This window comes from Archocentrus centrarchus, chromosome 24 (assembly GCF_007364275.1).
Source record: "Archocentrus centrarchus isolate MPI-CPG fArcCen1 chromosome 24, fArcCen1, whole genome shotgun sequence".
NCBI classification, from domain to species: Eukaryota; Metazoa; Chordata; class Actinopteri; order Cichliformes; family Cichlidae; genus Archocentrus; species Archocentrus centrarchus.
Genome location: NC_044369.1, coordinates 27125018 through 27269196, shown reverse-complemented (window position 1 = coordinate 27269196; position 144179 = coordinate 27125018). Strand labels below are relative to the sequence as shown.

The 144179-nt window shown below is 40.9% G+C and overlaps 1 protein-coding gene across 3 annotated transcripts; it reads right to left on the bottom strand.

The window, feature by feature from the left end:
• Window positions 1-72786: 72786 nt before the first annotated feature.
• On the bottom strand, window positions 72787-133390 carry opn5 (opsin 5). Of its 3 annotated transcripts, XM_030720830.1 has the most exons (8): window positions 132954-133390; window positions 121775-122015; window positions 114160-114306; window positions 93292-93411; window positions 78649-78819; window positions 76995-77329; window positions 76635-76870; window positions 72787-73599 (listed from the first exon to the last, which is right to left on the bottom strand). In XM_030720830.1, exons 3-8 carry the CDS (start codon window positions 114290-114292, stop codon window positions 73533-73535), a joined length of 1062 nt encoding a protein of 353 aa, XP_030576690.1. In that variant the 5' UTR covers window positions 114293-114306; window positions 121775-122015; window positions 132954-133390; the 3' UTR covers window positions 72787-73532. The 3 variants fall into 3 exon arrangements, with proteins under 3 accessions (XP_030576690.1, XP_030576693.1, XP_030576691.1); XM_030720833.1 differs by lacking the exon at window positions 78649-78819 and having other exon boundaries at window positions 132954-133389; XM_030720831.1 differs by lacking the exons at window positions 121775-122015; window positions 132954-133390 and adding an exon at window positions 106380-106465 and having other exon boundaries at window positions 114160-114279.
• Window positions 133391-144179: the final 10789 nt, after the last annotated feature.

The window sequence follows — 144179 nt, the reverse complement described above, 5'->3', positions numbered from 1 at the left end:
CATAGCTGTGAATGTTGTCTGTCCTGTGACAAGCTGGCAACCTGTATGACAGCTGGGATAGGCTCCAATCCCGCTGTGACCTGAAGGAAAATGGATAGATGGAACTTGGACAGCATTTTGCTTTCTGACACTATGAAAGCTTCACACACAACATTACTGGCCTTGCAGATCAGTTTGTTGAATCTGCTGTCCCATCACACCACAGCATCACAGACTCACAAAACATCTGGAGCATCATCCAGCAGATATTAAAGGGCTTCAGCCACCTTAGAAAATAGAGACAGCTCTGGTCCTTGTTGTAGAGTGCGTCTGTGTTTTTAGTGCAGTCCAGTTTACTGTCAATGTGAACACCGAGGCGTTTGTAATTTTCCATTGTCTCCACATAGACCTCATGGATGATGGAAACAGGGGTCACCAGTGTTCTGATTCTCCTCATGCCCACAACAGTTCCTTAGTCTTTGTCATGTTAAGCTGCAGATGGTTATGTTTGCCCCACATGACAAAGTTGCCCAACACAGCCCTGTACTGTTCCTCCTTCTTTAATGCACCCCACTACTGCTGAGTCATCGTAAAGCTTGTGAAGGTGGCAGGTCTCTGTGCAATAGCTGAAGTCCGTGGTGTACAGGGTGAAGAAAAAGGGAGAGAGGATGGTCCCCTGCGGGGCTCCTGTTTTGTTGACTGCGCTGTCCGACACAGTGCTGCAGGCACTTTTGTCTGTCAGGTAGTCATCCATCCAGGTTTCCAGGGAAGCATCCACCTCCATTGCTGTAAGCTTATCATCCAGTAAAGCTGGTCTGAGGGTATTAAAGGCACTGAAGATGTAAAGAAAGAAACTTTTATAGTGCTCCCTGGGTTGTCCAGGTGGGTGTAAGCTTGGTTGAGCAGGTAGAGAATGGCTTCTTCAATTCCATGTCTGGACTGGTAGGCAAACAGAAGGGGGTCTATCAGTAGGCTGACCACAGGCCAGAGCTGGTCCAGGATGAGTATCTCCAGGGTCTTCATGATGAGTGATGTCAGTGGCACAGGTCTGTAGTCCTTAGGTGCCACAGGGTTGTGATGTCTGTGACACAGACACGAGGCATCCACAGCACAGGGACCCTTCACAGATTCCGGCTTATCCTCAAGATGTGACGGAAAACGCCACAAAACTGGGGAGTACGAGTGGAGTCTCATCAGCTGTGTCTGGATCTGGTCAGCAGTAAAGATGACAGGTGGAGGAGGAGTGGAGGTGTAGAGAGTTCAATAGCCTGGGAGTTCAAGTCTAAAAATGAGCAGAACATGAGTGTGGTGGTGTGTCAATTTGTGTCTTTACCAGCTGGTGGATCACAAACCCACCCAATGCTAAGATCAAATTAGCCTCTTTAATGCCTTCAAGGGCTGCCATTGCTCAGTTTTCTGTTGCCCCTGTAGGAGTCAGGATGAATGTCTTCACTATGCAGGGGAAACAAAAGCTGGGGACTAAAAAGTGACAGCACAACACAGAGACTTTTATCTTACCACACACCATGGGGACACCTGTGGCCAGTACTCACAGTCCTGCCAGTTTGATTACTATAATTTTCATCAGAGGCAGCAAAGCATGAAGGATTCATTCATTTAGCAAACAAACCCTCACAGGTACAGAGGGGGGCCATCACTGAGAGAAACAATGATTTGCTGATTTTGATGCCTGCCACAAATCTGTGGGACAGAAATACTGCCAAAAGGAACAGATGCCAATTTTATTTATTTTTTTCATATGCAAAATATGTATGTTATCAGCAGATTTCTTTAAAAATAGGAATATATGAGTTTAATTTTGTGTAAACTGAGAAAAAAATATATTTTTGGAAGGACACATTTTCTGAAATATATGTTCTACAAATATAGAATTGCAACGACAGAAAAGAATAGCTTTGCTTTATTTTAAACTCGCTTTTAAGATCATTAAGATCATTAAGATCATTAAGCATCAACTTCAACAAAAAGAGAGCATTTTAAATTGTCATCAGTGAGTTCAGCCAGTCACTTCCAATTCACCATGTTTCAGCTTGCAGGGTTACTATTGTTTTCCAGACCATAACCAGTCACTTTTTAGTGTCTAAACTTTACCAGTAGGTGAAAGTGAAAGCAAAAGGTAAACACAAGGTCCAGCTGGAAGGCAGACACAGTGTCCAAGCTGATAAAACCAGCAGCATTTCTCCAGCCTCTTCAAACAGATTTGGTAGGTCTCTAAAACAGGACTGTTGGTGGCCGGCATTGCCACATCATGGCACAATGCCAAAAGACACCTTGTGCATAATGAAAACATTCATTGGCCAATTAATTCATTTCTCTCCACATGCCTTTTCTTTCCACTCTTCTTGCACCCAGAGACTGTCAAATCTGACCAGACAATATTAGTCGAACAACAACGAGACCAGATGTCTCTCTTTTATATCTTCTTACCTGACTTTTAGCAAAGTCAAACTTTGCACATGACAGACTTAATACCTATGACTGCTGCTACCGGCACCTTCAGCCATTGAGGTAATGAAGCATGTAATTATAGAATAGAGTGACGTGCAACCATGCATGCAACACATGTTTTTTTTGCATCCTCCTTGAAAGAGGAATTATAAAAATAATAGTTTAGCTTTGAGTGGATGAGTTGTATCCAAGTTTTGTTTTTTTTTTCTCATTAATTGCTGCCTTTTTGTGGTGGAAATAATAACTGAAACACCAAGGGGGAAATAATTAAAAATACCCAACATAGATGCCAAAAAGCATCAAACTGTGTCAGTTAATTTGTTCTTGAAATATCTGAAATGAGTCATGATTCACTGTTCCTTTGTGAATGTGGAATTAATATTTGCTGCATTATTGAAAGTAGAGAAAGGTGGTGAAGATATGTTGATATGGATGAATTTTTAATGTGGCATCAGTGCAGCATATCAGTTTTTCAGCTCTCAGAGGAACAGGTGCAATCAGCTGTGACTGCAATCTTCCACATGAGAAATATGAAAATTAAGAATGCTATTGCATTGTGTAGTTTGAATTGGGAGTATTCCTGATTAGTGCCTGTAAATGAGAAGAGTATTCACAGTCACTTTATAGAGATCCAATTTTCTACAGTATTGCTCATCAAGTCCCAATGAAGATATTGAGGTCATTGCTGTGTTTTATTCTTGTGAGTAGGAGATAGTCCAGTTGTCAAAACACTGTATTATATATATATAATATAATATTATATATATATATATATCAGTGACGTGCGGTGAGGGTCGTGACTGGTGAGGCACTGACGTCATCACATCAGATTTACAAACATATAGCTTATTCACCATTTGATTGGCAACAGTTGTTTTGTTTAACATTAACATAGTCTGAAGCAAACCTTTTAGCTCCGGTGTTGGTCTTCCTTTAATTATTATCTTCTGCTTCGATTGAAAGTCCAGTTTAGAAAATTCTTTCAGTTGAGTTATGTAATCTTCCATGTTGAACATAAGGCCAAGCAACAGGAAAAACTAACTGGCCTTGCTAACTGTTTATGGTAGCTGCCGCCGAGGAGTCGTAGAGTCCCTGGGATCACCAGCGCCCCCTACCATGAGGCACGAGAACTGCGTGCCTCACCTAGTGTCTCTTCGCAGCAGTTTCATGATCGCTCAACACAAGAATGCATTACACACACATACAGTTGTTAATGAAAAAAACAAAAAAAAAAACTGTGCATTATATACACCAGCTAAAATATAGAAATTTAGTTCATATAGTAAAAGTGTTAGAACATTTTAATAGCCACATGCAAAGGGAAAGTAATCCGGTCTCACTGCATAGCATGCCAGCACACTTAGTAGTCATTGGCAATGACTATACTGAGCCGCACCACGGATTGCGCAATCCGTGGTGCGGCTCGCCGGGCTGGTGCCTCACCGTTCGTCTCTTAGTATTTGACCGGCAAATGCGAAAATTCAGCGATTTTGAAAAAACTAATCTAAAAATGGTGTAGTTAAATGGAAAAGAACTTTAAAATACAAATCACTGAATGAATATAACCATTTAATTTATTTTTTAATTTTATATTTCCACGATGACAGGTGAGGCCGTGCCTCACCTGCCTCCCCTGACTGCACGTCACTGATATATATATATATATATATATATATATATATATATATATATATATATATATATATATATATATATTAGGGGTGGGACTCGATTAAAAAAATTAATCGAATTAATTACAAGCTTTGTAATTAATTAATCGAAATGAATCGCATTTTAATCGCATTTCAATATTTGACATGAGAAATATTAATTTAAGTTTGGTTGATGAATGAATCAATATACATAAGCTTAAACTTCAAAATTTTGTTCATTTTCCAACCAGTCTACTACACAGACCAATGAAGGGTGGAAGTGCTCCTGTGATAAGCAAACACCTGAAATTAAAGTTAAGCATCATAACTGGATAGTTTTATTCAACATTAATGTCTCACTTGTTATAGTTGGAAATTAATCATTCGCTCAGCTGTATTCCTTGATGTTGAAATGTGTTATGCTTGTTTTAACAGCTTATTTTGAATTAAAGACTTTAAATTAAACCACAAAAAGGAGAAAAAGTTCGTTCTCCGTTTAACAGCTGCTTTTACACAGCTGTGCTTCACACTCACGGTTGCTAGGCGACATGAGATACGCAGAGGTGACGGCAGCTGATATGAAGGCTAGACGCTCACTTCCGGCCTTTGTGGTGTTCGTGGGCTGCGAAAGACGTGGGCCGGGTCCTTCGCAGGATGCAGCCCCTAATTTGGACATTGTGCGTCGATATAATCTGTATGCCGGGAACTCGCGCACTGAGAAACGTTCCACGGTGCAAAGTGCGATTAAAATGCATTAAAATTTTTTACGCGTTAATTTCCCCGTAATTAATTAATCGAAATTAATGCGTTAAAGTCCCAGCCCTAATATATATATATATATATATATATATATATATATATATATATATATATATATATATATATATATATATATATATATATATATATTCCCACTCGCCCTGGGAGCTTGAGGGTCCTGTGGTCTTGTGCAGAGATCTCGGATGTTGCTTCTGGAATCTGCCGGAAAGGACCTCGGGAATCCCTGTTGCCTTCACCTTCCACATCTTTTCTAGCTCCTCTCTCAGCCCTTGGTATTTCTCGAATTTCCTGTTGTTGCCATCACTTGGTATTGCTACATCTATCACTACGACCTTCTGCCTCTGTTTGTCCACCACTTTTCTGTCCGGTTGATTAGCCATCACCAGTTTGTCCATCTGTGTCTGAAAGTCCCACAGACTTGGTCATTCTCGACCACCCTTGGGGGCGTATCCCATTTTGACCTCAAGACTTCCAGGTCATACACAGCACAGATGTTCCTGTATACTATGCCAGCCACTTGGTTATGGCGTTCCATGTATGCCCTGCCTGCTAGCATCTTGTACCCTGTGTACCTATGTGCTGGATTGTCTCAGGGGCATCTCTGCACAGCCTGCACCTGGGGTCCTGCCTGGTGGACCCCAGCCTTTATCGAGTGCTTAGAGCGTGTTCCTGTGCTGCCAGGACATTTCCAAGATCATTTCTCATAAAGTATAGATAAATTAGGGAGTGCTGGAGGGTTCTTGAACACTTGTGCATTGCTATTACAAGTCCAAAATCTTTTGATTAGTGAATGTTGTCAAAAATAACAGGGCTCTGCACTTTGCAAAGTTGGTCAAATCGTTCCCTTTTCTTCATAATTTGCCCGTTCATCTGTTTTTGTGTCAGATTATCTGCACTCTCTTCCTCACTGAAACTGGCAGCATATTCACAGTGGATGCTGCTGACTTATACAGTGCAAGAAAAGGGCCAAGATAAATGACTGCATAAAAAGAGAAAGACCTGCATTAGTAGATGGGTAATGGATCTGAGCTGCCCACTCAGCACTGGCCAATACATCAGAGAAGTCACTGTGCCATTAAATAAAGCATGGATAAATAAACGAACAAAAGCCATTAAGATGATTTGACTTGCAAATAAATATTATTAAAGATATTGCTTCATCCGCATCATCTCAAACACGATGTTAACCTCATGTGATTCGTGACTGTGTCGAGACAGTATCAAAATGTTTTGATCAACATATTATGTGAAAGGTAATAGACCAGGTGGAGATATGTGGGCAAAGTGCCCAAGCTTTATGTACCTGCACTGACAAAATAAAAGATGATACTTCAAGATTCTTTTGCTAAATGAAGTTACAATAAGGTTGACTTCAGCTAGATTTACACATTTGTTTTGTGGGTTTTTGAGATGCCTCAGAAACACCACTTAAACCATTTATAAACCATGTTTATGATCTAATCATTGCAAGAAATGCACACGGACAAAGCACTGCACAAAAATACATCTAAAGAACTTAAACTCAACTTCCTTTAAAAAAATGTCAAAATCTTCAAAGATTGTTGTGGACAGTTTTAATAAAAACTACTTTATTTGATATATCTCAAGCTCAACTCATAAATTAGAAATGAACCCATGCAGTTTATGACTGTAGCTTGCTAACAAAGCTGGCTAGCATTAGCTGATGACTTAGTACTCCACCCTCTCATTTAAATACGGTGACTTCTGGCTCCAAATAGCAACAGTATGGGAGCAGGCTTCAAAACTGCAGAGCCCAGAAATTAATGGGTAACATCATAGTGGCTGTGTCCATCTTTTATATACAGTCTATGATTTGTAGTTGTTGTCAGTGTTCACTTTGTATGACACTTTTGTGTGTATGTGCAAACAACTTTGTGTCTCTTAGCTGTACTGCATGTCTTTATACTTTTAAGTTCTTGTTGTTGTTGTAGTCAGGCTGGTCTCCTTAAGTTATCTGTCATGTCTTTTAGTTGTCTTGCACCTCTGGCTAGGATGTCCTTTTGCATGTACTCAGGGACTGTCCATTCATGATATCAGCAGGCCTGAGCTTATGTGGAACTCCTTAAGCTTTACACATTATCAAGTAGGTTCCACTGGCAGCACTATACAGTAGCAGCTCCTATAAACGCAGTTTATATCAGGAGTTTTTATTATTATTACCAAACTAATTATATGAGCTACTTCAGATAATACCTCCTATATTGTAATACTTCACCTCTTCATTCCTTCAGTGGGTTGTTTTATGCTATTGTAGTAGATATTTTTTTTTACAGGTATTCTCATCCCTGCCTTAGTTCAACCAGCTGGTTACAAATGCACGGCTTTTCGCTGAGATCCGCAGTGACAAGAGCTGTCAGCGTGCCGACTGGGTGTGTTAAGCTTTGACTTGTAGAAAGCTTCTTCTCTTTAATGCCGTAAACAGCCTGCTTAAATTCACTCTTTGGCAAAGTCCTTTGATCTCCACATTGACAAACAGCACGTTAGAGAAAATGCTGCACTGTGAGGCTTCGTGGATGATAAATTACCTGCTACAAACAAAGCTGAATAAATAATCATGACTAATTCTGGAGGTTTTTTTCTTGAATTATTTGCTATACTGTAGCAAAAAAAAAAAAACGGCAAATTATGTGAAATTTCTATAAATATCAGTGCATCAATAAAGCAGAACAACTGATAATTCTCCATGTAGTGAATGTTAACACCATTAACAACAATTGCAGAGTAGAGCAAAGATTATGCTAGGATACAAAAAGCATCACCATATAGTATTTTTCTTCATTTTTGTTTGTTTTCTTCCTTCCTCACACACTCATCCTCGTCCTCCATCTGCATTTTGCGCTGAGTGTTCGTTTAAGTGTCAGACTGAGTCTCAACATCAGGACTGAGTTGGGGAGCAGCGTCACCATGGTAACCCATGCATAATCTCGAAGATATTCACAGGCAGTATGCAAACACGCATTCACATGCCGTCTGCTTGTGTTTGTGTGGGTGAGTGTGGGCATGCTTTTGTGCTGTAATACATGCAGCCACAGCACAAACCCTCATGAACAGAGGAGGGGAGGATTCTTTGAGCATGAGCCTGGGAGCGCAGTCACAGACAGGTGTGGGTGGAAGGTCATTTTAAAAAGCCATTAGTTGCCTCTGTAATGAGAATGGATGAAGGTCTCCGCTTTAAACAGCAACAGCTTTTAACAACAGGGTGAACCAGGTGAAGCAGTAATACTTAACTCAACAGCTCTCTGAGACCAAACTGATATCTGATATCAAAACACTACCAAACATGAGGTAAAAGTTACCTTTAAATTAACAAAATACAACCGCTGTGGTTAAAGGTACTCAATGTAACTCAAAACAGTATCAGTCCTTCCAAAATCAGTTAATGCACTGACATTATCTCTCCAGCCCAGTACATCCAGATAAGTATTTGTATACACTGCTGATTTTGCAGGTTTTCCCACCTACAAAGACTGGAGAGGTCTGTAATTTTTAATTTTAATTTTATCACTTCAACTGTGAGAGACAGAATGTAAAAAAAAAAAAAAGATCCAGAAAATCACATTGTATTATTTTGCATTTTATTGCATGAAATTGGGATTTGATCACCTACCAACAGCAAGAAATCTGGCTCTCACAGACCTGTTAGCTTTTCTGCAAGAAGCCCTTCTGCTCTGCACTAATCACCTAATATTGGTCTGTTTTTGTTTTTTTCATAGAATGATACTTTTTTAACTAGTGCAGACTTAAAATTTAAATTATCATTTGAGCTCTTTCTCATATTTTCTCATATGCTTTTGTGAGGTCTCCATTGTCAATATCCATCTCAGCATTTTAAATGATATTTCTGTAGAAAGATTGAATTTCCTGGGTAGACGGATACATACCATCCATTTTTAGGGAATCATGATTTTCCTCAATGTGGTTTCCTCTAAATATTACTGTAGTCTTAAAGTCTCTTCAGTTTCTCTGTGTGTGTGAACATTTTTCACAACAATTAACACATCATGGGTTGTAGTTAGTTAAAACAAAAGCAGGAAATTGTAAAGCAACATATATTAATGCACTGCTGAGTGTAAAGGTCACAGAGGCTAGCAGGGGTACATTTAAATATTTCATACTGAGATAATGCACCTATATAGCTGAATGGCATTTAGATGTCATGTAAATGCCGACTGAATCACATTTTTAACTCAAATAAAGAACCACATTTGACTGACTACCTTCTCTGGATAGATTTTGGTAGCAATGACAAAGCAAATTAAAGCATTATTTTGCTAATCATGGGGTAATTTGTTTATTTATTTATTTATGGTAAGAAAACAGACCTAAAGTATTTCCTGAGTCTTAACCAAGACCAACCAAATATGGTCATTTTAACTTTTTGTTATTACATTCATGGAAAATATAATCTGGTTGCAGTTATATTTCCTTAGCTGCATACATTCACTGTTCTCTTCATTATGCACACTGTGATACCTTTTGTCTTTAGATCTGCCTTAAGTACAGTAAACTTTTAAAAAAAACAACAGTATACTGCAGTCAGAGAGGGATGGACACGGTCAGCAACACTACTCAGGTATATGGCATTTAAACTTAGGGGCCCAAAGTGTGCCAAGAAAATATCCCCTGCACCATCATAGGTGATGATCCTAACTTAACTATTTTTTGCTTGTATGTGAAACATACGGTTAGGGCTAGGGTTCAGGGTTAGGGTTGGGGTCATCACTCATGATGTCTTAGACCTCAAGGGGTTAACTGCAGTAACAACATCAGTATGAGATTACAGTGTCCGATACTATAAGAGGATTGTTCAATCTCAATACTGCCTCAGGTCCCTAGTTAAGTATCCACCATGGTTCACGCAGATGACTGCTTACAGATAAGTGATAGCGATGGACATACAGAGATCTACCCGTAGAACTGCATGCTCACCGAGGCTCCTGCTGCCCATCATCTACCATCGCCAGTGTAAAAGTCAAACAGGTCATTTTCTTTCAGAACCTTTGACAAAATATCTCCCCCTGTTTTGCAGCTTGGTTGAAAAGGCTGCTAACAATTCCACGAATCTGGGTTACTCCAGTCAGTGAAATGCTAAATAATGAAAAAAGTAATTTTATATGCACTGGAACTGTAGTAAATTATTGATTTTACCAGGCTTTAGCAGGACCTCTTTTTTTTTTTTTTTTTTTTGATGCTGGAACAATATGTCTGGTCTGCAGTGGACAGATGTGAATTTAAAGCAAACCTGCTAACAAAGGACCTCCTGACTTCCCAATACATCAAATTATTTGTTTGCGGGTAAAGTTTTAGATTTTTTTTTACAAAAAACAGAAAGATCAGACTGAACGGTGCATTGCAGCACTGCATATTCTTTAAGGGTTAATCTCACAACACTGCATCACTGACTTGCTTTGTGTCTGAAAGTTTCCCTCCAAAGCAATCAGCACTTTTTCTTATCTGAAGTGACAGATGGAAGGGCTAGCTTAATTAGCATGTTCATCTGTCACACAGTGGATGATGCTAAAGCTCTCTGCACAGGTTGCAGTAAAGAAATGCTGACTGGAGTAACATTCTGTCTCCAGGGTCATGCATTTTTTAAAGTCTCACTCTCTCCCTTTCAGGCCTTTCCACACAGCACATAGAGAAGGAGGGGGGGGGGGGGTTGAAAGAGCAAGAGAGAGAGAGCTGGCAGCTAGAGGCAGCCATCTTGGACTGGGTTAAAAGCGTAATCCTGGTCACGCTGTATCAGCAGCAGAGGAGAGATAAGAGAGCGAGGGAATGCCTGAGCTGGGAAACCCCTCTGCATAGAGAGAGAGTGAAGGAGAGCGAGTGTGTATGGATACTGCAGATACTGTTGCAGGCAAATGAAAAGTCTCAGTAGGAGGTGGAATGGAGCAGTCCACGGGAGCCACTGCAGGTTAATATCAGTATCATATTTCATACAAAATAAATGTATGAATAGATTAGTAGAAGATAAAGGACCAGAGGAGTCACAATGATGAAGCTGCGTTCGAAGCACAAGAGGCCAATCTCAAAATGTGTTTTTGTGCAGAGCAACAAATCACGTTCTTCTGGAATATTGCATTTAGATGTTATGTAAATGCCATTTTTTAATGCTCACATTTTTAGCTCTCATAGCCTTTTAGAATAAAAAGCTCTCTGAGTGCCCAGCGAGGGAAGAAAAATGCATTTTATTTAATCCTCTGAGGTATAACTCATCGTCATCAGTGACAGCCAATGGTTAGGGTAGGGTGTGGGTTAGAGTAACCACCCATGATGACTTAGACCTCAAAGGGTTACATAATTTGTAGTAGTTAGACTCTACTTAAGTATTACTAGTGTTTCAGTAAGCAAAGATCAGTAGGAGAAATTGAACATGATTTATTGATAAAAAATACAATTAACTATCTGGCAATTAGACTCCGATGGCCCATCGAAGCTGAAGGGAATCATAGTGGAGATAGGATTTAGAGCAGGACCCGCTGGAGGCTAGACGCTGGTTGTGGTGGAGACCAAGATATACGCTTGGAAGGAGCTCTTGGGTGGTGAAGGGGAGGCAGAAGGTTGAGTAAATGAGTCTGAAAGGGAGAAGGACAGATGAGCAGTGACATTTAAAGTACGCTGAGAGGAGGCTGATTGGCTCAAGGAAGGTGGGCAGAGAGATGATTGGATGAAAAGTGATGAGGTCAGCATTGAGTTTGACAGCGTGGGAAAGTGGAAGTGATGTAAAATAGAGAAGCAGCCAAACACCTGGGAAAGTAGGCAGATGAGCGATTTCAGCTCTTCCTTATTGAACTTACACCTAAGCTTCATTTCAACTGACTTTACATTTACTCTGCATTTCAAATGAATGTGCATTTTTTGATTTACGACCTCTATCCAACCACCACTAAGCTTTAGTGAAGTCCTTCTAGAAGCCAGGCACTGATTTTGAAGCATTACCTAAACTGATTTAAATTACAGCATTTACATTGACCAACAACCACCAATCAAATCTGAATAAGTTTGCTGACAAAAAAGCTTTTTCCCTTTAACTCCTCCTTCTGAGATAGTTCTTCCCACTATTTTTGTGATGTCCACCTAAAATAGTGTGTCAGGAATATCACAACAAGACCAAAATGAGTAACTTTGGTCTCTATAGATATGAGACACTTGAGAAAATTCATCAGAGTTAATAAAAAAACACAGGCACAACTGTTTCTGAACCTGGTAACACGCTGCTGCAACTTTACCAAATTTAATGCAATAGAAAAAAAAAAACAGGGGTTTTGTATTTATAACCGAAATATTTTAAAAAAATTAAATACTCATAATGTGTCAACATGAATGTAGTTAATATTGTAATTGGTTATTTAATTGTTGTTTTTGTATACTTTTTCACAGTTATAGCTACAGACTCCTTTGCCACCTCTATGCACTTTTATTTTGAGTTTAATTAAGTTGACACACATACATAATAACACAAAATATAAAGGCATAGATGAAATACTGATAGCATTATTTCTATTTTTCTATAGACTAAAGGATATTATTGAATGATATTCAATTTAATTCACTTTTATTTTATTTATATAGTGCCACAACAACAAAACAGTTCTCCAGGAGCTTCACACTGTAAGGTAAAGAACCTACAGTGATATGGTATGGCAGCGTTAAACACATATTAGGGTTACTGTAACCTTAGCCTGGAATGCCCACCAGCAACCATCAGCTGCAAAGCATTACTCGACACGTGCATTGCTTTCAGTGTGGACAGAGTTGTTATATCTCAATGCTGTGAGGTCTGAGCCATCATTAGTAATAACCATAACCCTAAAGATTACATATTTGCTGTCAAAATATATGATTTTAACTGACATGCCTCAAAAAACTATTTCATTTTTCCGCCCAAAAAATCTTTGCTTTTCTCCAAAACATAGAGTTAGAGTTGTGGCTATCACCAATAATAACTCAGACTTGATAGGGTTAATATCCTCTAGGTCACTGGTGATCCATCCAGAGTTGGGGGTAAATTTGGGGTTTGTGTTTGGCTAATGCCCACCGCTCTACACAGTCTTTGCTGACACTGGTGTGATGCTATTATTAGGTCAGAATCCTGAATTGTCCAACACTGATTTATCTGTGTACAAACTGCCGCTCATTACAGTTGCTTTTGCAGCAGACGTGGTGGTATTCCAGCATAGGGTGACATTTATATGCTTTATTTTTAAGACAGAGAGTTAGGGTACAGAATGCTCTATATTGATTGTGTAGTGCGATCTGCTTGCCACTTTATTATTTGCCTCCTCTAACATGCCCGAACCATCCCAACGACCACAGACAGGACACTAAAATTCCTGAATCGATGAACAGACCGAGGCCAAGAGCAGCCTGCTCTGGCTGATCAGGAACAAAGAGAGCATGGTTTCTACTGACAGCTGTGGAAACAAAGCTGGTAATGGGAGGTTTCACAGAGAAAACTGCCTGTGGCCATCGTGCCTGGAATGGCTAATTAGCTTATTGTTTTCTCTGCAGTATCTTTGATACGGGTGGATCATTTTGTCATTGGTATAACAATGATGCACTGTAACCTTTTTAGGAGCTCATTTTAGATGAACAATTTGTCATATGGTCTAATTAGCATTAGTGTTCATTATGCTATAATCTGTTTCCTAAGACAATAGAGAAATGGTGTACGAGAACTGAGACCATTAAGTCCCACAGAGCGCACACTAATGACTGGTTAAAGTGAATGACCAAGTTCTGGTATTGCTTTTGAAATTTTTAGTCTTAACCACAGGAGACCGTTGAAAAGGCAGAAGGAGCCTGTGATCATTACTATTTTGACTCTGCTTCTATTTCAGGGATTGGAGGCGCGTCTCTTCTATTCCATTTTTACCCACATACTGTCCTCTTTCATCTTCCTGCCGCTATTTTTACTTCCTCACATTTGAGCAAAGCACAGGATTGCAGGCTGATGCAAACAGGAGGTTGACAGCAATAATGGCATGTGGCTGTTCTTATTACGGTCTGGATCATCTGCCTTAGCGCTGTTTATCTCCGCCTTTTGGAATTAGCCATTGTGAAAGTGACAGTTCCAGCCAAGAGAGTCTTCAGACAGCACAGGGTCATCTACAGTATGGTGAAAAAGTGTTTTCCCGCTTCCTGATTTCTTAGTTTTTTGCACATTTCTCACACTTAAATGTTTCAGATTAATAAATACATTTTAATATTAGACAAAGATAACCTGAGTAAATACAAAATATAATTTTTAAATGATGATTTCATTTATTAAGAGAAAAAAAGCTCCCCAAACCTGCCTGGCCCTGTGTGAAAAAGTAATTGCCCCCTAAACCTAATAACTGGATGTGCCACCCTTGGCAACAAGAACTGCAATCAAGCAGTGATAACCGGCAACAAGTCTTTGGCATCTCTGAGGAGGAATTTTGTCCCACTCTTCTTTCCAGAATTGTTTTAATTCAGACACATTGGAAGGTTTTCCAGCATGAACAGCCTGTTTAAGGTCACACTAAAGCATCTCAGTCAGATTTATAGTCTAGACTTTGACTAAGCTCCTCCAAAACCATTTTATTTTTTGTGCGTTTCAGATTTTTAGAGGTGGACTTGCTGATTTGTTTTGCATCATTTTCCTGCCGCATAACCCAAGTTTGCTTCAGCTTCAGGGCACCAACTGATGGTCGGACATTCTCCTTCAGGATTTTCTGGTACAGAGATGAATTCGTGGTTTTATCAGTTACAGCAAGTCGTCCCGAAGCAGCAAAGCAGCCTCAGACCATCACGCTACCACCGCCGTGTGTCAAACATTGGTATTATGTTCTTTTGATGAAATGCTGTATTAGTTTTATGCCAGATGTAACCTACAGAGGGGTCAAACCTTCCAAAAGGTTCAACCTTTGTCTCATTAGTCCACAGAATTTTTTCTCAAAGTCTCAAAGATGTTTTTTGGTAAATGTGAGTCGAGGCTTTGTGTTCTTTTTGGTCAGCAGCGGTTTTCTCCTTGGAACTTGCCCAGTCTCTTCCTTATTGTTGTATCATGAACTCTGACCTTACCTGAGGCAAGTGAGGCCTGCAGTTCTTTAGATGTTGTTCTGGGGTTTTTGTGGCCTCCTGGATGAGTTGTTGATGCGCTCTTGTAGTAATTTTGGAAGGCCAGCCACTCCTGGGCAGGTTCACCACTGTTCCAAAATTTCTCCATTTGTGGATAATGGCTCTATGGTTCACTGGAATCTCAAGGCCTTAGAAAGGGCTTTGTAACTCTTTCCAAACTGATAGATGTCAATGACATTGTTTCTCATCTGTTCCTGAGTGTCTTGAGATCGTGACATGATCTTTTAGCCTTTCAGACAGATTCTATTTAAGTGATGTGACTCAACAGGCCTGGCAGTAATCAGGTCTGGGTGTGGTTTATGAACTCAGCTTTCCAAAAATTAAAAAAAAAAACTATAAAACTCAACTAAAGGTCTGGATGCAGAAACTTGATGCTGTTACTCAGCTCAGGCATGCATAGAGAGAGCTGTGGCTCCATTTTAGAAGAAATACTATGCATAGATTTTTTTGCTTTCTGCTTCTGAAAAAAGTCACTAAAGGCACATGAAAGGTGTTCAATCTAAGCTGTGAAAAAGCTCATGCTGAGCTTTTTCACTCTCCTACGTTTGGTGTTTAAAACTGGACATGACGAATGAAGGATTGTGGATCTATAACTGAAGGATGCACATCGAGATCATAAAGGTGGAGATAACCACATTAACATCACAAATGGGTTTTGCATTTTGAAGCCTCGACAGCAGAGCCATGCTGGGTTTTTGGAGCCATACTTGGATGTGAAGGTGAAGTGCTTCATTTTTACTCAAGTAAAAATGAAAAAGTACAGGCTCTGAAATTCCATGTTAACTGAACTTCACACCATATTAATACAAACTTTATCTCAACTTTATTTCAACTTCTACGCAATGTCTGTGTGAACATCTATTATATAGAATGCAAGCAGATAAAACACGGGAAAAGAATCACTTAGAAATAAGTTACAATTATTTAAAAAAAAAAAAAAACATTACTCCTTTTATGCTCACTTCTCTTCTGTAGAGCTAGCTGTACCTGGACCACAACTTATGGACATTTGTACCAAAGACACTCCCAGATTATTCCACTTATTCCCACTTTAACCCATGAGTACAGCACAGCACATGACACATAAACTATGTGGTTTCTTGCCTCTTTCTTCTTGTCATGTGCGATAAGAGATGAAAGAGGCTGCAGATTGATGTGTTGTCTTATGTGTTATTTTTTCCTCCATTTCAAAGGTTCAAATCAGTTTGATGTCCCAAAGACACGCAGTGGCATGAAATAATAACTCCTATCAAATGTCTTAAACCTAAAGCAGTGAGGCTGTTTTGAAAATGTAAGGAGCATATTTTTTTTTTAATTCCATGAAAAATGCTCCAAAATCCACTGACAGCACAAAGACAGTGTAGAGCTCCAGTTCAGTGACTCCCATTAACAGACGTGAGATCTAGCAGACACTGAGGTCCAAACTTTTTATGTACCAGGCTGTAAAGATGCTTTTTAATACTGTAAAGGTGAGTATATTAACATGGGTCTATGGGCATTTGGAGCCAGCAGTGACTGGCCCCAAGAGGAATTGCAGTTTTAGGCACCACTGGAGGTTCTGACTGTGTACAATTGTACATCTACTGTATACAGATAATACATCCTTAAAACATTTGTTGACAAAAGTTTTCAGATCAACAAAAAAAAAGTGATTAGAACAAGTATTGGTTCTGCAGACAGTTTACAGCCTCTGCAGAAGTCCTGCAGGTCTCTGAGTGGAGGTGCAGGTCATAACTCAGGTGGTGTCTGCAGCCTACAGTAACTGTGTTTATCTCAGCATAAACAAGGCGAGCAGTCGGCAGAGTGGGAGGTAGAGCTTGTGAAAACTGCATGTTGAATAATTGATTTTGCACAGAAAGCATGGATGTGGAAAGTAAAGTAGGAAACGGATGGAGGGGAGATGGGTCTGGGGGAAGGAGGGACACTCCTGGAAAAGGCTGACATATAAATGTACACATTAGCCCGCCTACAATGAAGCACCACGCCAGCAGACAGCTCATTTCCTGCTTTGTTTGTTTGTTTGTTTGTTTGTTTGGATCACACTGTCAGTGGTCAATATCTGTGGCTGGTTAAGAATGACTTCAGCTTGAAAGGTGCTGCATCCACCTGAGTTCTTCTGTGGCTGTGCAAATGTGACAGTGTGTACAGATGGACCCTGCTGCTGCTTCACTGACATGAATTATGAAAGACGTCTCCTGAAATTGGGTTTTGGATGCTGCGAAGTGCAGGTGGATTTGTTTGGAGAGTGTGAGGCCATTAATGCCCCTGTTAGAATGGCTTTCTCTCATTTGCTGGCCTCGGGTAGAGCGAGGTTTGTGCAGCATTATGAGATATTTGTGCTGGTGAATATTTTAGCAGTCCCACTCGGGAACTTTTGCAAATTGTTTTGCATGTTTTTGTGAAGAAATAGGAGATGTGTGCATGAATATAAAATTCTAAAGCATAGAGACATTTACTGCTCTTCTTAAAGTACAGTACTGGGACACTGACATATAGAAAATGTAACATTGTCTAGTTTCTTCAAATTGGCCTATTTATTATGTGGCTAAAACAAATCCCAACCCTAACTCTCAGGTGGCCTGAAACCTGATGGATGTTAAAGGTTAAACTGCTTTTCAGATTTAGATTCAATTTGAATAATGAAGAATGGGGATACGGATACTGTTGATATTTAGTCACAACAATGTCTTGGAAATGTACAAAATTTAAACTGTAAAATGAATAGATGGATGGATGGATGGATGGATGGATGGATGGATAGATAGATGGATGGATGGATGCACGGATGCACATTGCGGATTTCGTATGTGAGTACCAATCCTGCTTAAATGCCAGTAACCCACTAACAGCAATCAGGCAAACAGTGCCAGTCTTTAATTTCCCTGAGAGCCTGGCTTTGTTTCTGATAAAAAGACATGTCACATAAACTATAGTCATCGATTAAGCGTAAACATAAAGAAAATCCACACCACCCTCTATATAACCAAGCTGACACTAAGCAGAGAGCTTATGCAACTAATGGAGTTCAGTGAGAGGTTTATCCAAGATGTTTCCCCTGAGAGGAAGACAGCAGACAACAGTCCATCATTAATCACAGAGCAGGCCTGGGAATTCAGAGTAAAAGACAATGTATCACTTAACAATCTAGTGCATTAACGGAATGATTTACTTGGTCTCTGTGTTTTTTAATAGCCATATGGATTGCAACCATAGTGAAAAATGAACAGATTCTGCAGGCCTCAGTTAGCATGATAAACGTTAAAGTTCATGACAGCTCAATTAGGAAATGACTGAACAAGTACGGCTTGTTTGGAAGGTTTGCCAGTAGACAGCCTCTTCTCTCAAAAAAGAACATGGAAGCATGTTATTAGCTTTGCAAAGTAGCGTTTGAACGAACCACAAGACTTGCGGAACAGACGAGTCCAAAGCGGAGATGTTTGGTCATAACGCACAGCACCACGTTTGGTGAAAACCAAATACAGCATATCAGTGCAGACCTCATACCAACTGCCAACTGGGTTGATGATTTGGGCTTGTTTTGTGGCCACACGAAGTGGGCATCTTGCAGGCATTGAATCGACCATGACCTCCTTTGTATACCAAAGTATAGAGTCAGACCCATCTGTCAAACAACTAAAGCTTGGCCCAAACTGGGTCATGCAATAGAACTGTGATTCTGACTGAAAAAGAAAAGAACCAAAGTGCGATGGCCCGGTCAAAGTCCAGACCTTAGGAGAGCTGTCCAGAAACAAATACCTTCAGACCTCAAGGAACTGAAGTAATGCTGTAAAGAAGAGTCATACAGAACATAATTACTTCAAGTTATTGTTGCTGAAGGTGGTTCTACAAGCTATTGAACAGTGTACTTCATCTTTCACACAGTTTCTGCATCTTGGCTTATGTTCAATGAATAAGGACGTGTGGCATGGTGTTGCAGTGGTTCATGTTATTGCCTCACAACAAGAAGGTCCTGGGTTTATGTCCAGGCTTTAGACTTTTTGTGTGGTGTTTTCTGTGTTCTCCCTGTGCCTCCATAGGTTCTCTCCAGGTACCATGACTCCCTCCCACAGTCCACAGGTACGAATGGAGGTAGATTAATTGGATGAGGCTGTAAACATGATTCTTAATGCCATTGCATTGGACATTTTAACACAGAAATCTTTGGGGATTCAAACCTACTTTTGGAGCCAGCTTCAAATGGCCATTAAAGGAAATGCAGTTCCTTTAACTTCCGCATTGACTTCATATTTCAGCTCTGGAATTTGCCGCCTGTGTAATCCACTTCTATATTTAAGCCTGCTTATTTGTTGTCAGTTAGCTGCCTGTTTAGTGACAGTAAGCAACTGGAAGTTGTTGCTATGGTTACCTGCAGTTTAATATAGCTTCACGAATGATTCTTAGTGGCTATGTGTAATATGTCCCCATATATCATTTTTTAACTAATCTTCGCCAGCCACGTCCACACATGAAGGCCTAAACACAGACACACTCGCATATAATCACACACAAAGAAATGCATGCATTAATTTAACACCTATTTACTGGCAGGTGCGCTCTCAAACATACACAATTACACCACCGACGTGGCACATTTTTCATAGGAGAGGAGCGGTGTGTGAGAGGCGTGCTGAGAAATGACACACGCCTCAGCCTGAACACACATTGGGCCTTGTGTGCACCTATTTTCTGCTCCACTGTGATTTGTAAATTATTAATAAAGTACTGTGGGAGGCTGGGCAATTTACTTTGACTGCTGCTGAAATTACATGTTTGACAGTGACAAATCTGAATGTACTGCGTGCCACATGGAGGGATGGATGTGGGTCGCCAGCTCTGGTATTAGTTTAGCTGAGGGTGTTTGTGTGTGTTTACATGTAAACACTTTATTTGTGTTATTTTTTTATCCGTACCTGTCCATATCTTATTTATCAGGTCATTTAAACTTGCTCACATGCGCATTAACATAGACGATCTATCTCCTGCTAAATGTCAAACAAGGGAAATCTCTCTCCATCTGTGCTTGTCTGAGGCTTACATGGGCACACTCCACCGCCAATCTCACACCCCAGCTTTTACACACACAAAGGAACCACCCCCATAACGCGTGCACACATACAAGGACATGCAAAAACAGACACGGCAATCGTGCTTAAAGAGGAAGACTTTAACCGTAGTGTTCCTTCTCAGATATTTCCCTGGGGCCCAGTGTAATTTTTCAGACTCAAGTGGAAGCATATGTTATATTTCAGGGTTGGTTGGAGCTGATAGATTCTGAATAAATAATTGTTCACGTTACCTTGATTACTTCTGCAAGAATTGCATCCACAGGATGATGTGCAGCCAGTGCAAACACGACAAAATACCTCAAGCAGAGATGCAGAGAGCTCCGTTCTAATCGAATCAAAGTGCTGTTCAATAATCAATGAATCATTAAAAACCACAGACAGTGCCCCAGAGAGTAGAAGTGGGACTCATGCATCACTTTTGCTAATGCAAATGACATCATTCAGTTCAGATTTGTAGCCACTTATTGTGTAATTCATTCAGTTTTTCCTTAGACTTGGAGTCCAGCAGGTTAGGCTGCCTTTCAACCACACGCCAAACAAGCAGAGTTTCAGAAACTAGAAGATTTTAGCTTCTGAACCAGCTCGCTTACATTCATCTTGTCCAGTTCCTCTGTTCCTATGCCAAATAACATAGACGTGAACCTCACCCTAACTCTAACAGTAATCCTGAGTAACCAGGAATCCCCATTAGAAAGAATGAAATCAAATTTAGTCAGAAAGCTGCATCATCTTTATAAACATGGGGTGAATTAGAGTTCAAGAACTTTTTTTTTTTTTTTGGCTACATTGTGATCCACAGATTCACTCTCATGAGTCTCCTGGGATGCAAATCCTAAAGTGCAAGTTGAACTCCTAAGAGTTTGTTAGAGCTTCACCTCTGTTAATACAAGTTGCTAAACTGGACCTCTCAGCCATGTTTATACTGTTAGTTTTAGGGCATTTTAAGGGCATTACCTCCCAAATAACCAGCATCACAAATACTCACCATTAGCTCCACCTTCTCCTCTGAATACAGTCACTTCTGGTTTCAAATACTATCGTGGCAACAACCAAACTGTTAACACTGAGGCTTCATAACGCAGAGTGCAGAAACTAAAGGGTGTAGTGGAGGTGGCTGTGGCCTGTCCATCTTTTATGTAAAGTCTGTTCTTGAAAGCTCAGCTGACACTGCGCAACCTTAAACATGCACAATGTACGAAATCACAACACCTTTAATACCTCGCTTACTGTCAGTTAAACTGCATTTTAAATATGTAATATTCCATATATTCAGCTGGCTATGACTGTACATCAGCCAGAAATAAATTCAGCGGGAGAACAGGAGACTAATCTTGTTAACAAGGTAATAGAAACCTGCTTCAGGGGAAATCTGGGTTGTAGCTGAATATGAATAAATTGTGTGAATCAAGGTGATGGGGATGAGAATATTGGAATCATAATGAGCAGCTCTTTGCTGAGAGAATAAAAGATATTTATAGACAAAGTCACGATTTATTAATAACACTAGAGATGAATTAATGGCTGGCCATTTTGTCATTTTGCAGAGCTTTTGTCTTTTGAGCTAAACTAGTTTATTGTACTGCACAGTAATTTCAGCCTGTGCTTATGTTTTATATTGGCAGTCAGACCACTCCCTGGTCAGTCCGCAGAACGCCACAGAGACAAATTGATAGATGTATGATACCATGAGTTAAGCGATCTCCGCCTGGGACACGACTGAGTGCAAGGCAATTTCATGGTTATCGGTTTTTCTTCTGGCCATATCTTTCACCTCCATTTGGTCCTTGACCTTTCCCCACAGACCCAGCTCGGGTCAGTCGGAGGTTTCTCGCTGCATAGAAAAGCTTCCCCAGAGGCTTCCATACAGCACCGCTTCCCAGATGGTGTAGTTCATTAAAAAAAAAAAAAAAGGAGGGCCAACTTAGGTGAATTTAAAAGGATTAAGAGAATATATTGACTCCACTGCTCCATGTAAAGGAATATGCTGTATTGCCAAGCTTCCTCCCACGTTATTCAGCAATCAAAGAGAAGCAGGGAGAGCTGAGATTCCCTTTGTGGATATGAGGAGTGCAGAAACGAAGGAAAGATGTTCTAATTTAACAGGCTGCAGGGATGAGATAGACATTGCCATCTTTTGGCAGCTCATCAAAACAAAATCACAATCTGCTGCATCACCACTTCCTAAGGTCATGCCAGTGTACTGCAGATAGCACACAGCCATTCAAATCCTTTCTTACATTTTTTCAAATTTCTGCAGCTTATTTGGAAACTGGGAATTCAACCAATAATGAACATGTGTTGATAGAGTGATGAATACTGTATTTGTACAATCCTGGGGGAAAAAGTTATTTTAAATCATATCATATCAACTGTAATATGAAGATAATACTTGTGGAATGACAGTATCATATCTATTCCAACATGTCCTCCAGTGCAAACAAAAATATCAGTCACATACATATACTGCATTGTGGTGTGGGAGGCGTGGGTTCAAGCCCTGGCCTGTCACCAATCTGCCCGTGTGCCTTCCCCTGTATCTTTCCCCCATTTCCTGTCTCTCTCCACTGCCAATTAAAGCTGCTGTAGCAAAAAAAAAAAACATTTTGCATGCCATGTAAATGGTAAATGGACTGGTTCTTATATAGTGCTTTTCCATTCTGTTTAAGCATATCCATGCAAGCACTTCCTTCTACAGCTAAGTACTTTCTCTCTTACACTCACACACATTCATACTCCGACGGCCGCATCAGAGAGCAACTTGGGGTTCAGTAGCTTGCCCAAGGCTACTTAGGAATAGAGACTGGAGCAGCCAGGAATTGGACCACCAACCATCCAATTAGTAGGTCCCTGGCTGCTCCAGTCTGCTCTGCCCTACAGATCCCGAGCAAACACAATCTAAAGGAGTCATTTGCACAATACAAATGAAAATACTTCAGTATTTGAAGCATAATAACATCAGTAATAAACATCACAAAGCCAAATTCACTCTGAGCCTGTCATAATTCATCCGCGCTTCTTTTAACAAACTCTCAACTACAAAATTAAAACGTTCCAATTAAAGCTAGGACAAAGACAAGATTGATGGATCCCTTTGAGATATTTTCTCTCATGACTTATTCCATCACACGGTCTCTGACGTTCCACTTGCCGAGGCTCCCCTGCTGTGTGACTGGCACACAGCTGACTGTATACTTTGGAGCTTGATTTTGCAGTGACAAAAAAAAGACTCCCTGCCATCTATTTCTGTCCACCGAGTCCATGAACCGTCCTAAAATTAAAATGTGTGAAATGCGAAGAGGAGGACCCTTTTAAAAAAAATTTAATTATACATCATAGCCGATCAAGTAAAACACAAAACAAATTAATTGCACTATTTGTGGAGGCCATTTGAGTACAGTGAGCTCACTGTCATGTTCAAGGAACCAGCTTAAAGTGATTTAAGCTTTGTGACATGGTGCTTTATTCTGCTGGATGCAGCCATCAGAAAATAGGAATGCTTTGGTCATAGGGATGGAAGGATGGTCAGCAACAGCACTCAGGTCGCCTATGGAATTAAACAATGCTCACCTGATACCAAGGAGCCAAAAATGTGCCAAGTAAATATGGCACACACCTTTCCACCGCCACAACCAGGCTGAATCGTTCATACACGGCAGGATTGTTTACACCAAACTGTGACCCTACCATCTGAATGTTGCAGCGGTGGCCTCAGTTTCCTGTCTTTAGCTGGCAGGAGGGGCACCCAGTCTGGTCTTCTGCTGCAGCCCTTCTGCTTCGAGCTTTGATGTGCTGTGCAGTCAAAGACGCTCTTCTGCATACCTTGGTAGTAACAAGTGGTTAGTTGAGTGACTGTTTCTTGACTATTAGCATTTTCTCTTTTTCTGACAATTCCCTGTAAACTCTAGAGATGGTTGTGAGGAAAAATCCCAGTAGATTAGCAGTTTCATAAATACTCAGACCAGCCTGTCTGGAACCATCTACTATTCAAATGCACTTACATCACCGTTCTTCCCCCATTTTGATTGGGTCTACATCCCTAAATGTGATTGGGTGATTAAATATTTGTGTTAAAAAAAGGTTTTTTTGACCAGATCCAAACATGACAACTCAGTATTTGTTTAGGAAGTAACAGACCCATCACTGATGGGAATATCCTCCCAACATTAATAAATGAAATGAAAATATAATGTAAATGAATAATATTAGAGCTCCAGTTCAAAACAGAAATCTCTTCAACAGAGATCTAATTACCTTCTGCAAAACTATTTTGCCCCAATTTGGAGACCTTGCCCTAAACAAATATTTTTAGTCACCCTGGGTTAGTAAAGATATAATAGAGATTCCAGAAAAATATGTTTTCACTTTTAACAACACTCACTAAATCTATTTTAAGCATGCTGTAAGAGACTGATATTGTTTAACATTTTTACATATACTTTTTGGTAAGCTTGATCAGGGATCAAACCACCAACCTTCCAATTAGTGGACGACCTGCTACAGCTACCAGTGATGTGGGGAATCCCCACTTTCTCCATTTCAGTCAATAGTGAAGTAGGTTTTGCCAATCACACAGCAAAATATAATCACATGATTAGGCTAAGCCAATCAGGCATGAGAGAGAAGCAGCATATCATTAGCATATATAATCATAGAATTAGCAGCCTGCAATCCTCCGTGTTGTTTACTCTCCACTTAAGATAAATACAGCCCACATGTACAAAGGGTACCAAACATCAAGGAATATGAATATTGTGTTGGACATCTTTGAAGAGTAAAGAACACATATAACAAATTTCATGACTCCTTGTGGGTTTGGAGTCTGTAGACCAGAAAAGTAAAACCTTTAAAAGTCCGGACAGACGGACGGTACGATAACAATATCCTCCTGCTTTATATTGGATGGGAGGATAATAAAAAGAAAAAAAGTCAAAGATATCTGGTCACATATTTTACCCGTGGCTATGGTACCATACAGCCCAGCCTTCCGGTGACACTGGTGAAACTGGCTGCTTATAAAAATGAAACTTGTCTTTATAGCTCCATCACTCTGAGACTGAGGGTGAAAAAGCAGTGTGTTGTAGCTGTATGCCTCTTTTCAGTTCAATAACTTTATGAAACTTCTGATCCACAATGACGGCACCAAGAGGATAACATTTCAAATCTATTGCTATGTTCTTGGAAAACTGAGAGTACAAACAGACCCCAGTTATCAGCAACCAGAACACAAATAAGAATCACTCATACAGGCGTAGGTAGGACGAGCACGTCTCAGTGTTTTATTAAACACTGAGACGTGCTTCATAAGCAAAAACATGACAGGCCTCTTAACCAGGATACTCGTGCATGTAAACGCACTCACTGAGTTCAGCTCAGCAGCATATCAGCTTCCACTAGCTGCTGGAAAATAGTCCTGATGCAGGAGACGAGATCGATGTAAAGCTGGACGCATTCTTCTGTGAACAGTGAGCACCGGACATTTTTAAATGGGTTCTGTCAGAAAGCACTGAGGAGCCCTCATACTGTGGCACATTTTAGAAGCGTGATAGCCTGTACCTCACCTAATGTTACCATCTTGCTGTCCGATTTAATGCCATAATGGCAACATTTCAATCAAGCCACATCATTGTTCTACATGAGTTTTTGCTCGTCACCCACCCTCAGCTCACAATGTGTTGGAAAAAATAAAATAAGCTACAGTTTCGATAAAGTCTTTTATTCTGCCCAATTTTAGCAAAAAATGACAACTATACAACTAGACAGCTTCTTGTGGCGTGATCTTTATTAAGTTTAGTTAATAAAAACGATCAAAATAGAAGTTTCCGTCTTCATTTTTGCATGTATGTTTCTCAAGCCTGAGGCCTCACATGCGTGAGTGAGACAGGTGAAGCAAAGAAGAGGATGTAAGGGCGCAGTAGAATCATGAGGAATGTTACACGAAGGCAGTTTATACAGGAACTGAGAAACCTGGAAGTAACACCTACTGAAAATACTGGCATAAAACAGATATGAGGAACCACAGACTTGTGGACTTGTTGCAGAATAACTTAAAAGTTTTTCAGGGAGCTTTTAAAGCAGTCTGATAATAACAAATTACAATACATGCGCTAGTTTATCAGCATCATTTTGGGACAGGATGTTTCAAAATTTAGCAACATTGCACAGATGAAAGAAGGTATTTGTTTAATATGCCTGTTAATGTACATATCCCAATCAAAAATAATTCCATGGTCCTCACAGTATCTTGTTAGAAACCATGTTCCTGGTATACGTGTGTCTTGGTACAGTTTATGAATGCAGCTTATTATGGCGCCGGTGAGGTCAGCAGCCGTCGTACCTGCTCCTACGCTTTGTTTGTATATATTAGGTTTAGCTCTAATTTTGGACTTTATAATTCCGCCTGCTCTGTGTCATATCACGTATGACAGACAGACTCTTTTTAATATCAGAATACAGCACTCTGGCTGTATTCTGACACCTTTTTCTCCCGACCCGACTTGGCCTCAGGAGATACTGCGTTTCCAGTGGGCCAGCTCAAACAAAGGACGGACCAGGTCACGGACAAGGCCCCGAGGGAAAAGAGCCGGCGTAAGAGAGAGGCTGAGGCGCATAGCGCACCAAACGCCACTGCCGAGCATCCTGTTGGCTAATGTCCAGTCACTGGATAACAAGCTGGACGAACTCAGGGCCAGGATACAGTTTCAGAGGGACATAAGGGACTGCAACATCATCTGTCTCACGGAGACATGGCTGACTCCCCTCATACCGGACCACGCCGTACAGCCGTCGGAGTTCTTCAGTGTTCATCGCACGGACAGAACGAGTGAGTCTGGAAAATCAAGAGGAGGAGGTGTGTGCCTAATGATTAATAACAACTGGTGTGACAGTAGGAATGTTGTCCCTCTGAAACAATCATGTTCACCTAACCTGGAGCTCCTAACCCTGAAATGCCGTCCCCACTACCTGCTCCGCGAGTTCACTTCGGTCATCTTCAGCGCCGTCTATATTCCACCTCAGGCGGACACAAACACTGCACTATCCGAGCTACATGAGGCTATTTCCACCTATCAGGCTAACCAGCGTGATGCGGCTCTCATCGTAGCCGGGGACTTTAACAGTGCAAACTTGAAAAAGCTGATACCGGAATTGATTCAACACATCGACTGCCCCACCAGAGGAGAGAGGACCCTAGACCACTGCTACTCTCCATTCAAAGAGGGCTACAAAGCAAAGCCTCTTCCGCCTTTTGGGAAGTCTGACCACACCTCTGTCCTTCTCATGCCGAAATACAAACAACGGCTCAGGCAGGAACCCCCTGCTGTGAGAGAAGTGACACGGTGGTCTGATCAAACAGAGGCCGCTCTGCAGGGTGCGTTGGATTCAACCAACTGGGACATGTTTCGCAGCAGCGCGGGCGGAGACATCGAGGAGTTTACGGAAACTGTTGTGGGATTTATTGGGAAAGTTGTTGAAGACACTTCACTTAGGAGGACCATCAGGACTTTTCCCAACCAGAAGCCGTGGGTGGATAAATCTGTCCGCGACGCCCTGAGGTCCCGCACCGTTGCCTACAACTCCGGCCTCGCCTCTGGGAACATGGAGGACTACAAGGTTGCATCATACAACGTCCGCAGAGCGGTGAAAGAGGCTAAACATCGCTACGGCCGCAGACTGGAACAGCAACTACAACAGTCTGACTCCAGGGGACTGTGGCAGGGACTACGCACCATCACGGACTACAAAGCACCACACACACACCCGGTGAGTGCCGACGCTTCTCTGGCTGATGAACTCAACATCTTCTTTGCGCGCTTTGAGTCGGGAAGCCGACAGCCCGCTGCGCTCCCGGCCGGAGGGGCGGAGACACTCACTGTGACGGAGCGCAACAACTTTTGAAACCAAGATGGCGCCACTGTGTACGGCCTGCCGTCAGCTGTTCTGTGTATTGTTTGTTGTCGCTCTGTTCCTGGTAGTCATCTGCCCAGATGTCTCCGCTTTGATCACCTACGATCGGCAGACACTTCTAAACCTCCAGTTTGTTTTGGTACCAGCATATACTGTAAAGAAAAACTCAACGATTTTTCCTCCACACCTATCGGATGTACCTGAGAATTTGCGCCGGCTGCCCAGTGCTCCGGTCCCCAACAAACGCCAGAGGAGACGCGGAAAGCGGGGAGGTATCGCGGTGCGGGTCAAAACTTACCTGAGACTCCTAGGTTTGTCTGTTCATTACCCCCTGGATGGTGGTCTTTGCCGCCTCAAGGCTGTTGGGCTGCCTGTGGATTTCGGGCGTCGCTGGATCAGGCCGATTGTCCCACCTGTCATCCTGGAGACTCGGCGTCCCTCGTCCTGGCGCAGGATGCGGGATCGTGGAGGCGGCGTAAACCATGCTAACCTTCGCCTGTTGAAGCGGGCCCCGGCCTCAGCTAACAAGGATCTGGACATCCGAATGGCCCTACTAAATGCTAGATCGTTAGCCAACAAAACTTTCCTTCTCAATGACTTTTTCATCGCACAGCAGTTGGATTTTATGTTTGTGACTGAGACGTGGCTTCATGCTGGTGAGTCTGCACCTTTTTCCGAACTTTTACCTCCCGGCTGTTCTTTCTTCAGCTCCCCGCGGATCTCTGGAAAAGGTGGAGGACTTGCTTCAATATTTAAATGCAGTTTTCGCTGTCGTCCGGTCTCGGCAGACCTGTACGCCAGCTTTGAACTGCAGCTGTTGGAGATAAACTCTTCCCCCTCGGTGCTCTGCGCGGTGATTTACCGACCACCGAAGTGCACGAAGGACTTCATCGGTGACTTTGCTGACTTGCTGACGGGTCTCATACTAAAATATGACCGTATTTTAATTGTTGGCGACTTTAATATTCATGTGTGTTGTGAGAGTGGTCCACTGGTTAAAGAATTTGCCTCGCTTATTGACTCTTTTAACTTAACACAACTCGTGTGTGGTCCCACTCATGAAAAAGGTCACACACTGGATCTGGTGTTGTCTTATGGACTTAGAGTCTGCATCACAGGGATACGTGACTGTGGTATATCGGACCATTTTCCTGTTTTATTTACAGCAGTGCTCCCCAGCTCTGGGATAAATAGAGTATCCTCTACACGTCGTGTGCGCTTGGTTAACTCTTCATGCACTGCTGATTTTGCAGCTGCTTTTAAAAACTCTGACTTAAGCAATTTGGATTTTTGCTTGAGCCTGAATACCGAGGACTTCACTAACTCTTTTATATCTGCTTGCACTGCTGTACTGGACTGTATTGCCCCTTTTACAACCAAACGCACCAAACCTTCCTCCCAGCCCTGGCTGGATGAGACAACCCGCGCTCTCAGACGTGAGTGCAGACGCGCTGAGAGAAGGTGGAAAAAGGATAAGCTCCATGTCTCCTTAGAGATCCTGCGTAACTGTTTATTGAAATACCAGAAAGCAGTAAAATATGCAAAGTCTGCTTATTTCTCTAACATTGTTTCAAGTAACAGTCACAGGCCTCATTTTCTTTTTAGTGGTTTTAATTCACTCGCTGATCCTCGCTGTAATGTGAACCAAGCCAAGGTCTGTCCTGCACTGTGCGAAAACTTTAAGAAATTTTTTGTGGAAAAAATTTCTGCCCTCAGGCCTTCATCACCTCAGCCTGAAACAGACTCATCTGCACCTCCTCCCAGCAGAGCTGTCTTTGAGCAGTTTGAGCCTGTCACACTCTCCACACTAAAGGAGGTGATTCAAAATATGAGACCTGTAAACTCTCCCACAGACTGTGTTCCGTCTCGCCTTTTTAAAGAGGCTTTTGATTCAGTGGGACCAACTATCCTCGCTCTGATTAACAGTGCGCTTGCATCTGGTTGTGTTCCAGCTGCCTTTAAACATGCAGTTGTACAGCCTCTAATCAAGAAGAAGAACCTTGACCCTGATGTTCTTTCAAATTACAGACCAATTTCTAAATTACCATTTTTATCCAAGGTTCTTGAAAAAGTTGTTTTTAAGCAACTTCAAGCATTTTTAAGTGAACATGGAATGTGGGAAAAGTTTCAGTCAGGTTTTAGAATGCGTCACAGCACAGAGACAGCTCTTTTAAGAGTTTTTAACGATCTGCTTTTAACTGTGGACTCTGGTAGTCCTGCAGTTTTAGTACTTCTAGACCTGTCAGCTGCCTTTGACACTGTGGACCACGAGATCCTTCTATCCCGCCTAGAACATGAAATTGGCATTAAAGGCACGGTTCTGACTTGGTTCAGATCATATCTTACTGATAGAAGTTTCTCTGTCCATCTAGGAAACTGTTTTTCTACCACAGCAAAGCTTTCTTGTGGAGTGCCTCAGGGGTCCATTCTGGGCCCAATTCTTTTCTCATTGTATATGTTGCCTCTAGGGTCGATTTTTAGGAAACATAATATTTGTTTCCACTGTTTTGCTGACGACATCCAGGTGTATATGCCCATCAAACTGAACAGCAGAGATCCATGGGAACCCCTGCTGAACTGTCTAAGTGACATCAAGTCCTGGATGAGAAACAATTTCCTAAAACTTAATGAAAGCAAAACCGAGGTCATATGCTTTGGTAAATTTGACCCCTCAAGCTACTCCTCTGGCACTCCGAGTCATTTGGCTCCTCACTGTCGTGATGCTGTGAAAAATCTGGGTGTCATTTTAGATAGTAGTTTTAAAATGGAGAAGCAAGTAAGTGCTGTTACCAAAATCAGTTTTTACCAACTCAGAGTCATTGCCAAGGTAAAACCTTATCTCCCACAGCAGGACCTGGAAAAAGTTATTCATGCTTTTATTACTTCCCGCCTGGACTACTGTAATTCTCTGTACTTTGGCATAGATCAATCATCTGTGCGCCGCCTGCAGGTAGTCCAGAATGCGGCAGCTCGTCTTTTAACCGGTTTAAAAAAGCATGAACACATTACCCCAGTCCTGTCATCCCTTCACTGGCTCCCTGTCCGTTTTAGAATCGATTTTAAGATTTTATTGCTTACTTTTAAAGCCTTAAACGGACTGGCACCTTTGTATCTGTCTGAGCTGCTTCACTGTCACACCCCTGTAAGAGCTCTGAGGTCATCGAACCAGCTGCTCTTACAGAGGCCTAAAACCAGACTAAAACAGAGAGGTGATCGAGCTTTTGCAGCAGCAGCACCAAAGCTATGGAACGATCTACCTCTCCATATCCGCACAGCTCAGACGATACACACATTTAAATCTCTATTAAAAACACATTTCTTTTCCTTGGCATTTGGCTGCAGTGCTACCTCCTTTTAGATGATTGTTTTATGGTATTTTATGGTACTTGTTTTAAACGTTTTAATTTTTAATTTTCTTATGTTATTTATTGTTCTTAATGTTTTTAATTATTTATTTTTATTTTATTATTTTATTTATTTATTTATATATTTTTATTTTTATTTAGTATAGTCCTTGGGGTTACAGATCTTGTACAGCACTTTGGTCAACGTCGTTGTTTTAAATGTGCTTTATAAATAAACTTGACTTGACTTGACTTGACTTGAGGAGGGCGTTTAGACGTGTAAACACCAGGAAAGCGGCTGGACCAGACGGTATTAGTGGACGTGTCCTTAAGACCTGCGCTGACCAGCTGGCACCTGTGTTTACACTGATATTCAACCTCTCACTGAAACTGTGTGTGATTCCCACCTGCTTTAAAAAGTCCATCATAGTCCCTGTCCCAAAGAAACCACACCCCAGCAGCCCCAATGACTTCAGGCCCATAGCACTCACATTTGTGGTGATGAAGTGTTTTGAGAGACTCATCAAGACATTCATCACCTCCTCACTGCCCACCACCCTCGACCCACTACAGTTGGCATACCGGCCAGACAGATCCACAGATGACGCCATATCCTTCCTCCTCCACAAGACCCTTTCACACATAGACACTGGTAAGGGGAACTATGTGAGAGTGCTGTTTGTAGATTACAGCTCAGCATTCGACACCATAGTTCCCTCCAGGCTGGTCTCTAAGCTGCTGGACCTGGGCCTGGGCCCATCCCTGTGCAGGTGGGTTCACAGCTTCCTGACCAGCAGACCACAGGTGGTACGAGTGGGTCACCTCACCTCATCCTCCCTCACCCTCAACACTGGATCCCCCCAAGGCTGTGTGCTCAGCCCTCTGCTGTACTCACTGTACACCCATGACTGCGAGGCCACGTCAGAGTCCAACGTCATCATCAAGTTTGCTGACGACACTGCTGTTGTGGGACTAATCTCTCACAATGAGGAGACAGCCTACAGGAGAGAGGTCTCCCGCCTGGAGAACTGGTGCCAGGAGAACCACCTCCTGCTCAACGTCAGCAAAACAAAGGAACTGATCGTGGACTTCAGCAGGAAGCAGCAGAGGGACTACCATCCACTTGTCATCAGTGGTGCTGAGGTGGAAAGAGTGGACACTTTCAAATACCTGGGAGTGACCATCTCACAGGACCTGTCCTGGACTCATCACATAAACATCACTGTGAAGAAGGCCAGACAGCGTCTCTACCTCCTCAGGCGGCTGAGAGACTTCAAGCTCCCACTCAAGGTGCTCAGGAACTTTTACACCTGCACCATCGAGAGCATCATACGTGGGAGCATCACCACCTGGATGGGAAACTGCACCAAGCAGGACTTCATGGCCCTAAAAAGGGTGGTTCGTTCAGCTGAACGGACCATCAGAACCACCCTCCCCAACCTGCAGGACATTTACACCAAGCAGTGCAGGCTGAGGGCCATGAAGATCCTAAAACAGCCCAGCCACCCCGGACACTCTCTCTTCTCCCTGCTCCCATCAGGCCGGCCTTACCGCTGCCTGAGGGCTAAGACTGAAAGGTTGAAGAAGAGTTTTTACCCACAAGCCATCCGTCTGTTCAACTCTGAGCCCTAACTGGACCATTATTGCACAATGTAAATATTATAATTTATAAAAGTGTGTATAGTGTATAGTATATAGAGTATAGTGTGAATTACTTTTTTTTATTTTTATCCTTCTTATTTATATGTGTGTGTATATATGGTTGCAGGTACAAAATACATTTCACTGTGCATTGTACTGTGTATAACTGTGCATGTGACAAATAAACACTATCTTATCTTATCTTATTAACCAAGTTTACTAGCCTTAGCTGAGAACTTAGCACTCCAACATTTTATCCAATTATGGTCACAGCTGACACCAAAAAAAACAACAAGGTGGTAGCCAAAAACATCACTGTGGCTATCTCATATCCACACAGGTCTATGGTCTCCACACCTCATTACTATGAAGACTACTGACTTTGGCTACAAAAGACTAAAGAGATATTTGGTTTATTTTGGTTAGCTACCATATTTTTAATCTTTTACTCTTTTTTTTTCATCAAAAAGTATTCATAAGTATTCTTTTAGCTTTAAGGTTCAGGTAGGTTACAACAACAACAAAAAAATAAAAAACTAGCAAAAAAGAAAAGTCAAACTAGATAAAATATCAGCATCTAACAAACATGCTAGTAACCATTTAGCCATTTTTACATCTATTAGAAAATACAGTCATTTTTGGTGTGAATAGTGTTCATGTCTACCTGAATAATTTGGTCTTATTCCCTTACTGTTATGGCTGTTAAACCACAAATTGCTAACTGCTAACATTTCTCATTTAGTCCTGGGTCGGTTTGGTAGAGTGAAAGTCTCAGGCTGATAACCTGATAACTCTGCTTTAGACATCAAATGTGCTTTTTCTGACTGAATACAAAGATGACAATCAAGCTATTTTGGGTAACATTATTAAATTTTTTTTACACCTATGTACACCTTACTCATTTTCTAGATGAGTTTTTATTGTAAATTTTAAGCTTATGTCTTTATGGACCATTTATGGTGATATTATAATAATAATGGTGAAAGATTTGTGCGATTTTACTTTACTTTCAACAGCATTGTAAAGGCTGAGCACTGATGAGGTCAGAGATAATTTCATAAGATTTGAAATTTGACAATTTCATTTCATAATTTATAAAAACCCATTTTCAACAAAACTGGATGAATAGTTTAGAAAGAGTGTCTGTCTGAAAATTTGCAAGTCATTTAGTCATTTTTCTCAGAAGCATTTTGCTGTAGTGATGTGGACCTGAAACAATGAGCTACAAATAGGCCCAAAAGTTTCATATGACATATGTATCTCATTGTTGAGTAGTGTCGGTTTAAACGGCTTTATTTCTCCTGAGAGAATTCATTTTTCTTTTGTACTCTGCAGCAAAAAAGACTCTGGCATCTCCACACTTTGCTACTTTTTCTTTGTCCTGCCCCACATGAACCTTAAAACTAACAGACCATTTGCAAATCACTTTGCTACTATTACATATTTAACTTGTACCGTGCCTTGTTATGACTTTATCAGTGTAATGCAGCTAATTTTATGGGTCAACCTCATAGATCTCTGCACGGAGAGCCTATAATTACTGACATTACATTGACAGCTATTAAAGAGCCTAAAAGCAATAATAATTAAGGGAATCAGGTTGATGTGTGGTGAAAATGACTCTGCATGTTCAGGAAAGGGTTTTTGCATAATTTTACACATTAGCATTTAGCAAAATTAGGCATTAGTAGCAGCAGCTGTTTCTGTGACATTTACTCATATTTTTAAAACGTGTGCAGTTTGTCTAAAACACCCAAAGCGACAGAAACACAAAGATATAAGTACTGAACACAGTCTGTGTAGATTCTGAAGTATGAAAACCTGTAAGTAGCAAATACACAAACCACATCTGATCACGTTATTACACATATATCATCAAAGGGGGTTCGCCGGTGCTTGTCTTTGTGTCATGCAACACAGAAACACAGAAGCACACCTCACATCACACGAACCTGTGAGGAAGTACGCTTCCGTCCCCATCATAACCTCTCCTGGGTCCCCTGCGTTTCATTTTTTTCAGTTTTATATCTGAAACAGGTTAATATACCAAAACTGTCATTATTATTGACTTTTTGTCAATAATAATCAAGCAATGTCATTTCTTAAATTATAAATATAAAAATCTCTGCTTTTTGAGGAAGATGCCACCCTCCAACTTGCACTGGGACTGTTTGCAGAGTATTAGCAGCTTTAAGCCTGATACTGTGGCTCTCCGCTGGAAAAAGGTGGACTCTCCCACTTCAGGTTGGAAATTAATTTCTGCCTCAAGCGGAAGAGTTAAAGTATCTCAAGGGCCTTGTTCATGGGTGAGGCAAGAGTAGCGCAGACAGACTGACAGATGGACTGGCACTCTGTCTGCAGTGATGCGGATATTCTGTTGTGGTAAAGAGAAAGATGAGACTGAAGGCGAAGCTGATGATTTACTAGTTGATCTACATTCATACCCTCAAAAACACCAAAAGAACAGATACAAACAGTGAAAATGGGCTTATTCCCAAAGGTGTCTGGACTAAACCTTAGAGAGGGGGAGAAACTCAGTCACTGAGGAGGGGGCTACAAGTACAGCTGCTGCACCAGTGCACTAAAAAGAAGCCAGCTGAGGTGTTTTGGGCATGTGACGCCTTCTCGATGGCTCCTATGTGAGGTCCACATCCACCTGGGACTGGAATGTTACTGGTGGACAGATGGCAGGATAATCCCGCTCACCTCTAGACCCAGCTTGTGCTAAAATCTTTTTAATTGCCATTATCAATGATGTGTTATACCAAGGATAGATACATCCAACTTTTTAGCTCAACAATTATAACATACAGGTATCATCGAAACAAATGTCCAGAGATGAACAATATAAAATATATAATAAACTGACTCTATGCTACAGCTACATCAAGTACACATGTGGTGTACCCAATACACTAACTAGCTGTCTTGGCTATGTAACAGAGAAGAAGAGACCACCAATCAATTTTCAGCCAGTAGAAAGAGGGTATGTTTTTAGCAGCAATGATCATGCTAATGCTAGCTAGCTATGAATGCAGCCGCTAATGTGGCAATCTGTCAAACACTGTAAATGTAATTTCAAGTAACTGCTCAAATTACTGTGTTTAATTTGAAGCAATACCACATAGTGTAGACTCCCAATGTGTACAAACTGAATGCTCTGATCTCTAAATCTCATAAACCTACAAATTATTTACAATTACAAAACATATCAAATGTTTAAATTGAGACATTTTACTATCACACTAATTTTTAACGCTTATAGTGCAAGTATGTATGTTTATATGGTTCCTGTCTCCTCCTAAATGAGTGCAAAAATATTGATTAAACTGTGAGTGCCAACATCTTTATGGCTTATACAAATTTATTTATACAAATTCCACATTCATATATATTTTTACATCTGAGAGCACAACTGAGCACAGATTGGAATGTTAGATTAGAATGTTGTGTCACAATATAATGTATCATAGCATCATACTATAACGATTGAAGCGTATGTATGCATATATGTTTGTATGTTCACTATGTGCAGGGATTTGCTAGTTTCATGAAAAATCTACGTTCATTTTGAATTTGGTGGCAGTGACACATCTCAGGAAAGTTGATACGTGTAAAAGTAAGTGGTGCTGAAAAGCAACAGATGGAGGAACATTTTGCAACTAATTAGGTTAACTGGCAACAGGTCAGCAACATGACTGGGTATAAAAGGAGTATCTTAAAGAGGGCAGAGGTTCACCAATCTACAAGAAAACAGCATCTACAAACAGTGGAAAAACTTCAAAATAATGCTTCTTAACATGAAATTATGAAGAACTTGAATCTTTTATCATCTACAGTACATATCATCTTCAGAAGATTCCAAGAATCTGGAGAAATCTCTGTGCAAAGGCCAAAAATCAGTACTGGATGCCAACACAGTGGAGCCTATCCCAGCTGTAGCCAGATGGTCATACATCAGCTACTATGCTGTTTATGTAAATCAGCTTTGAAACTACAGTGCTGTCTCAGTGTTATTGGATGGCAAGCTGTGGACTGTTGGCTTGCCTGACAATCACTTATTTGCTCTTACAATATAATGAAAATAACACTGAGGTATCTTTCTTTTAGGCAACAGCTGATTAAACAGTTTAGAGTCACATACTCTTGCTGCTTGGTGTATGTCTTCTTGCTCCCCCTTGCAATATATTTCATTTTCACTTTTGTTGCTTGAAATTTGAGTAAAGGAAAAACCTGCACTGACTAATATTTAATTCAACCTTTCCTCCATCCTAATTATGTGTTTTTTGTTCTGTGTTGTTGCTGTTCTCATATCCCTGGGCAATAATCTGTTACTTTTTTTCTTTTTTTAAAAAAAGGAGGTAGAATATTCTATTTGGATGAGCCACGGTTTATACTTTAAAGTGCCTTTTTTTTATTTTGCTTGAGGCAATCTTCCCTTAAGACTCAAATGCTTTATAATGAGGTCAGATGACTAAAGGGGAAGAGAAGAGAGCTCTAGTTTAACACAATGATACAAGATCACTTCACAAGGAAACGATGGCTTCTGTTTCTTCTGTTTCCCACCCAAGAAGAAACTGCAGCATGGAACAGAATTATCACTGGGAGTTTAAGTTGAGCCCGCCCTCACTCATGCATATGACAGAAGTTTTTTGTTTTTGTTTGCTTTTTTTGAACATTATCTTCCATGTTGTCACTTTATTCTCTTTGATATGTGGGAAAATATCAGACCAGCTATGATTATGTATACATTTGATGTTTAATATTACAATTGATGTCACAGTAATATAAACAGTTTACACTGCTTCCATCCATTCATCATATATACTGAAATGGAATTAGCAATAGAGACAACACCCAGAAATTAACATTACAAAGGCAAAATAAATCTGCAAAAACTTCTACTCCTACTTATGGCTTACTTATCAAAAAAGAATTAAGAAGTAAATAAGAAACAGCATGCCTATGTTTAAATTTCAGTTACTGCTGACCACAGCCTGAACCACAGACAGTGTAATCAGTGGACAGAGCCAATGTGACATCATCCATTGGATTCTGGACTCCACATTTTGTTTTTGGGATTCTGAATAGGTCAATCAAACTGGCCACACCCCTCGCTCTGGTGTCCAGGTAGATGAGTTGTTAAAAAAAAAAAAAGAAATAATAATAATTCTGCATAGAACTGGAATGGAGGGGATGGGGTTGGGTTTTGTTTTAGCCACATGCTCAATAATACTGTGAAGATGGAGACCCTTCAAAATAAAGCTTCAGAGACTGTTTTAAGCATTAGAAATTTTTTCCCATTAGGGTGCTCAAAATCAACCCAATCTCATCACAGTTTGTGAAATTTTTCCAAACTTTAGTTGATTGATTCCTGTTTCCTCGCATAAGTTTTCCATTTTTTTCCATGCTCCTTGAAAGAAATTTTCCAACAATATGTTCAAACACAATTTTTCATCTGTCAGGGTACACAAAAATCATTTTCTCCACTTTAAAGGAGGCAGAAAGTCCACATTCAGAGGTTGGAGGGGTCATTTCGACACTCACACCAAAGACTACAATTTGCATGAAACACGTGAAAGATTTTTATTTTTTATTTGAATTACTTTTGGTATGTTATTAATTTCAAATATCTTATTAATTATAATTACAATAACTTAGTTTTAGAAAAACATCAGACTTTGACTTAAAACTCAACAGACGCCATTAAAACTCTGTTTACTTGGTTGCCAGGATGACGCATCCCAACTGAAGCGTCTGAACAAACAGAGGCACTGCAGACAGAAAATATTCCTCCAGCCGAAATACACAAGAGTTTGTTATCCATCTTTTATATAAAGTGTATGGTTACCAACTTTTAAACTGGTTAAAAAAAAAAAAAAATATATATATATATATATATATATATATATATATATATATATATATGGTTTACTGCTTCCATCTCACAGATGATACCTCTTAGAGCCTACAAAAGCTGGGGGGTGAGGTTGGGGCTTACAGGAGCTGATGGAACCACAGCTCAACTTCTGAGTACTTTACAGTCAACAAGAGGCAGAAAATGCGACCAATATCCATTACTGAATTTATCACGAGACTGCAATGAAATAAAATTTGATGTCTTTTGAAAAGTGCTGTGAAACAAAAGCCAGCTGCTCTTGACTTCATTAAACTGGAGCCATAAAGAGGTCATTTAGCAAATTAACTAACTGCTTTAGTGGTTCTACTTTTTGACAAACCGATAAAAACTGAAGTTTTACTGGGCAGCTTCCTCGTGTGTGAACATGCGAAATGATTAAATGGGGAAGTTGGACGGTGCTGAAACACATCGTGTGTATACTCAGCAAAGCTTCCAATCATAAATTAGAGTTAAAGGCATGCTTTTAATACATCTGGGTAAGGATGAAAATTATGCAAACATCACAGGGTAAATTAGTTTGTTCAATTTGTTTGAAATAAAACATAAAAAAAAAGACTAATTTGTGTTTTCCATAACCACAGAACATCTTTACTTTTGCTTTTATTTACCTCGTGAGGCACATCTACACACCTCAGACTGCATTTCAGTAAAACAACACTTCAAAGTCTGTACAGGAGACCAGTTATACCAAAGAACAGAGAACCAGTTGGGGCATTACACACAAAGTGACTTCGTCTAACCTGCTGCTGGTGTTTTTCCTCTGCAGTGGGATAGACTCACACACACACACACACACACACACACACACACGACATGCTGCTACTCTTGTCTCACAGACTCACGCACAAACTTTGACGTATTCTGCTGGACCGTCCATTCAGAAAAAACGTGCACCCACAGAGGCAGGTGTCTGGTTCACTCACACACACACTGCAACTAGATGTGTGTAAACTGTTTGCGCTTCCGTCCATAAGAATCCAGTAGATTTTTGACTACACCTGTAACAACAAAAATGCTGAAAACTCTGTAAGAATTAAAGAAATTTTATACATGTTCCCATGTATATATGACTGCAGACGGAGGACTTACGTTCCTGACATCTGAATATTTTCTTTTTTTTTTCTTTTTTTTTGTAACTTTATTTTTAATGGTAACAGACTTGTTTACACAAAGGAATACAAGAGAAAAAGAAAAGTAAGTTGACAAGTAAAACATGAATGAACTGAAACACTGGGAGGGGGAGTCCTCATTTACATAGCATATGTCTTGAGTTGACCCTTCGTAACCTTGTTCAGTCCTGTATCGTTGATGTGAAGACTGTCCATTTTTCCCATTTATCTTGGCATTGTTCTTCCTGTAACTTTAGTCTGTGGGTCAAGAGCTCAGTCTCATGTATTGAGTTTACAGTCTGTATCCACTCCTTACTCGTGGGAGGTAGTGATTGGCACCATCTTCTGGTGATTACTTTCTTAGCGGCTACCAGCAAAATTCTAAACAGATAGCAATCACTTTTAGACACAGCATTTCCCAGAAGACCCAAATATAGGACCACATGAATATTTTCATAGACTAACAGTTACCTCATTCTTTCAGCTGAGGGACAAAGGGGCTAACAGAGTTTTAAAATGGACCAGCTTGCAGTTTATAAGCTAATGATATTACTTATGACATTGGTGACATCTGTGCACGTGCATAGGGCCTCAAAGCTCATTTTTACTAGGTTTGTAAAAAGGTCATGGGTTTGGGTTAAAGTTCACCAGTTGCCACCTCTTTTAAAGCTTCTTGGTTGCCATGGTGACATCCCTGCCTTGCCACAAAGTATACATTTCTACAGGAAGTATACTTTGTAAGATTTTGTTCCTTGACAAAAAAATCACGTCAAGGAACAAAATAGGCTGCGAGACGATTTCATGTTTTGCTCCAGTGTGACGTGAGACATTGATGTCACTTTAGTTTGTAGCCAGATCAAAGTGAAATTTATATTTCTGATCAAATATTCTCTTGGATAAAGCATGAAACAGACTTGGCAATAGATTAGGATCAAGCATGAAAGTTTATTTTCTGCATCTCTGACTGAATCCATGCATGCGTTCCTGTAACAATAAGAGTTCCACATAAAGTTTGTGCAGATTTAGCTGCAGGGCTTCCTTGGGTAATATTCAGTGTGTTGCATGTGCACCATAGGCAGAGATCCTGTCCTGTTTGAAGTGTATTGTTAGGAAAAGAATCAGGTTGAAGACCAGGTTATGTGTTATGTGTTTTTCAGAAAAATCTGAAAACAACATTTCACTTTATGTAAAAGATTTCTTACTTTTGAAAGACAGGTTGATGCCATTGGATGCAAATGGTTTCAACAAATCAAATTCAACATTAAAAGGGTAATTATGCAAAGAAAAAAAAAATCAATCAGTTCACCTGCTTCCACGAGGAACTAGGAGTCACTGAACGGTTTGATGACTGCAAAAATTATGTAGCTGGGGGCCTCCACAGCCACCACATGCCACCCCAGCTGAACACCACCATCAAAACACCTAATCAAGGAATAAATTGTGGAAGAAGGGTGATCAAATGAACTTAAAGGATAGCTAGAAAGGAGCTCTGCGGCAGATGACCGCCCCTCCCTGAGCCTGGTTCTGCCGGAGGTTTCTTCCTGTTAAAAGGGAGTTTTTTCTTCCCACTGTTGCCAAGTTCTTGCTCATAGGGGGGGTCATGTTGACTCTTGGGTTTACTCTGTAATTATTGTAGGGTCTTTACCTTACAATATAAAGCACCTTGAGGTGACTGTTTGTTGTGATTTGGTGCTATATAAATAAAACTGAATTGAACTGAAGTTGTTCTGGAGGCTCGTGTTGGCCTGCTGTGTTTACCATTTATTTTACACCACCTGCATGCTTTTTGCCATGTGCTAAGGTAGGGTCTGCATTAATTTTAAAAAAGCAGTAAGATAATGAAACTAGTCCATCTGGTTCGGAGAAAAAGGAGGTGAGCAGCAACAAGGAGACGAGAGGAGAGAGCAGCTGAAGCACCTCAATTTGACACGTTTTTTTGGCCCAAACTGCTTCTCACCCTCTCCCACTGCCTGCATCTCTCCAGAAATAAAATATTCATGGAAGTCCTGGATTTTATCTTCTCATTATCATCTTGCCGCCTTCCTACTTCTGCTTCTACTGCTGCAATCGCTACTACAACATCGGAGAGGGAGGCTGGCACTGTTTATTTAAAGATCTCCTGCATGTATTCAAGGGCAGGCTGCCTTCCCCTTTTCTTCCTCTCACCCACAAATGAAGACAAGAAGAAGAGCTAAAGAATGAAATTAAAGAGGAGGGTTTCTTTCTGAGTGCCAGTATGCCAGACGAGACAAGGGTGGAGAATAAGGAAGGTAAATGAACTGGTTAAATCGAGCACTTGAAGCACTTTATACAACACGTCTTCATTCACCCATTCACACAAACACTTTTTTCTACACCTTAGGGCTTTCTGTCTAACATTTACACTCCAGTGAACACATCAGAGAGCAACTTGGGGTTCAGTATCTTGCCCAAGGATACTTTGGCACACAGCCTAGAGCAGCCAGGGATCGAACCACCAACGTTCCAATTAGCAGATGACCTGCTCCACCTAAAGCCACCCAAATGGCACACGGTGCTGTGGGAAGAGCAGTATTATGTGACTCTTATATCTCGTGAAATCACAACAGCTCAGTTTTTTTTCCTCAGCAGAGAAAAAATATGGAAAAATATTCTATGACTGGAGGGAGAGAATACTCCGGCTCCATTTTCAGAGCACTTTTCTATCAGTCATGCTGGAGAAGCTGAAGTTGCGTTTTCTGATCCTCAGCAGCTTTAGAGCTTCAGGGGAAGGCCAATAGCACCACCTAGTGGATCCTCTGCACACTATTCAGTGTGTCAGACATGCAGCCAAACCAGCCTGCCAAAGGCTCCAGTCCTGCCCACTGAATGACTGAAAATTAAATAAATCCAGTTTTTTTTCCAATTAAATGGACTTCTCTTCCTTCTGTGGGGACACCAGCATTACTACACAACAGTGACACTATATGGAAAAGTAAAGCATTTCTGGATCTCACGTTTGGAATCTAAAGATCTGTTTGTTTCTAAAAGTATGTGAAGGTGGCTCCACAGTGATCGCGACATTTTAATGACAGTAGACTGGATGTAGAAAACACTGCAGTCATCTCTGCTCTTAGTTGTCAGTTTTGTAAAAGGATTGTGTTTGAATTGATCAAAAAGCCACTTTCCAGCCTTTTGAATGGTAACATAATAACCATCATTAATAAAGAGTAAATTAAGTGTCAGTTAAACTTACTTATTAAAGAGCTATTTTCCTATTGACAAACAATGAAATTAACCTTTTTTCTAAGTATTTAAAACTATCTGAGTGGTTATTGTTAAATTGTAATTAACGTTTGTTACACTTTGTAAATGTTATTTTAACAAACTCGAGGCTCATGGACCAAATTTGGTTCTTTGAAAGAAGGTGGAAGATTTCAAGACATATGAATGTGCAGTTTTGTAGCAGGTGAGTGAAAACTGTAAGAAAATAAAGGGATAAAAATTGTAAACTACACTGTAAAAAACTTTAGAGTCTAGAGGGAAAATATTTCAAACACATCAAATCTGGTTTGATATCATCAGAATATCCATGTGAAACCCTCTGTAGGCCAAAACTGGATTCTGAACCAGGCTGTAAACAGGGAATATATTTAAGCTCTGCAAGCTGAGTGTTGGTTTAGACCTTAGAACCATTGTTGGTATCAACCTGCAACACATCGGCGGTGCACTCTGAACCGGTTTATATCAGTTACATTTCATCAACAACAAGTGTGAACAATTTTGTGTTGCTGAGTTTAAGAAAAGACAAATGTGCTGCGTATATGTTTAACTTGCCTGCTGTGGTTACCATGCATCAGCGTGCAAAAAGTGTTTTAGTGGATGAGAATATATTAAGATGAAAACTGTTTAAGGTTTTTCCAAAAAAAAAAAAAAAAATGTCTGCTTTGGTTCAGGGAATAGTTTTAAAAGATGATGAAAAGCTACATTATATTATGGATATATACTGCTCAAAAAAATAAAGGGAACACTTAAACAACACAATATAACTCCAAGTAAATCAAACTTCTGTGAAATCAAACTGTCCACTTAGGAAGCAACACTGATTGACAATCAATATCACATGCTGTTGTGCAAATGGAATAAACAACAGGTGGAAATTATTGGCAATTAGCAAGACACACTCAATAAAGGAGTGGTTCTGCAGGTGGGGACTACAGACCACATCTCAGTACCTATGCTTTCTGACTGATGTTTTGGTCACTTTTGAATGTTGGTGTGCTTTCACACCCGTGGTAGCATGAGACGGATACAACCCACACAAGTGGCTCAGGTAGTGCAGCTCATCCAGGATGGCACATCAATGCGAGCTGTGGCAAGAAGGTTTGCTGTGTCTGTCAGCGTAGTGTCCAGAGGCTGGAGGTGCTACCAGGAGACAGGCCAGTACACCAGGAGACGTGGAGGAGGCCGTAGGAGGGCAACAACCCAGTAGCAGGACCGCTACCTCCGCCTTTGTGCAAGGAGGAACAGGAGGAGCACTGCCAGAGCCCTGCAAAGTGACCTCCAGCAGGCCGCAAATGTGCATGTGTCTGCACAAACAGTTAGAAACCGACTCCATGAGGATGGTATGAGGGTCCGACGTCCACAGATGGGGGTTGTGCTCACAGCCCAACACCGTGCAGGATGCTTGGCATTTGCCAGAGAACACCAGGATTGGCAAATTTGCCACTGGCGCCCTGCGCTCTTCACAGATGAAAGCAGGTTCACACTGAGCACATGTGACAGACGTAACAGAGTCTGGAGATGCTGTGGAGAGTGATCTGCTGCCTGCAACATCCTTCAGCATGACCGGTTTGGCAGTGGGTCAGTAATGGTGTGGGGTGGCATTCCTTTGGAGGGCCGCACAGCCCTCCATGTGCTCGCCAGAGGTAGCATGACTGCCATTAGGTACCGAGATGAGATCCTCAGACCCCTTGTGAGACCATATGTTGGTACGGTTGGCCCTGGGTTCCTCCTAATGCAGGACAATGCTAGACCTCATGTGGCTGGAGTGTGTCAGCAGTTCCTGCAAGATGAAGGGATTGAAGCTGTGGACTGGCCCTCCCGGTCCCCAGACCTGAATCCGATTGAGCACATCTGGGACATCATCCATCCACCAACATCACGTTGCACCACAGACTGTCCAGGAGTTGGCGGATGCTTTAGTCCAGGTCTGGGAGGAGATCCCTCAGGAGACCATCTGCCACCTCATCAGGAGCATGATCAGGTGTTGTAGAGAGGTTATACAGGCACGTGGAGGCCACACACAATACTGAGCCTCATTTTGACTTGTTTTAAGGACATTACATCAAAGTTGGATCAGCCTGTAGTGTGTTTTTCCACTTTAATTTTATGTGTGACTCCAAATCCAGGCCTCCATTGGTTAATAAATTTGATTTCCATGATGATTTTTGTGTGATTTTGTTGTCAGCACATTCAACTTTGTACAGAACAAAGTATTCAATGAGAATATTTCATTCATTCAGATCTAGGATGTGTTATTTGAGTGTTCCCTTTATTTTTTTGAACAGTGTATAAATTGCCCCCATGGTCAATTTAGAATCACCAATTAACCTAACATGCATGATAGCAGAGACATACAACAGATGCTCAGACGTTTAAACTGTAATTTTATTGTTCTAAAGGCGTTCCAGGCTTGTGCAGGGCTACACCTGTTGTCTCGGCATTCTTTGACAGCTCTTTGGTCTTGCTCATGGTGGTACAGAGGCTGGAATGAAAGAAATTGATTCTGTGGACAGGAGTGCTTCATACACATAACATGTTGAGATCAGAAGTATCTGTAATTAACAGATTGACTGTAATCTGTGGGCCACATGGGCCAATCTCTCTGGCTGGGTTGTAGGGATCAAATACTTATTTCACTTTATGACATGCAAATCTATTTATAACTTTTATGTGATGTGTATTTTCCTTGATTTTGGGTTGATATTCTGTCTCTCTCCATTAAAATTAAACTACCATAAAAATTAGAGACTGCTCATTTTTTTGTAAATGTGCAAACTTACAAATTCAGCTGGGCAACAAATAATTATTTCCTCCACTGTATGTGAAGATACTCATCGCTAGGTTTAGAAAATCTGGGTTAACCTTTCGTCTGACTGGGTGGATACTCGCTCCACAGTCCAGGTTTGAACCTTCCTTAAGCTTTCCTGAAGCTTGATGCACCCAAACTTACTTAATGTCATCATTTCAATTTAAGTTCTTGAACTCTATGAACTCTTACTGTACTATTGTGATCCACTAATGCATAATTTATTAATTAGTTGTTCAGAAAAGCTATAAAAATATAGCCCAAAGTTGATCTTGTTCTCCTTGGTGGCCACTAGAGGGCAGTGTACACAAAGCCTTCTATGACTCAAATATCACTGAAATAATGAGATTTCTAAACAGGCTTCTTACTGAAACTGGACTCTATATGTTTTCTATATATGTTTATTTACTTATGTTGTAGCTCATGTTTTGTATGGCCTTTCTTTGTCCTTTAAGCTGATTGTTGTAAGACTTGAAACATTTGTGCTCATGGTGAAGACTCTGTGCTCCTACTGAGCACAACAAAGCAAATAGTACTACAGAGCTGACATGAATTGTTTTATTCATTATTATTATCTTATTTCTCATATAGGAAGCAAATGTTTTAATAAAGTCTGGCATTTTACACACTGAGCAGAATAATGACATTCACTAAATAAAGAAAACGATTGTCTGACTTAGAAAATAATTGCTTGCCTGAAGGGGCCGAGCTTGTTTCATTCGATTTGAGAAAAATGTCATTTACTGGATATTAATTTTGGTGGATGCAACACTAAAATTCAATAATAAAATAATAAATCCTCTTTGGTCTTAAATAATCAGCAGACCCATTCTATAGACACCCAGATTGTTGTATAACTTTACACATCATCTTTCTACAGTGAATAATTTATGCTCAATTACAGACACAACACACTATAATTGCCACACAACAGCTGTGTTGCAGGTAGTATTATGATTTCAGAGGTTTTAATGAGTTGTTTATCATTAAATCACTTGATAGGAATATAGTTAGTCAGAAAATCTTTAGCACTGAATTTGCCTCTGATGATTTTCCAGCCACTGAGGTCTGAGAGAAATAAAGCCGCCTGTGCCATCTCATTATTCTCACTCCCAACTCATCATGTATGGACTCTTGCTCAGGACCCCTTTGCGTCACATTTAAACACACTGACTGGTCCTAAATGTGATTTTCTTTTTTTTCCTCTAGTCTCTGGATGCACACGTTATTTTATCGTGCTGGGTTAAAGTTTTCTGTGACTTTAAAAACAAATGTAACCATAATCTGAACAGACTGTGTTCAGCCAATGACAGGAACTAAATATGTTACATACATGGACACAGCAGCCCACACAAGCATGCTTTTGGTGTGGGAGCTGTTCCTCACAGCCTGGCCTCAGGCCCCAAAATTCCTGCTACTGAAATTCAAAACACTACACACACTTTAACACAATAACACACCTCGCAGTTTTGACACGATGCACAAAGACGTTTGCTTAAAAACGTATTTCCTACCAGCATCTTTGGAATGAAGTAGAACCTCACCTGTAAACCTCACTAATGCTTTATTATTGCAAATAAGACACGTACAGTATGAAGAAACACAAGACAAAAAAAGGGAAAGAAAGATAATTCTGCATGCACCACCACCCGCTTTTCCCTCTCCCCTTCTTTCTCTTCCTCGCCTCCGTCTTCGCTTCCTTAGATGGAATTATGTGAGTGTTTATCTGAGCATTCTGGTGGGGGTGATGCAAGTATTGCACTTAAAATGTTTTGTTGTCAACTGCAATAATAATAATAATAATACTAAAAATGAATCAAGTAACAGATAAAAACTGTTGTTTTTATCGGTCTGTTGTCAGAAAATATAAAGAGGACAAAAGATTTTGATGAAATCAGATAGATAGATAGATAGATAGATAGATAGATAGATAGATAGATAGATAGATAGATAGATAGATAGATAGATAGATAGATAGATAGGCCCACTGCATGATTCCCTCGAATGAAGCAGCCCTCAGACCCTAGGGAGGGAACCTCTTACAGAGACAACAGTGGGTTAATCACTGAGGGTGGGGGTACTGGCCTTCTTCCTCTCCCTGTGCTGCCCACTCTCCAGGAGACTCCCTGGTACTCCAAGCTCATGTCTACCAGTTCTGACTGACATAATAGAATCGTGTTAGTTTTAAGTGTAAAATAAACAGATGGCAAATAAATAAATAACATCATCCATAGCAACAAAACCACCACCAACAACAACAATAATAAAAATAGTAATAATAATAAGCAGCAGACAAAGAAGAGAATCAGGAAGAAAGTATAAAGAATAACATGAGGAATGATAATATGGGATATTGAGGGGTGATGAATACTCTCAAATGGTTACGGTCTGTACAGCAAATATATACAAACAATGATGAATGAGTAAATCAGTTAGTAGGAGTAGTAGTCGTAGTAAAAGTATATAATAATTTTAATAAAAACAGTAAAACAACCCCATCTATATATAGTGTTTATTTAGCTCCCAGCTGGGATACGGTTGACAGACACCCTCTCTACTTTTAAGATTAGGCTTATAGTTTATAGTTAGGGCTTAGTTTTTCCTTCCTATTGTCGCCACGTGCTTGCTCATAGGGGGTCATTTTGACTGTTGGGTTTTCTCTGTATTATTGTAGGATCTTTACCCATGATACAAAGCACCTTGAGGTGACTGTTTGTTGTGATTTGGCGCTATATAAATAAAATTGAACTGAATTGAATTGAACAGGGTGAGGAGTGAGCAGAGAGAAAAGGGGTTAGGATAGCTACAGATGAGCTGATTTGAAACACGGTGTTACCTGGTACTGTGCTGTGAGCAGAACTGAGGAAAGGCTCCCAGGCTTCTGGATTAGATGTATTTTATGGTTGATACAGGCTGTTAGTTTTTCAAGTGTCATGTTCAATAGAGAAGCCTATCCAGACTGAGGTGTTACAGTTTTCTCCATGTTTCCAGTTTATGAGGACACTCTATTTGACAACAGTCAGGGTGATAAAATTCTGCTTTTGTTGTGTGGTTTGGGAGTGTAACGGATAATGGAGACAGAGGAAAGCGGAATTCCAAAATTTCAGAAAATTGATCAAAGTGTTGCACAGGTGGACAGTGCCAGAATGCATGGATATAATCACATTACATATTAGGAGGGCAGAGTGGACAGTTGTTGGTTTCTAGCAGACCCACCTGGTGCATCTTTTTGATTGTGATGTGAGTTCTGTGAAGGATCATATATTGTATTAATTGGAGGTTGATTTTATTTGTCGTGAAATTTTTTTTGGCCAGTCTTTATCACCATCTAATGTTACTGACAAATCATTCTGCCATTTTAAAATAGGGATATTGTCTGGTTTGTGTATATAAGTATATATTTTGGTTAGAGGTAAAAATATTTCTATACCATACTAATTTATTAATACCTTAAATGGATGAAAGCTGCTCAGAGCTCTCTGTAAAGATTGAAAAGCCTCTCAGCTACTGATAACTCTGCAAAGGTTATTAATTGGATGATATCTGATCAATAAACCTCTGTAAGTCACTGGAGATTGGTTAATGGAAATACTCATAAAATGGAGTATGTGGCAGGTTATTTACTGTAAAAGCTTCTGCCACTGACTCGATGAGGCGAGTAAGAAATGGTGTTTACAAAATACAAATTAGGTTAAAGGAACTAAGGAATGTGTGCTTCTGTTAAAACCAGGAAAACAGACACCAAGTTCATGCCTCTTGGTACTGAAAGTCTTTGGGTTTCTTTTTGGCAAAAATTAACTGACATAGTGATACCATAGTTTTTGTATTCAACCTACTATGGAATGATGATGGTTTGCTACGATCCAACAGCTTTCTCCTACAACTCAAAGGGTGCGTTCCCGCGCCATACGTGGCCGGGCTGGCTTGCTCTTTTGTGATGCTGGTTCAAAAAAAAGATGGCACCTGTGTGTGGACTATCGCATGCTAAACAGCAAGACGAGGAAGGATGCATTTCCTTTGCCTCGTATTGAGGAGAGCCTGGATGCACTTGCAGGTTTTCGACCTTAGATCTAGCAAGTGGGTACACATAGATTGTATATAACTGGACAGAGCGTCCGTGATGTCACCCAAAGCATTCTGCACATAGACTGTACGGTCATTGCCGCACGCGCAGTAGTTTGAATTTGACCACTGGAGTTGGTTTAAATGGTAAATGGACTAGTTCTTATATAGCGCTTTTCTACTCAGTCAGAGCACTCAAAGCGCTATTACAACATGTTTACATTCACCCATGCACTCCCATTCATACAAGCACTTTCATGTTTGCTAAGCTAAGTGCTTTTTTAATTAACTATCATTCACACACATTCATACTCCGACGGGACGGTCGGAGAGCAACTTAGGGTTAAGTATCTTGCCCAAGGATACATTGGCATGTAGCCTGGAGTAGCCAGGAATCGAACCGCTGACCTTCTGATCAGTAGGTGACCTGCTCTACCTACTGAGCTACAGCCACCCCACTGAGCTACAGCCACCCCAGACAGACAGCGAGCAAGTTAGTTTAGTTGTGGGGGAAAATGTCAACGGCAAATATGTTTGGGTTATTTCATTTTTTTGATGAAAACATACTGGGTGTTGGACCATTAAGTGCAGTCAATTTAAGTGGCACTGGCTCATACACTAAGGTTGGGGTGTGGATCCAGAGGTTCTGGTTCGTTGGGGGAAAGAACTTTATCCAGTAAAAATAATGGACGTGTTAGGTAAGAAATTTAATATATCGTCCACTGATAACTGGCAATTTCACCCATCAAAACATTAATGCAAATATGGTAGAATGTTTGATAAAACGAATATTGATTTCAGGCTAGGTGCTGATGAGCTAACTTTGCTAGCATCTTGCTAGCCTTTATAAGATGTCGAATAGTAGCTAGGCCTAACAGAATATTCGACGGGTTATGGAACCACTCACTGTACAGCTCACTGTGTATAGCAGTATAAGTTTGATGTCCTCTGAAAATAACTCATTATACAGCCATTAATGTCTAAACAGCTCGCAACAAAAGTGTGTACACCCTACTGCGGACATGTAATTGTGCCCAAAACGTCAATAGGTATTTTCCCATGGTACCCAAAAAACCATGACAACTATGAAAAACAGGAAACCATGGTAAACCATGGTTAATTTTCATAAGGGGAAGTCTGATCCTGTTACAGCATAGACTGGTGATTGATTATATGGACTGCAATAATTTGACAAACAAACAAATAAGATCTGCAGAGGAAAATTTAGGCAAACACTTTAATATGTGTCCTGATGTGATGGATGATATTATTCTGAGTTTAGGGAGAAATACTTTCCTACAGCTGAAGCATACTGAGCGCAGTGTCAGCCCTGTGAAAACTCAAGTACACCCATGTGTCATTAGCTTGTAAAACCACCTTCAGCAGCAATAACTTGAAGTTGTTTTCTGCATGACTTTATCGGTCTCTCACATTGTTGTAGAGCAATTGTAGTCCACCCTTCTTTAAAATGTTGCTGCAGTTCATTGTGGTTTGTGTGCATTTGTTCATGCATAGCTCTCTTAAGGTGCCACCAAAGCATTGCAATCGGCTTACAGTAAGGTGTGGACTGTGACTGGCTCATTGCAACACCTTGATTTGTTTCTTTTTAGCCAATCTTTTGTAGATTTGCTGGTGTATCTGGGATCATTGTCCTGAGCATGACCCAATTTGTGCCAAGTTTTAGCTGTCAAAGAGATGGCCTCACATTTGTCTCTAGAATATTTAGATGTACAGAAGGTGCCCAGGTCCTGTGGCTGCAAAACAAGCCCAAATCATTACCTCTCTACCACCGTGTTTAACAGTTGGTTTTAGGTATTTGTGTTTATATATGCTGTGTTTGGTTTTCTCCAAATATGACAGTATGCACTATATATGCAACCAGCTTGGGTGCACTATATATGACACTATATATGATACAGTGAAAACCATCAACTTACATTGTGTCCACTACCTGGGAGGGAAGCAGCAGGACGGATGCAGACGCCGACTAATCGTGGCCAAATCTGAACACTTTAAGCAAAATGAACAGATAGCCGTGTCTGGGAATTGAGAGGAACACACTTGATGTTGTTTTAAATAAAATTGTTCTTTGGTGTCTCCAATGTCCCTTTTCACACTTTTTCTTTTGTTTTTCTAATTTTACTTTCAGTGCTGCTACTTGTTCAATATACAGCACAAATACTGACACTGTGCACACACATATGCAAACATACAGCACAGTCATATAAATATCCATGAAAGACTGACTGACATGGCTTGCAGTCTCTGCTCTAATTCATCCCAAAGGTCAAGAGTCTGCAGGCTAGTCAAGTTCTTCCACACCAAACTCGCTCATCCATGTCTTTATGGTCCTTGCTTTGTGAAACTCTATGCTCTATGTGAAACAAACAGTGGTGGATGGAGCAGCTACAAAGTTCTCTGTTCTTCATGTTGCTGATCAGGTGGTTGATGAAGGACCTCCAGCTGTTTCCCAATAAAAGTTTTAACGTGGTTACAGGAGCAAGCACTGCTGCTTTGGTCTCCTTTCGCTCCACCTGAGCGAACTGTCTCAGTAACGGCTGCACTGAAACAGCTGCTGCAGTGTTTTTGCTGAAAAACTGAGGGCTGCATGAGCTTAACGCTGTAATGCGTTTTATTCACAAGCATCCTCAAAATTAAGTTTCTACTGTGGGTCCATTTTTAATCTCTAATCAGGGATTAAAGCATAAAAATATTCTGACGGAGACTCTTGATATCGAAGGGGGGGGGGCACACCAAACAATCGCTAGTGCTAATGGCAGCCCCCGCTAGTGTGCTTACCACCTGACTGTGGTCGTTCTGGTGGCTGCAGCTGACATAAGGAAAGCAGCTGACATTCTCTGTACAGCGAGTAAAACGGCACCCACACAAACAATGGAGGCGTGGAAAAAAGCTTGACAGCAATGATCCACTCGTTTTAAATCATGCCTGAAATTTTCATTTGATCTTCGTTTATCCTCTTACTTCTCCTCACATTCATGCCAGTTGTCATTTCGATTTCTTCGATTTAAACTTTGGGAGATTCTGCGGGAGTATGGGGTGTCTGGCCCGTTGTTGCGGGCCATTCAGTCCTTGTACAACCACAGTGAGAGCTTGGTCCGTATAGCCGGTAATAAGTCGGATTCGTTTCCTGTGGGTGTTGGACTCCGTCAGGGCTGCCCTTTGTCACCGATTCTGTTCATAATTTTTATGGACAGAATTTCTAGGCGTAGCCAGGTGGCGGAAGGCTTCTTCCTCGGTGGCCTCAGAGTCTCATCTCTGCTTTTTGCAGATGATGCGGTTCTGTTGGCTTCATCAGGGGGGGGCCTCCAGCTCGCAGTGGAACGGTTCACAGCCGAGTGTGAAGCGGCTGGCATGAGAATCAGCACCTCTATGTCTGAGGCCATGGTCCTCAGCCGGAAAAGGGTGGAGTGCCATCTCCGGCTCAGGAACGAGTTCTTGCCTCAAGTGGAGGAGTTTAAGTATCTCGGGGTCTTGTTCACGAGTGATGGGAGAAGGGAGCAGGAGATCGACGAGAAGGGAGCAGGAGATCGACAGGCGGATCGGGGCTGCTTCTGCAGTGATGCGGACGCTGCACCGGTCCGTCGTGGTGAAGAGAGAGCTTAGCGTAAAAGCGAAGCTCTCGATTTACTGGTCGATCTACGTTCCTACCCTCACCTATGGTCACGAGCTTTGGGTAGTGACCGAAAGAATAAGATCGCGAATACAAGCGGCAGAAATGAGTTTCCTTCGAAGGGTGGCTGGCCTCTCCCTTAGAGATAAGGTGAGGAGTGCGGCCATCCGGGAGGGGCTCAGAGTAGAGCCGCTGCTCCTCCACATCGAAAGGAGCCAGTTGAGGTGGCTCGGGCATCTGATTAGGATGCCTCCTGGCCGCCTCCTGGGTGAGGTGTTCCGGGCATGTCCCACCGGGAAGAGGCCCCGTGGTAGACCCAGGACACGCTGGAGAGATTATGTATCTCGGCTGGCCTGGGAACGCCTTGGGGTCCCTCCGGATGAGCTGGAGGAGGTGGCTGGGGAGAGGGAAGCCTGGGCTTCTCTGCTTAGGCTTCTGCCCCCGCGACCCGGCCCCGGATAAGCGGAAGAAAATGGATGGATGGATGGATGGATGTTTAATTGCGTTTAATATGCCGTTAACATTGAAGGCTGCCACTTTTAACCTTTCAGATAACATTTACTTGTACAATGGATTGTTCATAACATCATCTTTGCTACTAAACTCTCTGAACAAACTTATTTTGTCACAAGAACTGTGAATAAGGAATGCAAAACAGAACAGATTATAACTCCAAGTTTTGCCTGTGATGGGCCCCTCAGTCTTTTGGAGGACAGAAACTGTTTTTTGAGGTGGCATAAATAATTTCTCTAGCATCTTAATGTGAGTCCTGATTGCTCTGCAAATAGTTGTACACAACAACACCTGAGGCCTTTCCTGCATTTTAATGTAAATAGTTGTATTTAACTTTATTATTTACTATATTTTTACACAAGTTTTGCAAATTTACAACTTATATTTGCATTTTAATTGTAAAAATTTATTAAGCATGTTTCTGATTTTTACAGTAAAAAAAAATCAAACTTTTTCTACTCTGAATTTATGTTTTTATGTGATTGTAAGTCCAATGTCTTAATACAGTATGTCAAAATGAAAGAATAACTATACAGTCACACACATGAGGTCGTGCTGAAAAACAAATTATACCAAACAAGGCAAGGTCAACAGTTTCTAAGGTCAACTATGAAGCTAAAAACAAAAGTAGTCAAAAATGGCCAAATATACCCCGGACCCCAGTGGTTAAGCTGGTCATGGGGAATGATCGAGAGGCGTTTTGTAAAGTGTGCAGAAAAAATATAAATTTGACCTAAAACGGTGTGATGGCAATTAAATCACACCGAGCATCCACCATTCACCAGCAGCAGATTTGCACGTAGGGAGCAGATCCCTATTTTGTTTTTTGGTGCTACACGAAGCACCGCAACTGCAACCTCAAGGTCAGCTACGAGCATTGCCGTCACACCTCAGCAGCAAACCAGTATTCCAAGATTTTATTGGAAAATAAATGATCGGCTTGTGAGACTTGAATTTCATTGCATTTTGTTTATATTCTTAAAAAAACAAATTTAGACAGATTCAACTCATTGTCATTGTGCGCACAAGGCACACAACGAAATGATCGTTCCAGATCACTCACCCAGAGACGAGCATCTGCGGTCATGCAGCCAGAGACCGGCACTACCGTTAGGCAATGTGGTTTAAGTGTCTTGCCCAAGGACACAACGCAGCACAGGGACAGGCACTCAAACCGGCAACCCACTGGCTGCAAGACGGGCGCCTACCTACTGCGCCACTTTTTGAAGTGTGTTTGGAATATTAATGTGATTGAGGTCTTAGTCAAGACAAAGTCACAGTTACACCTTCAAGTAAGTGGGATACAGTTTTGTCTTTCGTGAGAGATGGGTGATCATCGTACATGGCTTAGTGCTGTGAATCCACCGCTACCCCAAAAAAGGCTGCTGCTCGATTTTGTCCTGGTAGTAAAAATATTTTAGAGGTAGTAAAAATAGGTAGTAAAAGGTAGTAAATTTAACTCTAGGATTCCTGTATAAACCCTGCAACAAACAACACAGCGTTCTTGGTTCCAGACCAGCTAGCTTGCGGGGCCTGAGTTGAACCCATTTTTCAGCCGAGCACTGAGTGCGTTCCTGGTGGAAAAATCACTGAACAGTTCGAATACTGGCACCGGAACCCCGTCGGTGGAAAAGCGGCTTTTGTGCTGCGGTTCATCATAGCCGTCATTTGCTGTGTGGAGCGTGTTTCTTGCCTTTATCTCTTGTTTCCATCTTGTCCTGCGTTTGCTATCTTGTTGTAGGGTCTATGAATGGTTTCAGTATCCTGCAGGTAAAGGTTATTGAATCTTTTTTTGGAGAGCGCTTGTCGAGACTGGAAACAGTTTCGGTCTCGACCGTGATGGCAACGTAGGACAAGCCTCTGGTTATATTCAAACCGTTACACCTACCTCTTCCACCTCCTCCCACTCTCACTCTTTCAGACACACTTATGTACACACTTGTACAACCCTGTGATGAACCGACTATATTTTTTTCATTCTTGTTTCTACTAGGACCATTCCCATGCTCTGCCTTTGTCACCTGATGAACTTAGAGCCAGTCTCAGTGGCTCATAGTGGGGCTCATAGTGGAGCTGGAAACTGGAAAGGGATAATAGGAATGCAAAGGACAGAGAAAGAAGCGCAAAGAACACTGTGTGGCCTTCTGGAGGATCTCAGGTGGAAGGAATTGATAAATGAAGCTCTGAAAGAGACGCTTGACTTATACTCAGGTAAAATGCAGATTGAGAAAATTTGAACTTAAGTGTATAACACTTTCCCACATTTGTTAAGACTTCATTGTTTGAAGAGTACTTAATAAATGAAATGGCCTGTGCTAATTAAATTTCTGATCTTACAATACACCTCCTGTCCAAACAGACCCACGAATACACAAAAGAACATGGAGAGAGTCTCTCCATATTAATCTCCCACATCCACGTACACTGCAGAGGTATCATTTGCGTAATTTGAAGTCTTTTTTTTTTAATGAAAGCTGTACATATTATTTTTATCCTGTTATGACTGCACAGGGTGAAAGGCAGATATAGCTACTGTACACCTATCATTATTATCATCAATGAATAATGATAGAGGGACCTAAATAAATCCCCCTCTCTGAGTTTGTTTGCCGATAGGTATTGGCCAATACCTCTTCCAGTGATTTGTGGCCAGCCCAAAAAAGAAAAAAAAACCCATCTCACTCACCATATTATTCATCCATATTAAATAACTGCTTTTTCTTCTTACCAAGGTGGATGAGCTCTATGGATGCCAAGCCTGGCCTCAACATGACAATGTTGGACATGTTGAAAATGAGACGAGCAAAACCAAAGAAAAATATGGATGTGTGGCTCATGTTGGATGCCATGGCCATTAAAAAAAGATGTCCAGTATAGTCCTCACACCCAGAAAATGTCTGGATTTGTGGATATGGGGGATGATACGAATGAGACGGATGTTGCCACTGAGGCTCTTGTATTTATAGTGGTTGGCTTACAGAGCCATTGGAAGGCTCCAATTGCCTTCTCTGTCCCTGTCATCAGAGACACAGCAGGTTCTACATGTTTATGCACTGGAGGAACTGCATGAGCATGGCATTAGGGTGGTATATGTCACAGTGGATAGGCATGCCTCCAGTGTCAGCATGTGCAACCAGCTTGGGTGCCACCTGAAGGGAAACCTTGTTGAGCCCTTAAAAACATTCTTTCCACATCCGGTGACTGGTGAGAGGGTGTTTGTGATGATGGATGCTTGCCATATGTTGAAGTTGGCACAGAATATGCTGCAGGCTCACAGCCAAATAACCAGCACCACAGGACAGATAAACTGGAGCTATATAATTCATTTGAATGATGTTCAAACAAAAGATGGATTGCATGCTGCCAACAAGGTAACAGACAAGCATCTGAATTTTGATTTACAGAAGATGAAGGCAGATGAAGGCTGCACAGACACTGAGACAGCGGCCCTGCACACACTGAAGGACCTCGGCTAGTCAAAACAAATTATCTACACTATTTTTGGTTCCTATCAGTTTCCTAAAATATGTTAGTGAATGTGTGAATGAGACATTAACTTAAAGAACTTTGTAGAAAGGTGGTTTATGAAGTTCATTCCATTTACTTCTATTACTTTAAAAGGTAGATCTTCCGCATCCAATATGGTGGAAGCATTGATGTATCACAGCAAAGAGCTGACCTGCTCAATGTGGCGTCTATGTATATGTGTCTATGTGGAGGAAGACATGGCGCAGAAGGTGGCAGAAAAAGAGACGCTTGACAAACATGTTGACAGTAGTGAAGTTCAGTTCTCATGGTTAGCATGCTTCATTCTTCCTACTGCATGGAAGTCACATTTTGGAATTTCAGATAATGCCTACATTGTACTGCTGAATCTGATAAGATCGTTCCTTTTTGCTGTGGGTAGCATTTGCAGACTCAATATTTTGAGGAATTTGACTGGAAGAATTTCCTCCACTATGCATATGGTCAGAAAAATGCTGTCTCTGAGCACAGATGATGTAAATGTCCGTTCTGTGGTTATAAGTTGAATCTATGTTGTTACCAGTTATGTACAATAGAGGGTGCTGCAGCCTAGTTGGTAATGAGCTGTGCCATCACTAAAACCGAAAAACAAGAGTTAGGGAGGTTTTGGCGCATTTCCTGTATTCAGGGCTGGAATATCCTGCAGATGAGAGGAAGAGGAAGATGCTCTTCATCTGGTAGCGCACATTTGTCAGAAAGCAGCTCAAGGAGGACTCGTAGCAGCACAGCAGGAACTTTAGCTTGATCGCCTTGCAGCCCTTGGACAGCGGAGCGAGGTACATGTTTAGAGTTGTATTAGTTCACAAAGTTTGCACTTTATGTAATGTATTCATGTTCTGAGTCAATCAAAGGCACCTAAGCAAATGTATTAATGTTTTCTTTTAGTTTTCACGGTGTATTTGGTGCACTCCAGCAGTATTTGGTTTTGAATGGAGTAAATGTGAATCCACCGCACCCGTCGAAGCTCTCCGTGTTTTCTTGGGTCTGAGGGACTGCTACAGATGATTTCATTCGTTATGAGTCGTGTCCAGTGTGTATATACGATTGAGGAAGCAACAACCATTGTGAGATGGACGAAGAATATGGAACAAATCTGCAAGATGTAGTCACGTTGATTTCAAAAAGCATGCACAGATGGATCATTGCCAGGAATGTGGAACCTTGCTCATGAAAATCGTGATAGGAAAAAAAACAAACAAAAAAGAGGCAAAATATTTGTATCCAAAATGTAATTTTTGTTATCAAAATATTACCAAGAGTTTAGGGGACATAACTGAAAGGCCAGACTTTAATGAAACCTGTGAGAAATGGAGAAAACATCATGTGTCTGACAATGTATATGGCGACAATGTTGATTGGTTTCAGCCCCATGATAGAGGTAACGATTCAGTTGGTGTTATGTAATCCTGTTATACCGGATCTGTCGTTACTTCTGATAGAACTAAGTTATGTAAACGATGTCAGCAGGGAGAAAGAGAAGAGCCGATGTATGGACACATTTGTCCTTTGACACTGTGACATGTAAACCATGTGGGGCGACTATCTCGGGTAAAAACACGACAAATCTTAAACGACATCTGCAAACCAGTCACCCAGATCGTCTTGCAAAGGTAAACATTTTAATGTCATGCAGGGTAAAGTGTTTTTTCTAGTTTAGTGTTTGTGTTTAGAGAAAATCACCACACCGCGGTGGATTAGCCTTTCCTAATCTTAGTCCTGAACACTGCCCTGTACCTTTCAGAGCGTCCTGCTGTAAAACGCTCGTATTATCTCAGTAAGGTGGTGTTAATGATCAGGTGTGTGGGAGGCAGGTGAAACGCTAATGACTAAATTATGAATAAACTAAATTACATTTTCGTCAAAGGACTATGACTAAAACTAAATCAAAATTTGCTGTCAAAATTAACACTGGCTTGAAGTGTTTAAAGAAATTTCCACAAACATCTGATGACAAGATTGACTATTCAGGTTTTCAGTGTGATCAGTGGGTCCCCTGTCCCTTGTTCAGTGTAAGAAAACCATGTACTTCATGCCAAGAAGGCAAAGAGAAATCTAAGGCAGACAAAATTAGATTTATGGAGCAAGCTAGTGTACTTCATGAATTGCCTTAATTTGACCCAGTTTGGACACGTTATAGATCGCATGCACAGTATCTTGGAAGGCACAGTCAAAAGAGGAAAGAAACAGGTGTTCTATTTAGCCAGTCATTCCAAATTCTGCAGTCTAGAGTAGACTCCCTGAAGGTCGATGTGATGTTGATTGTGGGATTCCTGGAAAAACCTGAGTCATCATTTGAGGTTTTTATTGCATCCCAGTGGAAGGTTTGGGTAGCTACTTATTCCTTATATGCCCTTAAAGGTCTTCTGAATGACACAGATTATATCTGGTAGTGCTTTCTGTTACAAGAATACTGCGTTCCAGAATCATAACAAGTTAGTTGCTTTTGAACCCAAATATGGACGAGAATGGTGCACCATGAACACGCAGCTACATTTCCATCGAAAAATCTTGTATCATAGACTACAGTCCTGTTCATGGATTTTGGTGCTTTTCTTTTGAATGGCACTTTAGGTGTCTACTATACAAATATCCAACATACTGAAGTTATAATAAAGCACAAAATTGTTGCTAGATGGGCATGTTTCTCAGAAAAATAAACATGTACCAAGGCCACTTAATGAACATTTTTTCTTCTGATAGTTCTTTGAAAGGACGCCATCGCAACAAAGATACATACACATGAACCAGTTGAAGATGTCACGGTTTGGCTGTGTGGCTGGCAGGGGTGGACAGCTGAGGTAGCTTTATTGCTGACGACTTCTCATAAAATACAAAACTTAACTAAGGCTAAACAACAAGCCTGGGAGAAAAAAGGGGGGAAAAAACCCCACTAAACTGGGGAACAGTGATGTCAGTAACCTGATCTGACTACTTTTTTCGGTAACGAGTAATCTAACGTGTTACTATTTGCAGTCCAGTACTCAGATTAAAGGTTCTTATCCAAGTCACTGCGTTACTATTTTTGTCATTTTCTTTAGTAAAAAGATATATTGTTGCTTTGTTCTTGCATCTCGGGGAGTGACGTCTGGCCGACAATTAAGTCCCATTTTCAGCATGAGGACAATAATAGCACACAGTGACACAAGCAAACAATGGAGGGAGGAGAGAGATGCGTGTTTTCTAGCTGGAAATACAGGCACTATTTTGAGTTCGTGTCAGCTAAAGATGACAACATCAAGGTTGGTTGTGCACTTTGTGCTGGTGACAAAGTGCTATCTAGCTTCAAAAACACTACATCAGGTTTGAAGAAATATTTGCCGCAGTCACACTTACAGAGCGAGTCCAACCAGTTGGTGTGAAACAGAGCTGCGGCTAATGCAGGAGGCCCCCCCAGGACCCAAACAACAAAAGCTGGGCTTCAGTGCAAAACCAGTAAGCGGGGGAGAGCTGAAGAAGTTGGTCAGAAGTTGGGGGTGGGGCTGCTGGTGTTGTGCCAAAATATGATTGCCTGTATTTAAATGGCTGTAAATGACTTGTGACCTATAATCTGTGAAACGTGTCAAACGTATCTCTCATGAATGATATCAAGTGAGAACCCGCATTTCTATCACCAGGTAGAAGCTGCAAAGTTTTTTTTTTTAATCAAGGTAAAAACTGCAGAAATAACAACAAATATGACATCACAGTTCTATGAAGATATTTTAAGTGGCCAAAAAGCACTGGATTGATTATACTGTAGGTGCAATAACACAGACTCCTAAAGATTGTTAAAAAACAAGTTATTTCTTCATTTTATATAAAAGACCTTCATGAATGATGTTGAATGCACTCTATTTACCAATATAAGCAGACATTACACATAAAAGCACATAGAAACATCGGAATCACTTTATGGCAGACGATCACTTTTTAGCACAACACTGGCATCTGTTGAAAGTAACTAATAAAGTAACTTGTAATCTAAATTAGTTACTTCTAATATTAAGTATTCAGGAAAGTAACTAAGTGACTTTTTAAAGGAGTAATCGGATTACTTTTTCAAAGTAACTATGCCATCACTGTTGGGGAACACACAGCGAGGAGGGGGATGCAGACGACGACGCAACAAAGAACTAAACAACACTGAGACCCTAAATACACACACTAGGTCAGGGATACTCAACTTGATCTAGCCGAGGGCCACATTTGGAAAATGAGAAGTGGCCGAGGGCCAGCCATTAAACTACATTCATATAAAATGAGCAAACTTTAAAAAAGACTGATAGCTTGTGCTCATATTTTGATGCATTTTATTAGCTCCACTGCAATTCAGCAAGATATATTTTGAACCATCTTGAACAGCATAGCTGGAACGTTTCCTATTATGCAGGCAAATATTGGACAAATTCAAAAATGAAAATGATTATTAACAGTTCTTAGGCATAGAATGAACATATTTCAGCTCTTTTGGTGTAAAAGCTGTTTATAAAATATATTAAACACATAACTGCACAGTGCAAGCCACCAAATGTTGGAATAGTTCAGAAATACAATTTTAAAAAAAAAAAACTGCTTTACTATATTTCAGTTATTTTAAAGTTTGGAACAGACAGCACAGGTATGTAATCAGATGTTTATGTTTTAACCTCTTCATGCATCACATACTATTAGTTACTGACTACATGCTTAATGTGAGGTAACACATCTCATTTCCTTTGAGAGCTTACTGAAGTTTGGTTTCTGAGAGGTCAAGGCAATATGCAAGCACTGGTTGAGATGTGAGTCGGTGAGTCTATTGCGCTTTTTGTCCTTAATTAGATTCATCACTGAAAACCCCGACTCGCATATGTAAGTGGATCCGAACATTGTCAAAATGTATATAGCGAGTCTTTTAGAGTTCGGATACTGATGAACAGAGTGTGCCCAAAATTCACACAGTCTCTCCTCTCTGAACTTGGCTTTTAGGACATCATTAGCCTGCATCTGGACCAGTTCCAGCTGGAAAGCGCCCTCACTGATAGCAGGCACAGCGTTTTTTGCCTCTGCTGGGCAGCTCCCGGTGACAGCAACGGCGAACGGGTTGCGCACAAACAGTAGCAGTTGCTGTGGGATTTTGAAGTTGTGAAACCGCGATCTGAAGTTCTCTGACAGATTTTTTAACAGTGCTACCATTCGTGACAGCACAATCCCATTTGTAGGAACATCACGCAGGGTAGGGAAGTGAAGTTTTTTCCCCTCTATGTCCGTCACGAATACGCCCAAGGTTGTCTGAAAAGCGCTCACTTTTTCAAAGAGCTCTCCCACATTCGAATCCCCACCTTGGAGCTGCAGGTTAAGATGGTTCAAGTGATTAGTGATATCACACAGAAATGCAACCAGAGCCACAGATTCCTGATCTTGCATAAACTGAGAGAACTCATCTGCTTTCTTTGTTTTTTGACCGGAAAGAAATTCTGTGATTTCTTTGCGCAGTGCAAAGAAGCGCTGTAGGACTCGCCCCCTGCTCAGCCATCTGACATCATTGTGCTGTAGTAGGTCTGAATATTGAGCTTCTTGCTCCTGTAGTAGCATTTTGAAAAACCGGTGCTGTAAACTTGAAGTTGAGCGAATGTGATTTACAATTTTGATCACTGTGTCCATCACTCCTTTCATTTCACCAGACAGTTTGGCACACAACACCGTCTGGTGAATGATGCAGTGTACTGAACTAACTGTGGGGTGGTCCGCTATGAGACGTGATGCTAAGCCCCTCTCTCGTCCTATCATAGATGGCCCACCGTCAGTTACAAGGAGGTTGATTTTATCCAGCTCCAGAGAATTCTTATCAAAGAAACTTTTCATAGAATTGTACATGGCCTCACCTGTTGCATTGCTCTTGATGGGCAAAAGGCACAGCAGCTCCTCTTTGAAAAGCTCCCCGTTAAAATATCTCACAAACACGGACAGCTGTGCAGTGTCTGTTGCATCTGTAGACTCGTCCATAGCTATTGACATGTAATCCACACACTTCAGTTCAGCAAGTAAAGTAGAAAAACTGTCCTCATACAAAGTTTCTAGTCTCCGTGCCGCCGTTGAATCCGAAAGCTGAACCTGCTTCACGCGGTTAACGATGTCATCTTTGTGTTTGTCACCGGCAAACAACTCCTCCACGATTCCCAAAGTGCACACTTTCACAAGCTCAGCGTCCACAAATGGCTTGCCCTTTTTAGCCAGCTCCCAGGTTACACGCAGTGAAGCAGCGGTGGCTTTTTCAGCAGCAGTAGTGGAAGTCGTCAAGATTGTTGATGTGGTAGCATAAGACAACTTTAAGGCCTCAGTCTTGTCTTTTCGTGCAATGCTACCAACCGGGAAAGCTGCACTGAAGCTAGCATGTTTTGACTCGTAATGCCGCTTAATGTTAGCAACTTTGCATACAGCAACTGTCTTTTGGCAAATTAAACACAACGGTTTTGCGTTGGCATGAGGTGGCAAACTGAATACAAAATCATCTGTCCATTTGTTATTAAACTGTCTGTTTTCGACGTCAACTTTTCTCCGCTTACTAACCTCACTCATTTTTTGCCAAGATATTCATTTAAGGACACGTCTTTTCCTCGCAGATCAGCAGTGATTCTTGACCTGCGCAAACTGTTCACTACCTTAAAGGCCCAAATCATTAGGACCTAAAGGGCCGTGTACAAACTAATGATTCTGTCTTACAGACAGTTCACTTTGTGAACACAAGGGGGAATTATTCAGCATTTGTTACACAATAAAAGGGAAAATTATTTTAATTTTGAGCAATTACAAGAAATGGCCGCGGGCCGGTCACCAGCCAATCACGGGCCGGATTTGGCCCGCGGGCCGTGAGATGAGTATGACTGCACTAGGTAATCAGGGGAAAGAGAGACAGCTGGGGAAGACGAGGCACAGGTGAACAAAATGACACTAATGACACAAAAGTAAAACTAAACACAAAGCACAAGGGACAAGGACCTGCCAAAACAAAACAGGAAGTGAACGTGAACATTTTCATCAGCAGACTAGAGAGTCCATGCCCACTCATCCATAAATGCAAAGTGGTTTCATGATGACAAGAAAACTGGAGAACCTGTTCATATCCAGAATGCTGATGGTTCCTGTCTTTTTGAAGAAAAAAAAAATAGATGGTAAAACGGTTAAAGTTGAACATACTGTAGCAGAGGTTAATTGGTTTAAACGACATGGATACAGATATTGTACTCCTATAGTCAGAATGGCTCATGCTCTGTGTGGGACATAAACTTTGAGCCATTTTTGTATATAACATACCTTCCACTGAAAAGAATCACTGGTCACTGCACCTATACCAAAGCTAAGGTTTGTTTTTCAAGAACCAGGGAGGATAATGTAAGATTGTAGTTCTAATGTCATCAGTAAGATGCATATTGGTATAAAGTTGTGTTGCGGCGCACACAGTACCATATAGATGAACATGAAAATTACAAAGGTTGTTTAAAAGCAACAATGCTTGATGTCATAATAATGAGAAAAACTGGGAATCACTTTTTTTTTGTAGTGTGGATACAGAGGTCATACTTTCACTGTAAGTTAGTTCAAACCTGTTGGTTTGAATTTGTGAAATATTTGTTAAACGTTTTGATGAGCATGACATTTTGGTACATTTTTTAAAAACAAAATTTTCACGAAATTGAAATATGCAGGAAGCATTTCAATTTTCTGTCTTATGTAAATCATAATATTGGACTAAAGAAGCTGGAAATAGATATAAGAAACATAAAAATATGTTAACTACCATTATGAGAATTAGTAAAAAGCTGTATTACACAAAATTATTTGAAGATAGCAAAAATTATATTAAAGGTATATATGGTGCATCTTAAACAGTATAATTTGAAATAGTCCTAGACAAAGAAACTATCCTCTACATTTTAATGAAAATGACAAGAAAATCAGTAACATGAACGATATTGTTTCTAAGTTTAATAAATATTCCGTAAATGTTGGACCTGCCTCAGCAGAGAAAATTCCCAACATTGTGACATTCACAGGTGATAGTTTATCTTAATGAAAGACATTCTAAATGTATCTACAAAAAAGAAATTCTAGATATTGTAAATACATGTGAAAGCAAAACATCTACTGATTGTGATGACATAAATATGAAAACTGTCAAATGGGTAATTGAGGGATTTCCAAACCACTAACTCACATCTTCACCCTTTCAATTCAACCTGGAATATTTCCTGACAAAATGAAAATGGCAAAAGTAATTCCCTCATAACAAACATCAGTTCACAAATTACTTGTTTCCCTGTTGCCACAATTGCCAAAACTTTTAGCACTGAATAAATTCACTGACAAATATAAACTACTCTCTGACAGTCAGTACGGCTGGTCTACAACTTTAGCAAAACAAATCTCAAACAAACAAAACTGTGAATTCCATGAACAATAAGAAATTAATGGTTGGGGTATTTCTTGACCTAAAAAAAGAATTTGACACAATGAACCATGGAATATTAAATAAACTAGTGCTAAATTTGGTTTAAAGCTATTTAAAACTAGAATAGACTAGACTAGAATAGAATAGAATGCCTTTATTGTCATTATACAGGATGTACAATGAGATTGGCAACAATTTGTGAAGATGGGAAAGCATAAACCGGATTGTTTGGACATTGAGTATGGCATACCACAGGGCCAAAATTATTTATTATGTACATGAATGATTTTGGAAAATGTTGGATTTTTAAAAAAAATTTGTGTTACTTGGTGATGGCAAAAATATCTTGTACTCTGGTGTGAATTTGCTGCAACTTATGAACCAGTTTACTTCAGAAATGACCAAAATAACATAAAAATGGTTTGACATAAATAAATTATTGCTAATTATGAACAAGACAAAATTAATGGTATTTGGTAATGGTAAAATAAATCTAAATCTAATTCAGATACAAATAGAAGGTATCAGCATAGAAAGGGTGCATGGGTGTGCCAATAGATGGCCATTTACTGGAAACCTCACATCATATTTAAAATAAAATGACATTTCAGTTTAGGCCAAAACAAAGCATGTGATGAATCAAAACTCACTTCTCATTCTTTGGTGTTACCATATTTAAGTTACTGTGTGGAGGTCTGAGGAAATCCTTATTAAAGTTTATTACAACTAGACTTCCCGAATTGTAATGAAAAGCCAGGTATCTCCAGGTCCAATTCTGAGAAATCCTAGTGTCAATAAGCCAAATGTGTATGTCCCCCATCAACAGTACGGCCAGGCACTGAATTGTAAATTATTAAATAGTATTAAGGGGAGTAGGATCAAATAAGTGTAAACATCATCCTGCTCCTTTCAGTCATGTAAATGGTGAGGTATATAGAGTTATTCATGGCTACCCTTTTTACTTTGTTTTTCTTCTGTGTTTCAACTGTTGTTGTGAATATATACAGTAAATAAAGTTGAATTGATTTGAAATTGAATGTATATTCTCAGTTTTTTCATGTGTCCTGAATCAGAGAGAGCCGAAGGTAAGTTGTTCAAAGATTTTCATTTGTTGCCTATAAATTGTAAAATAAGTCTTTTAGTGATTTTAGTTTCTTTATGAATATGACCGTGTATTTGTTCAGCACTCATTTAAAGTGAGGAGAATTTATTTATGTTTTTGAAGCGGGGAGCTGTGCTGGAAAAAAACATTTCAAAAGCAGTTCCACCTTTATTTGCACCTTTATTCAAGACTTCATAGAACACAAATGCAGTGCTGTACTGTATGGTCGCAATACAAAAGAGGTGATAGAAACAGTCTACTCAGTGTACAAAACACCTGAAACACACAACAGTTACTCACTGGAGTGACGATACACGTTTGTCTTATCACTACTTCTAAGGTTTCTGGACGAGACACAGAAATGTATATAAATTAACATTTTATATCACTTTTCATTTTCTTTGGTAGGACATTTTGCCATATATGTTGGACTTTAAGCCTCAGTCACGCAGGCCTAGAGACCAGTTGGCAGCTTCACAAGGGAAAATTTTTTATTCCCCAACCAGTTGTGAGTGGTTGCTGTCGCTGTGAAACCGACTAAGCCTTAGTCATGCAGGTTGCTGGAGGTTGCCAGTTGGTTACCAACTGATCTCTAGGCCTGTGTGACTGAGGCCTTAGAGAAGTTTAGAAATTCCTGATTGGCATCACAATTTGAGACAGAAACATAAAAGAAACAACAATACTTTAAGTTGTGCCAAACACACTAAAACTGAACATAAGTACACCTACAATTTCTACCAGCGTTGATCTAAGGTCAAGTCATCTTTCCCACTGTAGAGTTTTGAAGGCAGAGAAATCTAACAAACAAAATACCCACAGGTAGCTTATGTATATTGTCTCATTACTGCCAAAAATATCTCAATACTCTAAATCGTGCTTTTATTATTATTGATAGCTGTTTTTCATCTTTATCAATGAATTTAACATTGTTCTGACTTTGTACACCCTTTATTAGCTTTAGCTAGAAATGCCAAACTAGAAATGCTAATCAATGTATTGGCAGAGCAGCTGACAGACATTTGGTCCACGTGAATTTGTTGAATTGTTTTTTGTAGGCTGCCCAGTAGTTTCATGGTTGCCATGGTTGGAGATTTGTTCTCCCATCAGCAACAATGACAAACATTTTTATAGAAAGTTGATTATCACACAACATCTGTATCAAATAGAAGTGATAAGTAAAACTAAAAATCTACTAAAGTTATTTGATTTGTAAATAAAGATGAAAAACAGTTTATTTATAAATTCTAAAAACAGTGTTTTTTTTGCGCACTACAGTTTTGGCACAAACCTGACCCCATACATCCTAAAACTACTGACAACCAATACCTGAGATTCAAACCGATGCCAAACAAGACACCATTACAGTCACTATCATCTGGCAGGTCAGGTTCCACCCTCAGCATTCACGATTCCTAATAATTCCTTTGTAAAATCTTATGATTAGTAAAAGACGTGAAACATTTTACACAGGAGCTGAGAGGCAACCAGCCTGTGTTTGAGTCCTTCTCTGCATAATCATCAGTTCTGCTTCTGAACAGTGCGCCTTCAAGAAAACTCTTTCTAATTCAGCATTGGCCTCGTACAGACACGACTGAAAGCACGACATGTTTTCAAACACAGAACGAGGAAGCAAGAAGTAGAATAATTCTCTTAAAAGTACTTAAATAATTTTAAGTAAATGCAGTGTGAACATTATAAGTCACATAACTCAAATATTTATTGGCAAGCATTTGGATGTGAGCAGCAGGTTGAAAGCAGACTAGAAACAAAGGGAATAATGTAATCCAGTACATCAGCCTGCAATAAACACCACTTTTTGAATACCTTCTGTGAAGTTTTTTTTATATATAGAATATATTATAAAGTACAGCTGGTGCAGTGTTATGCAAAATACAAAAATACATTAAAATACAAAAATACAATGCAGTCCCCTACATCTAAGTGTATAAAACAGCGCCCTCAGGAACCATAACTGATTCTAGATTGATCAAACCAAAGAACTGTTGCTGAATGGCTTCATCATCATGTTTTCCTGTGCAGAAATAAAGTTACTACAGTGGACCAGTTACGATACAAAGATGCTAAGTTTTTGAAAAAAGAAAACCAAAAACAAAACAGGTACATTCTCTGAGTGTTAAACCTCATTTCCTGGCTTTCTGCTTTGTATGGAGTTCTAAATGTGCCACATTTGGATGATTTGTAGACAAGCTAACTGTAATCTGCATTGGCATGTCTTTCCTGAGCACTACACTGGACTGTCCACTGTGAACATACGGGGTAATGCATTTTGATGACCTACAGTAACCACAAAAAATTTAAAACTACAGTGCTGCTCGCTGCTTGTAGTTTCTTACTGTCAAAGTCATATCTGGCTGGTGAAACACAACCCAGCTTCTTGATTTTGCATATTTTGTAAAACTGCTTTACACTTAATCCATTTTAACTTGTAATAGTAACACATTAAACACACACATACTTTTTATAAGCACCCCCTGCAAATTTTCACTAAAACTTTGATACACCACGGGTGCGTGCTACTGTTCTTTGACATTTAACAAACATTTTTAAACCCAGAAATTTAGAATCAGTACCTTTTTTTTTTTTTTTTTTTTTTTTTTACAGAGAGATCTTATACTTGCAGTATTTGCTTATAAATGAAGGTCAGAGGACACCGTGAATAAGAATTGTGGTTTAGGGTATTTTAGTAAAGAAAACTCCAGCCTCATTACATTTTGTAATGTGAGGCAAATTACATTAATGTGGGTAAAGAACAAAACACAAAAAAATGAAGCTAAGAATGTAGGTTGCACAAAACAAGTAATCAGTACTAAAAACATTGTGTACATTTCATTTTAAACTAGAAGAGAAAGTGGGTCTCAAGTGGTTTTTACAGGAGCTGCAATCAGTCAAATAAGGTGCTTGACAGTCAGACATGTCCAGACCCTTTCAAGCTTCAGCTGCTGCACAGTGCTGAGTGCCGACACGTCGAAGAAAACAAGAAAAGATCGATATGGTTTGCTCACAAAAGGCTCAGCAAGACAAGGACATGCAAGCAGTAAATGGAGTATCCTCTCAGAACATCAAATTAATGTTGTTTGCATTTGGAGTATTGAATGAATGCAGTGAAAAAAGTGAAAAAAGACATAAAGCAGGCCTCGTTGAACACATGTGGAACCTGCAGCCTGTACTTAGTATAAATTTGTTGAAGAAAATATCAAATCCAGATTTTATTGTGCTGTAGTGTAACTATGACTGTTTACTTTGACATTGCCGAATACAGTATTTGTGAGAGGTTCAAATGTGAATGAATTGTAAAATTGAGTAATCTCTGTTTTCTGGTCATAGGCTTCATAACAGCAACCATCTCTCCATACTACTCGCATCCCTTTATAATTTATGCAAAACTTGTTTTAACTGTCAATCCTTAATAAAAGAAAGTTACCAAATCCAGCTGTTGCTGATCTGTTAAATGAAAGCCCTTAATATTCTAATATTCTGACTCCCAGTACATCTGACTCTCATCACAAATTAGCAACTATTTCCTATAATAATTAGATTTATTTAATCAGAAATAATACTTCAGCCTATCTGAGAAGATAATTAACAATTAAGAGGACTTGCATCAGGTGCAAGATTGACGTTATTAATTTATCAAGCACTTCATCTCTGCCACTTGTGTCTGCCGTGACATTTGACTTGCTCTAAAGCTGCAAGCTGGCTCTTTTTCACTCCAGACTTGATTCTTCCCACTCCATCTACTTAATTCCAGGTGACTCTGCTCCTGAATGCAACCTCTTTTTTTCACCTATAGCCAGGGGTGAAAGTAATCCGGTACGGCCCAGTACTGCGTACCACTAATAGATTCTGCGCCGGTACTGTGTACCGGCAAAAGTTGGAGCAGCTGTCTGCTGTAAAGCCATCATTCAGAACCGGTCACGGCTGTACTTTGGGTCTGAATAAATCTGCTAGCAATAAGCAGTCTAAAACACGACTTAGTTAATAAATTGCTTTTTTTTCTCATTTCAAATTGTTTCTTAACTCTTCGTGCTATGCTGGAGCCTCAAGTCTCTAGCTTGTCTCCCCTCAGAGATCGAGGATTTCGGCAACGGACAGCCACATCCCGTAAGCGGGACGGATGCAGTGCATTTTATATGGCAGGCTAGACCCTCCTATTTTGATTGACAATTCGTTTGGCCAATCATGTAACTGGCTGCACCAAAATCAACTGTAAAGCTACGTGACACACCCTGGTAATTATTGGCTCTGGAAAACCCATTTCTTAATATGATTGGCCGAATGAGGTGTCAATCATAATGGGAGGGTCTAGCCTTTCATATAAAATGCACTACATCCCGGAGGACAGGACACGGCCAGTTAACAGCAAAGACATGGGTTTTCAAGAGCCAATAATAACCAGAGGACGAAGTTTTTTCAGGTGATTTTGGGTCGGCTAGTTAACAGGTTAAAATGTTCACCGCTACGTTTAATGTCGGTCTGCTTGTTACAAACTATCTCAATTAAAAGCAAAGAGAGATTAACTAATTGTGTTTCATGTTTTTCTGCTCAATTTCAACAACACAGCACAGCTCAAAAACACTGCTTATGACCGGAGATTTCATTTACGCTACATGAGAGCACATTCAGCTCAAAAACACTGCTTATGGTCATCAGTTGTGTGTGTGTGTGTGTTTTTGTCATAGTACCGGCAAGAATTTAAAACTACTTTCACCCCTGCCTATCATATTACTAGTAGCAGACAGCTAGCAATAGATAAACTAACTAATTAGCGTGGCAGCAATAAAGCTATCTCAGCTATAAACATTTACTCACATGATCTTCAAATTAGAGCCATCACTCTCATGTATCTGTAAGTATGAAGCTACAGTCAGGAAACACAATTAGCTTAACACAAATGTACCAAAAATGCCAACAGAGAGAAAAGGCTAGCTAAAATATCCAAAGTTGAATATCCAGCCTATAGGGACCTCACAAGCTTACTAAATGATATGTAACAAACGTTACTAATAGTTTTAGTACGGAACTGCCCAAGAAACAACAATTTATCACTTTTTATTTTCAGCTGGTACCCAGATGAAAAAAGCAACACAAAGTGTTAAAATATAAAATATAATATAATCACACATATTACAAAATAATTTGTATCTAATTCTCAGTAAGACAGAAAGTAAGCATTATTCTTCAATGTCTCCTGTTATGTCTTACTATAGCAAAAAAGACCCAAAAGAAATACGTTAAAAATGGTCCCTGATTTAATTATAATTTTTCCTGTGCCTATTACATTACATTAAAATGACAAAACCCTGTAGGTGTTGTCACTGTAAGTGATTGTTTTCTGCAATAACTCCCTACAATTTAGTTATAAGTGCATTGTAAATGGTCCTGAAAGTAAAGTGCTCTCATTCTGTCTTTGTGTTTTCTTGTCAAGTGTTTAACTCTTCATATTTTAAGCTAAGAGCATAAATGCGTTTGAACAGTGCTGTAAAATGACAATGTCTGGTTAAATGTTTATTCATCAGTGTGGTATAACAGGCCCTGTGCAAAAAAGATGAAGAGAACATAAGCTAAGGTGATCCAGTGCCTTTTGATATTGATATATATATATGTACTGTATACAAGCCACAGGTGAAGGAGGACAAAGGACAACAGCCTGTACAAAGCTGTACAAGATACTTTGAGCTTGACACTCAGACTGACATGGCTTACGTGTGCTTAATTTTTACAGTGTAATCTTACAGTTCAGTGTTTGAAATGCAGTAAAATTTAACCTTTGAAATTTTTGTAAAAGTTTTACTTTTTTTCTCAACCAGAAAAAGTATACAGTATATTAAGTTGTGACTTTACTTTGGTTGGAAACCTTTTCAAACAACTGGTGAGTCAATGACATGTGCTTTGTTTCCTAATATCATTGAGAAACAGTGTGTATGTAATACTGAACTAAAAACAAAGTCAACAAGCTGAAACTGCACATGTGCAGCTGTTTTCCAAGTAAGAGGAGGTTGGGAGCTGAGGGTAACACACAGGTGTCCAGTGCAGGTGCAAAACCAAGTTGTGGTACATGGGAACAAAGCAAAGCAGTTGATGATCCATCTATCCATCCAGCCATCCATTCTCTTCCACTTATCCTGTTCAGGGTCACAGAAAATGGCTGGAGTGATTGGTAGGGCACACGGGGTAGGGAACTAGGCGAACTGTCCAAAGTAGGAATGCTAAGAGGGTCATGTAGCCTGAAGGGTTTCTCTCACATCTCAGTATGCGTCTCTTTGGCTGGTGATGCGTCTTTTAATGAGCCAGAGATGGTGTAGAACCTGCAGAGATACATGATGAAATAGTCAGACCAACAAAACTAACAAATACACAAGTAAAAAATAAAATAAAAAATATATATATTTTGCAGTAAACCTTATCGTGAAGTATAAAACTTTAAACCTCCATCAGGTCATTGGTTACCCATCTAGGATTATGGTTAGGGTTTGGTTAATATCCACCCTTTTACCAATTTGAAACACTCTGGAAAAGCTTTTAGGAGAAAAACTATAATGCAGAAATCACAAAGGGAAGTTATTTGAAAGTTTAATGAACTACTTTCAGATGCTCCCATATTCACAAGGGGTAGCTCTTCATATTTGATATGGCAGACTACTTTCTGAAATTTGCCTATTTAGCATATGCATAAAACCAAACTCAGGCTGCGTGGTGGTGCGGTGGTTACCACAGTTGCCTTACAAAGCCTTACAAAGCCTCTGGGTTTGATTCTACCTTGGCCCAGGTTGTTCTGTGTGGAGTTTCTCTCTGTGTTTGCATGGTTTTCTCTGGGTATTGTGGTTTTTTTCCCACAGTCCAAAGATGTGAGGTTAGGTTAACTGATGATTCTAAATTGCCCACGAGTGTGAATGGTTGTCCCTCTGTTAATCTGTGATTCTAGTGCTCTGTGGGTCTCTCTGTGTTAGCCCTGCAGCAGGCTGGCGACCTGTACAGGGTGTACCCTGCCTTTCACCCTATGACAGCCCGCCCCCCCCGAACAGGATAAACGTAATAGGATGAATCATAAAACATTCTCAACACACTCTTATCACTTGTTAGCACATTTCTATCTGTATCGCTAATGCCTAGCCAATCAATATAAGTCTTTTTCTCTTTACCTCCTGGCTGTAGCTCAGGAGGTAGAGCAGGTTCACCCACTAACTAGAAAGCTGGTGGTTCGATCCCTGGCTGCTCCAGTCTGCATGCCAAAGTATCCTTGGGCAAGATACTAAACCCTCCAGTGCAACTATTGGTGTTTGTGAATGTTAGACAACAAGCACTTAGCCATAGAAACAATGTGAATGGGTGAATGAGGAATGTTGTATAAAGCACTTTGAGTGCTCAGAGTAGAGTAAGTATATAATATATATATATACATTTACCATTCCTTAGTATCCAGCCTAACATATAACTGACTATAAGCCTTTTCCTTTGCCACCTCCCTCTTTGCAGTGCATCTAGCCTCCCAGTACTCGTCTACTTTCTTCATCTCCCTGTTTTTCCCACTTTTCCTTTGCTAAACTCTTCCTTTGAATATTTTCCTGTACTGTCATTCTATCACCAAGTCTCCTTGTCCTCTTTTCTCCGTCCAGAGGAAACACCAAACACCTTCTCGGCAGTGCTGTTCAGCACTACAGCTGTTCTTTCCCAGTCATCTAGTAACTGTTCCCAACCACCCAGAGCTTGTCTCAACTCTTCATTGAACTTTGTGCAACATTCTTCCTTCTTCAACTTCTGCCATTTAATCCTTCCCTCTGACTTCAGTTTTTCTTCTTCTTGATGTCCAAAGCCATCCCTACAGACTGCTATCAAATGCTGCCTAGCAACATTCTCCCAACACCACCTTACTGTCTCCTTTCTCTTTCAGATTGCACCTTGTGCATAAGATGTCGTCCATCTGTGTGCACCTTCCTCCACTCTTTTTGTCACCCTATGTTCTTCCCTCTTCTTGAAATGTGTTTACCACAGCCATTTCCACCCTTTTCACAAAACCCACTACTATTGGTACTTCTGCATTTTTCTCCTTACCAGCATATCTGCCCAACACCTCCAACACTGCACTATCATGTACATATTACCAGACTATAGTTTACATTCTATTATCTTTAGTCACTTTATTATGTCACTTTAGCACTAAATTAATACTGTACTGTATATTCTGTATATTTTGTAATATTGTGTTATAGTTATAGTTTTTGTAATATTGTGTTATAGTTTTTATACTTATATCTCTAATCTCTGTACTGTATATTTTGTAAGATTGTGTTATAGTTTTTTATACTTATTTGTTTTTATGTAAGCACAAAGTACCGCAGCAATTTCCTAATGTCGTGAACCTGTTCACCCATATGGCAATAAAACATTCTGATTCTGATTCTCAGCATATTTATTCTCTTCACCTGCATCTCCTTTGAAGTCTACACCACTCTGCCCCCTGGGGGCACTTTCTACCACTTCATCCAACTTACTCCAGAATTCTCATCTAACTGATAGCCAACCTGTGGGGCATACACACTAACATTCAACATCACCCCTTCGACTTCCAACTTCAAACTTATGATCCTGTCTGTCACTCTCTTCACCTCCACAACACTGTTCACATACGCTTCCTTCAAGATTACCCAGCTACTCCGTTTCTCTTCTTGTCTACAGACTGAATCCACCTCTGGTGTTCCTGGTCCTGCTTTCCTTGCATCTGCTCTCCTGCACACACAGTATATCTACCTTCCCTTCACCAGTCACAGTCCCTACATTTAGAGTCCCTACTCTCACCTCCACATTCCTGCCTTTCCTTTTCTCTCACTGCCTAACATGCCTTTCCTCTGTTCCCTTCTTTTGTCTTTGACCTACAGTAGCACAGTTTCCACTGGCACCCTGTTGGCCAGCAGCACTGGAGGCAGTCATTGTTAATCTGGGCCCAGAACGATCCGGTATAGAAATCTAATTCTTTATGGACAGCACGTTTGATTCGGACAGGATTTTACACTGGATGCCCTTCCGGGCTTGAGACCAGCACTAGAAGTGCACTAGCTTGTGCTCTGTGTTCATAGCAGAATGTTGTGGTGGAAACACACAGCATTAGTGTACAAAGTGAGTAAAACTGGGAAGTGCCCAGTTATAATTGCTACAACCTTAATAGAAACTGTCCAACTCTATAAAATGTTTCTCATGATCTTTTTGGAAATCTTTTGTTCACCAAACTTTACCAAACAGACTGAAAGATTGTTTTCTTGCAAGAAGCCTTATGGCAAAACGTCTCCCACTAGTGAAATCTTCCTGAAAATGGCTGGATGTATGCTTGTATAAAGGCTAGTTTTACCTTGACTTTCTAAAATGCCTTCTTTTCTTCATGGCCTTAAAACAGGAGGCAGAGATTTTCAGGTCCACAACTTGGTAGATAATGGGGTTGTACATTGCGGACGACTTGGCCAGCAATGTAGGAACAACAGACACAGGAATGGGCACCGAGTCTGGCTCACCAAATGCTGACACCACTGACACCACTGCATAAGGGATCCAGGCTATCAAGAAGCCTGCGCAGATGATCATTGCCACCTGGGAAAGAGGACGCAAAATAATATTCAGATCACAATTTTGGTCACTGGAAAGACTTTGTTCCTTAAACTCTTCTCCCTTTGTTCCACTCCATTTTGTCTCATTCACATTGTCTTGGACCTACCTTTGTGAGTTTCATCTCAAGGCTGTGGCTGTTTTTGATGCGGGCATCATAGTGGGAAATTTCCTTAGCAGAGGACTTGACCTTGCAGATGATCATAACATAGGAGAACACAATGATGCCTGCAGGGAGTACAAGACAAAAGAACAAAATGGCCATGACAAAGCTTTGGCCAGACACAGAGGCTTGGGCCAACCACCAGTCCAGGGTACACGAGGTCCCAAAGGGCTCCGGGGCGTAGTTTCCCCAGCCCACCAGGGGCATTATGGCCCAGAAGGCTGCGTACACCCATACAAAGGCCAGGCAAAGGAAGGCATGGTGGCGTTTTAGCCATGTGCCTAGGATTGAAGAAAAAAGCAAAATTAATGCTGATCGACTGGTATAACAGCCAATAAAAACCTGTTTGTAATGCTAAACTCAATTAATCCAAATGCTGTCTTTGTCTTACCTTATTTTATTTTTTTTAACTTCACTTTCACTATGCAGATTATAAACATTCTAGTCTACCAGACTAATTTTCTATGCCATAATGCCTTTACATTGTGGTGAATATTACCCTCAACCTCAACTCTGTCAAGCAATCTCTGCTGCACATTTGCCAGGGTATCCTTTGACTATGTGCAGTTTCAAGAAGATGAAGGTTTTCTTTGTTTTCTTGACAATTTTAGCAAACTAGTTGCTTGGGAATTACTCTTATGCTTATAATATTTTATATTGTTAAAGTCACAACAAATACATGTACATTTTTGGATACTCATATGGTCAAAACTACAATCAGCAAAAATAACAAATTTGTATTAACTGTAGCAGTGACAGCTTTCCCAACATTATTCTTCTTATTAGTATCAACATCTAAAATTTGAGTTTCTATGTGTTACTCTGTGAAAGGTAAAATAACAAGGGTTCAGGTAGTAAAACTACAAATACATTCTGGTCGTGTAGTTATTGGTCATCACCATAACCAGACTCATGGAACAAATACAGCTAGAGTTATAAAGTATGGAGTCTCGCTAACTGTGGCAAGCTTGTTATGCTAGCTAGACTTCACTCGTCTCTCAGATGCAGGTAGGATAAAATATTGTGTAGGAGCTTTACAAAGACATTCAGCAGGTGTTGGAATCAGATGCACAAGGGATAAAGTCCCAACTGGTATCAGTCAACAGTAGCTCGCATTCTTTCACTTTCCAAAAAGAAGAAAAATACTGAATATAAAAGATGTGAAAACTGAGCATTACAGCCATTTTTACACATATCGAAAAAAGTTTTATCCTCTCCTGAAATATGTACTTAATAGCTGCCCTAACAGCAGATAAAAGCAGAAAGAAATCCATCACCAAAGCAAACCATTTTCTTTGGAAACTACCGTAGTGGGATATTTATTAATTCTTTAAACTGACAACATTTTGTGCTGTTGCAATTTGATATCATTTCATATTAAATGTCCAAACGGTGCAACTGAAAGGCAGATTTAATTCTGGGACCAATCAAACGTTTGAAGAGGAAAACATGAGACTGGGAATATTGCGCATATTCTCAGTGCACAATATTAGTTCATTAGTTGAGAGAAGATCCTATAACTTAATGCAGTTATAGGGAAACTGTAAAGCTTAGCAATTCATTCTATTATGAAATCTTGCTGAGGCAGTTTGTTACGCACCATATCGGAGATGGCAAATCTTGAGATATCGGTCAAGACTGACCACAGTCATTGTGATGAGGCTCCCACATCCAAAAAAGAAGCCTGCCCAGCCATAGAATCGACAGCCCTCCCAGCCGAATAGCCAGCGGTGGGAGAAACTAGAAGCAATGAAAAAGGGCTTTCCTGTCACTACAAGGAAAAAGAAAGAGGGGACGGAGATGAAGATGAAGATGAAAAGGAGCAGGCATGAAAGGGAAATGGAACAGGAAAAGGATGAAGACAAAGATCATAAAAGAAGGTAGTTTTGGAGTGGGATGGGAGAAAGAGAAATATTTGATTGGGTCAAATTGTGGAAAACATCACAACTGAGCTAAATAGCTAAAGGTCAGTAATATGACTGGATATAGGAGAGCAAAAGACAGGACAAACTGCTTGAAGTAATTTTAAATGCAAGTGTAGACAAATGTGATTACTGGACTCATCCTGCAAGCCATGATCATTTCAAAGAGGTACATTTTGAACAGGAACTTGTACTAAAAAATAAAAATGAAAGTGTTGATGTGTCACCTGCTCAAAGGTTCGTCAAAGTATCTTCATGTATATGAAAGTAAGTGATTAAATGTCGAGCTCAGCAGTTAATATTTACAAATAGATTTTTACAATAAATAACTGTTGTTCAACGGGTACTGCATAGGTCTATATATGTTTTATACATGAAGTTTATTTGATTCAATATTGATAAAGATATCTGACAATTAAGAGACAAATGAATGATGGAAAGATTGATGAAACCGGGGTTATGGTTATAGTTCTTGTGCTCTGCAGTTGTACTCTTCAATACATATCTATCCTCCAAGTTTGAAGTCAATATGTTGCATGATTACTGAGATACTGAAAGCATGACGGACGGACAGACACACGGATAACAGAAAAGTGTCTCCCTGCCTCTTAGAAGGCAACACAATAAAACTGTCACAAAATGCTCAGAAGCCAAAACTACTAATTCAACACTGAAAAAATATTATCCTTAAAACTGTCTTTGCAAGCCTCCTTTAACAGCCTTACCAGTAAGACACAGCCATGGTAAAAAGTACACTCTGTCACTCCTAAGGTTTTACATATTGGTGTATAATAATACAAGCACTGAACTAGCTAGTCCTTACCAGATCTTAAAATTAGGTAAGTACAACCAGAGACGAGCAACAACACATGGCATTTTAAACATGTCATTATTTATTTATTTTTAAAAAGCCAAAGCACAGAAGCAGTGTGAGTCTGCTCAGTGATTCAGTAGCTTGTAGAACCACCTTTAGCTGCAATAACTGTCTCTATTAGTCTCACACATCATTGTGGAGGCACTTTGGCTTATTGTCCTTTACAACATTGCTGCAGTTCATTGACGTTTTTGAGCATTTCTTAATGCACAGCTCTCTTAAGGTCCCACCACTGCCGTTCACTTGGATTGAGGTCTGGGTCATTGCAGCACCTTGATTCTTTTCTTTTTCAGCCATTCTGTTGTAGATTTGCTGCTCTGCTCAGGATCATTGTCCTGGTGTATGACCCAGTTTGGGCCAATCTTTACCTGTTGGACAGATGTCCTCACATTTGACTGTAGAATACTTTAATATACAGAGTTTATGGTTGACTTGACTACAAGGTGCCCAGGCCCAAATCATCAGCCCTCCACCACCGTGCTTGACAGTTTGTATGAGGTGTTGATGCTCTGCCTTATTGCTAAACACAGCATATCAGGCAGTATTTGGAGAAAAGCAAACATCTCCACTTTGGTCTTATCTGTCCAAAGGACTCTGTTTGAGGAGTTCTGTGGTATGTTCAAATGTAACTGTGCAAACCTAAGCCATGATGCCATGATGGTTTTTAGAGAGAAGAGGCTCTCTCTTGGCAACCCAAACAAGCCATACTTGTTTAATATATTTCTAACTGTAGTCATAGATTTTAACATTCACTATATTGCCAAAAGTATTCACTCACCCACATCAGTGAATTCAGATGTTCCATTCAGTTCCATGGCCACAGGTGTATAAACCAAGCACCTACGCATGCAGACTGCTTCTACAAAAGATCTGTGAAAGAATGGGAGCTCTCAGGAGCTCAGTGAATTCCAGCATGGTACCATAATAGGATGCCACCTGTCCAACAAGTCCAGTCATGAAACCTCAATTATTCCATAGTCAACTGTTAGTGGTATTATGACAAAGTGGAAGTGACTGGGAAAAACAGCAACTCAGACACAAAGTGGCAGGCCACGTAAAATAACAGATGGATGAGTCTGGGTTTGGTGGTTCCAAGGAGAATGGTACATGTCTGACTGCATTGTGCCAAGTGTAATGTTTGGTGGAGGCGGTTATGGTACGGTGTTGTTTTTCAGGAGTTGGGCTCATCCCCTTGGTTCCAGTGAAATAAGTGAACACATACTACTACAAAAAAAAAAAAAAAGGCCATTATATATTTTTTTCATTGTATACTCAGCAGGGTAAAATAAATAATTTTGATTACAGCATTATCAACATGAGTGCTGCATGTTTAAGCAACAGGCGATAAAAGTTAAACTTCTCCCTCCATGTCCTTTTGTGGTGCCAAAAGCCTCCGTTTTGTTTTACATTTAAGGATAAAATGAAAGACTGCATATAACACATCTCATAACAACTTTTAGTTTTGCATCATCAAACAGCAATAAAAAGAGGTGCAAACACTGGTTGTGGTAGCCAGGCTGTGGTCATAGGATTTGTGATGAGAATATCCTTCTAAGACCACAAGGGTTACAGAGCTCAGCACAGAGCTCCACTGTATCCCTCACATCACAATGACTTCCTGACTGCTGTCAGATGTAGGCCCTCTTCCTAGAGAGCTGCTCGGGATTTCACACATAATAACCCAAATGTTCTCTTGGAATCACTGAAACCCAGCAGGGGATATATACACACTTCAACACATGTGCTCACATGTTTGTAGGCTTAACAGCCTTTACATATATTTCTGAGGCATGACTTCTAGCCAGAAACTGTTTTGCTGTTTTGTTTGCTCTTTGGTTTGTGTAGTTCTAATTTTGACCGATGCTGTTACGATGCTGTTTATGAATAGAAAAATGGCAAATCTATATAGAGATGTGGCAGCAAAGCTGTTACCCTGTAATTTCCACTGTTAATGTCTGGCACCAAGACAACAGAAGTTTGTGGCTAGACTTGGCATGTGTCTTCAAAGCAGAGGAGGAATAAATATCTCCGTCAAATAGGGCTGGGCGATATGGACCAAAAATAATATCTCAATATTTTTTAGCTGTATGGCAATATATGATATATATCTTGATATTTTTTCTTCCCAAAAGGTATAAACAAAAAGGCACTTCTGAGTCAAAGCTACATGTCCCAAATGTCACATTCAGCTGTAGATGTACATGAGAAATTTGCTCAAAAATAAACTACTGGCATAATTAAATAATAATGCTCCTCAAATAAATTAATGCTTTTTTCCTCCATAACAAAAGACTCATAGCTGTGCTATTAAAATGTAAACAGAAAAGATGCAGAGCAAAAATAGCAAAATGCTGAATTAGTCTTTAAAAAGCCAGTCTGCAGTGAAGTAGTGGACGCAGTACGAAGACTGTATGTACATAATACATGGTGACAGCGGAGGATTTCAGGTTTCCAAAACTCTCCAAAAGTTGCAGACATCACCAGAAAAAGTTACTAAATTTGTCGCTAGTCGCTTTTTCGCCAGGGGGGTCTGAAAAGCCACAAAATCTAGCGACAAAGTTGCTAAGTTGGCAACACTGCCACGCTGTTACTTCCTGCGTGATTTATGGGTGAAGCTGTAAGGGTGAGGGAGAGAGACGGGGCAGTGTGAAGTTGTGCAGAGACAAATTGGGAGAAGAAAAAGGTGAACTGGTGGATCTACAAGTATGACTGTAACGCGACATAGAGTATATCGATGTAAAAGATATTGTCTCATCTTATTTCTTGTATGAAAATATATTGATATTTCTTAAAAACTTGATATATCGCCCAGCGCTACCGTCAAAGCTTTACAGATTTCCCTGAAATGAAGCCATTGAGCGATTAAGGGCCAGATTTGCTAAGACCTCAGTCACACAGTCAACCTCCAGTCACTAGGGAAGATCTGGTGAGTGGTTGGAGGCTGCTAACTGTCACCAGGTGAAACTGGTCACAAAGAGGGTGCTGCACCAAAAACCTCGTGGTGGTTGGTTTGGTTTCTCTCAGATTGCCACATTCATCCAAGTTGGACTGTTTGCAGACCAACTTGTCTGCAAACAGCCACCATTTACTCTCTGAGCTGTACTGACTACTGCCTGACGAGTAGTTTGCCAGCATTGGCGCCTTCCATGCAAACCAATGGTGACCACAGCAACCTGCTAGCAACCAAAGCAATCACAAGGAGGTTTTGAGTGAAACACCATACACCTCTGCATCTAAATTCAGGGCAAATTATTGAGTCAAAAAAATTCACAGACCCAAAAAGGAAACAAATAATCGAATAACCAAAATAATACAGTATAAGAATCAGTTTTACCCTTTTTATTTTTCTCCAGAAACAGCACAGTACTTCAGCTCAATGAGAGGCAGACAAAGAGGAATCAGCATGTTATCATAAAAATGATAAATGGTTTGGTTCTTATAGAGTATTTTTCTACTCCACGAGTACTCAAAGAACTTTATACAGCATCCCTCATTCACCCATTCACACACACATTCATGCAAACACTTTCTATCTAACATTCACAAATACAATCACACTCCGATGAACGCATCGGGAGCAACTTGGGGTTCAGTATCTTGCCCAAGGATACTACAAGCTGGAGCACCCAGGGCTCAAACCACCAATCTTCTGATCAGTAGATGAGCTGTTCCACCTCCTAAATCACAGCCACCCCTAAGGGGAAAGTCTTCTGTCAGAAATTGCTGGGGACAGTATGGCCTCCTGAAGGTGGGGAATTCTGTTCTCTGAATAAATCTGACAGCTCACGTGAAGCTCAGGTTTTAGAAGTCAAATTGCATTTTGACGGACATTTAAAAATGGTATTAAGGTAGTGTAGTGTAACTTGCTGCAGAAAGAGGAAGTGCCCAGTCAAGTGATTGACACAGCCAATGTGAGTTTGCTAATCAACTTCTTTTTTTGACAGTGGCATGCTGGGGACTTTACAGGGACTCAGCTGCCTGTAATACCCAATTCAAGACACACAGTTTGCATCTGTATTGGGATTCTTCCCTTCACCTTGACGTGCCACATTAAGGTCAATTCAGTTAAATTTTGCTCTGTTGCATCAAACCAGACTCAGGACCTGAATTATTGAAGGCCAGACTCTAAAGATTCAGGATGAGGACTCAATAAAGAGCTACAAGACAGAGGCAGACCTTTGGCACTGCACTTAGCCTTTTGAGCAGCCATCCCAAACCCACTGTATACTCATTCTAGCAGCACTCCTTGTCGCTACTATCAGAGCCACATGATGTGCAAAATGCATTTGTTTTTTTTCCCTGTGTTAAATAATGGCATGTATAAGTGTTGCTCATGAGGAAATATTTATTATATTGCATATCCTACAAAATTCATTATGGCACCCAGTTCATGAAAAAAATCCACAAATCTCTGATTGTAATGTCTGTACTAGATGTAAAGATGACTTGTTCTGGACCATCTGAGCGATGTCATAATCTTTATTTTCCGCAGGGCCAAAAAATAATTTCAATAATGGAGATTACTCATAATGTTAATGTATGTGTCCTCTGTGATCAAGAGAGAAGTCTGTTCTAGATCCTTCTGCCCTTACAGATGAGATAAAGTCAAAGTCAGTCATAATAAGTCAGCATAATAAGCCAATCTTTAACTAGTTTTTGTTTTTTACATTTATATTATTTTTCTAACAATCAAGGAGAGCACAGCATGTCCTTGTAAGGCCCGGTGAAAAAGGCTTACTGAGAAAGCCAGTCAAGCAAGGAGGATTACTCAGGATTACAGCACGGAGGATAAAGCATTATGCAAGCTATAAATATGTGACTACTTTTACATCAATTTATATGTGACTATGTAAATTTAGTTAAATGGTGTCTGAGATATGTCTTAAAAGCTGGATATGAGAGTGTAAAGTTAAAAACATTTAGATTATATTTCATTGTCAAACAATGGATTCAGTCAGATCTATGATCACTTTAAACTTGGCATTAGGCATCACTTGTGAATTGGCAGTTTTGCTAAAATGTGATGGGTTTATATCTCATATTTTGACATCCACTGTTCCTGTTAGGTAAATTAATTTTTAAAATACAGTATATGTATGTTTGTGATGCTTTCTTTCATACACGCGCATGTGGTGTGTATGTAAGTACCCATATTACATATTATTTATGTAAAACCCATTGTGTTTTAACATTTAATCTGTCATGAATCACATAAGATGACAGGAAAGAAATTAAATGCCAACAGCAAATCAAAACCACTGTGAGGGTTATTAAGGACCTCTACTTGAACCTCAAACTTCAAGTAGCATGAAGGAGTGGGACGTATGTTGGTATATCACTTTATCTGGAAATTAATTATCTGCCTTTTATTGTTTTTTTTAAAAACATTTTTATGATTACACAGACCAGCAAACACAGAGAACTTACTGCTGAATAGAAGGGGCTTTTTGTAAAAGGCACTTCACAGACTGAAAGAGGCCACAAGTAAAACAGAAAGGGTGTAAAGAGCATGTAAAAGCATAACCCTGAAACAACCAGAGCTAGTCAGTACCAGTGTGTCCAAAAGTTGCAGTTGTAGACCACAAGCCAAACAGAAACAATTAACAGAGTTATCCATGTTATGCTTAGTAATGATCTCAACTGTGTGTGTTTAAGATGTCTGCTTTCCAATATTGTGTTTTCATCTAAATACCAACTGTCGCTATTTTTCATCTATGCATTATGGTACCAACAGTTGCCTTCACAGATCCGATACACATGCAGCAACATTACAGGGACTTTATCAGAGCTGATTCAATGATAACAGCTGCTGGCGACAGAAATAAGGAAGATGGAGCTATTTTTAGGCCCCATTCTCTTGATTTGACCACTGATCCCTTCCAGCCACTTTTAAATGATAACCAAGTCTATGGCCACCACCCACCATCCTGCTATTACAGTTTAAGAATGTGAATTAATGTGACTAAAACAGTCATCCAAAATATTGACATTTGACTCAAAATTGAAAGTCATTGGTTTTCGGTCTAAGCCTTTATTTGGCAGCAGTTGAAAGACGTGGGAAGCAGAGAAAGAAAGTCAGGGACTGGCATGAAACCAATGGTCCAGGAATCACACCATGGAAGAACTGCTCGGGGCACATGCACCCATGTCGTATGAGGCAACCCTCGATTATCAGGTCACAAAGAGGATGTCTGTCTTTCGTAAACTGTAAAACCATTGTTCAGTTAGGGTTAACTTAGTTAAATTAGACGTCCACACTCGGTTAGAGATGTTTTTCCCCATTACACTGCCTTAATATTTCCACCACCTCTAAAGCATTGCATTTTTCTTTTCTTTTCTTTTCTTTCAAATCTTTCTTGAACCAAAATCAATTACTGACCATATGGTGACGAGTATCAGCTTAACAGTTAAAACTGTATTAAGTCAGAACATTTCTTTGGTCCTTTTTTTCCTTCTTTCAGCCTATAGTTTTACTAATTCATTTAGCTTGTTTTCATAAGTCTCTTCTCCACTCTTCATCACGCCCTCCACCACACACAGTGGACTCTTTAACAGGCAAACACACACTTGGTTAAGCAACAAGTTTAGGAATTTAACTAGGGTCTCTGCAAAAAGAATCAAACCAACAGACACACACACTCCCCACACATACACTCATACATGTATAGTGAGACAGAGGAACAGAACATACTATCATCAAGTCTTCCAAAAACCTGTGAACTGCAGCCTGATTCAGAGTTTCTTTGCTGATACGGGTCATCAGTGTACCAAAACATTCTGACCTTTAAGTGAGTACCCAACTGACCCATTTTTGAATAAAACGCTTCAGTTTTTCTCAATAGAGTGATGTCATCATTCACATCACAAGGCAGCAGACTGGTTTGAAAAACACTTATTGTGAAGGAGGAAAACTGAGTAAGTAGCTGCAGGGGAAACACATGGGCTGATGAGCCAAATCTGTTCACTTTCAGGGTGCACATGGTCTTTGTCTTTGTTAATTACAGACTCTGTATGCACAGCGCGGGGCAGACACAGGTCAGCATCCCATGCTGATGTGTGCAAACACCAGAATCCATACAGAGCATGCAGATAAGGTCAAAACTCATCATAAAAAAAGCCCCACTGATGGTGTACGGCATTTCACCAATGTCAGCGCTTTTAAGGTGAAAATTTTACAGGCATTCTACAATCACAATTCTAACCAAGAGCTTGTCTTGGTTAGTTTTTTTGCATTATGTGGGCTGTTTCTTGAAGGAGAAATAATCTTATGTCGGAAATTATATAACCTTGATGTCAAAGGTTCTCTGGTCCCGACAGTTTTGAAATTCAGATGTTAACTGGGCTAACACATTGATTGCAAGTACGCTGAACATAGTGAACACTGGGGATGGCTGTGACAAGATCTCTATTATTAATTTATTTATTTACAACTGGAGTTGTTACACTACAAAAAATATCTTGTATAAAGCTCTTTTACACAATGTAGCAATCTTTTATTTCTATCTCTCTGATTTGTATGGATGGTATGGGTGATTTAACCACCATCCTACCAGAAACTGGACAACATCAACCCCTGTGGAATCACCTCATATGGAGGATCCTCATTCAGCTTTTTTATTTATCAAATAAATAAATCATCATCATCAGTGTTACAAAACTATTTCTGTTTAACAGTAAAAATGTCTGGCCTTGTGAAACCCAGTTCAAACAAACTGACAAAAATCAAGTATTTGGAAAATTATGAAATCTCTCAATACTGAGTAAAAAAAAAATCCTCTTTCTAACTTTCAAACTGGACTTTCAAGGTTACCGTATTTTTCAGACTATAAGTCGCTCCGGAGTAGGGTTTAATCCCGGGATCCGGGATTCCCGGGAAATGCGATCAGAACCATTTCCCGTTTCCCGGGAAACGTTAGACGGGAAACCGGGAAAAAAGTCGCGCGCGTTGATTTGACTTTCACAAAGAAAAGAAAGCTTCAGAATGTTAAATTTAAGGAAATATTGAGAGAAGGGTTCGTTTAATGCGAAAAGCATTACTCTTCATTTCAGGCACGTTCAGCCTCCGTTTAAGGCTTCAGCCTTCATCTCAAGCGTTTTAATAGAGGTATTACACAGTTGTACTTTTTTCCTCTTTAATTTGTTGAAATCGTAGGCAATGTGTTTACCCTAAGGTATTTTGTATTATATAATTTTATATTATATATTGTTATATTGCATTATATAGCCTATAAAATATGCCTGCCCTGAACAATAAAAAAATATCTGTTTAACTTCGAGTGTTTCTTTTCCTCGTTTGCAGCCGCTTACTAACAATCATGAATTAGGATACGGGCCTAATGTGTGAAGAAAGTATCATGAAATAGATACTTTAACATATTTCGCTTTTAAAATGGAGTTGAGTAAAATGTATATTTTTTAGGCTATAAGGATTGGCCAGTTTTTCAATAGACGATTCACAGCGAACCTACTTTAACCCTCAGACACGGTGTTATAAATTTGCTGTTGCCAGAATGGCAATGATCAAGTCGTAGTGCATTACTCAAGGCCCTGTGTTATGCCATATTATAGTGTAGTACGGTAGTTAACTTTTCAATGACTATTACAGCGTTCCACTGGTGGAGATATAGCGCAACAGATGTCGCCACGACAGCGTGGCTGAGCCTTTATCAATGCTGTGGAGATGAACCGTATTGTTTTGCACCAGCAGTTGTAAAATATCTTGGTATAATTCCATGTACAATGGAGGAATATTCGAATTATATTTGTTAAGGGAGTGTTGAGGAACGATACAACACCGCATAGCTCGAGCACTCGAATGCCGAGATGTAGGTTTTATTGCGTTAATCAAGCCGACGTTACCCCCTACTGGGCATAACAGGACATAGCTGGAAAGCTACCTCTACAATATCACAATAGGTTAAGGCCGACACAGGCTACAGAAGGCCTAATTAAAATAAAAAAATAAATAAACTTTTTTCCCGGGATTTGATTCATGTCATTTTCGGGAAAAATATTAAACCCTACTCCGGAGTATAGGTCGCACCAGCCAAAAAATGCATAATAAATAAGAAAAAAAACATATATAAGTCGCACTGGACTGTAAGGCGCATTTTTTTTTCTATGGGTCAGGGGGGATTTATTTGATAGAACCCAAGACCAAGAACAGACATTCCGTCTTGAAAGGCAATTTAAAATAATAATGGATTAAAGAACAGACCGAACAGGGTTACGCCTACGTTATGCTAACATAACGCATTCAGCTACATGACGCACAATGAACTGAGTACGTGTCTTGTATGTTAACGTAACATTAACAGTTATTCAGATAACCACAGCATAAAGAACATACTAACAAGTTTACCAAACAATCAATCCATTGAATTCTTCCTCCTCTGTGTCACTTCTAAACAACTCCACACACTCCGTAGGTAGACGAAGCACCACTTCCTCTTCTGTGTAGCTTGTGCCAGACTCATTGTCAGTTGCAGTTCCAATTATTCTGGCCTTTCTGAATCCCGACAGGATGGTTTCGGTTGTCACTGAAGCCCATGTTTTGTTGATCCATCCAATGACTTCCAGGAAAGTTGGGTGGCGCATTCTCCCAGTTGCCGTGAATCTGTGCTGTCCATCCATCATCCACTGCTCCCACAGGTTACGCAAGACTGCCTTAATGCTCCGGTTCACAGAGATGTCAAGTGGCTGGAGTATTTTGGTTAATGTGTTAATAATTTCACATATAAGTCGCTCCGGAGTATAAGTCGCACCCCCGGCCAAACTATGAAAAAAAGTGTGACTTATGAGTTATAGTCCGGAAAATACGGTATTATAGTTAACTAAAACTAGACTTAAAACTAGGATTTGATGTGGGAAAAACTTAATTAATAAAAATACAAAATAAATATATTATTGTATTATATTATAATGTATTATATTTCATAACAGTAAACCCTTCAGCAGACATCCGATTACCTTCTGCAAAACTATTTTACCCTAATTTGGAGGCCTTGTCCTAAGCTTTTAGTCACCCCTGGGTTAGTAAAGATACAATACATAATCCAGAAAAAATACGTTTTCTATATTAACAGTATTCATTAAATTAAAACTATTTTAAGCATACTGTAAGAGACTGATATTCTGTGATTATCTTTAACATTTCTACAAATACTTTTTGGTAACCACATCCTAGAACAGACACAAAATATCCATGGTGAGCAAATTAGAGAAAGTACATACTGCATGCTGTTCAAGGGTGTACTATTACATAATGTCTATTTATATAATCTATAACAATAAGCCAGATATAATGCTTACTTACAAGGTATTCACATCATATTATACTCGTGCATACAGGAATATTACTACATAGTGTACCATAATATACAATCTGCTGATATCAATGATATTAGTGCATTATGTATAACATCACTATAATCATAAGGCTAATCAATAAGGCTGCAGCCTAGAACTGATGTTATTATAAACAGGCTGGCTCTTTACCCACAAATTTGGATTCTCCAGGTTCTCAGGATCTAGCTACTACAACTGTATAACAACATAGGTAAGATGCTAGATATGGGGAATCCCCACTCTCTCCATTTCGATCATTAATGGTCAAGTGGGTATAGCCACACAGCACAATATGATCACATGATTAGGCTAAGACAATCAGCCATGACTGCAGGCAAGCCATAAAGTGCTTTGATCCAGTCTATGAAGGATAAACCAAATCCAATCTTGTGTAAAGCTGCTAGTAGAAACTTCCAGTTTGGCCACCAATATTAATGACTGTGTGTTTATGCCACACGGCATAAACACACAGTGATGACTTCAAGAATGCGGAGAAAATAGCAGTTCTAGGTTGAGGGGTGATGGATAGAATCTGACACTTAGAATAGCTTTCAAAGTTCCTGACAAGGGTGGCAAAGAAACACGGAGAACCACCATCAGGAGTCCTAACATCCATCAGCATGCTCGTAGAGGGAACCGATATATGAGATGGACCAATAAAACGCAAAACAAAACAAACAAAAAAAAAAACAGAGCCGGAGAGAAAGAGATGTCACACTTTTTTGGAGACCTTATTTCCTTGTTTCAACATGTTGGCTTGCGGTAGAAGAAACTGGAAAACCTCCAGATTCAACCGACTGGTGGAGAGAGCTGAGAATAGCTCCTCTGTTAAACTACACTGTTAATCCTCAGCATTATACAGTAAAGGTCTGATATTTCAGCATTTCAGATGGTAGTGAAATGCATGAGTGACCTCAGATCAGGAACCATGAACTGTTTTTTTTTCCTGCCCATTTGTCAGGAAATTGAAGCAGCATGAGGGGATGTCCTGTACTTCACTGAACTGGCTGAGCAGGGGCAGCGCTTAAGAGAGGAAATCAAAGCTTTCATGTAGGAAGACACATGTTTCTCAGCTCACTGATTCAAAGTGGGTCATAATCTTTTTTTAGTTGTCACTACACAGAGGTGTGACATGTTCAATTAGAAGCTGCAGGGCCCAAACAAGCAAGTCAATGTGGCTGTGGAGAGTGTCAAAGCAGTCCTCATAAAACTGAGGTTCTGAATAATCCTGCTCACTAAGAAAAGCCTCAGCATGCAGGCATGCAATAAAAGTCCACCTTGAGGCATACAGTGGATGCCACAATCACAAGAATCTCCAATCAGTAGACAACCTTAAGATAAGAGTTTGAGTAATTTTTTTATTTCCTTTCTTTTGTTAGAACAGAACTATGTGGTCAGCTTCCATGATTTCAGTTAAAGGCAATTGATCAAATCCATTGGTGTTCTTCATTTGTGCCCAAGCTCTCCTTTGGCAGCTGAATGTGTCATCTCTTTTTAGATCTTAGCTTCTTATCTCTTGTCTCTCTTATCTTCTACTCCCAAGTCATCACTTTTCAACAAGCAGGGTTACTGTTGTGAAGGGGCATATTTAATATCAAACCATGACCTTTTCCTAAACATAACCAAATATTTGCCAGCACCTAACAAAGTAGTTTTCAGTGTGTAAATTGCACCAGTGAGTCAAAGCAAAATAAAAAAAGCCAGTAAAAAAAAAAAAAAAACTTCCCAACATAACAGAAACCCCATTCCCCCAACCCGGTGACTTATAGCACAACCAGCCCTCTAATCATCTCACTTTCATTTCAATTCAATTTGGTTTTATTCATGTAGTGCCACAGAACAAACAGTCACCTCAAGGCACTTTATATTGTAGGTAAAGACCCTACAATAATTACAGAGAATACCCAACAGTCAAAATGACCCCCTGTGAGCAGCACTTGGCGACAGTGGGAAGGAAAAACTCCCTTTTAACAGGAAGAAACCTGCGGCAGTACCAGGCTCAGGGAGGGAGTCCAAAATGGGACTGTTATCTTTTGGTAGCCATTGTTATCATTACCAGTGGATCAATACAGTGACAGCAAATTTCACACTGTAACTGATATTGACAAAATTGTATCGTATTATGCCCCACGACAGTAATGTGTTAATGCTAAAGGAGCGGACAGTGCATAGCAGTGTGAATCCAATGATGTGCATCAGCATGTAACACGTTGGGGTAGGAAAGGACTCTCACTGCTGCCTTCAAGTCTCTTGCAGAGCCTTTCACCTGGTGATCATAGCCAAATGATTGAGCTGCAGTGCAACACTGTCCTGACACTCGACTTAGTGAGGCACGATGTAAAACTAGGATATAGACCACGTTCTGTAGTTATCAAAACTCTTCAAGCAAGGAATATGTCTGTTTGGAAGCATATATCAAACTTTAATAAATCAACAAACAGACTGCCGCTTATCTCCAGACTGCTCTGGCTCCTTTGGTACAACTACAATATGTCTTACAGCAGATACTAGGCACATGTAGAACAAAAAGTGATTAAAATATCGTGTACTGTTAAAATTCATAGTTTTTTTTTTTTCATGTATTAGCAGGAGTTAAATCAGCACTCTCAGTGATCCCAGATAGACACAATTTATTGCTGTAATAAAACCAGCTACAGCCACTCTTAAATTTCACTGTAATTTAAGGTGTTATGTCTATCACTTTAAAGCAATGGGGTCACAGCAGCTGCCACAATTTTCACACATTTATTGATACAGAATGTGCGCCAAGCTGACTTATATGGCTGACCAAGATGGTCTGCTGCTTGTTATGCTTGTAGTCAATGCAATTTACCTTTGTGCTTTGAAGTGAAATTACAAATTGCAAAACTGTTACTGCATAATTAATACTGAAAATTTCAGATTACTGAACAGTGTCAGGCATATCGCATCTTTACAGTTGCACAAGTGCTATTAATTACTAGATAAAAGTAGTCTGTAATAAAGACATGAACAACAATTCTCCCAATATAAACAATATCGCTCAGCTAACAGTTCATGTCACGCCATCTATGTCACCCAAAATAATGTAGCGGTGTTGTAAGCCTGAGAGATACAGTACCTGATATGCCAAAATCAAAGATGGCTAGGTTAACAGTCATGAGCTCAGGAGGTTTTAACTTGGTCTTCCGTTTGATGGTCATATAAATCACATAACCATTTCCTGTTGCAGACATGAGTCCTGTAAGGGAGAGCAAGAGAAAGAATGAGAACATACCAACTGACTCTTTGCAGGTGTTTTTATATATATATATATATATCACTTATTTTAGGGATAGTGGTCACAACATTTGTTATCACATAATTAATAATATCGATGCAAGTTGACACACCCAGGTTCAGTTGGTTATTAAGGGTGTGTTTACACACCCGTGATATATTTGATTGTATTAACTATTTGTGTACAAACAATCAGTGAGTTTTGTAGGTCTTATGAGACCTACATATTTCACCCAGGGCCACACTGAGTTTGGTGGCTACTGAGCCACAGAGAAAGGAAAAGAACATTCAAAAAAAAATCTAACACAAAACTAGCTAACACAAAAACCTGTACACCATAAAGCTGGCAACACACAATATTATGACATATGTATGTAAACTTTTGAATGAGGATCATTTCATTATTTTCTTTATTGCTATTTTCTGTCTAATGATTGTACTATTCTATGATAGGCCACATTCTAGTTTAATTTGAATCCACCAAAACAGTGAATAATGTGATTTCTCCCTTTTTTTTAAAAAGAATTTGATACATTTTACAAATTCTGCCAGGGTATGTGTGAACCTGTGAGTACAACTGCATAAATCCCTACACAAAAAGGAGGGTGTCCTCTATACAGCCAAAAAGTGCTAAACACTGAAAGGCCTTTAACTGAAAATATATATTTGGACTAAGTTTCTCATCATATTAATTTATGTATTCTCATTTCAGAAGATACATGTAATCCATGAAAGCACCATAAAAGTGTATATTCTTGCTGTCGCTGGACCAACACAACACATTTTAACAATGAGGTCACTGTTTTCCTTCACTGTTAGCTAGTTAGCTACCCAACAAGGTAGCCTGTGAGTTTCACGTGTTGTCAACAGAAACACGGAGACTCAAATCATGCCAATATCACATTTTTCAAACCTTACCCAACTTATTGAAATAACAAATTGATCATCCAAAACAAACCAAACACAGAATGTTTTATTTTCATGTTCATTAATTCAGAACAGCAGGCTAGATTAACTTCTCTCCTGTGAAATATAATTTCCTCTGACCCAAGCAATATTATGAGTGTGTTCACCACACATTTATGTTTGGAACAGCTTGACTTCCCTTGAGTACTGAAAGATGAAAGGATGTCATGTGTGTAGAAATCATCAGTTCTGATATTATAACATTTGTTTTCAGTTTTTGAAAGTAGAAAAGTGAATGTGTTTGTGAACAAACACAAGTCAATACATAAAAGTTTGTGTTCGTGTAAACAAAAAAAAGCGAGACAATTCATATCCAGGAACACAAATCAGTAGTTGTGAGTATTTCACAAACTGCTATGAGACTTGCAGTGGTAAAAAGATGACACACTGTTTAGGCTGGTCAGAAACCAGCTCCAGGATAGAGGAAAGTACAAGGCGTACCACTGTAGATCTCTGTGAAATAATCTAGGTAGTAACATGATGTACATATTTATGTTCAGGATAGCTTGACTCTAGTTAAATAGTAAAGGACTACTGCACATTTCCTCTAGGCTATATACATCTATACTGAAGTGTTCTTTAAAGTTGGAACCAGCACCAACATTTATTTTTCATGGTTAATGGATGGATGGATGGATGGATGGATGGATGGATGGTTAATATAAAATATTCAGCCACCTTGTACCTCTGTTTTGGGCCATCATCTCCTGATAAAAGAAAAAAAGAAAACGCTGATAAAACATGTGCCTCTTTAGCAGTGGTATATTATTAAATGGCTCGTCACTACCTGTGTCGCCTGCTGTGTGGTGATGAGCAGAGTTTTTCTGTCTGCTGCTGGATATAAATACAGGGGCCTGTTGTGTTTCACATTTTCAGTTGCATTTTATTCACAGATTTAACCTATAATAAAAACTTTTGGCCAATGCCTAATGCTTAATCAAACAATTACAGTTACTTTAGCCACACTAAATATGGCAATGCTACACAGCTAACATGTTAACAATCACAACTTTATAAAGTGTGTAACGTTAACACTTCAACAACAACAACTACAGAAGTCAGACCTGTGAAGCAAACAATTACCTATGAAGATGTTGAAATGAAAGAAATATAAAAATGAAGATAGTCTTAAAGCTAAATATTTAATCATGAAAACTTTACAAGTAAGTCAAGTGAAACTAACGCATCAGTCAACTTCATAAGGGAATGATGAAACTCTTCAGTGAATAAAGCCAATTACAGGCCAATGTTGTGAAAAATTAACAAAATTAACATTTAAATGTCTAGTAAATGTTCAAATTGCAAGAAAGTATTTATTAGAAAAACTGATTAGAAAAATCACATTATCTTCAGTGTAGTACTACGTCCTGAAAACTTCTATTACTGTTTTTTTTTTTTTTAAAAAGTAAACATGCTGTTAATGCTCTGAGAATCAATGTGACAACCCCTCCAACACGCCCAACAGTCACGGCCCGATATGACACTGTCACACAAATGCATTTTGTTTGCTTCACTGGCTTACCAATAATTTTTCTTTCATAAATATCTGGAATTGTTTTTCCTGTTTTTCAAAACTGCATGGGGTAAACTGCACATTTATTCAAATGCAGAGTAAATTACAAAAGGAAGCTGCACAAAATATCTCAATCATCTCTAATCATGTGTCTGTTCAGCTTCTATTGTAGTTTTCGTGAGGTCATTTTATAAAATAGCTGTCAATGAATGCTAATACGATTGCCTGAACTATCATGGAAATCAGGCAGAACAACCAAATCCAAAAGTCTTTAGAACCTTTATGAAGTATTAAAAAGGCTGACAGTGCCGTGTAGCCTTAAGGCAGTCACATACTCGTGTTTGTACAGGCTGCTCAACTTTTCTGGGAAATACAAAAATAAATATGAAACACATTAAAACTAATTTGAAAGAAAACTAGAGAAAAACTGTTTTATGAGGATTTTCTTTACCCAAAGGGCTTGGCCCTTTCTTAGAAAACACTGACAGCAAGAGTTCATCTATTAAGGAGCCGTGTGAACAGTGAACTTCAGCATCTTAAACAGAGTAAATACAGTTAGATACAATCAATGGATACTCAGGTCAAGTATTTGGACAATGACAGGTTTGTAGCTTTGCCTTTGTACAGTATACCAACACAGATGCTCTGCTAGGCCTTTGCTGCAGCCACCTGCAGTACATGCACTGCCCAATCAGTTTTACAGCATTTGGCTGAATCTGAGCAGAGAGGAGAGCCCTGTAGACTCCAAGATTCATCCACTTCTATCAGCAGTCACTTCATCAATAAACATCAGTGTCCCAGTTCCACTGGCAGCCATACATGCCCGTGCCATAACATTTTCATTTTTTCTTTCCATCTGATTCTTTATTTCATTCAGGAACTGTGTACAAGATACATTAATCGCATAAAGAGAAATGACGCTTTGTGCCAGATTATTTTAGGCCACTCCACTCCTGTTTGCTGTCTCTGACAGGTTTATTTGGCTAATTTGTAGCCATAGAAAGACTGCAAAGCCACTGCATCTCAGTTCATTATACTGACCACTTAAAAGGTCAGTATGAGATATACTCATTCTGCCAATACCTGTCCACTGACCTCAGCACAAACAGGCTTGGTTATGAAAGCATAAACCAAGATATCATGAGACATTCAGCACCCCAATTAATATTAGATGTTTTATTTTACCGCAATACATGATTATGCTCATTATGTGGTCTGCCCAGTTTTGACTGGATCCACATACATGGCTTTTCAGGAAGTTGCTCATAGTTGATGGTAAATGGCGGGTTTAGGTCAGTGTAAATGAGTTGGGTCATGCATGCTGCCTATCAGTGCAGGAGAGCTGAATGCAGGAGGAGCATTCAGGTAAAAATCAGATGAATTACCAACCTGAACTTCACCTGTAGACCTTCACCTTCACCTTCACAGAAACAAAAAGCAAGCATTTTCTGACATTTTGTATCAAATCTCATAAGTTCGTACTTTACAACTTACAAATGTTAGTTTTTCAGTCCAGTGCTTCAGCATCTTCAGGTTGAAATATAAAGTGAGCACAAAGGAAGCCATCCTCGGCTTTAAATTATTTTACATACATTTGAAAGAAATATTTGTTATAAACTGTTCAGAATAAAAGCCAAACTTCAGTTTCAGCTTGACCATTTCATTCCAGTTCTACTTTGGTGGAAAACCTTCATTTTTAGCTCGGCCGTTTTGAAGAAAAGTCGCACTATTGTTGTAGACTTGGGGTCGACGTCTGTTCCACAAAAACTTTAACACTGGCCATAGGATGTTCAAATTCACACCACAGATGCATACTGTTCAATCTGGAGTCATCAAACTTCACACACTTCACTATAACAGCCCAACCGAGCGTTGGCAGACCTGCCTCCATCTTCATAATGCTAAACTACTCCACTGTAAAACCTTTGACAATTTAATCAAATCAAAATTAACTGAAAAAAATTGAGTAAAAAAGTCTGGTAACACTGCATCTCCATAGTGAAATGACAGAGATTGTGTGGGATAAACTGGTCGCCCAGTCAGCTGCTTCCCATTCAGCCTGTTTGTTTTTGCACAAACATTCTTTTCACTGCTGAATAAACCAGATTCATTTATGAGGTTTTATTTATAAGGCCACTTGAAGGAAAAATAATTTAATTAATAGCACAATGAGGAGACTGTACATCTCCTCACTTCCATGTACTCATATGATGCACAGCACCAAGAAAAGATATAATAGAAAACACAGACTGCCAAGACCAGGCTGTAAGAGCATTCCCACAAGAAGGAACAATGTGTGAGAATGGTTTACCACACTAAACAAAAAATGACCCCCCCGCTGCCTCTTCCTCAGCCCATCTGTTTCTCTCATCATAGATTATGCTGCTCTATTCTCAGATAGGTACAAATCAAATTAGACCACCTGACTTATTGAATATACAGGCATATACAGTAACAAATGACACATCAGTGCCAGAGAAAAAAAAGATTAGCCTCCTTTCCTTGTGAAACATTTTACCTCCAAGAAGATGTAGTCGCCAGGTTTGTTACAAAAACACAATGAAAACAAAAGAATATCGATGCAGGATATGAATATAGGGCAGACAGTGTCTATGAGAAGAGAGACGTTTCTCAAAAGGGGACGTTCGTCGTCATGATTTCAATAATAACGATGTGATTAAGAATATCTACCTATCGTTGGTTAAAGCACTGAAACTAATGTTTAACATCAGAATAATTTTCACGGCGGAACAAAGAAATTCACCTCAGTTATGTTAGTACAGCGACTAGTGACAAATCTAGCGAGTTTTTCTGGTGGCCTCTGCGACTTTTGGAGCCACGAAAGCCGAAATCCTCCGCTGTCACTGTGTTTTGTGTTCTCCCGTACCGCATCACCCCCTTTAGCAACTTTTTATACAGCTGCCAGCACAACAGAAGTTGTTGAGGTACTGAGGTGGAGCGTGAAAATGTTTCTTCAAACAATGTGGAGAATGATGGAAAAAGTTTGAGAACTACTAAAGAAATGCTCTGAATCGAGACAAACTGTAGCTCTACCTGTAAAGTCAGATATTATGTTAACCACACATTTCTCACTAAGTAAACTTTGTAGCTTTCAGTTCTTCCTTTGTTCCGTTCATAATTACTACTGCCACTAGAGGCAATACAGTGGAGATAATAACTGTTAACTAAAACAGTTTCCAGAAAATTTGTTATAAAAGAAATTCTGTGGATGTCCATCTATTATTGCTGGTTTATTAGATTAGTCAAAAAGTCAAATCTGCAGCAGAAGAGGGCACAATGCAAAGAAAAATCAAATTATCAAAAAATAAAGACATGCACTGAAATAATGATGGTACAATTTCATTTATGTAGAATTTAATTTCCAAAAACGTTGGCATGACTTCTCTTCCTGCTCTTGTCGGAGACGGTCGCACTATCTCTCTCTCCCTGCCCTTCCCATCTCTCCGCTTGCTGCTTGCTGTGAGAGCGTCTTTTACACACTGTCCGAATAAGAACAAGATTGAAACATGGATCTGGCAAACTGGGCATTCTCCATCATTGATCGAATTTTTTCCACTATGAGATCCGGGACAGGGGAGCCTGCGTGTCCGAGTGGAACTGACCCGGTTGGATACGTCATCGACTCTTGGAGCTCGTGGAGACCTGTGTGCTTCTCGGCCCTTGGAGTGGAAGACGTGGAAGACGCCTACATATTCGGCTTTTTGGTAGCAGTATCTTCTCTGTTTGGGCTCGGTGGATACCTGCTTTACTGGCAAATTAAGAAAATCTGGACGGCGGTTCGACATCTGCAGAGGCTGCCGATCCAGGTGGAAGGGCTGAGCAGAGCCGCACAAACTCAGACTCAAAGCCTGGTGGACCTGAGCCGCAAGATTAGCGAGCTCGCAGGCGAGAGGGGTTAGATCAGGAGATATAGTTCGGTTCTGCACAGTGAGGACGGCAATCAACTAATTTGGAATATTGGATTTTTGAATGGTCTCCCAGTAAGACTGAAGGCTGTTGGAAAAACAAGCAGCCTGTTCCAAAACAACTTCTGTTATCAGGAATTCGGCTCCCCTGCCGGCCTTGGGTTGGCAACCATATCTCTCTCCAGGGCACTGTGTGCGGCTGCTCTCCCCCCCACTCCGCGTTGTGATTTGTGAAGCTGGGTCTGGTGTATCACGGCCGCTGATGAAATTCCACCACTATCAGCAAACTGTTTTGGCTGGAACCTGGCATCTGGCTCCACAATGCCCCCACCTCTCGTCTCCTTCTGCATCCCCTCCCGCCCTGACCTCACCTACCGCCGCTGTCCTTGCTTTACATGTGCAAATGCTTTGCTAAGGTGGTTTTTTTGGACCCTGGTATAGTGCTCTTTTTGAGCACTGTACCAGATGACTTTTTTTTTTTAACCTAACTTCCCCATGATGTGTTGTTTTCTCCTCCTGCCAAAGGTAGCGCCGTAAGAAACGGCTGCATGACCCAAGGACACATATCCCCCTATGTGTGTTGTGTTTGTGTATTTGGATGGTGTTCTGTAACTGCAATTTCCAATGTGTGAACTTGTTCACCCACATGGCAATAAAACTTCATTCATTCATTCATTCATTCATGCTGTGTTAAAGGTAAACCTAAAAGCAGAATACAATAACTAACAAATTATTTAAACCCCATATTTTCTGAACATAGCACAAAGACAACATTTCCTCCTGTGGATTATCAAACATAAGAAGAAGCTTTGAGAGGCGCAACTATAAAGTGATCTAGATCAAAGTGCGCGTTGGTACTGAGTGTGCAAGCAACAGTTTAGGGCTGCAACGATTCATCGATTAACTCGATTAAATCGATTCTAAAAATTTGTGTAAAATAGACTTCCATGGATCAGCTCCATCTCGTGCTGCCCTACGCAGAATGTTTTTTGCTATTTTAACAGCTGACTCTGCCTTGCCATTTGCTTTTGGGTGCCTTGGTGAGGAGGTCACATGGTCAAATTCCCAGTCAGAGGCGAATCGCTTGAATTGAGAACCAAACTGTGGGCCATTATCAGATATAACTCTGTCTGGCTGCCCATGTCGAGCAAATTGGGACTTGCAGCGTTTAATGATGGTGTCTGCTGACAAGTCTGGGAGTAGCTCAATCCCCCAGAAGTCGGAATAGTGGTCACAATAAGCAGATAGTCCTTCTGTCTGTGAGTAAACAGGTCCATGCTATCAATCTGCCATGGTCGTGTGGGCAGTTCATGTGACAGCATGGACTCCTTTTGCTGTTTGTGTGCATATTCATTGCAGGTGGAGCATGTGCTCACAAAATCTTTGATTTCTGCTTGCATGCTGGGCCAATATAGAGTCTCTCTGGCCTGCCGGTAGCAGGCATCCCCACCTATGTGGCTTGAGTGGATACGGGCAAGCATTTCTGGGCGCATCGCTCTGGGTATGATGACCTTCTGTCCCTTGAACAGAATGCCGTTCTGCACACTGATTTCATCGCGAAAGGGCCAGTATTCTCGTATATTGAATGGCGTGCATTCCTTTGACTCTGGCCAGCCTGTGATAACTGTGGTTTTAAGAGACTGTAGGCATTCATCCCTGTCAGTGTGCTGCCTGATCTGCTCAAGTCGTCGCTCGCTCACATTCAAGTATTCCGCCTGGTTGATGTATTGCACGTCGGATTGTGCCTGTTGCAGTGAGCAGATGGCCTGACGTTCGTAGACGGTGCCGCGGCCCGAGCAGGTAGCTGTGGCTCTGCTCAGAGTGTCACTTATGAACATCTCTGATCCTGGCTTGTATACAACTTTCAGGTTGTAGTTTTGTAATGTCAAAAGCATGCTCTGAAGCCTCTTGGGTGCATTGAGAAGTGGTTTACTGAATATGGAAATCAGTGGCTTATGATCTGTCTCGACTGAAACAACATCACGTCCGTACAGGTAGTGATGAAATCTCTGGCAGGCAAAAACAATGCCGAGGCACTCTTTTTCAATTTGTGCGTAATTTCTCTCTGTAGGAGTGAGGGCTCTTGACGCGAAAGCAACTGGTTGGCCCTCTTGCATGAGGCAGCACCCGAGTCCACTCTGGCTGGAGTCACTTTGTACTGTGACAGATCGGGTCACATCGTAATAACGCAACACTGGCATAGATGTAGCCAGTGATTTCAGCTCAGACACTGCCGTGTCATGCTTGGGAAGCCAGTGCCATGTGGTGTCTTTGTCTAGAAGGCGTTGTAGTGGCTCACAGACATCTGATAGGTGTGGCATGAACTTTGCTAAGTAGTTAGCAAAGCCTACCAGACGCTGTACACCTTTCACATCCGAAGGGTTTGGCATGTCAATGATGGCCTTCACCTTCTCAGGGTCGGGCTTTAAGCCAGCGGCTGACAGGATGTGCCCGTGGAAGCGGACCTCTGCTACTTTGAACTGTAGCTTTTTTAAGCTCAGCCGCAATTTCACCTTTCTGCAGCGCTTCATCAGTGCCCGCAGGTTGTTGTCATGGTCTCTTTCTGCCACGTCTTCAGTGTCCCCGCACCCCACGACCAAAATGTCGTCTGCAATTGGCTCCACCCCCTTCAGTCCAGTCAGGAGCTCATGCTGCTTGCGTTGATAGACCTCTGGGGCCACAGACACTCCAAAAGGCAGCTTGAGCCAGCGTTTCCTGCCCCAGGGGGTCCAGAAAGTGGTCATGAGGCTGCTCTCCTCATCCAGTTTGCACTGCAAAAAGGCATGCTTGGCATCCAGCAATGTAAAAACTTTAGCCTTTGGCAGTTTATACAAAACAGCCTCAAGTGTGGGCATAATGTAATGCGAACGTTTCAGGGCCTTGTTCAAAAACTTTGGATCCAGACATATTCGTAATTTGTCGAGCCTTTTTACTACAACCATGTTGCTAATCCACTCTGTTGGCTCTATGACATCTGTGATGTGTCCATCTGCCTAGTATTCATCCAGCTGCGCTTTGACGTCTGCCTTCATTGCAATGGGGACATTGCGAGGGGCACACTGCACAGGGGGAACGGTTGGGTCTAGTTCAAAGTGAACCTCCCCTGGCACAGATTCCACAGGTGAGTTAAAAACATCCCCATATTCTTTAATCAGCTGCTCTCTGGTCAACACTCTGAAACTATTGTGTTCTACTGCATGTACCTCTGCTGGACTCCTGAACTGAATAAGACCGAGGCGTTCACAAGTGGAGCCCGACAGTAAAGGTTTCTGCTCCGTCTTAACCACCTCAAACTCTAGCCTGTGCTTTCGGCCATTAATCACACAGGCAGTTTCAAAGATGCCCATGGAGTGCAACATGTCACCGGAATACAGCTTTAATTTGGTGTTACTGGCCTTCAGTGGCGTATTGGGTGCCAATTTCATTTTGTCTTTGTAGCTCATCACATCACAGGTGGCACCTGAGTCAAGCTGACAACGTTGAGACTTCTTGTTGATTTTGATGCTTACAAACCACTTCTTCCCCTTTGTTTGCACTGCTCCTATAGACTCATGCATGTATATGTCACCATCATTCATTTCTGAACCCTCTGATGAATTATCTACACAGTTTAGCTTCCTTTCAGTCTTCCTGATTTTCATGCACATCTTTGCAAAATGATTCATTGTGCCACATAATCTGCAGGATTTGCCGAATGCGGGGCAATGTTCTTTACCCCTGGAGTGTGCATTGCCACAGTATTTGCATGCAATACCAGCCTCGGTGGCTGGGGTCGGAGCACTCTGTTTCGAGGTGCTTGGTCTGAATCTTTGCCGGGCAACCGCGTGTACGGCTTCGGATCGAGGTGCGCACTCCTTCATCTTCATGCGCATGTCAGTCTGCTCCGCTGCGCGGCACATTTCAATTGCGCTAGCAAGTGTTAATGTCTTCTCTCTTAATAGCCTGCGTCTAGTGCTCTCATCTGTAATTCCCAGTACAACTTTATCACGGATCATTTCATCCCTCAACTGACCATAATCACATGTGGCCGCTTTTTCTCTTAGTCTGGTGACAAAACTGTCAATCGATTCTCCGTCTTCTTGCGTGCATCGTCCGAACACATACCTCTCATAGATCACGTTCTTGGCAGGCTTGAAGTACTGCTCCAGTGCATCCAGTATGGCTTTAGGGTCAATTCGCTGCTCGGCCGTGAGGTTCAGATTGTGACGATAAACATGCCTGCACTCACTTCCCATCACAGTTCGCAGCATTGCAGCTTGAACATCACCTGTCCTGTCAGCAAGACCGGTGACCAAGGCGTAGTCCTCAAATTCAGCCCTGAAGATTTCCCAGTTTACACTCCAGTCGTCCGCAAAGCTCATGGGCGATGGTGGTGGAATGTTGGCAGCCATGCCTGGCCGCGCGATCGGCGGGCGCTGGGTCACTCGTACAGTATCGCTGCTACCGTCCACTGACATTGCCCACGATAATCAGGCTATGGCAAAAGCGCAAGTTCACCGACTTCTGACGCCATGTTACGATGCAGCATTCAATAAGCACAGACACTCAACGTGAGTTTCCAGTTAAACATGTATTCAGCAAAATGATCCGACAGGTCCTACTTCCGGGGTTTTTGTGCCTAACAAAATAAAAGCAGTTGACTGCAGTAACCCCGTAACATAAACTTCGCAGCGCTCAGCTGTCTCGGTGTAAGTGGCGCTCCTCACTAGCATTAGCAGCATTAGTGGTCCGTCGTTTTTTTGTGGGTTTATTGGTGGCTGGCAAACCAACATAGAACTGCATTACCGCCACCTACTGGACTGGAGTGTGAATCACTCACGTACACACACATTCTAAAAAGCTCTCCGTCGCTGCGATGGATTTCCTTTAACACAGAGTGGATCATCGCTAGAGTTGCCACCTGTCTCGTAAAATACAGAACCCCGTATGTTACGGGACTCCGCGGAATACGGCTCCGTAACATGCGGGGCTCCATACTTTACAGGACGGGTGGCAACTATTGCTGACTTGCATTTCCACGCCTCCACTGCTCTCTGTGTGTCTGTGTGTGTTGTGCTCGCTGAGAATTTCAGCTGTTATTTTTGTCTTTACTTCAGCTGTAGCTACCAGAACTGGTTTGCTAGCGAGCGCGGGCCATTAGCACTAGCGATGGTTCGGTACCGGAAGGCCCGCCCCCCCAGGACCGAGGGGCTCCGTCAAAATATTTTTTATACTTTAATCCCTTATTAGTGACTAATTATAGACCTGCAGTAGAAACGTATTTTTGAGAATGCTTGTGAATACAAAGCATTACATTACTCACACATGCCCCATGGCTCCCGCAGCCACTAGATATTCAAAAACACTCATAGCAGGCAGCGGTTTGAACTGCGCAAGCGCAAAGAGATGAAGCTGTGACGGTGAGCTCAAGTAGTGCAAAAGGAAACGTTTTTCCAGCGTCCAAAACAGCAACTTATTCTTTTAGTAACCACCATTAAATCTGTGAAACAGCTGGAGGTCCTTCATCAAGCACCTGATCAGCAAGTGTTAAGGTGAAGAAAAGAGAACTTTGTAGCTGCTCCATCCACCGCTGTTTGTTCACAGGGAGAAAAACTGCATTACGGAAGTTAAAATATGCAGATAAACTGTTAATAAAAAAAAGTATTTCTTATCTGATTACTCGATTAATCAATGTAATAATCGATAGAATACTCGATTACTAAAATAATCGTTTCATGCAGCCCTACAACAGTTAACTCTAAACACAGAACAAAACAAGAAGTAATGGAGCGACAATGACGTTCAGACTTTATTAAGACAGGTCCGTGTGTGTGCGTGAGTGTGTGACTGGCATATATATGTGTGTGTGGACAGCTTGGCCTGGGTCTGTGGCTTGCTAAGCCTTGGCCCCTGTGGGACACAGTTGTGGAGGGCGGGAGTTACCGCTCCCCGCTGCTCCCCACTGGTCGTCACTGCCGCCCCTGGGATGTGGGTGCCTGTGGGTCCTGGGGTGCGTGGCCAGATGTCTTGGCGTGGCTTTTGGCCCGCTCCCTTGGCGGCTGTGGCCTGGGGGTGGCTCGGGCCTCTTTGGCGTGGGGGGCTCTGCTGGGTGACAGATGGTTCTCGGGTGCCTGGGGCCTCGGGACTGTGTTCTCGGCTCGTGTTGGGGGGGCCAGCCTACTGGGGGGTGGGCTGCTCATTGCCTCTGGCTCTCTAGGCTCTTGCCCATCGACCGTGGGGGCTCCATCTGGGGTCTTCCTCCTTCCTCCTCTGGGGTGTGCGTGCGGTTGCCATCGGGATGTGTGGCCTCTGTCTTCTGAGCTCCTGATAGGCCGTGGATGACCCGGGTCCCCTGGGTGTTTCCCTGCTTGCCTCTGGATCCCGGGGTGGGGGGTGGTTGTGGCTTCTTGTCCTCGTTAGTGAGTACGTTCCATGACAAATGAACACACACACATTACACACAAAATGTATGTGTGTATATGCATGTATGTATATATGAATGTGCATGTATGTGTATCTACGATGGCAAATTCTTATATACAGTACCTCTATTTTTTTTCTGTTCGCTCCATTTTTTTTCTTTCACTTTCCCTTTCTCTCTCCGTCTCCTCTTTTTATCCCTTCCTTTCTGCCTGTCAGAATAAATAAAATAAAATAAAAATAAAAATACAAACATCAAAAAGAATAGCCTATAAAAAACACATAGAGCTGTTCTTGTAAAAGCAAATATGTTTGGTACAACAGTTCATTCAGAACTTCATTCTGATTGCAAAAACTGCCACACATGACAGGCTTAAAAAAAAAAAAAAAAAAGACTTTATTAAGACCACGTGTGACTGAGGAAATCCAGCAAAATTTTCACTAAGCTCTTTCAAATTGCTACCTTGGGTTTTCACACACAACAAATAATTAATAAAAAAAAAGGAGAAAACAGAAATATTATTGTCTGAAGAACAATTGCATACAATTTGTTCCCTTTCCACAAACATATCTGGACATATGTTACTCATTCAGGTTCACCTTGCAGCTGTTTTTCACTTTTCCCTTGAGGCACATGCTGACAAGCTGGCAGCCGCCGCGGCCCTGCCAGTTCAGCTGAGTGCCACTTAAGAAGACGCCTCTAAACAGACAGAGGCAGGGGAAGGAAATATCAGGCTGACAACACGTACGCTGAAAAGTATACAAACAGCAAAATACAGCGAAAAAAAAAAAGGCACATTCCAGACATCACACAGAGCACAGCTAACTAAAATTAGATCCAGAAATGCCAGGGTTTGGCCATGCTTTAGCCACATGCTCAACAAGCACGTTTTTAGAAACTACAAGTGGTTACTTTCCAAATGAAGTCTCATAAATATGTTTTGTTATTTACAGTTAGATTCAGGCAGACACATTTGTCTCTAGTAAATGCTTTGGGGAAATCAAATACCCTCTGTCATGGAAATGAGTCAACATGAGGGCAAGTTCAGCCTGTCAGATATTAACTTATTACATTCCATTTTTATCTTCAGTTTGTCTGATAACAGGCTATATTTGCAGTGTGTTTCAGATTTGGGTTGTGGTTTCTGTTTGAAGCTGTGTTCTGTGCCGGCACTGATGTCATTATTTGTTTCCACTGTATATTAGGGCATTTCTCTACTTGCTTGTTTTCCCATTTTTGAATATCTTCTTTTAAATCCTGCACACGTCGTCAAATTGGTTTTCATCATGTGCATGTGTTTTGTAAATTAAGAGTACAGTGAAAACTACAGACACTGGTGGGATTGAAAATATGTGAGCCTGAAGGTCTCATGTGACTTCCCGATGATGTTATCAGAAGACAGATTTCTTTTTATGGGAGTTCCAGGAAAATTAATTGCTCACCACTGCTCCATGGTAGCATTTCTGTGAGTCTGTCACTATTTGATGACATCATCGATGTGAGTCTGCCGCTGTGTTTCACGCAAAGCGAGGCTAGCTCCTCTCTGTGTATTAAAACCTATTTGGCTTTAAGTTGCAGGTATGTTATCTGAATTCGAAGCTCTGTTTCCGTTAATGAAGAAAACGTTTCAAGTTTCCTCCTCATCCTCATTATCCCCAGTCACTTGGACCAGCTCAGGGAAGGTGGGGAGGGGGGGGGGGGGGGGGGGGGGTGCTGAAAGATTTAAAGCTGCACTCAATGAATGTAGCTCCATCAACCATCTATACTGCTTATTGTTTTGCACAGATGGACCAGTGGAGATATGTAGGTCTTCACAAACACAGTGGGGGATGAAAGAGAAAATAGACAGTGAGAGTTTATTTCCCACTTTACAGCCTGTAGCAGAGATAAGCATTCACAGTTAAAAGTGTACAGCAAAGAATGGTCTAGCCTTCTCTAATCCTTTTTGTTTAGTTTATGGAAAGAACTGCTTGTTCGTCAAAGAGATGACACAGCGAGGAAAAAACTCTGTTCTTCACGTTTCATCATTGATATATTTTATAACTCATGCTGCTGAAGCCTTATCTAATGACCAACACTTCTAACTGGAAAATATTTTCATTTAATATCACTGGAGAGGAAATTGAGCTGTCTGTTTCAAAACTCAGCAGTGAACTGCTGTATTTGAAACTTTTGCTAATTTATTGATACAGTTGGTATAAAGAATGCCAACTGTAATGTCCACTTTAATAAGCCCGTTCTTTAATACAGCCAGTCTGATGGCTGAAAGGTAATTGGTGAACTCGCTGTGTTTATCATATGCCCTGCCCCATACATGGAAACACCTATAGAAGCCTTATTCATTATGAAGTTGTAAACTGCAACAACACCAGTAATAAAAGCCTCTAAAATGCAATTGTATCAACATCTGACCAAGGCAGTTATAGAAAATAAACATTAGGATCATTCATGAAGGGTTTCTTGCACCACTATTGAAATTAGACTGTATTAGTTTTAGTTTGGTGTAGATAAACCTGAGTGCATGTATGTGATGTCTGACACATGATGCTGGTAAAGACATCCGCTGTACTAGTTATCATCTGTTCACAATACAGTTGCCTAACACAGTCTTTTCACTCTGACTGAGAAAGTGGTTTTCTATAGAAACAGAGAACAAAGAAAATAGAGGTGATAACGGCTGCAGGAGAAATGAAGATGCCAGATGGTAAATTGAATAGCACATATACAGTACATATGAGTTCTCACGTTAACCACAGTCACATTCCAGTGCTACCCTGGGAGCAGACCTCATCTGAGCCCACTGACAGACACTGAATCGGATTTATACACGATCCACGTAAACACACACTAATACACTGAGTGTTTCTTTTCATTCACCTCTTTTTGCTCTGTTTATACACCACTCCCCATTTAGTTATTAGTTATTATTAATCTCTGGCTCTCTTATACAGTGTGTCTTTTGTCCTGTCTCTCTCTCCCTTCAGCCCCTCCCTTCACACAGATGACTGCCCCTCCCTGAGCCTGGCTCTGCTGGAGGTTTCTTCCTGTTAAAAAGGAAATTTCTCCTTCCCACTGTCGCCAAGCGCTTCTCATAGGGGTCATTTTGACAGTTGAGTTTTCTCTATTTATTGTAGGGTCTTGACCTTACCATATAATGCATCTTGAGGCGACAGTTGTAATTTGGCCATCTAGTGCACCTGTTGTTAATTTCACGAACACCAAAGGACTTGAAAATGATTAGCAACCCTCTCTGCAATATCCCAGAAGTTTAACTGATTTGATGCTATAGTCTGATTAAAAAGTGTTCTTTTTATTTTTGAACAGTGAATATCAGCTGAGCAAGTTCAGAATGCAATAAATGGGCAACCTAACTTGTGTTTTGCAATGTAGTTTGAAGCGGGGCCGGCGGTAGCATAGGACAAGGGTGGGCTCAGCCCACCCAAATCTGATTCTTGCCCACCCAATCAAAATCTCCCATACCGCCTGCGGGCAGCGAATAGTACTCCCATCAAGCTACGCCTACAATAGTTTTTATTTTCCACACTTTGACTTTCTCACACGCTTTCGTCACGCGTTCGTGGTTCGAGACCAGCTAGTTTGCGGGGCCGGAACTGAACCTGTTTTTCGGCCGAGCACCGAGTGTTTCGGCGGTGGAAAACCCGCCTCATGGTTCAAACTACGGCACGGGCTCCGGAACCCTGTTGGTGGGAAAGAGGCCTGATTCAGGGCTGCACCCCCTCGTTTCGTGCTTTTCCTTAATCTGGGTCACACTCTAATTTCCATGTTAATATTTTTACTTCTTTTTACCATGAGCATGTATCGCGTCTGTCAGTAAATCTAGCACTGGGGTATCCCCAACAGCTCCCGTCCCGCTGCTGCCCGTGCTGAAATATCTCCCCCTGAGCGGGTTACCTGCTCCGTCTCCTCCTCTGTCCGATCAGCAGACAATCTGCTGACTAGTTTCTCTGCATGTAACAGCACAAGCACCCCTGATGCTAGTCCTACTCTAGCCACATCCCCAGACCCAAAGCAGGTCCTTCCTCTGGCCATTTCAGCGCCAGGTCCTACCGTTGCGGACCTGAATAGCACTGTGCCCACACCAGGGTTATTATAGTTAACGAAAATGAACGAAATAACGAAAACTGAAATTGAAAAAACATTGTCGTTAACTGAAATAAATAAAGGCTACAATTAAAAGGAAAAAACGATAACTAACTAAAACTGTATTGTGAGTTTAAAAAACTAACTGAAACTAACTGAAATTATTGTGGATTGATCATTTTTCCGCTCTCCGAGTTTAAGCTGGGAGCGCCGTCGGGCAGCTGTGTGCGTGCGTGTGCACGAGAAAGCAGCAGACGCAGCATCCACGCTGCCGCAACGCTGTGATGAACCTGTTCAGTTCTTGTGCGTTTCCGTTTACTTTATCAGTGAGAGAATAACAATCAGGAATAACAATCAAAGCATCAGTATAAGGACTCACAAATGTCAGGAAATTCCTGGAGGGAGACTGCTGTCGGAATGGACGTGAGGAAATGAAGGAAGTGGAAAAACAGGGACACATATGTTTGCAGCCAAAAAACTGAACACAAAGAGCGACGGCACACGACCACAAGGTAATTAACACACACAACACACAAGTATAAATGCGGACATGAGGTCGGACACTTGTTGTGTACAGAGGCTGCAAAGACCCTGCAAGTCTAATCAGCGAGCATCTAACCAAGCTAACAGAAGCAGCTTCAGGTGGTGAGAACATCAGGATGCAGCTGGATTTGACCTTTTGTCAAACAGCACATGTAGCTGTTGTTAATCTACTGCACTGACACTGGAGTTTATTGGGAGTTTATTGTAGAATTTATTGAGTTTGGGAGTTCATATTTTTCTTTGTTTCTCCCTGTTGATGTTCATGCGTGTCCTAATTATTACACATTTAGCATGTAGTGCTGCTGTCTTGTGAACTGTTGGTTGTTGAATATATTTCTTTATGGTATCTTGAGTTTTTATTACACAATAGTCACTTTTGTGCATTGAATCTTGCACCCGACAAAGTATGAAAATACTAAAACTAATACTGAAACTAACGAAACTAAACTAAGCATTAAACCTAAAATAAAAACTAATAAAAAACAAGCAAAACCGCTCTGAAAAATAATTAAAACTACCAGAATTAAAGAAAAAAAAGTAAAAACTAACTAAAACTAAACAATAATGTAAAAATCCAAAACTATTATAACCCTGGCCCACACAGCCAGTACTAGCTAACTATCGTGCCTTCGCCAAAACGTTCCGCTCATTCAACGCGGCGTGGTACCGCACTAGACCTTGGCTGGAATACTCTGTGGCTCAGGACATGTTTCTGCTTCCCGAATGAATTTGTCACAAAGTTTGCCCCAAAAAAAACAGAAGAATGATTCTGTAGTTTTTCACATTTTGCATCTTTTGCAGTTGCTGTTCTCTTTCTGTTGTAATGTTGTATAATAAAAAAAAGAAAACAAAAAGAATTTTAAAAAAAAAAGTATATTCCAGCCACAGAAGGTCACAAATCTGTGTACTTTCTGTGATGTCCCAAACCCAGATAAATGGAGAAAAGTGTGTAGTTAACACTATGATATACTAATCAAAGTGGCCATTTAAATGAAGTCAACATGATGGAAGGTGCCTCACAATTTAGGATACCATGGTGATGGGTCACATGCTGAACGTTTTCAGCAGCTTTCTCAGAAAATTCACTTGCTTGCGTCATTTATTTCAAAGTCTGAAATGTATTCTTTTCTTTTATTGCTTACAACAAACCCCATTTACCACAAACGGCCTCCTTTACAAACCTGAATTTGTACTTCTGCGAAAATGTGGTTACATAAGCAAGAGAACTGACAAACAGTAGGTCAGTCCACAACTTCTACTGTGACTAAGTGTGAGCTCAACAATGACTTTTTTGTACTGCTGCCTGCTTCAGGCATCTCCTGGAGGACCTTGATTTTTCCAGAAAAAGTCACTAATCTGATATTCTGTTCAGCTTAAGAAATTGCAGTCATTCAAGTAAACATTCTCTGGGAACTAAAGACGAGCAGACCGGCCTGTATCATTACAGGCAAGTGATACAATTTGTATTCATGTTCTAGTCTGCATACTTTCCAGTGGCTGGGCCACTCATTACTTAAATATTAGAAGCATATTATATGCCCCGTAACTCTTAGGTAATGTGCTTTTTGTAGATTATTGGTTGATATTCTGTCTCTCTCCATTAAAATGAAACTACCATAAAACTAGAGACCGTTAATTTTTTTGTAAATGAGCAAACTTACAAATTCATCATTGGATCAAATTATTTCCCCCCTTGTACGTAAAGGCACATCACATCATTGTTTCTTCTACGTGCTGTGTGAGGTTTCGAGTAGTTACTAAAGTTAAAAAGCATCAGATTCACAGTCATCTGTGCAGCGTTGTCACCTGTTCAAATATTGAGCTACATTAATAGCTTTATTTTGACAGAAACTTTAATACGTTATGTAATCGATCTGATACTAGAGAGAACAAAAAATTAAGCAAAATACATGAAAGCTGATTTCTAATGTTGGAGTGCACTGTTAAGTACAGACACGCAGAGGCTTTTGTGCTCCCTGCATGTCATTATGGACTAATGTGTGTGTTTAAATGTGACTAATTAGGAAACCTGAAGTGAAGATCTACAGAGCAGAGCATATCCTTCAGCCCACTGTTTACAGCTTAGAGACATCCTCTCACACCAGCTATGTCGTACTCTCATACTATAAATAAAGTAACACTTCTAACAGGAACTAACATGTCTAAACATGGAACATGTCAGGCACAAAAAAGATATGCTTTTTTTTTCTCCAAATTAAACACTGGCATGAAGTCTCCATCACAAACCTGAGTAAATCATATATGATTCGTTTAAATACTCACCTCCCCGACATTTGCGCTCTGAAAAAGAAACTCTTACAGACCCTTTTGAAGGAAGGCCAGTCCCAATAATAACCATGCCCACAGCTTTCAGTGACACTTTAATAATGCCAACAATTGTGTTTTTAGAAGAGGATTTCTGTTTTTGCACATGATCAACACTGTTTGACCATCAATACTGATGAGCAGTTATTGGCATATGTAAATAAGTAATCACAATTTCCAGATGACAGGCAAACTTTAATTGTGAATAGGTATCTGCCCTGGATTTATGCCTCTCAATTACTGATGTTTAACCATCAGAAATTGAACTCCCTGAGGTCTGTGTCATCACAGGTGGTAACCCTAACCCTAACCCTACCCTCATCCTACAGTTTTTGATGTGTCTCAGATAGAACAGCATTTTCTTTGTTCCCTGATAACCAGGATTTGAGATGACAATTTCATAAAACTGAAAACTACAGATTCTGATGATCTAGGGCTTGAGTTAGGGTTAGGATTGGTGTCATCACCATCATGACTCAGACTTTAGCGGGTTAAAGATTGTTTAACATACAATAATTCTGCAATCCAAATCAATTTGTGCATTTTAATTGTGTAGTCTCAATTAGAACATTATGTTCAACAGGGCCTATTATTTATCACATGCTTCATACTGACACCATGTTCAGAGGTGTTATGGAATTCCCCGTTTTCCCACTGTATACTTCTGAGATCTGAGGTAAGCCAAAGTAAAGCCAAGCTATTGAGACCACTTTCCTGTGCATCCTGCACAAGACAACCTGGAGAGATTTGAGCTGAGCAACTTCTTGATGGCCTGACCAAACTGTATGTTATATCTATTTCATGTCAAAAAGTTATTTCAAGCAGCAGTGATCCTGCAATGTTATCCAAAAGATGTTATGGTAGAGCATAAGGCTGGATTGTAGAAAAGCAGACATTTATTTCAAACATGAGGATTCGTCTCAACAAAAGACTGACCTATGATACAGACGTAAAAGGCTGCAACAATGTCCGCCTCCTTCGAGAGTCTTGAGGCGAAAGGGTCACCGCGTAGGCGATAATGGGGTACGTATGAGGGATATGGCCACGTTGTGTTCTCCATCACTGCCATTAGAAGAGAAAGTCCTGTGAAGCAGAGGGAAAGGCGAAAACAGTGGAGCTCTTGAAAATTGTTCACATACAAAGATGCAGACACCAGGTGAGGGACACACAACAGCATATAGCCTACATTTATATGCAGTGTATAATCACATACTATCATTCACATCCCCATGGCCTACATTCACAACCTGAATGCTAACCTCCGACGCCAGCAGTCAGAAACACATGTCACAGGTGTCAACGTCTCTGTTCGAGCTCAATCCAGCAAACAGGGAAAACTCACTGCAAATTTTGCAGCTTTCCTCACTGCCGGAGAAAGAGTGTAAATAGGACTCACCCACGCAGAAGGGGAAAAAATCTCAGCCTCCATTAAATCAATTCTGGTGGCTACTAAAACAGAAGAAACCCCCTAAAAATTGCAGTGTGCTGGCATGCGTTATAAACAGGGTAAAAACCTTGATAAAAACATCCTCACACTTAGTGTGTAGAAGATGTTGATATCAGTTGGGGGAAAAATGAGTCCAATAAGTTGCTTGTGTTTCAGTGCTCTGGTATCACATATGTTGGGCTGAAAAATGCCCACAGTTCATTTACACATTAATGTGGAAAAATAATACAGATAAAAGTGAAAAGCTAGTGTTAGCAGCATGTGCTTGTCCCTTTTGGCAAATTAATATTTTCTGTTGAGTACACTTTGCAGTTGTGTATCTTTTTATAGGGGAATATTCTTGGATCAAAAATAGGGTAAATTATCAAGCTAGCAGCCATCTTTAGTGTTGACTCTTTATTTTGATGCTGAGTTAGGGCTGGGCAACATGGACCAAATAGAATATCTCAGTACTTTTTAGCTGAATGATGATATACAATATATTTTTTCTCAATATTTTTTATACTTATACTTCTGAGTCAAAGTTACATGTCCCAAATGTCTTTTATTAACATTCAGCTGTAGATGTACATGAGAACTCAAAAATAACATAAACTACAGTGAACCCTCGTTTATCGCGGGGGTTACGTTCCAAAAATAACCCGCGATAGGCGAAATCCGCGAAGTAGTCAGCTTTATTTTTTACAGTTATTATACAGTACTATAGAAGGAAACCAAAGATCAAAACCTGTTTTCAAGCCGAACACATTCTGTGCTGGACAGAGACGAGGGACGGAGGAGATTGACTGACAGCCAATCAGGACGCAGAACACGATGCGCGTTCATACACTATTTAAAAAAAAAAAAAAAAAAAAAGCATAAAAAACTGCACTAAAAAAATCCATGAAACAGCAAGAGGTGAAGCGTGTTATAACGAGGGTTCACTGTATTGGCATATTTAAATAATAATGCTCCTCAAATAAATTAATGCTTTTTTCCTCCATAACAAAAGACTCACAGCTGTGCTATTAAAATGTAAACAGAAAGATACAGAGCAGAAATAGCAAAAGGTTGACTTGTTCTTTAAACACCAGTCTCCAGTGAGGAAGACTTCACCAAAATGCTTCCTCAAAAAACACGAAAAAGACCCACTTCTGCTATTAATGTCACATGACTGCCTGTTGTCAGGTACTCTTGGGGGTCCAGGCGATGCCAAAGTGTACGAATGGACACAGTATGAAGGCTGTATGTACACAAAACATACACAAAACATACACAAAACAATGTAGTCAGCTTGATCAGTGGGTGAGGTAATAAAACTAACTCTGTTTTCTGTTGCCTACATTGTAGATGGGTGACTTTAACTCCTGACTCATTTTTCTGTTTAGGTCTAGAAGCAAAGTGGGATTCGACAGGAAAGGAAAACCTAAGACTGAGTGCAGCAGGAAAAGAATCACTTAGAAATAAGTCACAATGATTTATATTGTGAGCTCCAGTATATTTTGTGAGCAGGTTTTGATCAGCTGACCTGTGATGCTCAGCTGCTCTTTGTAGCCAACAGAATTCAACATGGTTTAAACAGATGCTACGAGAGCCATCATGACTGATTTCCCTCCCTTAGACAGTATAAAACTAGTAAACAGGTAGAATCAGCGAGTGGATCTAATCAGCATCATCACCTCAAATATAATTTGATGTCTGCTACCCTAACCCAACACTGACCATGAACAACACAGCTGCTTTTTTTTCATGGAACCTCTGAATAACCAACAGTTACTAAACTTCAATTGTTTTACATTTCACAATTTGAAAAGCATAACTCCAGCAACACCTGTATAGATCCAATTTCTTATTTAAAAAAAAAACAAAAAAAACCTCTAAAATCAATGAGGTCATTACATGTAAATTCCAGTTGATCAAATGTCACTGAACAGTCCTTTAAAATTAATATCTCCTCTTCCTCTCCTGTCATGTCTTTCTTACATCTTTCTTCATCTCTGAGTGAAGACGTTTTTTCTCACAGTTGAAAATGCAGTTTGTTGATATTTGTTAAGCTGCCAGAAACGGTGCATTTGAAATTACCTGACACTTAAAAAAAAAAAAGGGGGGGGGGGGTGGGGGGGGGGCTGAAGTACCACAACCACAACTTCAGCACCAAAAACACATTGCGCATCATTGTACCTCACTTTAAACCCCTGAGTGAATAATAAATTGTTATTGTTCCCTCTATTTTTTCAAATCATTATTTGATGTATGAAGACACGCAATAACTCCCAACAAATGTCTTAAATCTAAAGTAACAAGACGTGAAGGCACTGGTGTCAAGCGCCAAGCCTGGTATTGTCCAACTACAGCTGCATTAATAGCTTTGCAAACAGTGTTAGATTACAAGACATCAGCAAATCAAAAACAACCAAAGCACAGGAATGTAATAAATCGATTAAACTGCAGAGAGCAGACTACTGAAAAGGAGCATACCAGCTACTATTAGTGAGGTGTAGTAGTTGTGACCTTAAAAAAAAAAAATCTAAATTTAACTGTTATTTTATCAGATCTGAGAAAACTTCCAGAACAGAAAAATAGTGTTGCTTTTAGAGCCGCAGCTGTGATTTAAAAATCTGATATTCCAGCGTATCAGCTGATATTTTTCTTTCAGAAACACAAACCATCATTAGATTTCCTTATAATTTGTTATAGAGAATGGACATTTGACACCCTGAGCGAGCTCTGTTGTGAAAAACAGGAACTGGCCAGTGACAAAAGCTTCATGCAGCGCAGGTTTTAGTCATTAAGACTCCTGTTGCTCCATAAGACTTCTGCAGGATCTATTCAGCCACTCCACTAATGGTTCCACAGTTTTTCTGTCTTCTGACTAAAATCTCAAGTATTTCCTAATCAGGCTCAGAGTATAAACCCCTCTCTCTGCAGCAAAGCTGAATTATTCTTATTAAATTATTCCTGACCTAAAATGACCCCCCGCCAAGCCAAAACATCCGCGCATGATGTATTTTTAGGATGTTTTTAAGACGCAAACTACAGCTTTAGCTACTTAATGTTTTTAGCTTCTACCAGTTGAGTCATTGTGTAAAATATGAATTTAAAAAAACAGAATGCAAAGATTTGCAAATCTCATACACCCATATTTTATTCACAATAGAACAAAGAAAACATATCAAATTGAGAAAATGTACCATTTAAAAAAAACTATATATGCTCATTTTAAATTAGATGATAACAACATGTTTCGAGAAAGTTGGGACAGGGCCATGTTAGCACTGTGTAGCACTGCTAATCTTTTAACAGCAGCCTGTAAACGTCTGGGATCTGAGGACACAGTTGTCAGACGTTTGGGAGAGGAATGCTGTCCAATTCCTGCCTGACTGAAGGTCCTGGCTGCTCAACAGTCCTGGATCTTCTTTGTTCGTGATGCACCAAATGTTTTCAGTTGGTGAAAGGAAGCCAGAACAGAATGCTGCTTCATATTAGGTGTATTATGAATTAACCCGATCATGCACATATACACTGCGTCTTCACACGGAGGGGAAAGAAAAGCCTGAGCAACATTCCCGCATTACACTCATGTTTTTTGTTAATTATTTCTCATCTGCTTAACAAGATCCCAAGCCCTCCTGCAAACTTATCATTTCCACAAACTGTTTTTCCTAAGGGCTAAGATGTTTTTGCAAATAACTTCTGTTGCCATGAGAAATTGTCCCAGCTTTAAGGACAAATTCTTAGAAAATGCTAAATTCCAAGAATTTTCCTCGAATGTCAGCCCTAGGAAAAATTCTTTGTACAAGGGTGGCTTTGTCAATGCAGCCATTGATCTTATATGGCTTCATAATTTTCATGGGTGACAGTAACTTCAGTAGCACAGTAGTTCAGTAGTAACATGCAACAATTCTCTGAAGGAGTCCCGTTCACAGAAAACAATTTAAACTAATTATTCAGTGAAGAGAATCCAAACTTATGCCTCACACAAAGTGACATTTTAGGCTGCAAACTCAAACTCCATCTTTAGACCAGCACACTTTACATGGATAAGATCAAACTGTTTGCAGGAGACCACCAATAACCTTTCAATTTTCAATACACGGCTATTTTCAATACATAGGCACACAGGTAATAGTAACTATCATATTTGTCCTAAAGAACTTCTGTACCTAAGCACAGTTCTGAGCTACATTTACTGCAAGCAAATATTAGAGTTTTGTGCAACTTCACACTGCCCGGCCAATTACATTTAACTGAAATCTGTTTACATACAAAATCTTCGCCTAAAATAGAATCCACTGCTGAGCGCACAAACAGGCTTTTTATGAGAGAAAAATAGTGCCGCACGTGTTCGGTGGCATGCTCCTCTCTCCAAGTACTTTCTGAAACAAAGTTTCATTCTTCTTCATTTTGGTGCGGCAACATTCCTCATTGTGTCTGGTTCCAAGCACCATTTAATGCTGTCTAAATGTTTAAAAATGAAAAACTGACTGATTAGCATGTCCTTGCTGTTAGTTCTTGTGCACTTTTATATCACAAAGCAGTTCAATAAGTCTTGCAGTGTAACTAAGATAGATAGACAGACCTTCTGTTATCACAGTTTAAATAAGCACCAACATTATAATCCTGCAAATCAAAGACATTAAGGACAGAGTCTGTTTTGATGGTGGACTTCGACCTTAATTACAATTAGAACCCGACTGGCATATGACTGTGAGCAAGTTGCAGTGATAATAACTAATACAGTGAAAAAACTAATAAATGCACTGATTTTGAAATCATTGAATGAAAAACAGGTTAAAATTTAAGTAAATGTAGCTGCTGGATATAATATTACACATAATCTAGGTGTGAACTGGTGGTATTTACATTTTTGTGATTTACAACTGTAAATCACATAAAGTGATTCAATGTGAATATCTAGGGGCTAATTTTAATTCAATATCTGACAGGCAGATTTAATTCATAATGGTTAGTTTTTCATGTGCTCCAGCTGAGGCATGGAGACACTTGCTCAGTAATGACAAATCTCATCCCTGTGATGCTTTCATGGTGCAGATGTTTGTAGCACTATCTTCACAGTGCTTCAGCATCCAGCTGGTGCCACAAAAGGGGAGTGAGCATAAATGAAGTAATCTTTGATACATAAGTTCACAAACGCAACTTTTTCAAACAGCTCAACAAATATCAGTAAAAACCAGCTGTTCTCTACAGACTCGCACTCATCTATTTCCAGCGTTCTCAGTCCTGCCTGGTGAACAGCCGGTTACACAACGTAACATGATGTTTGTCTTTCACAATCAAGTGTTATTTTCTCTTTCTTATTGTAAAACTATACAAAAATTTACAGTATTCCTGTCAAACTTTGCTTTTGTTGATTTTTTTAAGGATTTCTTTTGCCCCGAAAAAGCTAAATTTCACTATTTTTCTACATTTTTTTTTTAACTATTTTTGGATGCAAAACAGCAAACATAAATTCAAAAGAGACAAAGATTTATTTTTGAAACTTCTGAAACTAATTTTTAAAATTAAAAGTAAACAGCTTTTCTTGATTTGCGTGAAGGGTTAGGCTTTATTGTTATGTTTTCTTTAAATTGAACATGTTTGGAGGCAATTTTTGAAGAGAAAACAGTTTAAAGAAAGGTTCCCACCAGTAACTGGCATTAAATGGGAAAATGACAAATTTGTAAAAATCATTGTCTGAACCACAAAAGCAAAGTTTTGGGCTCAAAAATGTGTATTTTTTAGTTTGCTTACATGTACAGAGCTAAATATTGTTAAATATTTTTGAATGAAAATAATATTTTTCATTGAAGAAAAGTTGATTTCTGCTCATATAAACTGTCAGTTATAATTCTTAGAAAGAAAATTGGCAAAAAATTAGTATCAGCAGGTCACAACTGGAGAAAAATCTGAATGAAACTTGCATCTGGAGTCCTGTGCATTCTGGCACACATAAAGTCTTAGCAGCTAAATTCTGCTGTATGAAATTTGTTTTATAAATCAGGGAGACAAAAAAACGTTCAAGTGTGAAACTCAGAAATGAAGAAAGATGTAAGAAAGAGAGGACAGCAGAGGAAGACCAGAGATTACTTTCAAAGGTAAGAACTGGCACAAACCAGCTGAAAAATCTACTGGAACTCAAAATATACATTTTTGCATGTGGTACTTCTAAGTGATTCTTTCCTCCATACTGCACCCCTTTACCTGAACTTTGGGTTCCCCCATCTGCCAAATCCACCTTAACCCCCGGGGATATCCAAAACCAAAAAACATTACTTGTCTCCTGAACAGTTTGCTGCCACGGATCTGACATCCCGTAACCCGCTCTAAACAGCGTTTCATCGTCACTTGGCTTGATCATTGCAGGCACGGCAAAATGAATACAGTCATGTTTTTTGGTGTTGTTTGCCTCGGTGATGTTGGTCAGCTCCTGCAGACCCCAGAGAGGTCTGCCTCCTCGTTAAACATAAACAGATGGTCACACAACTCCGGTAATATTCTCATCTGGGATTTGGTAGGATGGCGGAGCTCAGTCACAGAGCGGATGAAGATGGGGTGTCTACATTCAGAATGAAGGTTTTTGCTGTTTTCTTTAATAATAAAATATCAGGAGAAGTATGAAGGTGATAAAAACAGTAAAAAGCTGCTTTTACAACCTTTTAAACGGGGAAATGGAGTCTGTGAGCAAGTGAAGTCAACGAAAAAAAATACTTAAGAAGGTTCTAATAATGTTTCTCTTGTTTTAAAGGTAAAAACCCGAGGCAAGAAAAAAAAAAAAACAACTAATGCTGACCCAGCTGAGTGCAGAAGCATGTTCCTGCTTATTTATTTGTGTAGGACTAAAATAAAAACAATTAAATGAGAAAGAGAAATGAATTAATTAGAGGAAGATATTTTCAAAATTACGAGGAAACTGACAGTTTTTAAATTGAAGGAGCTCCATGAGGTCAAAAACATTTTTTTTTCATTCTAAAATTAATGGAGATGTTAACCTTCCTGTGGGCTGCTGTTTGTTATTAACTTTATTTGATTTACTTTATCCTGAGAGCTTCCTGTGATTAAAAGTAAGTAAGAGCATTCTTTCCATGAAGCTCGCAGTGTTAAAGTGAAGTCTGCTTCCTCACTCACCGTTTGATCATCGCTCATCAGCCATTCCGGGGTCGGTGTATTTCCCGTGGTCAGCCCGGCTCAGTGTTAGAAAAGAGACTGCTGAGCTGCTGGGGGTGAAACACAGACTCCCGTGAATCAACTTCTCTCCATCGCGGAGGCGCTCTCAGGTCCTCTGCCGAGCAGGAGCCTCCCCAGTCAGTGAAGCAGCCCGCCTTTAGCAAGCGCTGTCACGCCAACCGTCTCAACTTCCGCCCAGGACCTTCAAAATAAAATATCGGGTTATTACCTCCGCCAAGGAGGTTATGTTTTCGGTCGCGTTGGTTTGTTTGTCTGTTTGTTTGTTTGTCAGCAGGATTACTCCAAAAGTTATGAACGGATTTCGATGAAATTTTGTGGAGTGGTTGGAAATGACAAGAGGAAGAAGTGATTACATTTTGGCGGTGATCCGGATCACGATCTGGATCCAGGAATTTTTTTAAGCATTCTTCACTATTGTGGGATAGGGGGTTATTGTTGTCTGGGAAAGATGAAAGATTATTGCACAGTATTTAGATACATGTATTACAGCTTCAGTGACCCTATGGCCTTGGCGGAGGTTTGCGCTCTCTGAGTGCTTGTAGTTTTTTTGTTTTGTTTTGTTTTTTTACTCTGTGGCTCAGCTACACCTTTAAAAAGGAGACTTTCTGATATGAAACTCACTTCAGTTAATATGCTGATTTGAATGAGAGTGGCAGATGTGTCTGACATTACTCAGACACATCTCAACATCAGCTGTTGGGAGGAAGTAGTGTTCATTGTTGAACTGCTGTAATGACTCTGCTATTGAGGGAGATCACTTGGAAGAGGAGACCTGCTTGAACCAAGAAACAGACCACCAGTAATGGCTATTTGATGAGTAAGGCAGCTTTTCTAAAAATGTTTGTCAAATGTGCACTTTCTTTGCTTATGACATAACTCCACATATGCTAGTTTTGCTGCTGTTCTTTGATATGAAAAATAAGAGAAACAGAAAAAAACATTGCATGAGGTCATTTTTGAAGTGGAAATAAAAATTTTATTTTGGAGAGCAGTTGCACTGTTTCCTGTCTGTTCCTGTGTGTCTGTTTGACTACAAATGTGCAGGAGCAGCAGCCCTCTGGCACAGAGTCAGTGAATGAAAAGAGACACAGAGACAGACTCTGACTCCAACCAACCATTCACACCTATGGACAATTTAAAATCACCAGCTAACCTAACCCCACTAACTGCATGTCTTTGCACTGTGGGGAGGAAGCCGGGGTACACAGAGAGCCCACACAAACACAGGGAGAACAAAACCTCCACACAGAAAAGGCCCGGCCAGAGGGTGGACAGTGCTATCTACCGGCCCACCGTGCTGCCCAGGTTAAAGGACCCTGAAATATATTTTCACAATCACCCTCTTACTGTATGAACAATGCCCCACACAATACTTTATCTCACAGGCACTTTTTCCATTTAAACATTGATTTAAATAACTCATTAATTAATGAGTTAATTTGCTAATGTTGCCATTTCCTTTAGATATGAAAAGTGACAAAGTCAGTGTTAATTATTAAACTATTCATGCCACAAAAGTGACGTACATCTCATTGAGACAGTCAGCAGGTCAATTTTCTAACCATCTTGGACAATTTACCAAGGTTCAGAGAAGGGAAGCAATAAAGTACAAATACTTTGTTGCTGTATTTAAGTTGAATTTTCAGGTATCCTTTACTCAAGTATTTATTTTTATGACAACTTTTTACTTTTTCTACCTACATTGTTACACAAATATTCGTACTTTCTGCTCCTTGCATTTTCCAAAAATATTTGTTACTTTAGGGGAGGGGAGTTTTTATTTAATAGAATAGAATAGAATAGAATAGAATAGAATAGAATAGAATAGGAGGAAATGTTGGAAAATGTTAGAAAGACAGAACAGGAGAGGAAGAAGAGAGGTTATATTTAAAGGTAAATTTAAAGCTCACATGTAATGTCCTCATTTTTAAAATCAAATATTGGATCATAATGTGAAGTTATATTTTTTCATCTTTTGAAACATCCTGCAAAGCAAACTGAGGTATACTAACTGTATTATTCAAATAAAAGGCAGTTTTGTGCAGGATAAACAGGTTGGCTTGCTGTACTGTTGTGAATTTACAGTAAAGTTGGACTGGTGCAGAGCAGCTGTGGTGTTCCTGGTCAGAGTCAGGTTACATCTAGTATAGGAGGCATGAGTTGGAAAGTAAGTTGACTGCATAAATACATTCACTGAATTCAACATTTATACCAATGGTACAGTGAAAATGTACTTGTTCACGTTTACTTGAGTAAAGAAGTGAATCAGTACTTACTGGGCTATTTTTAACATAAGTATCTGTAATTCTACCTAAGTAAAGAATGTCTGTACTTTTGCCACCTCTGTCAAAGTTCTACTGTATATTTAAAGTACTGTGTGAAAGTCTTGAGCCACCCCTCATGTCCTTGTATTTTGTTTCCAAGGAGCCGGACTTTCATGTCATTTTTAAAGCGGTCTTAAGCAATAGTTCTCCAGGCTTTTTGAGGATCTTTGAAAGTTTATATTTCTGCTGCTTTTTCTACTCGTTTTCAGTCCAGTCCTTCAGTTAATTTTGAGTTATATCTCGTATGTTTGTTGAGCCACTTAACACTGACCTGAATCATTCACGTATAAAAAAGACACTTAACTCAACTGTGGCAAGAATATAAGGGCAGGTCCTGGAGGATGAAGTAAAAGATATCAATGACTGGCCCCGCCGCTCGCCTGACCTAACTCCAATAGAAAACCTCTGGAACATTATGTTTTGGGCCATATGACACCTCCAGGTGGAGCTCAGTGATGCCCTGGTCCAGATCTGGGATGAGATCCCCCAGGACATTGTCAGTCATGCAAACAAGGCTATGGGGGCCACACAAACTACTGGGTAACTAAACTGTTGCTGCATTGAAATTTCAGCAACATTGAGTAGCCTGCCACATCATTTTTTTCACTTTGATTTTCGGGGTGTCTGTGAATTCAGCCCTCTGTAGGTTGATCATTTTTATTTTCATTAAATGATGTGGCATCCTTTCATTCCAAACACATTACCCAGTCCATAGCAGTATAGATATCCAGCATGATTTTTGCCCCATTAACATCTGATATGTTTTCAAAGTGTTCCTTTAATGTAAAAGTTTTTCAGCAGTATCTTCTGCTTACTTCAATTTCAAACCAGTTATTATCTTTGACACTGATTTTGCCTATGCTCACCTTTTGCTTCTCTCCCTTCCACCTCCTCCATGTTTCTGTCTCAGCCCATCAGAAAATCCCATTTATTGCTCCACTAATAACTGGTTTCTCCACTTGATTCTTGTAGGAGTTTATTTGCTTCCTAACACTCTTGGAAGGCACACACAAGTAATTGCCTCAATACCCAGAGTTTGAAAGGGATTTGGTGTACTTCCTGTTTGTTTGTGCCTCTGTTTTCTGTCCTTGTACTAGCAAGACAAACTAAATTCTTCTAGAATACAGTCTGAATATTCAGGTCTATCAAACTAACTTCAGGTTATCCAAGGCCTTTTGCAAAGATGTTAGATGCTGAGAAAACACCCCTCCCACTATTCATGCTATCAAAACTCAGTTATATAATTATAGTTTATCAATCTAATTATTCTTCCCCCCTGCTTCACAGATTGTGAAGAGCTGTAATTATGATCACAAAAGGAATTAATTTCAAGGACAAGTGAGGATGTGTTGCCCAAGGGGGTCCCACCTCCCCTCCATGGGTGGTTGCACTTTCACAAGTAACCCACATGATGTGTTTTACTCAAACTCATTTGTTTTGGTTTGACATGAGCCATTTTAAACACTGCTTTCATTCACGCTCTGTGTGGACTTAACCTCTGCACTGATGGCAATTTGAGATGCAAAATATCAAAATAGTATTGAAATAAATGTCCATAAAATTGAAGAAATTCAATGTGATGTCTCATGCATTTCCACTCGTTACTGTTACACAAATACTAGGAGTTCACTGCATAAAGATATACAGTCGATGCTAATTTTCCAGCCATAAAACTGCTACAGAGGAATAGTGTGTGTCCAGTAAGGTTAAAATAGTTAACTAAACATGATCGCTCAGTCACACTACAGTAGAACTAGGACAGAAACCTCCTTGCAACTCGTAACAAAGTGATTGGTGGTTAACCAGTGACTGCACTGATTATTTTATGTTATTTTTTCCCTTCAGTGAACAATCACAAGTAGTTGTACAGACCAGCTGCACCACTTTCATCACAAGGCAACAGCACAGGTTGCCTGGTGGGAGGCGACCTGTCTCCAAACGGTCGCAGTCTGACTCAGAATGACTGCAATCATTCTCAGTCAAATGGATGAAGGTTTTCAAATAGTCACAATCTAATGTGTAAATGCAGACAGTCAAACAGTCAATACTTTGTAATCCATCTGAGTAGGTCTGCGCCATTGAGCCCAGCTCGCAGGGTTATTATAGTTAACGAAAACGAACGAAATAACGAAAACTGAAATTGAAAAAACATTGTCGTTAACTGAAATAAATAAAAACTATAATTAAAAGGAAAAAACGATAACTAATTAAAACTGAATTGTGAGTTTACAAAACTAACTAAAACTAACTGAAATTATCGATAAACTGACTTTCATTTACTTGTTTGTTTTTTTTTCTTTTTTAAGCCTTGTGGATTGATATGAAATCATTGTTTCCGCTCTCCGAGTTTAAGCTGGGAGCGCCACAGGACAACTGTGTGAGTGCGCATGCGCGTGCGCTCACCGCGCTGTAATGGCTGCGGTCTGCCGAGAAAGCGGCAGAGTCCCGTATGGAGGTTCTTTGAGTACAAGAGCACAGATAGAATCGAAAGTCTTGTTGTGGATGATGAAAAATGTGCGGAACATTTTTCAGTCAGGAAAAACCAGCAACATCAAAGTCCACCTCAAACTGTTGCGTCCTTGTGCGTTTCCGGCTACTTTATCAGTGAGAGAATAACAATCAGGAATAATAATCAAAGCATCAGTATAAGGACTCACAACTGTCAGCAAATTCCTGGAGGGAGACTGTTGAAACTATCAGGATGGACGTGAAGGAATGAAGAAAGTGAAAAAAAACAGGGACAAATATGTTTGCAGCCAAAAAACTGAGCACAAAGAGCGAGGACCAAAAAAGAAGTCCCAGCCTGCACCGCATATAAAACCCCTGCACACGACCACAAGGTAATTAACACACACACCAGCTACACAAGCATAAATGTGGACATGAGGTCGGACACTTCCGTAGGTTATGTACAAAGACCCTGCAAGTTTAATCAGCGAGCATCTAACCAAGCTAGCTCCAAAACAGAAGCAGCTTCAGGTGGTGAGAACATCAGGATGCAGCTGGATTTGAGCTTTGACTCCTTCAAAGAGTTTGTTTTTGTCAAACACCACATGTAGCTGTTGTTAATCTGCTGCACTGATGCTGAAGTTTATTGTGGAGTTTATTGTAGAATTTATTGAGTTTGGGAGTTCATGTTTTTCTTTGTTTCTCCCTGTTGATGTTCATGTGTGTCCTTAATATTACACACATTTAGCATGTCTTGTGAACAGCTGGTTGTTGAATATATTTCTTTAAACGGTATCTTTTGTGAAGGTTTCATTACACAATAGTCACTTTTGCGCCTTGAGTCTTGCACCTGATTAGGTATGAAAATACTAAAACTAATACTGAAACTAACCGAAACTAACTAAAACTAATGTTACCCGACCAGATCGCGGCTCCCAACCGTGGTAAGGAGACCCCTGGCGTATTCTTCACTCGGCTCGTAGTGGGTAACAAGCCTGCTTCTTCACAGCGGGTCAGCTTCCGCCAGGCGTAGAAAGACAGCAACTGCCACGATTTCAGCAACAAAACTTTATTTCTTTTCATCTGTCCCGAACACACTTTTCCTTTCCCTCTCCTGCGCTAGCCTGCAACATACAACACAGGGCGGCGCAGAGGACAACTAACACATGGGCGGTCCCTCCAAGCCTACAACATGGCACCTCCCACTTGGAATACATCCCCCACAAGGCTGCAATCCTAAAGGGGAAGGCTCTGCCTGTAACACTACCCCCACTCTGGATGATGATTAAACCCTTAACATCACTCCAGCATGTTATAACATTAATAAGTAAAACAAAAGAGATCCTGAAAAGAAAAACACTCTCCTCCCCACAGTCCATAAACAAGCAATTCTTTGGTGGAGGATAGTCCAGGTTGAAGATGAAGGCACTGAACTTCCCACACGAGTGTAAACATCCTCCACTCTGGAAAGGGATGCAATTAAATGTCCATAACATATCATGTTTTACACACAAAACAAACTAAACATAGACAATCCCATTCACCCAACCGGGCAGCCTAACGACAATGGGACTTACACTGGGCATGGAACCGCCCTAGGGCTGCATAACCTGAACTCTTGTCCCTCCCTTGAGGGTATGAACATATTGTTAAACCAATATTACTGTTATTATTCTCTCCTTTTTTTTTTCCTTGGTCCGCTAAGGCATTACATAGTATCTGTGAATCACGACCAAAACAACAAATTAAGCAGGACAATGCAATCATGAAATTGTACCCTTACAGTCCTTACAAAACAGTCAAGCTTACCAGTTTACAAATTTTTTTTTTTTTTTTTTTTTTTTTTTTTTTGACTGAGCAGGGCAGCGATCCGCCTACACCCTGACTCAGTTTTAGGCTACATTAGCCTTGGTCCATTAACCAGTCACCAAACCGGTCAGGTGCCCTCCGTCTCCGCTGCGGCCTGCAACGGGGTGTGATGCTTGGAGGGGGGTGACGGTCTGGTCTCGCAGTTGGGCACAGCCCACCAGCCACATCCACTTCGGGCTGGAGGGATCCATGCGGAGACTGCAGGGCAGGTAGTGGGGAAACAGCTCCCGAGGAAACTCCTGCATCAGGACCATCGGCTGTTGGCTGAGTGTCCCACAGGTTGAGGGGGCCGAGGTCGGTGTCGGGGTCATCCTCGTCGGGCGTTGGAGGAGGTACCTCAGCCACTGCTGTCAGATCGGGTTCTTGGAAGACCCAGCCATTGTCCAGCAGAGTCCTGGAGTGATAAGGCTTAAGCCTATCATGATGAACCACTTTAGCCTTTGTTCTTGGTCCCTTTTTAATGCGGTAGACCAGATCATCCAACCGGCCTATTACAAAGTAAGGTCCCTCGTAGGAAGGTAGGAATTTGCGGACTTTGTGTCTCACTCTCTTGGTCCCTTTAACCAGATACCACACTGCAGCACCAACTGGGTACTGCACCTGGCAGATGTTCTTGTCATACTGTCTCTTAGCACGCTCACTAGATTTCCCAAGGGCCTCCCGTGCCAGCTGATGAGAAAGTTCCAACCTTTCCCTGAGCTGCACCACATAATGTGGGAGAGTGTTGTTGTGCATATCGTCGGGTGGCAGACCAGCAACCAAGTCAAGGGGCTCGGTTACCTCTCGTCCGAATAGCATCATGTTAGGGGTCAGCCCTGTGGAACTGTGTTTGGTTGCCCGATAAGCCATGACAGCATACGGGATCATTATATCCCAGTCCCAGTGGCAGCGCTCTGCAGTGGCGGCTAATGCTTCCTGGAGGGTAGCATTGAAACGTTCCACCTGGCCGTCAGACTGTGGATGGAACGGGGTAGTGTGTGTCTTTTCGATCCCCAGCAGTGCACACATCCCCTGGAAAACAGCCGACTCAAAGTTGGTGCCCTGGTCGCTGTGCAATGACTGGGGGGCCCCATACCTACACACCCACTCTGAAACAATCTTTTCTGCCACCGTGGATGCTTGTTCGTTAGGGACTGCATAGGCCTCCACCCACTTGCTGAAATAGTCCTGCACCACTAGTATGAAACGGTTATGCCTCTCTGTCTCATTTAGTGGCCCCATTAGGTCAACTGCAATTCTCTCCATGGGGGCGCCAACGCGCACTGTGCCCATCGCTGCATGTGGGGTTTTCAGTGGCCGTGCCTTTGCGGCACAGTTTGTACAAGTGCGGCACCATAGTGTCACATCATCCCTCATGTTATACCAGTAGTATCTGTTTTTCAGACGCGCCAGAGTCCTCTCTGCCCCAAAATGACCACCCACTGGGCCATCGTGCATCTGCTGCATCACTGAGCGGCGAAAAGGGTGAGGCAGTAAGATCTGGGGGTAGAACACTTTGCCTTCAGTGCAATGGAACTTCCTCGCCAGCACACCATCTTTTAGATACAGTCTTTTCCACTGTGCCCAGTAGGCTTTAGTGGCGGGTCCACAAGCGGCTACGTCAGCCCAGGGTGGCCGACCCCCCCCTTTTTCCATCCATTCCACCACAGGGGCTATGTCTGCGTCAGCCCTTTGGGCAGCTGCAAGCTGCTCTGGGGTCCACCCACTGAATGGTTTTGAGTGGGGCAACTCACTCAACCGGTGGATGCTTGGGTGACCTACAGAACCATCGCTACTGCCGACCTGAGGCTCCACTACCCCCACTCGAGGGTGCCCTGGGGGGTTAATGACGGTAGGGGGGTCCATTAGGTTGCACTGCACACCTTTATGCTGGAACTGGCTACTGTTGAATTTGGGATCTGGAGCCATGCAGGGGCACGACGTACGGCATGGCCTCCTGGAAAGTGCATCGGCATTTTGGTGGCTTTTTCCAGGCCGATGCAACACTTTGAAGTCGTACTCTGCCAGCTTCTCTAACCAGCGGGCGAGCTGGCCCTCTGGCTCCCTCAGCCTAGTTAACCAGCGGAGGCTGCTATGATCAGTGCGAACCGTGAAGGGCCTGCCCAACAAATACTGTCTGAAATGGGACGTGAACTCTACAACCGCCAGGAGCTCTCGTCTGGTCGTGCAGTAGTTTTGTTCGGTGGCTGACAGCCGCCTGCTCCCATAAGCCAGGACCCTCTCCTCGCCTCCCTGTACTTGGGAGAGGACTGCGCCGATCCCACAGTCGCTGGCATCCGTATCGAGGAGAAACTCGCCCTGGTCCAGGGGGTAGCCCAAAATGGGTGCTACTGTAAGACGCCTTTTTAATTCCTCAAACGCTTCCTGGCACTCAGCAGTCCATTTGAAGCGTGCATACTTCTTAGTGAGTTCATGGAGTGGCTTGGCTATTGTGGCGAAGTCCTCCACAAAGCGGCGGTAGTAGGAAGCCAATCCAACAAACTGTCGCACCTCTGTGACATTCCGAGGTGCAGGCCATTCGATCACTTGCTGAACCTTCTGGGGGTCAGTAGCAATGCCCCCGGCCGAGATGATGTGCCCCAAGTAGGCGACTTGCTCTCGGAAAAGGCAGCACTTTGAAGGTTTCAGCTTTAGGTTGGCTTTGCGTAGCCTAGCAAAGACCTGTTCAAGCCGCTCCAACATCTGGTTGCTATCCTGCCCCAAGACAATAATGTCATCGAGGTATACCAAGCACGTTTCCCACTGCAGCCCAACCAGGACTCGATCCATTAACCTCTGGAACGTGGCCGGCGCATTGCATAGCCCAAAGGGCATCACGTTCCACTCGAATAGCCCCTTTCGAGTACAAAAGGCAGCTGCTTTGCGGGCTCTAGGGGTCAGTTCTACTTGCCAGTACCCGGATGTCAGGTCCAGTGTACTGAAGTACTTGGCTGTGGACAGCGTATCCAGGGTGTCCTGGATGCGTGGCAGGGGGTAAGCGTCTTTGATGGTGCGCTCATTTAGGGGCCGATAATCCACACACAGCCGTGGACTCTGGTCCTTCTTTTTCACCATCACAATTGGTGCAGCCCAACTGCTGTTGCTAGGCTGAGCTAACCCAGTATCCAGACTCTGCTGTACCTGCTGGTCAGCTGCTGTCTGTTTGTCCCCTGCCATCCTGCGTGGTGGATGTTTCACCGGTGGCCCCGGTGTGATCAGGATGTCGTGCTGAACAACGTTGGTGCGGCCAAGGTCATTTGGGCCGGTTGAGAAGACGTCCCCGTAGGACTGCAGAAGGCCAGCCAACTTGTGGCAGGCATCCCGCGTCAAGCTGGAGCAGCTCTCGGCATACAGGGCATGCAGATGGCCTGGCACGGAAGCAGGGTCAGGGCTGCTGCACTTAGAGGCTGCTAGGGGACTGAGCAGATGAGGCTCCATCCCTTCCAAGACTCGTGCCGGCTGGAGGACCCCAGCCACAGCACCCCTTCTTAAGGTAACAGGCGCAGCCCCAGGGTTGAAGACTTGGATAGGGATGGAGCCTCATCTGCTCAGTCCCCTAGCAGCCTCTAAGTGCAGCAGCCCTGACCCTGCTTCCGTGCCAGGCCATCTGCATGCCCTGTATGCCGAGAGCTGCTCCAGCTTGACGCGGGATGCCTGCCACAAGTTGGCTGGCCTTCTGCAGTCCTACGGGGACGTCTTCTCAACCGGCCCAAATGACCTTGGCCGCACCAACGTTGTTCAGCACGACATCCTGATCCATCAAAGTGACCTGGCTGCAGTACAGGAATTTTTTCTTTGCCTCTGTAATGTTCATCGTCACTACTGTCTACAGAGTCACTATTATGCGCCGCACTAGAGTGACAGTAACGTGGCACTGGCCTGACTTGCTTTGCGCTATGTTGGCCATGTTCATAGAGTCCAAGCTCCCCAGCTGGCGCTGCTGCTACGTGAGGCGTGGAGGAGCAGCAATCCTGAGCCAGCATTTTAGGGCTGAGTTGTACAGGCTGGGGTGTGCATGGCACGATACATGGATCAGCAGGCTCAGTAAACTGGGCTTTTACAGGAGCGCAACGGTTACGGTTCATAGCCGTGAGCGAAATGGCTGGCTGGTCACATACAGTGGGTGTAACGAACTCAGTAGGATGCTGATCTGTGCCACAGGGTGCAGCTTTAACTGGTGTGGATGCCATGTTTATAGAGCTGTCACAGTTTGGATAGTGACGGTAATTGAAATCACCACAAACTGCCTTCTGTGACGCCTCTGGTGTTAAGAAGGGGTTGGTGTGCGTGGAGGGTGGCGGGGTGAGATGCCATGCAGCCTCACTCTGTAACATATCAGCGGCTTCCTCATTAGCGGCTAGTGTTAGCTCCATGCCTGTGATGAAAGGGTTGCTACTATATCGTTTAGCATACACTTTATCGGGCGAGTCCATATTAACTTTAGCAGTCTCTGTGTGCTCCGGCAAAAATGGGTTAGCGCTCCTGCTAAGGTGCATTACCTTGGTGTTGCGCTCGGCATCCTCGCGTGCTGCCATTTTCTCTCTCGTTCGGAGCGCTCTCTCTCTCGCCGTCCTTTGCGGAGCTTAATCCCGGACAAGAGCCCCCAGTGTTACCCGACCAGATCGCGGCTCCCAACCGTGGTAAGGAGACCCCTGGCGTATTCTTCACTCGGCTCGTAGTGGGTAACAAGCCTGCTTCTTCACAGCGGGTCAGCTTCCGCCAGGCGTAGAAAGACAGCAACTGCCACGATTTCAGCAACAAAACTTTATTTCTTTTCATCTGTCCCGAACACACTTTTCCTTTCCCTCTCCTGCGCTAGCCTGCAACATACAACACAGGGCGGCGCAGAGGACAACTAACACATGGGCGGTCCCTCCAAGCCTACAACATGGCACCTCCCACTTGGAATACATCCCCCACAAGGCTGCAATCCTAAAGGGGAAGGCTCTGCCTGTAACACTAAGCATGAAACCAAAAATAAAAACTAATAAAAACCACTCTGAAAACTAATTAAAACTAACTGAATTAGAGAAAAAAAAGTAAAAACTAACTAAAACTAAACTATAATGTAAAATCCAAAACTATTATAACCCTGCCAGCTCGTCTGTGACTGGTCTCTTCGCAACAGGGGACTTGACTCAACTGGTTGTATTCTGGTTATATTCCTACATAAAAGCAAGGTTGCTGAGCTGTTAGTGTTTACTTTTTACCATTATGGTTTACTCTTGTAGCCCTTCGTCAGCCTCATTTCTAGTAGCATTGAGTTATCAGTACATGAATGTATGAATTTTCCCTGATACATGCATTCTAGTAAATGTAATGTGGTAGTTTCTCAATTAAAACCTTCTATTTTCATGATTTAGTTGGTTGCCAGTGTTTCTGACATGCAACTAATAATGATTCTAAGCACAGCAGAGGTACACTAAAGTGCTAAATGTTGTCACTGCTGTTCTTAAGTCAGGAATGACAGTTCACCAATACTGAACAATGAATGTCTTTCTGTCCGTGTTAGCGACAGGTGTTTACACTTCACGGTCCAGTTGTAAAGGGTGAAACATGAAACACGGCGTAACTAAAATGTATAGACACTGTGAATCAAAATGCTGTGTGTTTCATGGCTTCACTGTAAAAAAAAATTATCTTGATGGGAATCCCTCATGCATCTGTGACCTTTCTGGATAGAGATTGCATCTTCACCTGGTGTAGGTGTTGATTTCATCCTGATGCCGTAGCGTGAATGTAAGTGTCAGTGTGCTTGTCTCTCGGCAAGTGTAGACTGTGTCACTGTGAACAGTGTTTACATAACAGGTGTCTACTATGCTGTAATTAATGCCAAGGTGCCAACATCTCCATGAAAAGGAGAGTTCTTCATGAGAGAGGCTAAAGTTAAAGCACTCATGTGCCACTGAACGCACTAAGTGGAGAAATTTAGCAATGCAACCTGAATATATCACCTTGGATGTCCAATTAATAAGAAAGAAATCAATGAATCAGTCGCTTAATAAAGACAATTACATGTTCTAATATTAAAGTAATATTTGTCTGTTTGTTTGCTGAGTACATTGCAAGCAAGAACAGCTAAATGCTAATTCAGTGTCCAGGGCTCAAACGAGGATTCAAGTAACTTCCTCCAGGTGTTAAAGAGGGAATCCTCAGACCCAGCCTGCCTGTGCAGCTGGGTAAATGACTCACATATTAATTTGCATAGTGAGCTCAAGTACATTTTTTTTTCATGAACGTGCTGTGACCTGTGAACATGCTGTGACCTGTGATCGGCTGACCTGTGATCAGCTGATCTGTGTTGTTGCTGGCTCTGAAGTGTAATACTCTTTTTGAATTGCATTCTATATTCTATATATATAGCAGAGTGAGTTACACGTTATCATAGCTACTTACCAACACCTAATCTCTATGAAGATGGATTTGGCATCTAATATTAAAGAGCATCTTCAGCCTAAATTCAAATTGAGTGCTGCTCACTGTGCCCTCCCTACAGTAACAATGGATTCCAGACTCCTGCAACGGTCCAGCAGAGTCAACTATAAACTGTACCACAAAACTACAAACTACTTGGTTTAGCCCAGATGTGTTTAAACTGACCAAAACAACCTTCAAATACCATGAAATTATATTTACTTTTCCAGTTCCTCAAATTCCACTTGCTGAATAGTCCTTAAAACTTAAAATAATCTCTCTTCTTTTTTCTCTTGTTGTTATCACACATAAACCTTTGTTCCCCCAGAACACCCATTGTGCCCACAGCTAGTACACAGTGTGTGTGCCAAGCTGCACACAAATGGCTTGTTTGCTGACATTTTTGTGCTTTTTGAAATTTTGCATGTAAAATGAAATGGTGCTACCTCAATTTAGATGCCACCAACATGCAGAATAAAAAGCATGCTGAGCTCCAACAAGGGAATATAAAGGTATAAATTGATATGTGTGTGTGTGTGTGTGTGTGTGTGTGTGTGTGTGTGTGTGTGTGTGTGTGTGTGTGTGTGTGTGTGTGTGTGTGTGTGTGTGTGTGTGTACATGCATTCGTGTGTGTGTGTGTGTGTGTGTGTGTGACTGTAGTTTTAACTTTTTTATTCTCATTTTTCTAAGAACTAGTTCACTCTGTATTTAAAAATGGAGGCAACTTACAGGTCAGAAAAGTCAAGCTAGTGCAGGAGTAACTTAAACCTGCTTCCTTTCTGATGAGCAGCAGGAGGTGCTTCTCTGGTTGCAAAAGAACCACATATGAAAATGGTATATGACGATACACAGGCCTCAGGTCCCTCTGCTCTGAGACCTTAGTAAACACTTAAGTTGGCACCATGCTGAATGAAACAAAGTTCATTTAGTACATTTTTATCTGCAGCAGAGTCCAGAAGGATAATGAAGCAGGATATGTGTATAGAAAGATCTGCCTCACTTCAAAAAAGAACAAAACTACAATGATGATGGTAAAAATGCTCAGCTTGTGATTTTATTAATCAATGTGTGACAGCACAGTGGCTGTCAGAATTTTGTATACAGACTGGTTGATTGGTCTGTAATAATATTTTAGTGGGTGGTACGTATGAAAGTAATATCCATATGTTTACCAGGAACAAATCATTACTTCACCTGACAAATCAGTCCATTGTGGTGTCAGTAACAGTGGTGTTTATTGCAGTTAAATACAACACATTTCACCTTTCCCCTGCTTTCAGTGGCCAGTTTAAGCTACTTGACTGGCTTTAGCCTCATATCACGCCAAGGGTGCAGCCAGAACCAATACCCTAAATCACAGACATAAGACACGAAACCGAAACAACAGACAGACAACTTTACCTGTTTGGAACAAAGACTTAAAAGCTCATTGTTTTGTCTGATTTCCCCTCAGCTCAGTGGGTGATGCTTTTCAGTGGTAGAGGCAGTACTTGCAATGTACACAACTGTCCTGAAAAGCTTGGGTTGCATTATAGGGACATGTTTTCTGATTAAATGGAGAAGGAACCGTGATAACCACAGCACCATTACCCCCAATCCCAGTCTGCTAAAAACTCTCTAGGACTGAAAAATGAACCCAATGCAAAGTGACAAAAAGTGCAGTTCCTCTAACGGCCACTTGGGGCTTGGTTCAACAGCGAGTCAGTCCCCATAGGCTCCCATGGTAAAATGCCTAGCTTTACAGCACTAAGAATGATGTTCACACGCGGCTACAAAAACGTTTTGGGTGTCGATAAATAGTTTCACTCTTTATTACACTGAATTCGTTTTAAAACTCTCTTGGACACAAGTAAATACTAAAGTAAATACACAGACAGCTGTAGCTTTTAGTTAGCTACGTTCACACTACAGCCTGAAGTGACCCAAATCCGATTTTTTTTGCCCTTATGCGACCTGTATCGGATCTTTTCATGACAGTCTGAACAACAAAGATCTGATTTTTACAAATGTGACCTGTGTCTGTACAGCTAGGTCGCATTCATCGAACCTGCACATCATTGATACTCGACAAACGTTACTATTCTGCGTCCTGCTACGCGGAAGCGGGAAGAAAAACAAATTTACTTCAGCAAACACTGAGCACACTCGCTATGTGTGATGTTATTGCGTCCTCTACTGTGCCTGTGGGTCACTTTTAGGTTCGTTTGCAGTTCACACACAGATCACATCCAAGTCACATATATTTGGAAACGTGAACGACCACGCAAAAAAAAAAAAAAAATCAGATTTCACAAAAAAATCGGAGTTGGGTCACTTCAGGCTGCAGTGTGAACGTAGCCGTAGAATCAATGAACAGGACCTCTTCACTGTGTTTGTGGGTTTCATTTTAGCTTGCTGTGAGACACAAACCATCCAACAATTTGGTGCTACAGTTTTGGTAAGTAAAATTTTATTATTTCATTAGTTTTTTTTTACTTAGCACTTATTAGGAGATATGTGTGTCTATGCTGCACCTGCACAGTTCATGGATACATCTTGCATTAGCTTAGCTGATAACATCACTCCACCCTGTTGCCCAAATATGGTCACTTCTGATGGCTAAAATGCTAAAATGTAGTCCAAAATGGTGACATCAAGATGGCTGCATTCATTTTTTATGTACAGTCTGCATTGCTTATGGTGTACACGATGAGCAGCTTCACCTTTTAAAAAGATTTAGTTGTGACAGAGTTGTGTTGCATTGTCACGAGCCATTTATGAGTCCCACTTCCTCATCTAATCCACATCTTCCAAAGGAGCTTTTAGCTCAGAGCAAGTGACTGCAATCATATTTCTGTTGTAAGCTCACAGGGAGCTTGTATCACTGTATCATGCTTGAAAGAATTTAGCTCTGACCTCCATCGTGATCTCTTATGCACACTTTAGTCTCTCTGGGGTGTTTCAACACCTTTCAGTCTTTCCGAGGTTCACTCTCAGGTCAGCTCAGAGCCTGTGCAATTTTTCTAACACCTCCACAAACTGTGAGAACCACTCCTCAGTTTTTAATTTCATAGAACTGAGATAAAATGCCAGACAGACGACTAGTTCAAAACCCGTCTATCCTTGTATTGAAAATGGCAAATGAGGGTGGGGAGGCACTGGGACATATTCAGCATAAATCTGTGCTCATATAACGACTGCTTCCATATCACTGCACTCCACGTGTTAAGCAGAGTAAAGTGAACCAATTTGTCTGCAGCTATAAATATGCTAGTAAAATACGGCCATTGATCTTTATCTGAGCTATGATGGTGAACAATGTTTGTGTATGTTAGTGTCATGGTCCCGGGCTGGTGGCCCAGTGTTCTGAGTTCTTTTAGTGATGTTCTGCTTTTGTTGCATGATTCTGGTTGTGTTTAGTTTTCTTTCTTGGGTTGTTGTTGTTTTTGTATTGTCCTTGGTTTTAGTTGTTTATATTTTGTTGTTATTTTGATTTCCCCGTGTTCTGGTCTTCCTGTGTCTTTGTGCTCCTGTGCCTGTTTGTCCCTGTGTGTTGGCCCCTTTTTTGTATTTAGTTTCCCTTCCCATTATCTCCTTGTGTGGGGGTTTATGTTTCCCTTCCCTTAGTCTTAGAGTTTAGTTCTCCCTGTGGTTTTCCCTTAGTGTCCCTCCCTTGTGTTGTGTCTGTCTTCCCCATGTTGTCAGCCTGTATTCAAGTAGGTGGCTGTTTAGTCATATGTTTAGATTTCCTCTGTGTCAGGTTTCCATGTGTTGAGTCTGCGTGTGTGTTATGTTGGTCGCTTCCTGTTTTATTTTGATAGTCTCGTGTTTCCTCTTGTCTGGTCTATGTAACTATGGTCAGCTGTCATCCCACCTGTTGTCACTCTCCTCATTAGTCTTTATGTATTTATTGTCTGCTTTTGTCTTTGTCGGGTCTCTGATGCTCTTGCTGTGTGCTTTGTGTTTAGAATTTCAAGTTTCAAGTTTGTATAAAGTTTGTATAATAAAATGAATTACAAGTATAACTCCTGCCTTTGACTCCTGCATTGAGGTCCTCTCTGCCTCGCCTGCTGCAGCAGCAGTGACAGTTAGAGGTAATTGTGCATTATACCACCACAGCATGGTGGGAGGGGATAAATAAATAAATCCAACAATAAAGAACAAAAAAGTAAAGAGATCAGAAATATTAAACTAAGATAAGATAAGATAAGATAGATAAGATAGTGTTTATTTGTCACATGCACAGTTATACACAGTACAATGCACAGTGAAATGTATTTTGTACCTGCAACCATATATACACACACATATAAATAAGAAGAAGAATAAAAATTAAAAAAAAAAAGTAATTCACACTATACACTATACTCTATATACTATACACACTTTTATAAATTATGATATTTCCACTGTGCAATAATGGTCCAGTTAGGGCTCAGAGTTGAGCAGACGGATGGCTTGTGGGTAAAAACTCTTCTTCAACCTTTCAGTCTTAGCCCTCAGGCAGCGGTAACGCCGGCCTGATGGGAGCAGGGAGAAGAGAGAGTGTCCGGGGTGGCTGGGCTGTTTTAGGATCTTCATGGCCCTCAGCCTGCACTGCTTGGTGTAAATGTCCTGCAGGTTGGGGAGGGTGGTTCTGATGGTCCGTTCAGCTGAACGAACCACCCTTTTTAGGGCCATGAAGTCCTGCTTGGTGCAGTTTCCCATCCAGGTGGTGATGCTCCCACGCATGATGCTCTCGATGGTGCAGGTGTAAAAGTTCCTGAGCACCTTGAGTGGGAGCTTGAAGTCTCTCAGCCGCCTGAGGAGGTAGAGACGCTGTCTGGCCTTCTTCACAGTGATGTTTATGTGATGAGTCCAGGACAGGTCCTGTGAGATGGTCACTCCCAGGTATTTGAAAGTGTCCACTCTTTCCACCTCAGCACCACTGATGACAAGTGAAACATATTAATAGAAACATATTGTGAGCTCACATCTGACAAATTGAAAAAGAACATTTGTTGGATGAGAAGGCCTGGCTCACAGTCTCCACTCTAATTCATCCCAAAGGTGTTCTCTCAGGTTGAGGTCAGGACTCTGTGCAGGCCAGTCAAGTTCTTCCACACCAAAATCTCTCATCCATGTCTTTATGGACCTGCTTTGTGCACTGGTGTGCAGTCATGTTGGAACAGGAAGGGGCCATCCCCAAACTGTTCCCACAAAGTTGGGAGCAGGAAATTGTCCCAAATGTCTTGGTATGCTGAAGCATTAACAGCCGTTTTCCCGGTCATGGATTAAGCATGGTCCTAGACTAAAAGGAAAAAGTCAATGAAGACCACAATAGGAAAAAGTATTTAGTCCAGGATTAGACATAATCCCTGATCGGGAAACTGGGCCTAAGAGTTCCTTTCACTGGAACTAAGGAGGTGAGCCCAACTTCGGAAAAACAGTCCCACCCCATAACCCCCCCCCTCCAACAAACTTTACATTTGGCACAATGCAGTCAGACAAATACCATTGTCCTGGCAACCACCAAACACAGACATATCTCTATCAGATTGTCAGATGGAGAAGTGTGATTCATCACTCTAGAGAACACGTCTCCACTGCTCTAGAGTCCAGTGGTGGTGTGTTTTACACCACTGCATCCGACGCTTTGCATTGAGCTTAGTGATGTAAGGTTTGGATGCAGCTGCTTAGCCATGGAAACCCATTCCATGAAGCTCTCTGCACACTGTTCTGGAGCTAATCTGAAGGTCACATGAAGTTTGGAGGTCTGTAGTGACTGACTCTGCAGAAAGTTGGTGACCTCTGTGCACTACATGACTGATTTGCTGTCGTTCCCAATCACTTCCATTTTGTTATAATACCACCAACAGCTGAGTGTGGAATATTTAGTAGTGAGGAAATTTAACAACTGGACTTGTTGCACAGGTATCATCCTATCACGGTACCACGCTGGAATTCCCTGAGCTACTGAGAGCGACCCACTCTTTCACAAATGTTTGTAGAAGCAGTCGAGCATGCCGAGGTGCTTGGTTTATACACCTGTGGCCATGGAAGTGAACACCTGAATTCAATGATGTGGATGAGTGAGTGAATACTTGTGGCGATATTTATCACAATAAGATACCAATAAAATCTTAATAATTATCTTAAGCACTGTTCCTCATACTCAAGGGCTCTTGGTGCTAAATTGGATCAGTCAGAGGGATGACCTGTTCTGTTCTAACTGGCTTTGTTGTTAAACTACAAGGTTTACACCAGAAACGCTGAGGGAAGGTTGTGCTCCATGGAACTCTGTGGAACTGTGGAGACTGATATAAAAACCTTGTCATTGCTCATATATATATATATATATATATATATATATATATATATATATATAATCGAGATAAATAATATATAATTATTTATCTGGATAAAAAACCTAATTGAGATGATGGACCTAGCCTGACAGCAATCCGGTTGTTAAGTGATGACGTAGAATTCCATTTTCGGGTCCAAACTGTCACGTGATCAATATGCTGCAATGCTGTGTCCCTGGTTGTTTTAACCAATCCGACTCAAAAAACCACACTCGGCTGCAGTTTATAAGGTATGTTATAATCATCTTTAATAGTGAACAGTTATTGGTTATGCCATTGCTGTTTATTTAGGAGCATTTGGACCCGAAAATGACGTCAGACTTAAAGACCAAATAAAAAGAGAGCTACTTTAGAGAGATACTTTATTGATCCCATTGTGGGATCAATAAAGTATCATCATCATCATCATCATCATCATCATCATCATCATTCACACACTGCGCATAAAACAAAACAGACTGAGAAACACAAAGTCAAGATGAGTTAAATATGAGCAGTAAAATCTCAAAAACAGTCACTTTGCCTGAGACCACTTTTTTCTTAGTGCCTTAAATTAAAGCCATACAATTTACAATAATCTTCAAGTGAGGATTTAGTCTTCCTTTAGGGGTCACCACAGCAGATCATCTGCCCACATCTCACCGTATCCGTAGCATTCTCCTCTGTCACACAGCCCTCTGCATGTCCTCCTTCACAACATCCATGAATCTCCTGCCTGGCAGCTCCATCTTCAACACCCTTTGTCTAATATATCCACTATTCCTCCTCTGCATGTCTAAACCCTCTCAGCCTTGCCTCTCTAACTTTGTCTCCAAACTGTTGGACCTGAGCTGTCCCTCCGATATACTCGTTACTAATCTTGTTCATTCTGGACACTCCCTATGAAAATTTTAACATCTTCACCTCTGCCACCTCCAGCTCTGCCTCCTGTTTTTTTGTTCGTGCGACTAAACCATACATCATAGCAGGTCTCACAACCATCTTGTAAACCTTCCCTTTCACTCTTGTTGTTATTCTGTCACAAATCACCCCTGACACATGTCCTCTGCTCCACCCTGCCTGCACCCTCTTCTTCACCTCTCTTGTGCCCTGTCTGTGGATGGATGGCTGAACCCAGGTGTTTAAACTCATTGGCCTTCATTACCTCTACTCCTTGAGCTTCACTGTTACTCCTGCCTCCCTCTCATTCACACACATGTATTCTGTCGTGCTTCTACTGACTTTTCTTCTTCTTCTCTCCAGAGCATACCTCCACCTCTCCAGACTCTCTTTCACCTGCTCCCTACTCTCACTGCAGATCACAATGTCATCTGCAAACTTCATGGTCCACGGAGACTCCTGCCTGACCTCATCTGTCAGTCTGTCCATCACCAAACAAGTGATGGACAGTAGGGACTCAGATCAGATCTGATCCCTCATGTAATTCCAGTTCCAACTTAAATCCATCTATGAAGCATATACATGTCCTGCACCACCCTCACATACTTCCCGACTTCCTCATGCAGAACCACAGTTCCTCTCTTGGCAGTAAATCATTTGCTTTCTCTAGAGCCACAAAGACACGGTGCAGCTCCTTCTGACCTTCTCTGTGCTTCTCCAGTTTTCTTCTTTACAGAAACTCTAAATCCTTTTATTTTCTTAGCTGCCACTCGGTACCTCGAAGCTTCAGCTCCCTCCACAGATTTTCTTTAGAACTGAGGTGTGGAGACTGGCTAGGCCACTCCATGACCTTAATGTGCTTTTTCTTTGCTTTTTCCTTTGTTGCCTTGGCAGTATGTTTGTTTTTTTTTTTTGTTGTATATTGTATATCTCAAATATACATTGTCCAATCTGTCCTTAACTTCACACTTGAGGACAGTCTGAGTATGGACAAATGTATGTGTCAATATTAGGTCACACTGATTGCGCTACCTAATGGAAATAGGAATTCACCAGTAGGTGATAATCAGCTTTCCAGCACATCAAATTTTCATTGGTGGTTCAATGCATGATATACATGATATATCATGTATATCATGCATGTATATCATGCATATCATGCATATCATGCATGATATGCATGATATATGACTTAAAATTAGTGGGTATCCTCACTCACCACCCCCAGTGGGCATAGGAGTTGTTCAATAGCTAAATAACACAACACCAAATTACCATCCCAGGCTCATAACATCCATTTCTTCCCCATTCTGATGTTTGGTTTGGTGTGGTTTCAGTAACATTTGCTGTCCCTAAGACACCTCTGTCTGAAAGTTAAACCAGAGGAATCCACAAAGAGTAAATAGTTGATCTCTACAGAGACAGTAGCTGCTCTGCAGGACACAACTTTGCACTCTCGCCTAGCCATGAGAGACTTTTTCACATCTATTCAATCTAAGGCTGTGTAAGCTCAGGCTGTCCACTCAAACTGTCAATACTCCTGCAATGCATCTTTCTATTTCTCCCTTATCTCTCTATGCCCGAGCAGAAGGTAATGGCAGATGTGATGTGGGGGCTGATAAAGAAGGGAGCAAGCTAGGACGACCTCAGGACAGATGGCGTTAATATGTTAAAGAGATTTACCCTCAAATGTACATCTGACACAAATGATCATACTTCATCTCTTTAATTAATTATTTTATATTTTTCAAAATACCCTGCAGTTTTAGCATCTTTTAACTTTGACTAGGTTGTACAAAGTGTTTTACAAAGTATTTTGTGTCACTTTTTCACTGCCACATATGTCTGTTGATGTGCAGCGTTATTTGTTTCTTCTTTTTAAAGCCTTTAACTTTTTTAATATAAAGCTCTTATTTGTAATAATTTTCCATCCATCCATTCTCTTCCACTTATCCTGTTCAGGGTCGGGGGGGCAGGGGGTCGCTGGAGCCTATCCCAGCTGTCATAGGGCGAGAGGCAGGGTACACCTGTACAGGTCGCCAGCTAACACAGGGAGACAGACAACCATTCACATCTTTGGGCAATTTAGAGTCACCAATTAACCTA

Bases quoted from the DNA above. Each gene is read 5' to 3' on its own strand.
- opn5 (XM_030720830.1), bottom strand. From the start codon at position 114,292: ATGGCAGTGATGGAGAACACAACGTGGCCATATCCCTCATACGTACCC. The intron at 93,412-114,159 runs GTCAGTCTTTTG...TCTCCCTTACAG, and splicing joins CTTTTACGTCTGTATCATAG to GACTCATGTCTGCAACAGGA. The intron at 78,820-93,291 runs GTACTGTATCTC...TTTTCCTTGTAG, and splicing joins CTTTGATTTTGGCATATCAG to TGACAGGAAAGCCCTTTTTC.